The sequence below is a fragment of the Pithys albifrons genome, chromosome 12 (genome assembly GCF_047495875.1).
Source record: "Pithys albifrons albifrons isolate INPA30051 chromosome 12, PitAlb_v1, whole genome shotgun sequence".
In the NCBI taxonomy this organism is placed as follows: Eukaryota; Metazoa; Chordata; class Aves; order Passeriformes; family Thamnophilidae; genus Pithys; species Pithys albifrons.
The window spans coordinates 7,212,393-7,356,571 of record NC_092469.1 but is presented as its reverse complement, the minus strand read 5'-3'; the positions used below and the strand labels follow the sequence as shown (position 1 = coordinate 7,356,571).

The 144,179-nt window shown below is 43.5% G+C and overlaps 5 protein-coding genes across 11 annotated transcripts in view; 3 read left to right on the top strand and 2 right to left on the bottom strand.

Moving 5' to 3' along the window:
* The first annotated feature begins 8,535 nt into the window (after window positions 1–8,535).
* On the top strand, window positions 8,536–14,728 carry PLEKHF1 (pleckstrin homology and FYVE domain containing 1). The gene is made up of 2 exons (XM_071567402.1): window positions 8,536–8,608; window positions 12,411–14,728. The coding sequence occupies exon 2, from the start codon at window positions 12,423–12,425 to the stop codon at window positions 13,242–13,244; it is 822 nt and encodes a 273-aa protein (XP_071423503.1). The 5' UTR covers window positions 8,536–8,608; window positions 12,411–12,422; the 3' UTR covers window positions 13,245–14,728.
* Window positions 14,729–30,728: 16,000 nt separating this feature from the next.
* Window positions 30,729–33,667, bottom strand: C12H19orf12 (chromosome 12 C19orf12 homolog). Its single transcript, XM_071567922.1, has 2 exons — window positions 33,508–33,667; window positions 30,729–31,291 (listed from the first exon to the last, which is right to left on the bottom strand). Exons 1-2 carry the CDS (start codon window positions 33,665–33,667, stop codon window positions 31,026–31,028), a joined length of 426 nt encoding a protein of 141 aa, XP_071424023.1. The 3' UTR covers window positions 30,729–31,025.
* On the bottom strand, window positions 33,599–82,169 carry LOC139677714 (uncharacterized protein F13E9.13, mitochondrial-like). 6 transcript variants are annotated; one of them, XM_071567920.1, is made up of 9 exons: window positions 82,133–82,169; window positions 81,852–81,915; window positions 80,668–80,750; window positions 79,892–80,080; window positions 72,844–73,024; window positions 68,316–68,466; window positions 66,164–66,291; window positions 61,014–61,109; window positions 33,599–33,684 (listed from the first exon to the last, which is right to left on the bottom strand). In XM_071567920.1, the coding sequence occupies exons 1-9, from the start codon at window positions 82,139–82,141 to the stop codon at window positions 33,677–33,679; spliced, it is 909 nt and encodes a 302-aa protein (XP_071424021.1). In that variant the 5' UTR covers window positions 82,142–82,169; the 3' UTR covers window positions 33,599–33,676. The 6 variants fall into 6 exon arrangements, with proteins under 6 accessions (XP_071424021.1, XP_071424020.1, XP_071424018.1 ...); XM_071567919.1 differs by lacking the exon at window positions 33,599–33,684 and adding an exon at window positions 41,183–41,546; XM_071567917.1 differs by lacking the exon at window positions 33,599–33,684 and adding an exon at window positions 52,920–52,983.
* Window positions 82,170–82,440: 271 nt separating this feature from the next.
* Window positions 82,441–94,658, top strand: CCNE1 (cyclin E1). 2 transcript variants are annotated; one of them, XM_071567746.1, is made up of 11 exons: window positions 82,441–82,665; window positions 82,914–83,004; window positions 83,158–83,226; window positions 89,457–89,599; window positions 89,677–89,812; window positions 90,628–90,774; window positions 91,322–91,417; window positions 91,760–91,894; window positions 91,977–92,088; window positions 92,168–92,325; window positions 93,180–94,658. In XM_071567746.1, exons 2-11 carry the CDS (start codon window positions 82,969–82,971, stop codon window positions 93,300–93,302), a joined length of 1,155 nt encoding a protein of 384 aa, XP_071423847.1. In that variant the 5' UTR covers window positions 82,441–82,665; window positions 82,914–82,968; the 3' UTR covers window positions 93,303–94,658. The 2 variants fall into 2 exon arrangements, with proteins under 2 accessions (XP_071423847.1, XP_071423846.1); XM_071567745.1 differs by having other exon boundaries at window positions 82,581–82,809.
* A 48,080-nt stretch (window positions 94,659–142,738) lies between these two features.
* Window positions 142,739–144,179, top strand: part of URI1 (URI1 prefoldin like chaperone) — a 40,903-nt gene continuing 39,462 nt past the window's right edge. Inside the window, exon 1 of the mRNA XM_071567903.1 lies at window positions 142,739–143,169. Within this exon, the coding sequence (XP_071424004.1) occupies window positions 143,089–143,169 (81 nt within the window). The 5' untranslated portion in view covers window positions 142,739–143,088. The remainder of the gene's footprint in view (window positions 143,170–144,179) is intronic.

Genomic DNA, 144,179 nt, shown 5'->3' with positions numbered 1-144,179 from the left:
CCAGTTCCACCTCTGTCCCGCCCCAGTCCCACCCGCCTAGGATTTGGGTCTGGGGTCGATGAGACCCCCTTTTCATCAGCCTCCTCTTGTTCAGCATACAAAGGGCTCTTGGAGGGTTTCCAGTGTTCTGGGTCACTCTGCCCCATGTTTATGTCTTCTTCTGATACCCTTCAATCTTGTACCTTGAAACAGAGACTAAACAGCTAAAGAATTTTAGCTCCCTGTTCTGGGACAGGGGTAGCTATAGAAAGACGTTAAACTTAAGCTGCTAGAAATATTAACCCACTAAAAATCTACTTTGCTACAGCTACTTCTGTTCCTAAAATCTACAAAATGTGACAATTTAAAAAAATCAGAAATCCTTCCTGCATCAGCAGCTTCAGGAAAACTACATTAATAACCTGTAGCTTGACCCCAGGGCACATGTATTTTATTATTATTAATTTTTTTCTTCTGTTTTGTTGTTGCTTTTGTTGCAGCTAACACAGAAGTGATACAGAAACCTCACCTCAATCTATATCCAGAGTAACACATTTTGCTTTGGTACCAGAAGATGGAGCCACATGCTCACACTTTTAAAGTGATTTTTTTTCCTATTCTGCCAGAAAAAAACATGAAAGCAGACAGTGCCTAGAAACTGCTCCCTTACCTTACATGAACTTGCTGTTTTTCCTGCGTCTGTGTGTACAGCTAATCTGGTGCATGCGTTACCCCATGTCAGCTGCCTCGCTCGGATGTTTCCATAACAACTCCATTTTCCTTGCTGCAAATATATTGTCTAAATTGCCTACCACGTCAAAATGAAATCGGGAAACAGAACCAAACTAAGCCAGGCATTTCCAGCTGCTAAAATATCACACTTTTCATCTCCTTCATGAAAGGATATACTCTTAAAGGGACCCATAAATATCCCAGAATCATCAACGTAAGACTCCTAACTCCTCATCTTCTTAAAAGGCCAAATGATGCAGATATAATATCATGTTTATTCTGTGTCCTAAAGCTTAAAAATATGTGTTCAGATGAGAGAACAGGCAAGGTTTGTGCTCTGCAAACCTTTCAGCACTGCTGCAATCAGAGTAGGCCAGGTATTTGATGTGACCCAGGTGTGCCTTTGCCTACCCCAGCAGGATGCTGCTGCCCAGAGTCCCTGGATACACAAAGTGGGGCATGGTTGCTTTTTCTGACTCTACTGAATAAATAAATAAACCCTCTGTGCTGCCTTAAAACCTACTTGCCAAAAAACCCCAAACAAACAAAAAAAAACCCCAAAAATCCCACCAAAACCAATAACAAAATAATAAAGCAACACAACAAAACCCCAAAGAAACAAATGAATGCCAAAAAACCACATACACACACACACACACCCAAAACACAACACCAGCCATGGTAGAGCATCTCCCACTTTTTGTTTGGGCCTTTTTTGGCAAGTTGGTTTTGAAGCAGACCCCACCCACTGTCCAGTGCATCCTGTGCCAGCAGCAGCTGCTCCATAGGCAGGGCAGGAGGGGACCATTGCTGACCCCCTGCAGCTTCACATGGGGTGGTGGGACAAAGCCAGACAAGTGAGAGCAACTCTGCTAAACCCTGTCCCTTATCCCCTGCATCCAGCCATGTCCACAGTGGGAATCAAGATGAAAAGAGCCTTTGTGAAATGACATACATCAGACAGGAAGAGAAACTCTTCACTAAAGGTATTAAAGCCTGTTAAGGCTTTCCTTTGTTGGCTACTTGCTCTGTGTCAGCTGTATGAGCTGCCAGTCCTAGAGAGTCAGATCAAAGCAAGATAATGGCATTCCTAATAAGCCAGCAGAGATCTTTCAGGTAAAAATGTTTATTGTTTGAGAACACTATCAGGTTGTTTCATGTCCTTTCCTGACCTGGCAATGTCCCAGGTTGCTTCAGAATTGCTTTAAATACACAGGTTTAATTATTCTTTTTGCTGCTCTTTCAGACTGATCTCAGGCAGCAGGAACAGGCAACTAGATTTACTCTCATTCATTTCCTCAGTACAATGCTGTCACCTTTTAATAACAAATCCCCCACCACAACATTTAACATCTCTCGAATGTTACATCAAAAATGAAGTAACAAAACATTCTATCAAAGTGTTCACAAAAAAAACCCTCAACATAATTTATTTTTTACAAAATCTAAATAGGGCAGAAAGCACGCTGCCTCCATAACCCTGAATGCTGTAACCTCTCAGTAACAGATATTCACACGTGGCTTCAGCTCCCACCAGTCCTTGGGGAACCACCATTTGATGGAAAACCAGAAGGATGTGGAAACACTGAGTGGAACCCACAGTGGGAGATACTGACACAAGTGTCACCCTCTATCCAGAGCTTGTAGGTACCACAATGAGGCTTCAGCACCTGAAGCAACTAAAGTAATATTTGATACTAATTCTCAGCTTTTACTTAAAAATTGGTACTTGCAAGTTTATCTCCACCAAATAAAGGCACCCCAAGTGACAAATCTGAAGAGAATGTCATAACAACCCTTTTTGCCTCCCGTACTGTGGCTGAAAGCCCAATTGCAGCTTTGGCTGCCAGGATTTCTGAGCAGTGGCTCCATCACTCCTCGTATGATTCTCAGACAAACACTCAAAACTTAGATTTGCTTCCTTACCAGTAACATGTGAACAATACTCCAAGTCCTTAGGGGAGCACTACATTTGGGAATTACTGTGGGGCTATGAAAGCACTCCACAGAGCTGTAGGGGAGCTTGGGCTGGGGATGCCGTGGCATTCCTCAACACAAACTAAGGACTTTCCCACTCTTCCCATCTGCAGTGGGGGTCCCTTGCAGAGCAGCCTCAGCTGTAGCAGTTCCCAGTCAGACTGCAGGGCCTGCAGACATCTCAGCCACACACCCAATGAAGCCAGAGATCAGCTGTGGGCAAAACCCCCAAAAGTGGATGGACTGTGCAGCTACCTGGCCTAATCCACATTGCACTGCAGAACCCACCAAGCCACCACTTGTATAGTGTGCTGTGTGTATCTCAAACACAGCTCTGGCACTGCTGGTGCTCTCCCTGCTCCGACAGCCGTGGCAATCCCAGACAGCAGTACAGGATTCCTACTGAAGGGCTGCCCTGAAATGATGCAAGCTGAGGAAATCTCCAGAAAGGGCCACACTCATGACTGACTCCTGCGTCTGAAAGATGGATGAGAATTTGAACTCCTTTGTAAGGGACCAAACATATCACTTAATAAAAACAAGGCATCCTACAATGAACCTCTCTTTCCCATATTTATTCCCCTCTAAACACAGCAGTGCACAGATTATAGGAAATGGTTTTACATTTAACTTCAACCCCAAGTGGTAAAGAAACGGATTGTATCTCACAATGTAAATTTGCATCTACCATCATTTAATGGATATTTTATACATTCTATGTGCTACTGTGTTTTTATGGAAAGGCAAAAAAATTACTTGGGAATTTGTTTTTAATTAAGCAATAAGGCTCAATGGGGTACTGCTATCATGCCATAAAACCACTCCTGGGGTGTTGTGAGGCATTTGGTCCAGATGAGTGCTTCAAATCACCCCCAGATTGTGATTAGATGATTACTCCCTGGAGTTAATATTAGATGGTTCTCTCTAGAGTTGTCTTATTGCTATTATAAAAAGTCTTCAACATGGGGATACTAAGTAGCTTTTGTGCTTGAAGAAGATGAAGTTTGCAGTTTCCACTGTTGCGTGGCTGTGTGAGCAGTGTGGGTCCCATAGATCAAATCGCCTGTTCAGCATGCGTGAAAGATCATCTCAGGGCACTTCTTTGACCCAAACAGTTTTACAGTTAAGTGGCTTTCCTTTTTTTCTAGGAGATGGAAGGATATAAAGAGTAAACAACTCCAAAATAAAGCAATCCCAAGACAAGGCACTAAGGAATTTGATACAGAGATATGTATTACAGGCTTTATCTTTTTGTAGGGAATAATGAATCCTAATCGTTATTATGCTAATGGTATTAATTAAGGCTAATGCATGTGTAGTGGCAAGAGGTTCTCCCAGGTTGGGTACATGAGGAGGTACACGGCCTGAGGCATCTGTGAGGGCTCCCAAGCTAATGAATTCAAACAACCCGAGTGGTACAGAACCAAACTGCAGTGCCTTCCTCTGCCTCCCCCCAGCTGCTCGTCAGGGTTCAGGTTAGAGAAGAAATATTTCATTCTGAGAACAGACAAAAAAAAACCAGAAAACCCAAACAACAACAAAAACCTCCAAGAAAAGCAAAACAAAAACAAAAAGCCAAAGCTTCCTACATGTCAGTTTCCCATTAAGAAGTCTCAAGAAAACATTAACTCTTGCAAAACTCTCCCCAAAAGGCAGGATGGTACTAAACACATGCCTCAGGCCGTTTAGCTGCTTAGTTATTAGTAGTTATTCAAGACTGAAGTTCCAACTCTGCCTGAGGCCCATGCACAGCACTGCACACATGTGACCAGGACAGCAGGGCTGAGGTCTGAGCAGGAAAGGACAAAGCACAGCAAACACCAAGGCTCTCAGGATGCAAACATGTAATGTTAAAATCTGCAAGTTTGAGGGGTTTTGTGGTCCCTTCACATAACAACTTTTCTGAGGATCACTGAGATTTCTGAACTGGGCTGTGACCCTGTGGTGAAGCACACGGGCTGTGAGTCAGGAACACTTGGGGATGTTTCTCACCCTCCCAAGTGACTCACTCTGAGCCAGAGCCTGTGCTACTGAAGTCAATAGCAAATAACCCACTATTCCTATGTCAGTGATCAAAGGGCATATGACCATATGTAACTCTGTGAGGAGGGAACAAACCCTCACAAAGTCATTAGAATTTATGCTGCACTTCAAGATCCTGAGAATAAAATGCTGCATGAATGCAAAGCACAGCAATGCCACTGTCAAAACAAAAGCACATCGATTGCATATCGTTTCCTTATGCAAAAGGCAGGGGAGCAAGCAGGTCTCAAGGTTGCTTCCAGAAATACTTTCATCACTCTGACAATCATTTCACAGCCAGGCTCCCAGAACCACTCAAGAAGTGGGTAATCTTCTGCATGTGGGTCGAGGGATACCCCAGAGATACAGGAACACTCTAAAACAGGTTTGTTGGGCAGTGGTTTCAGGGCATATGGATTAGGGAGAATTTGGAAACTGGTGCTCTGAAGTTTTAGTCTGAACTGATAGAGCCAAGCAGGGCTCTGGTTTCTGCACTGTCAGACTTGGAAGCAATTTCTAAAGCACATAGATGATACTTCAAAGATACAAATCAATCACAGCAAATCACACATTTATAAAATAGGCTGATGAGCTGAATCCACCATGAGCCAGATCAGACAAACATCCATCCTCCCATGCACACCACACTCCCACAGAGCACAGGGCAGAGGTCACTTCTGCTTACAAGCAACTCATAAAATGAACACACATTGTCTTATTCCCTCACTAAGTAAGAGTATTCCAAGCTCAATTCAATAAAATCTCCATTGCTAAAAGGTGTTTTGTCCATGGATGAAATGCCCTGTGTAGTCAATTAGTAAAAACCACTGTCTGATAATTGTGGTGGCTTCCTAACATCTCAAACTAAATCTAAATATTGAGTCTTATCCAAAAGAATTTTATCAAATTCCTGGGTTGTTGTGGTTCTTTTTTTTTAAATATGCAGTAAACATACACTGAGCTCAGAATTTAACAGATGTTTTTGTTACTATTATAATCTAATCTTTTCCTGCAGGCTGTTGTAGTAATTTTGCCACTAGAAGACAATAAAAAAACATTTTCTCCCCTGCAGAGCTTACCTTTGGCTGACTCAGCTGAGCAGCTGCAGTTTCCTTTACTTGCTTTGAAATTATTGCATCCCAATTGGGCAAAATATTTCTGCTACTGACAAACAAGTGGTTTTGGAGAAAATGCCAGAGGCAATAGATCAGATAAAGTTTCTTCACCTTGCTCCAGTTGCATTAAAAGCTGGTAATTTGTGCTGCAGCTTTATCAAGTGGTCCCACAAATGTTTGCTTTTACAGCCAGGAGAAGAGAGCTCCTGAGCTTGCCTATCAAACAACTGTTAAGATTACTGGTGAAACTCCTCAATAAGGAATTCAAACAAGGATGTAACAGCTTCCAAAACAAACAAACAAAATACCAACAGAAGTCAGCTCTCAACTGAACTGCTTCATACTGACTGCACGCCCAAAGCGTATCTTGGGGCTTCCCTTGCCTTATGCAACAGTTGCCTGAACACGTCTCCACTTCTGACTGAAGAGGGAGAAAGAAAAGAAAACGTCAAATCCGAGGCTGTTGGGCTGTGTTTGGCTGGTGTGTTGTGCAGGTGAGCATATTGAGAGATAACAAGAAAAGTAAACCAAAGTATTACATCTCAGTAATAAAAACTATGATTTAAATAACATGAGAGAAAATTCAGAAGAATTTTCGCACATAGGAGAAAAAAATGTTTCAGCATAACAATCTATAGCTGGTTAGGTCTGAATTAGCCTGTTAAGACAAATTCTGATATATCTAGTTTAGTGCCTTGTATATTTACATAGTTAGATAATGTAAAAACAGTTATTTGCATAGTTAGATCATGTTAAAAAAATGTTGAGAATTAATTTCTAAACTGGGCAGATCTCCCCAGACCTAGCCCACTGCTCACAAGGTAGGCAGGACAGAGACAGCTGGTAGCCAGGCTCAACACAAAACAGCTCCCAGCTGCAAGAACCTGTCTACAAAGGCAGACCCCCCTCCTTCCACTGACGAACCACTCAGTCCTGCCCTCCCACAGAAAAGGCAGGAGGACAGAAAAGGCCCCCCCACTAAAGCCCTAACGACAACCTGAGTCTGTGCTCAGCCCCACAGCCTGCCCTCTGTGCTGAGCTCTCTTCTTCCAGGTTTGAGAGTTTTGTTAATGACCTGATGGCTCTTTCTGTAACCCTCATACACTGCTTGGCAGCCACATACTGCAATTAAATTAGTTCATGTGCTCATTCATCTGCTCATCTGACAAAAACACAAAGTGCAAAGAAATAAGGTCTTGAGGAAACTTACAGCTGCCCAAGTGCTTTAGCTCTAAAGTGCACACTGAGCTTCCCAGCCCACATTATTACTACCAAAGAAAACGAAAACTTGGAAAAAAAAATATTTCTAATACCTTGACAGGTCCATCAGTTCCCATTAAAAATAGAAAAGCTATTACAGAAAGTGAGCAAGCACCTGAATTATAGATCAGCACAGGCCTGGGCAACTGGGGGTTGTGTTACTGCACCAGACAAGGGCCAAAGCTCTGCTCCCCTGCATCCTGCAGCACCTGCAGTGGGTACTGAGGAATGCCCATGGCCTATGCTCACTCATCCCACCACCCTCATGGCAGTGACATGCAGGAGGGATGCATGGTGGCCTGTGGCCCACACAGTGGGAAAGGGGAATGCAAAAGATTTGCTTGTAAAGCCAATTTTGGTGTTAATAACTTGTTCTGTTCACATGAGTCAGAAGATCTGATTGAAAGCTTGGTAAGAGTTCTGGTTTCTGGTTTCTGTTCTAATGTGTAGTTCCATTTATATCCTTCTTCTAAACTGTAATATACTGAGGGCATTTTATCACTGAAATAACCTTTATATGATGTCATCCATGTGCACCATTCTGCATGATAGAGTATACTGTGAGCAGGAGACATGGCAAAACTTAGAAACTTAAAACCACGAGCAAACCAAATACATTGATTTGGTGTATCTTTGTGACACTTGTGGCATCAAGTGGAGGGCGTCCAGGAGAGTGGAGGATGTCAGCAGGCACATGCAGCCCTGGGCACACACATCCATGGGGCATATGGAGCCACTGGACCTCCCATCACACACACGCACCATCACACACAGACACCCATCACACACACACCCCCATCACACGCACACACACCCATCACACACACACCCATCATACACACACACCCATCATACACACACACCCATCACACACACACCCCCATCACACCCACACACCCATGGCACACACACCCCCATCACACACACCCCCCATCACACCCACACACCCATGGCACACACACACCCATCACACATACACACCCATCACATCCACACACCCATGGCACACACACACCCATCACACACACACACCCATCACACACGCACCCCCATCACACCCACACATCCATGGCACACACACACCCATCACACCCACACCACCATGGCACACACACACCCATTGCACACACACACCCATCACACACACACCCCCATGGCACACACACTTCCATCACACACACACACCCATCACACACACGGCACACACGCTCCATTGCACGCACACCCCCATCGCACACACACCCCCATCGCACACACACATCCATGGCACACACGCTCCCACAGCACACACGCTTCCACAGCACACACGCTCCATTGCACACACGCTCCCCTTACACACACACGCCCATCGCACACACGCTCCCATCGCACACACGCAGACCCGGCAGCCCAGTCCCGGAGCGCCCATTGGCCGCCGGGCGCGGTGGGCGGGGAGCGGGGCGCGGAGCGGGGCCCGGCGCGGGGAGTGCGGCGGATGCGCCCGGCGCGGGCGTTGGGATCGCTCGCCGGGGCAGGTCCGGGAGGTACGGCCAGAGCGGGGTCCCGAGCGGGGGGTGTGCGCGGTGCTGGCCGGGCGGATTGTGAGGAGCAGAAGGGCTTTGGGACTGTCGGGGTTTCCGCCGCCGGGGCGGTGCGGGGGGAGCGGGGCGCTGTGTTGGCCGCGCTCTGCCCGCGGACGGAGAGCGGCGGGGGGGGTTCGGCCGGGGGGCCCCCGGCGTGTCCTGCCCGCCCGGGGGTCCCGTCACGCGTGTGTGGTGCCTGCAGCCCCCCGGTGTTTGTGCTGGCCCGAGCGCCGCGCAGAGGGGCGGGTTTGTTGGGGTATTTAGAGGGACTCAAGTTACCAAGTTTGACCGTGTTGTACCAAACCCCCAGAAAGTGCTCCCACCGCGGAGCTGTAAGGGGAACCCCCCCACCTTGGGTCGTGCGCCTCTTCCAAAGGGGCTCGTGGGCTCTCGGGCGCTACGAGAAACAGGGAATTGTCTCTTCCCTCGGTGGTTGCCCACCCTCGCCAGCCGGCCCGCGTGTGTCGTTCGTCACGAGTCCCTGCCGAGCCCGAGCCTGTCCAAGTGCTGTCACGTTAGTCCTGTCACCTCCGACACCCGAGAGTGCTCTCTCTGCTCCCCCCAGCACGGGGAGGCCGATGAGCAGCGGAGCGGGACCCGGAGGTGCGGGCGGAGTGCGCCTCGCTGCTCCGCCTGGGGATGTGTGCATGGATAGAGCAGGGGAGAGGGAGGGAGAGAGCGAGTGAGGCTCTTCCTTCAGTTTCGGGTTTTCCTTCCTGCCTTCCTATGCTGCTTGGGCGCCTCTGAGCCTGGCTGGCACTCGCAAGAGCCACAGCTGAGCTCAAGCTGCCGGCGGCAGGGTTTGGTGGCATCAGTCTGAACTCCTCAAAAGCCACTGCTCGGCCGTCCCTTCCCTCTGGCCCTGTGCTGAGAGCAGCAGTGGCAAGAAGCTTGGTAGCTCAGTCCTGCTGGGGACTTTCTCAAAGGCCTAACGTGACAGCCAGTCCCCAAATGTACGTGTGCTGAATTGGGTTCCTTATGGGCATTGCAGGAAGGGGGTTGCTGGAGCCTGTCCCTATTTCCCCCAGCAGTTACAGCATGCCGGGAAAGAGGGAGAGGCGAGCTGAAATCCCCTCAGGCAGGAGAAGGAGAGGAACTCTGTTTTGCTTGCTCTAAATGCCTGCTCTGGCGGCTGCGTCCTATATCCTGTGCTTGGTGAGCAAAAGCTTAGCCAACCCTAACTCCAGAGGAGATTTCTCAGCTGAGTAAAACAGAAAGTAAGGGAGAGCTTCAGAGAGATGAGGCTTGGGTCAATTTCTGCTGTCAGAGCTCAGCAATCAGATCTCAGTGTGCTGATACTCATGGACCATCCTGTGCTTGTGGTGTGCACTAGGTATGCAGTGGATACCAAGACTGTCTGTTCTGCCAGATAGCAAGAAGAGAAGGATCAGGTAGAACAGCTCACTACATCGGTACACCTAAGCCTTGGATACACACAGTCTTGAAAAACATACCCCAGACTCGCTGACCCAGGAACTTAAGTGGAAATGCTCTGCCTGGCATGCATCAACATGGCTGTTTATAATCCCAAGTGAACAAGCACTCATTGTTAAAAGTTGTGGCGTGCTTTCTTCTGGAGTGGAGTGCCAAGCAGCATTTTTTTCCTTTGAATATCAGTCATACTCACTGCATAATATTTGGTCATGTGCAGAACTGACAGATCTTGGTGACAAAAGGCAGCCCCAAAATTTGCCATGCCAAAAACCTCCATGAAAAGCAGCACACTGGTAAAGTACATCTTCCCATCCTCATTTCAACTGGATAAGCTGCTGCTGTATGTGGCACATGGGCACATAAAGCATTTGGTAGGTAATAAGCTCTGTGACCTGCTGACCTGACATGGCAAATTTGAGCAAATAGGAAAAAAATATTTACCAAAATCAATAAAATAGATTAGACTTCATACCCTCATTTTGTTCCAAAAGGAGAGGCTCATCTCCCAGGAAAGGAGACCATAATAACACTCAGCAGCTATCTTTATTTACCCAATTCACAAAGTGCTTGCATTCCAAAGCCAAACTGTGAATTATTTGCAGTGAGTCACAATTCTAACATGAAGTTGGGTTTTATGTGGTTCCTCAGGCTGAGCACTCTCTGGAACTCAGGGCAGGATTGATCTGGCTTGTGGTGGGATGTGGTGAGTCACCCTCTCAGATGGCTGTTGCCTACCCACACGAGTGGATATGCTTAACATTGTCCCAGCTCCAGCCAATGCATTCCAGTGCTTTGAGGCCCTGAGGATACACATCCTTCCCTCTAAGTTTGAGTGAGAGCCCAAGGAAGCCAGCTCTTCAGGAGCACTGGCCATCAGTGATTCTCTGTGAAAGCTATTTCTGAAGAGTAGGTCACTGATCTTAGATCTCCCAGGCCTAAACCTGTGTCTTGGCCTTGTGCCTTTTTACCTTGGCATGCTCTAGAGAAGAAAATTCTGGGAACTTGGTGGAATTGACTGGTCTGTCTGCCAGGTAGCTCAGGCAAGAGGTAAATTGCATGCAGCAGCCTTCAGCAGCAACTCTGTGATTTCCCTTCCAGCATTGGGAAGGGGTGATTTGGGGTAAAGGACAAGGGCAGAATGTAAATCATCGTTACCCCAAACACACAGGACCAGAGCACGTCATCGTCATCCTCTCTCCTTTCCCCTCCAGCCTCCATGGCAGCAGGCACTCGGGAAAGCAGTGGAGAACAGGTCTGCATTATTGGTTCAGTGAACCAGGGCAACACACATCCATGTGATCTCAGAGCTGCCTCGTGATGGTTGAGCTACCTCTCTGGAGGAGGAAATGACTCACATTCCCATGGCCAGCCAGCCTCGGGGCAGCTCCTTCAGTGCACCAGGGGTAGGGGCAACAAAAATGACCTTACATGGAATGCCTTCCTTGCTACAAACTACCAACAGCAAACATTTGCTTTGTCTTCAGTTACCCTTTTCTAGGTTTTCTAGTAAAACAAAAACCAGCAGACTATCAAAATCCCAGATTGTTTGGGAAGAAGGGTGCAGAATTGTGGGAGGGATGAGTGAGCTTCATTCCACTTCCCCTTCAGCAGAGAGCAGACTGTTTTCAGAATGATGTGTCTTGCAACTGGAAGCAGTGGCAGCCCTGGAGTAATGGAGGAAAGCCTTAGCTTGTGTGGCTTTATTCACCTGTCAGGGGCTTTTTTCTTTCCTCTTTTTTTGTCCCTTTTTGTCATGCAGGGAAGACCAGTGGGAACAAGTGATACCACAGTGTTTTGTTTTGTTCCTGCCTCAGCTCTGGCCCAAAATGGGGCTGTGGAGTGTGTGTGCCCAAAAGCACAGACCTCCTCCCTGAGCCTGTCTAGCTCGGTGTAAGTCAGCTCCCAGCTCCAAGAGGGATAGATGGGGCAGGTCTTGGTACCCTTCAGCTGTCACAGTATGGTAACTCCTAACCAAGTATTTACACCTGCATAAAAGCAGGTTCAGACCCAGCAGCTTCCTTTAGTAAGGGCACACAGTTATACTGCTGAGAAGCACAGCTGTAATGGAAGAGCTGGCTCTGACTTCAGGGGCTTCAATTGCTGCAAACCGAACTATCCCAGTACAGAGTGGGCTGATGCAAAGTGAGGTCAGAAAGTTTCAAATGTTAATTAAAAAGTAACAAACTCACGTGCAGAGTGCTCAGGAAATTACTTGTACCCTGAGGTTGCATTAGTAGCTTCTCACCTGTGCATACATCAGCTATTCACCTTCACCCCAGTGCAGGGGTTTGCAGCTTCACCACTTCCCTCTTTGTTTTCCTCTCTTCAGAGTGAGCTGGAGATGGTGGACCATCTTGCAAACACTGAGATCAACAGCCAGCGCATTGCTGCTGTGGAAAACTGCTTTGGGGCTTCTGGACAGCCCTTAGCCTTGCCTGGAAGGGTCCTTCTAGGAGAAGGGATTTTAACCAAAGAATGCCGCAAGAAACCAAAGCCTCGCATATTCTTCCTTTTCAACGACATCCTCGTCTATGGCAGCATAGTCATCAACAAAAGGAAGTACAATTCCCAGCACATCATTCCCCTTGAAGATGTCACTTTGGAGACGCTGCCAGACACCTTGCAGATGAAGAACCGTTGGATGATCAAAACCTCCAAGAAGTCCTTTGTGGTTTCCGCGGCCTCCCTCACAGAGCGGAAGGAGTGGATCAGCCATTTGGAGGAGTGCATCAGGCACCTGCTGGCGAAGACGGGCCGGCAGCCCTCCACGGAGCACGCGGCTCCCTGGATCCCAGACAAGGCGACGGACATCTGCATGCGCTGCACGCAGACCAAGTTCTCCACGCTCACCCGAAGGCACCACTGCCGCAAGTGCGGCTTCGTCGTCTGCGCAGACTGCTCCAGGCAGAGGTTCCTGATGCCCCGGCTGTCCCCCAAGCCCCTGAGGGTCTGCAACCTGTGCTACAGGCAGCTGCTGGCAGAGAAGAAGAAGGAGGCAGAGGCAGATCTGAGACAGACAGAGCCCATCTGCTCTGCCATCCAGGGCTACGAACCCTCCAGCGGTGATGACAGCGACAAGTCAGATGACGACAAAGCTGACCAGTGGCCACCAGACACGGAGTTTTATACCTCACAAGTATCCTGGTCATCTTTCCATAGCTGACCTCCCTGGAGTTTAGACAATGGGAAGCCAGCCTCTGGCCTCCAATGCATGTCTTTGATGTTTTCTCTGGAGGCTGTGCCTAGGAAGATGGATCTTGGCCTCTGTATAAGGTGTCTGGGGGAAGCAGAGATGAGGTTGCCCGCTGAGAATGTGTCCCATACAATGTGTGTGCAGAGAAAAACAGCTCAGTGAATAGCATGAACTGTGGCAGAGATCTGCAGCTAACTCTTGGCCAAACAAGTTTGCCCTTCCGTGCCTTAGTCTTCCTCTCTACAGAAACACAGCAATACTAACTTCTGTTTTGAAATGCTCTGAGATTGGCTCTGGGGAGAAAAAGAAGCAAGAAATCGTGGAGTTGAGCACACTTGCCTGCTCATTGTGTGTTCCTCTGTCATGGCAAGGGGCCGTTTTCCATGAGCATTGCATCTGCATCAGAGATTGCCACTGCAGGTGTGCCAGCCCCAGAGAATAGCTGCTCATCCCTGCATGGTAAGGCTGGCACTGGCTTCCCTGTCTACACTGGGGTCTCTCAACATTGGAAACGCTAAGACAATGCTGCTCTGAATGAGGCTTGGTGTGAGCAACCCTAGCAAAACACTGGAGCACCCAGCTCTCTCACATGGAAGGAGGCCATGGTGGTGGTACTGGGTCAGGAGGGAGGAGAGGGGAAGGGAGCAGGTAAAATTACACTGAGCAGTGAAATACGGAGCGAGGGATGTACAGCAGTTGACTCAACTAAGTGCAGAGCCCAGATCTCAAATACAGTGATACCCAATTACTAGAAACTTGAAGAACTAAACCCTAACCCTAACCCTAAAGCCTATCAGGTAAAAGGACAGCCCAGGGAAGAGTTGATAAAATCTTGAAAAATACAGGAAAATGGCCCAAATTAAGATACATTAAGATACTATGAAGTGCAGCACTTCAGCTTCCTCTTCCCTTCTGGGCTGTTGCCCAAGGCATTGAATTCTTACTTGTGGGCTCACCTCATGGCTATCAGTCTCATGATTCCAAAGTTAAGGTCCTTTAGTACTTCAAGGATTGGAGCCAAAGACTTTATAGTTAACTTTCGATCAACTTTAAAGTTCAAATTAAGTAAGAAATAAACTGTTTATTCAAGTATTCTATCATAATGTATCATGGGAGTAAATACACAAGAAATCAGACAACAGCAATTTGTTTTGCAGCAGACATTTCTACAAACTGTTATTCATTTTAGTATATTTTTGTATTGTGTATTTTATGCTCTGGAAAAGCAACATGGCTGGGAATACACTGACAATGTTATAAACCTTTTCCTGTCCATGACCTGTAACAAGCAGTGCATTGCTTGACAGATGGCCAGACAGGGTTTTTTTAAATTTCAGTTCAAAATAATAATTTTTAATGTCTTTGATAAATTGCCACTTTTCCAATGAATTTGTATGGCTTGACTATGCGTGAATAAAGATATGGCCAACTGGAAGAAGTCAGGAAAACAGGACAATAAAGTGTGTTGTTATTGAATAAGAGTCTTAAACAAGAGCTGGGATCCAGGCCTGGCCAAGTAGCACAAGTTCTGACTCCTCAGCTCTGGGGAGACTGCCCTGGGTTTCTATTTACTTCTTGAAGGTAAGGTGAAGTGAAAAACATATCCAAAGCTGGTTCTTCCTTTCTATTTATACAAAGTTATCATCCAACAGGCTTTTCCCAAGTCTTTTGCAATCCCCTGCAGTAGTGTGTATGAGTTGGAATGGTGTTTTTCCGGTGGGGACACAGCTTAGAGTGGGCCAACAAACCTTATGACCTAAGCAGATGTTTTTTTGGTTTTAAAGCAGTAAGTACACTGAGTTCTGTTTTTTCCATCACTTTCCAAGCCTGGTTCCTACCTCTGTGCAGCAGTGATTGTTTTTACAATGCCTCCCACCCACCAGAAGGGTGTACATGCTATGCAAACAGAAAATGACCTTAAAAATAAACAGCCATTAGAACGGTTCACAAGCCAAAAATAGCCCAACTGCTGAATCCATGTCCATTGCTGGCATTCCAGTTCCCTGCTCCTGAAGTGAAACTCCCAGTTTCTTCCTAGTAACTGGCTCCAGAAGTGTATTCCAGTTTTGAACTTAGTCCTTAGTTCACTTAGAGATCAGTTTATCTTACGTGTTTGAAGGTCTTACTATTATCAGCCCTGAAAGAGCTATGAACTGTTTTTATCCTCTAATGAGAGACAGGCATGCCTCTAGCAAATGCCTTCTTGGTGAGCAAGAGCTCTTCTTAATCACAGCAGGAAAAAAATCTGAAAAACCAAACAAACTCCACCAAAACCAACCCAGTCCCTTGTTTTGATGCATGCTATTGATGGCCTTTGGGGAAATGCACACACCTTCCACCAACTGGTACAGCCCCAGCCCTTAGGGTGGAAGAGCTGTGACACTCTTGAGAATAATAGAATAAGGGTGACTCACATCACACACACACTGCAATTCTGAAACAGTGTTTTGGAGCTGAGGAGGTGCCCAGGACCACTTGCAATTCAGAGGCTTCTCACACACTGCCTCATGTGCTGGGATGCCTCTTCCCAGTGCTTTCCCTACTGCTATCCTACTCCCAGCTGTGTCTGTGCAGGAAGCATCAGGCATCACACAGAGCAACTCCTACCAGTCGGGGAGACACAGACAGGCTGGGGATGGCCACAGGGTCGAGAGGACATCTTCTGTGGAAGACCCAAGAAACCTAAGGACTCATAAACTGTTAATGTGTATGGTAAAAGGATCCTGCCCAGGAAAACGTGGGGAAATTTAAACAAAGCCCCTCCCCCTCTTCCTGTAGCTCTGTTCGCCAAGTTGTGGAGCTCAGCACTGGGATTAGAGCCTGGGGCTCCTGGCTTCTGGCCTGCTGAACACATGGGTTTTACATCACAGGCAGTGCTGTTACAGTCTAGCCTAGAGTTTTCCAGCCTGCTTCTATCTCCAGTGCATTAATGAGGCATTTCCTGATGGTTTGGGTTTTTCTTTTTTTAGTGAATAAAATATCTTTAGCAGAGATTCATTACAGTTTGCAGCTCCACGCGACTACAGGAAGAGCAGTAGCTCAAGTGCTCACCTTGGGAAAGATCTGCAGGCTGGGGGTTTTGTGGGGTCACATCCTTCTGTAGGGCTCACAAAGAGGGAGAACCCAATGGGGATCAGCCGCTAGAAGGGGTTCCTTGCCTGAAGGTGTCACAGCCCAAAGGGCACAGCAGGGTGAAGCTGTCCCTACTGCGCATGAGCTTTGGCATTGCCTGATCCTGGGGTTTGCTGCCTCAGGAAGCCAAACTGGATGAAAAACACTCCTTCTGCTCCCTCAAGCAGAAAAGTGGAGCCCAGGCACATTTAGAAAAATCCAAGAGTTTTTTGGCCTGCAGCAAAATGACTCCTTTTTAGCTGGACACACAAGCCAGTGGACAGTCCCTGTAGCTGTCAGGAGTGAGAAGAACACTAGTGTGCTGAACATGGGGAACAAAACTTGAATGTTAGCATCAGAGCTGCTGAAACTGCTGGGAACCCTCAGCACAGAGGAAAACAGAGCCAAGGCTCATGCAGTAAAGCAATCCCCTTCTGCTCATCACAGTCAGAACGGCTGGAGTGGGAGGAAGAGGATGGCATTGGTAGCCAGTCACAAAAGCCCAAGGAAAGGTAATGGGGAGATTTGCTCTGTAAATAAACTGAAAGGCTCAAAGAGGATCAATGAAACCCGTGTGTTGTGCTGTCCCAAGGCATAGCCCAGGCACACCACAGCTCCCAGCACGGTGCTGACTCAATGTTCACAAGCATTCAGCAGGGAGAAGTGAGCCAGCTGCTCAGCCAGAGTCTTGCTCCCAGTTACTCAAACACTCAGTTTCCATCCAAGCTGGAGTTCTGGCTCTGCCACAGCCCACATCCTCTTCCAGCTCTCTTCTGCTGCAAGGCAGTTTCTCATGTTCCTCAGTCTGGGATTTCTGATTAGCAGGAGGAACTGAGGAGCACAGATGGTCCTAGCTGCTGCTGAGCTGTCAAGTGATGTGTCTCCAATGAAAATACAGGCTTCTGTTTTTGACTCTTTCTGCTCCAGGCCATGCACTTTCTTATAAGAGAGGTGTTGGTAGGATGGAGATGTTACACTACTGTCACTTCCATGGTAGGCACGACATAGCAAAGCAGCTCCAAGAAACCCCTGCCTGAGAGCTGAGCACTGGAGATGCTCTCCAGAGCACCTGGGGAGGAACGCTGTGCTCCAGGGAAGCACAGGCAGCACAATGGTGTAAAGCACTGCAGGGCAACACACAGCCAGGTCTGCTTCACGTGGCACATCACAGGCAGGAAGAACCCCTGCATGACATAGGTGTGTGGGAAGGAGCCTCTGCTGCCTGTGCACTTGTTCATAAAATAGATAGAGCAGCCAGTGCTGTGATGCTCTGCAGCAGCTGGAGGAGAGGCAGACAGGGAGGTGGTATTGAGTGCTGACGAATGCAAAGCTTTGAAGTTGGCATTTTACTTCATTTCCAGTAAGACCCGGAAATGCAAAAAAGCAATAAGCAGGTTTTCTGTAAACCTCTTCTGGACAGATTTGTGGCCAAGACCGTGTTACACAATCTCCCCAGTCTGCTACTGTAGAAAGGGGAGAGAAAAAGGAGGAGAGGAGCTAGATACAAGGTTTTTCTTTAGCAGAGCACTCTTGTGCAGTGCGTTCTGTTGCATGGTCAAACCAAGCTGGGGCAGAGCATCTGCTGCTGTCAGCCATCCTGCTGCCTGTGATCCTGCTGCCCATGCTGCCCCATGCTGCAAGGGAATGCTGTGAGCTTTGTCTAGCCTCTTGTTGTTCTGTCCTAAACACAATATTTTCATGAGGACCTTTGTAAAAAAGTGTATTTGAGAAACAACCAGCAGTAACTCAAGGCTAGACAGGTCTCTTTTCCTCTAACAGCAACAAGAAAAAAAGGTCACATGGTTTTTACAGGAAGAGTTACACATAAGGTAAAATCAGAGCCTTAGTGGCTTCATATATGAAGGATCATATACAGGATCAGACACCAGATGGGAAAGTGTATGTAGCACTGAGGCCTTCTGTATATTTGTTCCCCCTCCCTTGAAAGTCTGCAGGAGAAACCATGTCCCCCACACACATCACAAACCATGCAGCCTTCAGCCTGCCACGGCTACCTTACAGGGTGAGCCCCTCTGCAGGCTGAGCCTGCCTGAGCTGCACATCACCTGCATGTGGCCCATGGGCTCTGCCAGAGCTCCAGAGTGAGCCCCGTGCCCAGTGTGTAGGAGAGCACAGCTCTGTGAGCACAGTCATCCTCAAATGGCTCAAGTGGTTCTAAGTGTGAGACAACAAACCAATCCACAAACCAGAGCCACACAGATCACAGCTTCCTGGCGGCCATCAATGCCTCTGACTTGATGAGTGCTAAGCAGCGAGTTCCCTTACAAGCCAACATGAGTCTCTAAATCCTTCCCAAAATGTCCTTGAGCACACCTGTTTACTGTTTGAGCAGCCCAGGCAGCCCAGAAGTTGCACTGTGCATGGTGTTCATAGTCCAAAGGTCTTTCATATGCTACCATAAGGCTTTGCACACCCTGTGCAGCCAGCCCTGCTCCCCAGGTAGCCAGCTCCAGTTCAGTATCTGTGGCTGGGACCACAGAACCTTGGCAGCTGCCCCATCATCTTCCTCACACACAGCTCTGTGGGCAGAAGGGAGCCACACACCACCTGGAGGGCTATGTCCTCTGTGGGGAGAGGTTGTTTTTCACTGGCTTGGCAGGATCCAGCTGCTCTCCCTGGCACACTCCTAACCACAGCTGTCTTTGCACCCCAGGGGAGCAGAGAAGGGAGTGATGCTGTACATTAACCCTGCCAGGGTCTCTGCAGCACAGCTTTCTGCTGCAGTTCATGAGGGAAGATGCCTTGCCCTTAAACCTCAACAGAGACAGGCTGGCGTCGGTCACATCCGTCCCGTGGTGGGGGGAGGAATTGTCCCGCAGGGTATCAGGCTGTGGCTGCATTTGTTCATTCTACCGGTTTCAGGATCAAGGCAGTACAACACCCACAGGCTGAGCAAGACCCTCTATCTTTGCTAGGTCCCCCAGACACTCAGGATGCCACACACTGCAGCCATCTATTTGCAAGGAAACAGCTTGAACGATGAGAGGTTCTACAAATCCACTGGCAAAAAGCTACAGTGTTAATCTCGGGAGGATGACAAATGGAGAGCATCACACTTTGCCACTTCAAGTCTTCAACAGTCCTGATAATAGAGTGGTTAGAGGTATGTTATTTCCATAAAAACGGGGTCTGTAATTCAGCTGGTGTAGACCCTGAGCTGAGCCTGCCCTTACAGCACACCCTTGGAGCCCAAGGAATGCCCTCTGGAGCTGCCACAACCCTGGCAATCACCAAGCAAGCACCCCTCACAGCAGCTGACGTTCTCTCTCTCCTCTGGGACATGCAATAGCCAAAGCCTGGCACATAGTTGTGTCACAGAAGGGATTCTCAAGGATGTGTTTATTGGTTGAGACCTTACGAGTTAGGGGTAAAAGCTCCTCTACGCAGCTTCCCCCCATTTCAGCACCCTCAGCACACCCAAGAACCATCTGGGCAATGCATGAAGGAAGGGGGAGGCCCCAGCACTGCAAATGCTGTTCCTCTTGGGATATGGGGGAAGGGTTCCTTTGTTGGAAGCAGGTAGAGTAGCTGCTCATTACCCGAGCACGAACAATGCAGCGCCCCGGAAATGAACTTTCACAGGCTGCTTCAGAGCAGGTGTGGTGTTAACAGCTGTTCAGAGCACAGCAGGCTCATCCCCTCCAGTACAGCTCTGCCTCCCAGCCAGCAGCACTTGAACCATTTCCTGCTGCTCATCCACCAGAATTTGCCTCTGGAGGTTGGATTTTCCTGGGATCGGTTCTCACAGCAACAGTGGTGGGATGCAGGCTGCATTGGGCAGGGCATCCCTCCATCTGAACCAGCCCTGCACAACGGGTGCCTCTGTGAGGTGGGGAGGTTCTGCTGCGGGTTTAGGAAGAACAACAAGACAGGGGAGGACAAGGAGTTCTTTTTTTTTTAAATATAAATTTTAAATCAGTTCTGTGAGAATATTGAAACATTATAAAAGAAACATGAGGAACTTGAACCATGTAATCTCTGTCAAACAATTTCCCTTCTGTAAAAAACTAATAGCATGAATGTATCTTAATATAACTTCCACTTTATAAGGGCATGAATGAAGAAGATTTCCTTCTTTAAAAGTACTGCCTAGTCCTTTGGATTGCGGTGCCGTTTTTTGTTTGGTGCAAACAATAAAGATATTTGGTTTAATTTTAAAGTTGGTATTACGCTTTTGGGATCCTGAATTAACTGATTGCAACTGATGGACCAAGAGAGGTTAGTGTCTTCTACTTCTGTTTAATCACTTGTTTGTACATGGGAAAGCATTCAGGGAGGAAGGCTCCACTCCTGAGCAGTATAAAAGGCACAAAGGCAAATGGGCAGGTCTTCCCTATCACAGGAAAATTCTTTTGTACAACACAAAGCGTGCCACACTTTTTTCAGAACACGATTGCTTTGGCAGCACATGTCGCATTTTACTCACAGCAGCACAAATGTTGGCACAACACTGTAGAAATAGTGTGCAGCGTGGGTTTGGGAGAACATGAAAGCAGACAATAAACCAGAGCTAGAGTTCACCTACCTATCCAAAAATCATGAAGGAGGCACCTACAGAGTGATGCTTCTGCTGCTTTAGTCTCTTGTCAGCCCGTGGTGAGAAACTTATGGAGGCAGTGGTTGGTTCTGGAGCTGTGTGGCCAGTCCTCACTGACATCAATCTGCCTAATCGCTTTCTGAACACACTTCTGTTTTGGCACCTCGAGCATCCTGTGCCTGCTCCACAGTTCCCTGTTACACTGTGTGAACGAGCATTTCCTTTCACCTCTGCCAGTTCAGTGGGTGCACCCTGCCTTCTCTGCCACAGTATTGTTCCTCCTATTCATCCCTGTGCCATTCACAGCTGTGACCAAATCTCTCCACATTAGTGTCTTCTCCAGGCTACGCAGTCTAAATCAGCACATCTTTCTTCACACAAGTGCCTTCCCATACTGTGTTATCCTTCTCTATATCTTTCATAGCTCTGCCATGCCCTTTTTCACTCCAAAAGGACTAACCCAAGTGGATCAAGCAGGTTGCACAGACTATTCAAGATGTGGCTGCTACCTGGATGTAGTGACCTCACTACATTCACTATCTTCTCAGTTTCCCATCTGTCCTGACCTTACCACTGTCTTTGGACCCACTGCTGAGCTTGTATTGTCAGAAATCTGTCCAGTGACCTCAAGCTCTTTCCTGAGAGAAAACAGGCCACTCAGAGCTCAACACTGTATAATCAGGGTTATCTTTCTTCTTGTGGCATTTACCAATACCCACAGTTCTGCTGACTGCAGGCTCATGAAGATGTTTGCAGCTGCTGGCAGGCGCTGGGGTGCAGTGAGCAGCTGCTTTGCTGCCTTGAGAAGGCTTTGAAATCTTGCAGATAAAGTAGAGCATCCACTCTTCTTTGCCATGGCAGCACCGTGTGACCTAGTTTTCCTTTGTGACCAGTATACACTAGCACAACATGGCACCAGCAGCACAGAAACTGGGGTTCTTTGGTTAAGCCCCAGCAGTGGCTGGGTTTAACTCAGTGGCACTGGGACTGCATCCCCTGGGCAGGACTAAGAGATGGCTGAGGCCAAAGGCACTGATGAAACTGATCTGCTGCAAAGTGAGCTGCTGTAAACCGCTGGAACCACATCATTAAACACTTGGCATCGTGCTGCTTTCTGTGAATGTTCGAGGCTCCCAAAGATGTGCCAAGGCTAACCAAAAGACATGGGGCAGCTTTGAAGCTGGCTCAGTTGATGGGATGTGAGCAGCCAGTAGCTGGGTAATTGATTTCCTGTTTGCTATCTGAAAGCACCATCCAATTTTGGTTTATTGCATAACAATACGGCACAGTTGCATTACTCACAACAGAAACACATACCTTTTTCACAAGGCAGCTTAATTAGTTAGTAGCAGCAGAGCACTTTGAAGACGTAAAGCACTACAAGAGCGCTCCTTATTATCCTCGTGTCTACTTATCATTAGTGGCACAATGTGAAGGCTAATCTTCGCCCTATACTCACGGGGGATGTGCTGCTGCCATTGTCAACAGCACCACTCCCACGGGGCCGGGCTGGGGATATGAAAGCCCGAAATTAGGATTAGGCTCAGCGTCAGCACAGGCTCCTGCAGAGTTAAACTTCACAGACGGCAGAAAGCCTCAAGTATGCAGGCGGCTGCCAGGCAATGGGAGGCTGTTCGCTGTGGTTATGGAACAAAATTTTTTATACACAGATTCCTGGAGAGAATGGCTGGGAAAAGGCATGCAAGCCCCTTTTAGGGAAACCAGCAAAATCGGATCCAGGCGCCTGCATTGCCAGCACCCTGGTTAGCCTTTTCTTACATTGTTCCTGCATAAGCTATTAATAAACTGCAGTTTGGTCAAGAGTCTGCTGCATGAACTCTGGCTTGCAGACAGGCACAGAGAGTGCAGCTGATTCCTCCCAATACTTGAGCAAGTATTGCACTTCCACACAGTATTTGCTGAACTGTTTTGCACTGTTCCCTGCTTTCTTGAGTAACAAAGCATTTGCTTTTGAAGTCCACCTCTTCCAAGCTCAAATAGTACATTCAGCTGTTGTGTCTTTTGTATCTGTTGCTGCTCTAAAAGGGAATAAGCCTCTAATTTAGGATTTTGAAAATCTGTTTATGTAGGGCTTAAAATTTACCTGGAAGAGCAAGGTAGAAGCAAGTGAGATGGCCCCCTCATTTTTGGCCTGGAAGAGCAGGATTCTTAGAGCCAGAAAGATTTGAGTACATGCAGATGGCAGGCAAATTCAGAGCTGCCCAGGGCTCCTCTACTGCAGAAACCTTCCATTAGTATCAAGAACTATCTGCTGGGGAGAGGGCAGAAATCTATACAAATATCAGAAGAATGGGCTTACCATCATTTCTGCACCCAGGACAGGCTTTACTCACTGGGTCACACACTTTGTAAGGAGACTTGGATTTCTTCCAGTTGTGAGGGAATGCCAGGGCCTGGGCAGGTATAGTTGAGGCTAAACACACACCTACCTGGGCCCATGATCTCTCTCACTGGAAGCCTTCAGATCTCTGTAAATGTTCAGAAGCTGATTCTGACTCTGATTTTTCAATTATTTTGCTTTAACATTTCTGCACAAGAAGCTGCTCAGAGAGTTGCAGCAGGGGGAGGTAGAAATAAGACCTTCAAAGCTTTTATTTTGTTATAATGACCCCAAATTACAAAGATCATTCATCATATCTCACTGATTGATACAGAAACAACAAACCCTTCATTCTGCCTTCAGATTATATGTACAAGGTAATGTGAGAGTGCTCTACTCTAAAGCAGCATGTCAGAGCACAGGAAAGATTTAATTTCACCCTAAATCACTCCTGCTCATTGAGGCTGAGCAGGAAATAAGGAATGCAAAACATTTTCATCCTGTTAGACACTCCTGTGCAGGATCTAATTAGTTAAGGTCAAACATCAGTGTAGATATTTAATTTCCTCTGCTACATTTCAGAACTTAGCAGTTTCTTCTTTGTCCCAATTGCTGTGAACCTCTACTAACATTTATTACTTTCCTTCTTTGATACTTATGTCCTGACTGCAGGACCAGAGATTGGTTAGCTGTAAAACAGGGCTATCACATTTCTGTAACACACCATTTCCTATTGACAGATTACAAAAAAGACACGTTCAAGATCTGGATGGGAAGTTACTCAACGTCACTCAGCAAACAAGCAGAAGAGCAGGGGAAGGTGTCACCTCTTCTGAGGCCCAGCAAAACAGGCTTGCCTGGAAGCCACACTGCTTTGCCTGCTGACAAATGAAGGGTAATCTTGGGTGAAAGATCAACAGTGGCACAGAGGGAATTGCAAAGTACAGGTGTCCAAATGCAATGTCTTTACTGAATGGTGAAAGCTGTAATGTTCATGTTAAATCCTTCCTGCTGAACAGCCATCCAAAGAAATGAATACCTTCATTTTTGCAGACTTCAGAATAATTTCATATATTTACCTCGTAGGCTTTTCTGGAATTCATAAATCACACTTAATGAGAAGCATTAGCACACACTTACTGCAATTACATGATGAATGTTTGATTTCTGGCTTACAGCCTGAAAAATACATAGATTTCTGTGATCTCTAGAAAGGTAAAGATGAAACCTCATGTTTTAATTAGGGGCTAATAGCTTTAGTTCACTGTAATGCAAAGGCCTTTGGTTTTTTAAAAGCTTTCCAACCCAGCTGAAAGTCTGCTATTCAATTAGTCTAGAGTTATACATCAGCTGATCAAGCAATGACAGCCTAAGAAGTTATAGCTTTCCCTGTAAGAGCTTTTACTAGGGAGGGGAAACACATTGCTTTTACATCCTCTGGCTACACCAGTGCTGCTATACTGCTGATGAAGACTGAGCTCAGCAGGTCCTACCTCTGCAGTTACACTGATTTGACCCACTCAGGATCAAACCCCTGAGCCAACCCAGATTTCACTAGTGGGCACTGCTGGGACTGCTGCAACTCCATGAGGGAAAAATGGAAAAATTTAATCTCCACATGAATCTGCCAAGTTTTTAACAGAAATATTCATATTGGAATAAATTATGTCTGACTGGAAGCGTGTGTATGTGAAAACATCAGAAAAACAATTAAGAGAGGCCTATCTGGATAGGGAGTGATGCCATTCCATCAAATGGAGAAGGCAATCCTGCTGTCCAGCCCTGGAGGCCTCATGCTGGTGAGAACACAGCACAGGGGCTCCTGAACAAGACCCCACATTGACAGCAGGACAGTGGTGGAGGCCTCAGCGAACCACATATGCCAGTCCTCCTCCTGTCAGCCCAATGGGCTAAGGGGCTGCCAAAGATTAACAGGGAGGCAATAGCAGTAGAATGTAAAAGATTTGACCAAAAAGTGAACTGATCATTGACAATCAAGAAGAACGCAAGAGACCAGGTGAGGTTTTGTCCTTCATGTTGTCCACAAGAAATCCTGAACAGAGCATTTGAGCAGATGTGCTATGGGAGTATGGCTGTGCAAAATCAATTTGCCTAATAGCTATGATTACAGTCCCCCACCCCTTCCAGAAGATCTTTCAGTGAGTTTTATAACCTAATTTCTTATAAACCAACCAAAGTGAGAAAAGACATGCTGACCACCTCTGGGTTGCAATCATGAAAGAAGTGTCATCTGAAAGAAGTGTGGACATATTGGGTCTCCATAGCTTCATGCTGTGTGCACTAAACAGAATTTTGCCTCAAAAGAGCAGTTATCCCAGCCCACCTAAGTCCTCTGAAGCAGAGGTTTCCTCCCTGAAGAGGGTATTGTCACTGGGAGCAGGTGACAACAGTTGTTCCACCCCACCTGTGCCCCACATGCTGAACCACATATGGCAGGAGCTGTAAATTGTGACCTATGAGAGCAGAAAGCAGTTCTGCCAGCTCACAGTGGTCTGTGATAAGGCTGTAGTGGACAGTGCAAAACACCACCCTTCTGGAGTCATCTCAAACAATATGGTAAGAAACAATTAAATAATAACAAAATGCTGGTCGTATCACACCCCACTGTTACCACCCGTCAGCCGTCTGCTCACAGAGCTCCCCATCACCAGCTGGGCATTGTTTTCACCATCTTACACAAAAGCAGCTGATGGGAAAGCTGTGTGACAGTCCGAAGCTATCCAGGAAACTATTGCTGAAGAAGGTAATTTGGTTTCCTTAAACAAACTGCCCATAATTGGGAAGCAAAGAACTTCTCTAACTCTGCCTGCGCTCCAGAGCAGCAGCACAGGCAGGGGACAGCAGCCTGCAAAGGAACCTCAGCCTCTGGCTGACCGTGGCAAGCAAGGACAGGCGTGTGTGCCCCGCACAGATGGTTGCACAGCACCCCCTCCTGCCAGCAGCCCTCCAGAGCCCTCTCTCAGGGAGATGGAGACTGTCTCTTTTGGGAATGTTCTTCCCAGCAAAGCCCTCCGTAGGTGGGGTTGTGCAGCCCTGGAAGAGAGGCTGTCCTTGGAAAAACTGCCCATGGAATACTAATCCCTGTTACTTTTCATACTTGAGTACAAGGTGAGAGGTGATGTGACAAACACGATCTAAACAGGCTCAGCCACCAGACCTTCCTTCATGGGGCATATTTTACTCCGCAGAACCTCAGTTCTGAGGTTCACAGCAGCTCTGCCTGCTCACCTTTGGGGCAGATTACTGCTGGCGGTGAGGTTCTCACTGCCTGCTGCACTCTCAGCATCAGCCAGTTACTGGGATGTCAGGACTGTTCTGCTTCCACAGTTCTCATGCACTCTGGAGACAGTGGGTTAGTAGAGGATCTCGCCACAACGCTGTGAAACCTCCAGTTAGTGAGAACTATGGGATCTAACTAAGCAGTACCATGGGCACCGTGGTGTGCCATGCTGGCACTCTGTTCCCTACTTTTAGTTCTCACAGAGTCATAAAATATGCTGAGTAGGAAGGGTCCTACCAGGACCTGCGCAGGACACCCCAAGAGTCACACCATGGGCCTGAGAGTGTTGTCCAAATGCTTCTTGAGCTTTGTCAGGCTTGGTGCTGCAACCCCTTGCCCTAGGGGGTTCGGTGCTCAACGACCCTCTGGTGAAAAACGTTTTCCTGATATCCAACCTAAACCTGCCCTGACTCAGCTCCACCTGTTTCCTCGAGTCGTGTCACTGGTCACAAGTGAAGAGATGGGTACCTGCCCCTCTGCTTCCCCTCGTGAGGATGTTGAAGACCACAATGAGGTCTCCTCTCAGTTTCCTCTTCTCCAGACTGAACAGACCAACTGACTTCAGCTACTTCTCATAAGGCTTCCCCTCCAGACCCTTCCCCATCCTCCTGGCCCTCCTTTGGATGCTTTCTAATAGCTTAATGTCTTTTTTATATTATTCAAGGGCTGTGTTGTAATTCTCATGCTCCTCCAGAGGATCAAGCTGGGAGCCTCTGCCAGGCATGGGGAATGGGACCTTTAGGAAGTCTGTGCTTTGACAGTGACTGGGAAAAGACAGAATTTCCTCAGTCCTGCAGGGTCCAGGTGAGCAGCAGTCACACATGGGCCAGTCACACACAAGAGGTGAGCACCACTCCAAAGGTTGTGCAGGCCCAAGCAGAGCCTCTGCAAGTGCAGAGCTGAAGGTGATAGAACTGAAAAAAGAAATGCAGCCCTCCAAGAAACAAACTCCTCCCTGGCTTGCCAGTTCTACTGTGGTCAATCCATCTCTGCAAACTGGCTGCTGCTCAGCTCACAAAATTCATTTGTCCTTCAGTAATCACAAAGTAAACTGCCCTCCTCTGCCTGTGTATTTTCTCACTATAATTAAATGTGACGTGCAGCTGCAGTAAATATTTGTGCTGTCATAGCTCACATATGATTATGACCAAAAAACCAACTTCAGCACAGAATGAATATAAATTCTAGTCTAGTCGGTAGCTGGGCTAATATTTGTAGTCTAATACAAATTCACTAAAGCCAGTAATTTGACAGAGTAAGACCAGAAAAAGAACTCAATCTTACTTTTTATGGAAACAGATAACAGTTATCCATATACTGAGGCAGCCTTGAAAGGCTGAGTTTACGAAATAACCTAATTGCCACTAGATGGCACATCTCAATCACTAATTATATTTGAATTCAAGATTGCCTCAAAAAATATATTCCCTCTTTGCTAACATAACACTTTATGTTGCTTTCTATTTTGAAATCAAAAAGCTTAAAAAAATCCACACAGAAAAAAAATTAACTAAAAATACACCATCTGCCAGTGAAAACCTGTCTTGATTCTGTCACATCTACAACCAAACCAGGTTAATAACCAGCATCCCAGATGGTTTCTTTATATAAATATGTACATCTCCCCATAGTGACTCTTTCAGCTGCTTCCCAAAACTGCTGGCATTGCATTACCTTGTTTCCTTGGCAATTGCTGTGTCTTACACTCAGCAGTTGGAATGGATTTCAGAAGATGGCATCTCCTGCCTGTGGCTGTTTCCAGCACCAACAAGGGATGCAGGGGTGGACAGCCATGTAGTCACCAAAGAACAGCAACAGATATTAAAACATTCTTGTGCAGCTGGTGTTTTCCTCAGATGATCAAATCTGCTGAAGGGTTCTTTTAACTTGCCCAAATCCCCACATAAGGCTACATGCCAAATATGGTGACTTCAATATGATACCACAGGGCTGTATTCAGAGCAATAAAGGTACAATTTTATTTTTATGCAGCATTCAGCACCAAGAATTGTCATAAACTACTAAAACACAAACAAAACCATTGTGGGATGTCATGTTTGTTCTCCCTCAGCAGTAAAGTATCAGGGTCTCCACAATTAGAAGTGGTTATTTCCTAATTCTCATGTGCCCAAACTCACTTGAGATGAACAGTTGAGCTCATTTCTCTTTATTTCCAGCAGTGAAGTGTATTTCACACCAATCTCCAAAGGTATTGCTACCACTCTGAAAACCTGCCACCTTCCAAGAAGTTTCAAGAGCATTAAACCTGTTAAATAATGATACACAAAGCAAACAGAATTCTTTTTTTAATTCTACTTCAGTCATCTGAAAAACTAGAAGTTAGATTTATTATAATGACTAGGACCATGCCACTCAGTGGTGTCAAGCCTAAAGCTTCTTAGGAGCTCAGCAGCAGTGGGGTTTGACAGAAGCTACACTGGCAACTATGTGGACCTGTTTTCTGTTGCTATCCATGACATGGGCCTCCTTTATACTACAGTGAAGGCTAAAAGACTGTGGCTCCAGCTGGCTTATCATTTATAAGGATATAATAAAAAAGCATTTCAAGGAATACTCTAGGAAATAGAGTAACACAGGAGAGCACAGGCTGAGACTCACATGGTCACAGTGTCATCCACATCTATTACAGTGATATGAGGGATAAAAATCAATTCACTACCTACGTTTGGGCTCCAGTTCATCAATACCTGTAAAATGGGGGTCATGATATTGATGTTTTAAACTACTCTGAAACTTGTAATGATCTGTTTAAATACTAAATACTATTATAGATGAACTGGAACCCCCATCTTTCCTGTGGCCTGCTCTACAGTGAGATACCAGCTCCTCTCATTCTGGGGTTGAAGAACTGAGCCAAGATGGGAAGCTCCATCCTGCTGGATCATTCAATCATCTGCCACTGTTAGCAGTGTATTTTTGGAAATACTGAATTTAATTTGTGACATAACCAGAAAATTTCCAGTAGAAGTAACTCCAGTCATAAAAACAGCATTTTAAAATGGATATACAAAGTTTGTAAAATCTTTAAAAAACTGCAGTGCATTTAATCTATCAATGAAACTGAAAACCCAGTGATTTCAGATTTGGCATTTTGAAACTCTGACAAGGTTACAAGTGTCCACTTACTATTGACTTTCACATCACTGAAAAAGTGTTATCAAATGCTGAGAACAATCATTGCCCTGCACTCTACTGAATTTCTCACCAGCAAATGGTACCTGTAGAAGTAAATTAACCAAATGTATACAACAACAACTTTGGAGTTTAAAGTTTTATCATTTAAACCTCAGCTCCTAGAAACCTCACCACACACATAGGGCTGGACCTTTATTTTAGGCAAAAAATGAAGTTATCAGAGCTGTTTCACTTGTTTTTACATAAAGAGAAGGCACACCTCTATGTTTTTCTACTTACAAACTTGTCTTACAAGTGCCTTGAAACCAAATGCGAACAACTGGCTGGGACATTCAGCAACATGGCATTTGGTGCTTACCAAGTAACTGCAGCTGGCACATCACCCCACACCACCACCACTACCAAACTGCTGGCTACTCAGTACATGTCTGGCTTAGTTCTTAAAGAGTTCATTTCATTTAAAGCAAAACACATCACTATGATACTTCTTAGGAGTATTTTAATGAAAACAGAGGACCAGCCGTTCAGATTCAGTCAAGAAACCAATGCTGAAATGACAACCCTAATCCTGGGGCTAACATAAAACCAGAAGATTCAGGTCCCCATTTTTTAAAAGTGTGTTCTTGCCATGCCTTCCCATTCTAGGGCACCAGGAACTTGGTGAAAATTGAAATGAAAATTGCTCACAGTTTGTTTTCCTGTTGCTTGAAATCTTGTTTAGGCATTTGCTTCACTTCTTACATAAAGGAATAAATAACTCAAGAATTACAATAAAAAGGCGACAAACAATAAAGTAAGGAGTGATTCCTCTGAGTTCACAGTAGAATAACATACTTTCTTATAACTTTCCTTTCCAGGACTGAAACAGACAGTAGGTAAAATTCTTCAGTGCCCCAGCTGCTTTGGCACCTTATGTGTCATTCACAATAAAAAATTAAAGCACTTACACAAACAGAATTGAACATCCTAAGAAAAATACAACGAGTATGAAAATTTTTACTAGTGATACATTAACATAAAAGAAGCATAATTCCCTTCAGCAATTTGAATTAGTGCAGAATAACATAGCAAGTCAGTGTCAGACTAATACAGTAATCTAATACTGTCCTTAAAATTCCACACAAAACAATAAAAAACCCCAAACACCAAACCCCAACACCCAAACAATACTCAGATCTGCCTGTATTTATAATTAGTACTGATAACTAACTGATTGCTATGTTGCAGAATCACAACTGCCAGAGTCAAATACATTACAGTGTAAAAAGCCTGCTCTGTAAAGGTTCATTCTCCGTACTCTATCTGTGCTCTCAGCTCTTTGGAGAGGTAATTGACCAGCACTGCTGTCAGCTTCTGCTGCAGACCAGCGTTTCCCATCACCAGCGCAGTCAGCTGAACAACATCAGTCCAGTCTAAGTGCCTGATAACATCAACAGCTTCATCATAGAGTTTCTGCTGCTCAGTAGGAGGCAATTCCAACAAAATCTGAGGGACTGGCTTGAACTGTCCAGAAGTCATCCAGGCACCAAGCAATCCACCAAATGCTCCTCCTAGAAAAGACAGAGTTGTTAGTCTTTGACAGTTAATGTTAAAGCCTGAAATTCTAGCCCTCATCAGCAACGTTCCCACCTTTGTTATGTGTCTTCTTTAGGTTTACATATGATACTCAATGCACCCAGAAGGATTTTTAAAGCTCTTTACATCCACAGCAATCACAACTCTCTACATAATCAATGCTAATAGCTTCAAGCTAGAAATCAGAAACAGAGCACTCCCTAGCACACTGGTCTGTATAGGATAAGCTCTACTACTAAATGAAACCACACCCAAGGAAAACACCAGACCAACAACTGCCTTATCAGTGTCATTATCACTACTCTTAATACAGATCCCAGACTGATCCAAGCTTTCTGCTTCTTTAGAGTCACACATTGCAACCTCCTACTCCCATGACGTCCATCCCTGAAGGTGCTCAGAGGCCAAACCCGTTACACACATTCATGCTTTCATCTGCCAAAGCCACACCCCACCCATACCAGCTGGACAAGACATGCTTGGGTAAGAAGAGGGTTCCAGGTCATCAAGGTAACAACAGAGGGACCCTCTACAGCTGTTGTGGCTGTGGCTGAGAAAGCAGTTTGTCAGCCCTACACACTGTTCTCTGTCACCAATCTGACTTGCACCACAGCAACTCACGTGACTGACACCACTGCCCGGAGCATATACATCCTGCTGGAAGGAAGGAGAACCCTCACAATGGAGGTGTCAGAACCAGCCCTGTCTCCAAAACTGCCACCCCCAGCTCCTAAAAAGTCATTTATGCACTCACATGGATGCAGTTTTTCATTAGACAAAAATTCTGTAATTTGCAGCTTTTCCACATCTGGCAACTTTTCCCATGACACCACAGAAATACTTGAAAGCCTACGATGGCTGAATTCATCTTCAAGGGACTTTTATGAGAACATCAATATCTGATTTAAGGGCACTTAATGCAAAAGGCACTAGAAGTATTGATGTCTAAGCTCCTCACCCACTGAGACAAGATTTGTTACATGATCACACTTTTTCACCCAAGCAACACACCCACAATCCATTCTTTTCACAGCAAGCAGGTCTTAGAAAGCAGGATTGTTCCAAGTTCCTCCAGTTACTGTTGCAGATGGAAGGTAAATAACTCACCCTCTAATTCCTGGTGCAAGGCAGCAAGAAGGACAATCCCGGCAACCAGTCCCACAGCCATCCAGGCTGTTTGTTTAAGTCAAAGTGCACTTGATTGAAAACGTCTCTCTAACTGTCCTAAATACTCAGGGTTGTTTATATACACTTGGGACTGGCTTGAACAAACACTTAAGAGAAAACACATCCAAGAGTAACTTCAGTGTTTCTCATCATCTCACTCAAGAACGAGGCCACTTACATTATTATGTTATTTACTTCTGATTTTAAGCTCACGAATTTCTTACAAAAGCTTAATTTCACCTTTTTGTTCCTGATAGCTTCAGTTATATGTTTGTCAAAATTCCATTTTGGCTATTAATTAAGCTTTGTACTTGTAACAGGAGTAAATACGTGGCTTTACTTCGCACTTTCTGTTATCACTCCTCACATATTATATTTGTAACTCAACCTTGCTAACCCTCACACAAGAATATTGCAATTCACTCCAATACCAATAAGCCCATGAAATTACTGGAACTGCTTGCAGGAATAAGGAGCATTCAAGGACCAGACCTGGCAGGACTTCAGTGACAAGGCAGCTTTTAAACTAGATAACTTAATTCAAGAGTTACAGGGGGAGACAACCCTTTACTATTAGACTTCAGCTTTCCTGTAATTTTCCTTACCAGGGAAAAAGCAAAGTGACAAGGAATAATGAATCCCAGTGGGGAAAAAAAAAAGTTCATCAAGAAATGAATAAAGGGAATTTTTCAAATAAAGAAATAAATATAATTTTTAATAAAATCGTTCATAAGATCATCTTGTCCCATGCTAAGGCTGACTAAGAATACTGACTCACTCCCACTCTACACCCCAATTTTCTTTCTTCTGTGTCACCAGGTATCAACATCCACCCTGACTCCTCCCATCATCTCTGTGCTCCTTCGCCCCTGCCTAACCCCTCTCCTCTTCCCTCCCCACTGCAGCATGAAATCTCAACACTGAATGCTCCTTTCCTTCAACCTACACCTACTACATAGACTTCCTAGTTTCTTCACCCCAGGGATTTAACCACGCTCTTGTTCCTAAAGCAAAACACACTTACCTACAGCGATTCCAGGGGGACCTCCCATCAGACCCCCCAGGAATGCCGTGGCACCTGCCATCAGAGCTCCCCGACCAGAGTGTTTGACAGCAGCTTTCATCCCCCTCGCCTCAGAGACGTGACACAGCAGCTGCATCACATCATCAACGGGGATGGGCATCTTGGCGAGTTAAGATCCTGGAAAAGAGGTTTTAAGTTACTTTTTGATCTCTGCATCAGAGAGTAAATCTGGCTGCTAAATGAATTTTAGGAATAAAACCAGTGGTCATGCTTGTGTGGGACAAAAAGGACAGACACACAGACAATAAAGTGTGCAAAACTGCTTTCTCTTTCACTTCTGGGAAAACTAACCCTACTGGCAAACAGTTGAAGTTTACTGAAACTGTAAATGAGACGTCAGAGTAGAACAGAAAAAACTGAGTTTCACACAAATTACACCAAATATTCTGAGCTGGAAGGGACTCACAAGGAGCATCAAGTCCAACTCCTAAGTGAATGGCCCATACAGAGATTGAACCCACAATGTTGGTGTGTTAGCACCACGCTCTAACCAGCTGAACTCATCTGAGAAATTCAGAGCTTCTACAGTACATCGCTTTTGCCTTGAGCAGTTCTCACATGTGTTCAGCATCACACAGGACTCCCGGAAAAAGACAAAGCAGAGCTCACTCTACCACAGCCCGCAGATTGAAATTGCCAAATCTGTCAGGTATTTTCTCTCTGTCCTAATTCTTGTCACAAATCAGTTGTTTTCACATATCAATTCTTCTGTTTTGTTACATGCTTAAACACTTCCATGCTGATTTCTGAAGGTGGTAGGCTCTGTCACAACCAAAGAGCCTGAGGAAGGGAACAGATTGTGGAAGGAGTCAGAGCAGGGAGCTGGGACTGGGGATAAATGGAGTGCTCTGGAGACAAGCCAGAAGAATTGCAAGGGTGTGTGTTTACAGCAGTCGGGACTCAGAGCAGACACACCAGACAAGTCTCATCCACAAGGAGGCAGAGATGTGGGACCCCAGTCCTGTCACACACTGTGACATGTCCTCAACAGAGGGCACAGACCTGACCCTGAGAATGACCCCTCTGAGACCAAAACTTTTCCACCTTATTCACTTGCTGCTGCTGCTCATTAAACAACTGAGGAAAAAGCTTGTGGAAATGAAAAAGTATTTGATAAGATTAAAATTATAATCACACATACACAAGCACCAGATTTCTTGTTGCACATGTAATGTAAGCACTATAGAAGAGATGAACATTTGATTTTTCAGCCCCTAGAACACCTCTTAGCCAAGTGTGTGTGCAATACGTTCTCAGCCCATGCCGACCTGTCTTCAAGTCTTTCTTGAATAGATCTGAGTGCAAAGTGAAAGTGGAGTGGTATCACACCATTTTTCATATTAAAAATTAACTACTGTGACAGCTAGAGCTTTCTTGTGCACTGAAATGGCTGACTGCAAATCATCCATGTCACTGCAGTATCCAAGCACTGCTGACACTAAACAAAAGCCTGGGTTTTGGGAAGGGACCACATACGCTCCATAGCAGCAAAGAGGCACAGTAGGAAATTCATCTAATAGTTGATTTCTCTCACTACTTCATTCATCTTCATGCCAGCCTAAAGAAAACATCCAAGTGTCATCATTTTACCACCGTTGCTTTTGGGTTTTTGGCAGGCTGATGACACAGCAGTGCATCAGCATAGCAGTGTGTGCTGGTTAGAGACAGCAGAACAACACACTCTGCTTCCAGAGTTACACATCGTCTCACTCAGGAGGATTCAAGCTCAAAGCAATAAACAAATGGCTGTTCTGTCTGACCTAAAGCAGTGGGGAAAAAAATCCCAAAATGTACAATTGGTACAGCTCACACTGCCAGGCCTGGGAATTATGGCAAATGAGACTATTAAGTGTTTGTTTTTACCTTCCTAGCAGAAGGTGACCAGTTTGACACTCAGAGTAACCTTCACACCAGCACCAGGCAGCCTTGAATGCTGTAGAATTCACTTCCTCCCCTAAGAGAGACAGAAACCGATTCCTGCTTCTCTTGTACCTCCTTCACATGCCCTCAGACACACTCCATGTGCTGAAATGAATTTGCATCTCCTCCTTGGGCTAAATCGAACAAATGCCTCATATGAAGCTCTACTGTATGAAGGCCCTGCGGCACAGGTGGGGCAACCCAAGCTGAAGAGCCGACAACACACAGAGCTCTCGCTGAGAGTTGCCATCCTCTGCTTCCCCCCAGTCAAACTGACGGAATTGCACAATTTCCTAAAGCAATCTAACTGTAAGAGGTGTGAAATAATGTTTTGTGAGCAGAGACACCCGAAGCTGAAGCCCCAGGTTCCTGCAGCAGGACGAAGCTGGCTGCCCACTGAAAGCTGCCCACATCACTCCATCCCTCACATGGCCAACACCAGGAGGTGCCCTCACACTGAGGTGGCACTGCAAGCACTGCAAAGGTGATCAGCTCTACCCTGGGGTTTCTCTGAATAAATAAAACACTCTTTTATGACTGGCTTCAAAGTGCAACTGGCTTAAAAGTGAAAAAACCCAGACTGTAATGAAAACAAAAATCACACTGCTATCTAGCAGTATACAAAGCATGGCAAAACCATGAATTCATAACTGCTTATTAATTAGTCTCAAGGTAAAGCAGAAATGTGATGGAACTTAAGCAACTGTATGCCGTTTTTCCATAGTAAATCACTTTACAGTTTTACTTCCCTCTCAAAACTTCCCCAAAGGGAATTTCCACTTGCAAAATCAACACTTATTTGGGCTTTTTGGCTTGTCTAAAGAAGTTCTTGGCACAGAAGAGTCCTGCTTAATTCTGAATGTGAGCATAACACTCAAAACTCTCAAAGACATTACAAGAAGCATTAATTTTCTTTCATCTCTTACAAGTATTTCTATGATCTTTTAGCATATTGACTATATTTTATACATACATGTAATGAACATTAGTGAATACAGTAGCTGATACACAGCACATACAAGTTGGTTTTTAAACTGTACATACACCAATGGGAGCCACTGAAACACAAACCATGTATTACAACATGTAATCTCAGATTTCTACATTCAGCACAAAGACATGGTCAAGTGGATCAACATTGCAGAGATCTTTTATGAAGTCACAACAAATTCCTTGGGAAATTTTGGGTTCTGATGAAGAATCAAGATGCTCAATCAGGCGATTTTCAGTGAGCAGTACTTTTTAAAACATGCACTACAAACCATGAAAGCAGGATATTCTGACAATACAGTAAGAGGTTGCAGCACAGAGACTCCACAAAACAGTTTAACCTGCTATTGGGATAAGCAGCCACAAAAAAACCCCTAAAAAAAGTTATCATCATCCAGCCAGTTTGCTTTAGGATGAGGAAATCAAACAAACGGCTTATAAAGCTCTGCAGCTGCAAAGCTCTAACACCTCACACATTGGGAAGGTCTCTGAGAAACCAACTGCAAGAATGTGGAGCACAAGGTTGCAGATGACATCAATGTACTGATCAGAATCACTGGGCAAGCAGAACAGGAAGATAAGCATGTTGGAAAATGCCAGTGATGCTAACAGAATCCTACCCCAGAAGAGAATAAAAGGGGCTGGAAGTTTTGTGTGTCAGGGGTAGAATCAGATGATAGCAAAAAATACTTACAGACTCTGATTGTGTAACTGACAAGTAAACAAAAGAGCAAGTCGATTACCAAATTATTCCCTACAGAATTCACCCAGATGTTAAGAAACACCAGGACTGTAAAATACTGGATTTGCTCTAACAGAGGGATAGAAATGTCAACGACATCCATAAGATTGGGCCCAGCTTTCACAGGTGCCAAATTCCCACAGCTCCTGCTGACTTCACATGGCACTGAGAACCTTCAGAACTTCATGAAAAAGTCCAAAACCAAACCTAAGAGTTTTGGAACACAAAGCTGCTGAGAAACCAAGCTTTGTTGTTTAAGTGACCTTCCTTTGTTGTTCTACTGCAATTCAGTGCATGCATTCCTCCTGTCTTTGTGGTCTCCCCCTATATTCATCCCAGGTGTTAGACCTCTCTACTTCCAACTTAACTAGATGATGCTCTCTCTTTCACCCCAAGGACGGGGGAGCAAAGTGAACAAGGATCCTGCGCTCCCTGTCCAAAGGGAATGGTAACATCATGTGTTTGTATCTCAACTTTGAACCTACAACCAACAGGTTTTCCTAAGAAGAAAAATGCCCTAGGAAGAATTAAAATAACAACATTGTACCACCTCATTCAAAGTCCTGTTAATGCAAATAACTGAACAGGGTAGATTAAGGTGTGAACCTTATTTCAGCTCTTTCCAATGTTACATTCCCATCTCATCACCCTACTTCCCCCTTCACAGAATGATGACTTAAGACAAGCAAAGCCCTTTTATTCCCTGGGCTCACCATCCCACTTATAGAAAAACAAACACCTTCCCAAATGTCCCCACAGGAGACATTCCAACCAGCACACAGCCTGGTCCACCACCGAGCTGTCCTTGCTGCTCCTGACGGCTTCTTACTGAGTTACCTGAGTAAACTCTTCAGTAAATGTCTCTGCAACGTGCACAGCACAATAAAACACCCACACAACACATTCCACCAAGCGATGAAGACATAGATGTAAGTCCTCTTGCCTGGAGCTACCAATCGTGGCAGGCACCACAGGGTGGTAAGAAAGGATGTGAGGTGAGAATGTACACACCAGTGCTAGAAAGAATACAAGTGCTCTGTGCAGATCTTCAAACTGGAACTTCAAGAGCTCAGCAAACATTTCTGAAAGCACATATGTCCAAGAGATAACACAGGACAAATTTTTGCCTCAATTGTACAGCAAAGCTCTATCTGTATTTCAACATTTTATAAGAAATAAGAGAACAGCACTGAGCAAAACCAAACACAAGGTAGTCAGTAACTGAGACAGACTAAAGAATGTGACTTTACAAATAGTGTGCACAGAGATGTGACCTGACGATTAAACAGGCCAGAAGTTAATTATTTCATTAATAGCTGGTGGACAGACAGAGGGAATCAAGATATTCCCATCTGCAGAGCAGGACCATCTAATCATTGGTCCATACACATCCTGTTGGTTTGAGGAGCATCTGTGCTCCTAAATCATCACTTTCTCAAAATCCTACCTTTAGAGCCCGGTCTAGTGATTAAAATCTGCAAAGCAGGTGGTCTGACTGATTTAAATCATGACTGGCAGTGGCAGCCAGTAAAACTTGGTTTAAATACACCAGTTTTAAACCTGCTCTGCATTTGTAATTTTTGGTTATTTTGCTAAGAAAAGGTTTACTCCTACTTAGTGATGTAAAGATCAAAACATGATTAAAACATAATTCTTATCTCAGCATTTGGTACTCTTCTTTCCTAACCATGAGGATTCACTACATCTACAAATTACTGTAATAATATAATTATACATTTATTCAGATGTTCAATTATTTTAGTTGCAATTATATTAGGAGATGGTAAAAACCCCTTGTATTTGCTAGACAATCTGAATTCAATTGAAATGCTTAAAAGAGCATTTTAATATTGTTTTGTAAGAACTGCGACCCTAAGAGCATTGCTTACTTCTTCTGTGTATTTATCAAAGCATGTAAATTTATCAAAGCATTTAATTGGTTTATTTAGCACAAGAGGCAACAAATTTACTCATTAGATGAACAAACTACTTCTAGGAACACAGAAGCTGATTTTACAAGGCTCTTGGAAGCCTAAAAATGCAGGTAAATATTCCATGAGAACTATCTCATTCCACCGATATAAAAGGAAATTTGGCACCTAACCTGTATAGGCATTTAGGATATCCTGCTTACCTGGTCTGCTAAATTACAAAGTACCTGTGAAAGACTGGCCATAACTCCTTCTGCCCATGTATTTTTATAGGCCTACTCAATGTCTTTCTAATTTATAAATTAAACGTGATTTTTTTTCCCATTTCCTAGACAGTTTCTCCATTCTGACAAAGTTACACATCATTTCCATCAACTGATACCAGAGCCAACAATCAGACCTTCAGTTAAGAAAGGAAAAAGAGCTGACACTAAGAAAACACAAATAGCAGAGCTGTTCTCCTGCAGATAGTTGGCACTGCACAAAGCAGTGGTATCTTCAAAATCTGAACTAAGCCTCAAAATTAAAGATGTTTTCCCCGACTCACTGCAAAAACTGCAAAACTTCACCTCATTAAAATTAATCAACATGTTTTGAATGTTTTAAAATTTATTAAAAACGTTATGACTAAAATAGGCTGAGCATAAAATGTAATTATAAGCCCTTTCGAACAGAAGAAATTTAATTACCCTTCAGCTCTTCTTTATTTATTTTCCTGCAGCGCCCATTTCAGGTTTTGCTGTTGCTGAGACGGCGCTGCGGCCCCAACGAGACTTGGGGGGGGAAGAGAAGTCAGAAGTTCATTCAAACCCCACTAAAGTTCCTTCACACACACACACACAGACCATTCTGAGTTGGAAGGGACCCACAAGGATCATCGAGTCCAGCTCTTAAGTCAATGGCCCACACAGGGGATTGAACCCGTGACTTTGGCATTATTACAACCAAGCTTTAACCAAGTGAGCTGCAAGACCCACCAAACCCCACTGGCCGCGGTGATGGGTCACCTGCTCCGGGTCACCTGTGCTGAGTCACCGCGCCCGGGGCAGGGCTTGGACTGCGGTGCCCTCCAGCCCTGGTGATTCTCTGTCGTTCAAGGGGGTTCCGTGGAGCCTGAAGGCCTTTAAGGGTATTACCGCCGAATACAAACGATGGTCCAGGGGCCGTCCCAGGGGCCGCAGAGGCTCCCCTGGCCCCTCTCCCGCAGCCCCTCCGGGGCCTCCCCGGCGGCCGCACACGCGGGCCGGGCCGGGCCGGGCTGAGGCTGCCCCGGGAGCGTCGTGCACAGCGGGGCCTGCTCGGGCAGGGGCAGCGCCGAGCTCCGTCCACCGCGGCCCTTCCCTCCTTCTCCCCTCCATCCTCCTTCCCACGCCTACCTCGCCCGGCAGCGCCCGGCTCCGGCCCGGCCGGGACGAACTGCGGCGGCGCCGGAGGAGGGGCGGCCCCGCAGCGCAGCCGCCGGCCCGGCCCGGCCCTTCCCTTCCCGACCTCTGCTCCGCTCTGCTCCGCCGGACCGGGCCCGGACAGCGGCTCCGGCCCCTCCGCTCCGCCCCACCGAGCCCAGGGAGCAGCTCCGGTCCCTCCGTTCCGGCCCCACCGAGCCCGGGCAGCGGTTCCGGTCCCTCCGTGCCTGCCCCGCGGGCCCAGGGCTGGGGCTGGGGCTAAGGCTGATGCCGCCGCCTCCTCCCGCCCCCGGGGCCCGACCCGCTCCGGGACAGGCGGACACGGCCGCCGTGGCGGGGTGACACTGTCACCGGTGCAAGGAGAGCGCCGCGGTGATCGCAGGGATGGAGCGCCTCCCCTGTGAGGAAGGGCTGGGGGAATCGGGATTGTTCGGCCTGGAGAAGCGAAGGGGTGACCTCATTGCGGCCGTGCAGTGCCTGGAGGGAGCTGGCAGGGAAGAAGGGGCACGGCTGTGTAGGACAGCCTGAGTGGCAGGACAAGGCTGATGTAGGGATTGGTTTACAATATTTGGAATGGAGAAAATTCTGCCAGAAAGGGATTTGTGAAGAAGATCCACAAGCCATTGATAATGCTTTAACAACTGATGTTTTTAATGTTCTTTGTATGTACACAATGTTTGTTAAAATGTCTTTTTGCAAAGTCAGTGCTTCTCCTTCCCAGAATACCTGGTTATCTCAGGGCTCTGGAGGAAGGTTGCGACATGCAAGCTACCTGAACCCCTCTCCTATTGAATGTAAATCCCCTTACTCCCACTGGCCCAGAGCTAAACCCCCTCTTGTTTTCTATTGGTGGCTTTTGAATCCCTCTAAGGCCCATATAAACCCCTGACCAGCAATAAACTTTCTCTTCTTCTTCTCCCTCTCTGATGGTCGGTGTGTGTCCTTCTCAGGGCCTCTCGGGGACCACATGGCCAGGGAAAGCGAGGAGCACAACTGAAAGAGAGGAGGATTTAGATATGGGCAAAACAGTCTTCCCTGTCAGGATGCCCAGAGAAGCTGTGGCCAAGGCCAGGCTGGATGGGGCTTGGAACAGTCTGAGATAGAGGAAGGTGACCCTGCACATGGCAGGGGGTGGAACAAGATGGTCTTCAAGGTCCCCTTCCAAACTATTCTATGATTCTTTGATTTTAGGAACATGGTTGTGGAACAGCATATGCCAGTCCCAGCTGAGCTGGGATGCAGGAGGAGGAAAAGAGTGGCTGCCACAGCACAGTTTGGACATCCCTGACCCTGCTCTGAGAATGTAATCTCAGAGTACTTCTGCATGGTTTTCACCCAGGTTTGTTGCAGGCACCAGCTCAGCAGAGTGCAGTGTGCCAGTCTGATAGAGCACCACGAGCAATCAAACGAGCATGGAAACAGCTGTGCCACATATGGCTCCTGAAATACCACACTGGTTCACAATACCAGCACAGTCTTGGAAAAATTACTGCCTAATGTTAAAAATGCTGCCATTTTCCCAAGAATGGGTTATTAACAGAAGTTTTTGGTTTTGTAAACTAAGCCTTTATTATGATTTCATTTCTGATTTAAGGTAAACCATCTCCCTTCAGTTCCCTGTTGAGAAGACAAAAATGCAGGATGAGGAAATGAAGGAGAAATATAACTCACAATTTTTGTCCCTTTCCTATGGCTGCACTGGGGACTTCTTAATCTCCCCATGCTTTATACGATCACATAAAATAACTCTCTGTGTTACAGAGATCTCAAAATGTTACAGGTCTACTGGTGCTTTTGATTTTTACGATTTGAATGTAAAAGGCAAATGTAATCCCTAAAACGAACAAAGAACCTAAATGCCATGTACATTTTAAAAAGTAACACCCCAAGTTCCAGCTGTAAGCAGCCTTCCAAGGGGCAAAATTAAAAGCAATGAAGCCTGCCAACCAGCAAAGGAGGGAGTTTTTATCACTCTATTCCAAACTGAATCATTACTTCACTACTCCAGTTAAAAATAAACACAGGCTATTAGGGCTACATCAGCAGGAATTTATTAGATCCATGTTTTAATATATAAAAGTTACTAAAATGAAAATGTAAGATAACAATGCAAAGTGTATCCTTTAAGGATATACAGAAATCATGCTACACTCTTACACAAACTGTCTCTGCTGAAGTCAATGGGAATGTGCTGCCCAGCGGCTCCACCTGGCGGCTTCCCATCCTCGGGAGTATTTGCTCACCTGCAGCCCCAGGAAAGCCTGCACCTCCTCCTGGGAATGCCACCAGGGACAGCTCTGCTCCGTGTGCCTGGCACAGGGCTGTGTATTCCACCTGGATCTGTCAGTTGTTCTAGAGTTTATTTATGCACCTCAGCATACACCCTTTACAAGTAATCAGTACCTGAGATAGACATTCACATGGTTTTTAATTCTAGGAGCTGCTGGACTGAGAGCAGTTCAAGGTGGTCCTGCTCCAAATCAGATCCTGTCAGTATCTCACTATATTCTCTGTGTATTAAGGGACTGGAGCCTCCCTCTTAGGAGGAAAGGCCGAGGGAGTTAAGCCTATTCAGCCTTGAGAGGAGACAACTGAGAGGGGACCTCATCAATGTGTATAAATATCTAAACAGGGAGTGCCAAGACAGTGGACCAGGCTCTGCTCAGTGGTGCCCAGCAATGGCACAAGAGGTAATGGGCAAAAACTGAAGCATAGGAAGTTCCATCTGAACATAAGCAAGAACTTTGCTGTGCACTGACCAAGCACTGAACAGATTGCCCAGAGAGGCTGTGGAGTCTCCCTTACTGGAGACATTCCAGACCTGTCTGGATGCAATCCTGTGCAATGTGCTCTGGGATGATCCTGCTTGGGCAGAGATTGGACCAGATATGACCCACTGTGGTCCCTTCCAACCTGATCCACTCTGTGATTCTGTATTCACTGCAGTATGCTGGGCTCTTACAAGTATTAGATGTCATTGCTCGTCCTACATCCCTTTTATCAGCACTGATTCACTGTTTAATTTCCTGTATCAGGATGTTTTTCTTATTTTTTCCTCTTCAGGTTACTAAGAACTCCATGCTTTTAAAAGTCAAGAGAAAAAACCCATTGCCTTTAACCCCCCCAAATCCTTGAGTCATCTGTCCAAAGCGACCACCAGAAATCAGCCACAGCAACGGTGCACTGGCATCCTGGTCTGATGAGCCACTTGGCAGGTTTCTGTCAAGTCCTTCCCTAGCACACAGCAGGACTCAAAATAACTGCAAGCCCTTTCACTGCATGTTTTCACAGCTTTTGACATACTAAGAGATAGGCCAAGGGGCACCATGAACCATTTGGGCTGTTACTACCAAAACAATGATTCATCCTGGCTTTCAGCTTGCCCATGACAACAGCTCAAGCAACTGCAGGCTCAGCTGTAAAAAACTGACCAGAAACACCTGATCCATGTATCTGAAATGCCTATTACCTTCTCAGGAAACCATAACAGATTTTTTTTTTTAAGATGCGGTACTTAATCTTGTTGGTCAGAAAAAAGCTGTTTCTTTAGATTTTTTTCTGTGCTAGAGATTCACAGAAAAACCACAAGGTTTAGGCAACTGTATGTGACAGACACTGTTTCACTGTTTCACCTAGTTGCACTTTTTTTTCTTAAAATCTTGACTTTTTTTAATCACAATGGCAGAACAAAAGCCATTCCAAACTTGAGGAATTCATTAAGTAATATTGATCCATTTGCCTAAGTTTGCAAAGCACCTAAAAATACCTTTGAGGTTTCCCTTTCGTGTCAATGCATTGCTTGGATATGGATGAGGATGGTTTAACTTACAATGTTACATCAAAGCAAGGAGAAGAAGGAAAAGGAAGAAATATCATATGTTCTCCAGAACATGTCATGTGAGTGGTCCACAGAGAAGAAAGGAATAGAAGATGTAACAAAGCAGGTTACTAAACACATTTGAGTTTAGAAAGGTGTAAGATTTCTGTTGTTTTCCTCCAAAGTCTAGGAAAGCCTCTGCTGCAGTGATGAAAAGATGTTTTGCTTATATCTGTCTGATGCCCAGGGCTCCAGACAAGCCCTGTCTCTACCTTGGTACTGTAAGATCCTGCTATGTGTGCTCTTACAGAGTCAGCCATAACAGCAGCTGTTCTAGAAAAGTCTGCTTTGTATTACAGTGATAATTTGAACCTTTCCTTCTTGACAACACCACAGTTTTATAACTTCTGAGTTCCTCATATTATCCTCTGGATTGCCATGAAAATGGCGAGCCTTCACAAGATCAAACAAGGCACAACTGTATCAAAAAAAGAAAATGAGTATGGAAGTAATGCTGTAGCATTTAAATCCTTAAACAGAGTCACTTAGTAAGGGAAATTTTGCAACTGCAGAATGGCTGTTTAAAAGGAATGAGACAAGGCAGCATTTCTAAAGGCAGGAACAGAACTCCAATTGTTACCTACTAAAACTCTTCACCTCTGAGCTTGAAGGTGTAAATAATGCAGTAGAAATGACCAAATCACTACAGGAAGACACAATTGCTGGTTACTGAGATCCACTACAAGCAAAACATATGCTTGATGGCAAATCTTTTCCCCATTTCCTACATTAGATATTCATCGGGGTCTGACTTCTAATTGAATGCAAATAAAGAATATAACAGGTTTTTGCATACGCAGTAAAGCTATAGAACATCTGCCTCTTCACAGCCTTTCAATGTACCTTATGTGACATTAAGCAAAGAAGAGGTTTGCCTCATCATCTTGTAGGAAATGGTGAATTTGAAGAACAGTGTGACTAAACTAAATCATTCCACTGCTGCTGTAAAAGGTGTCTCTTTGATCTCCCTGTGCAGTCCTAGGTGATAAAATGCCAAGTTGGGCAAAATCAGTTTCAATTCCAAAAAGATGGACTACTGGTGCAGAAGGTCACAAAACACTATTAATTGCCTTATATCATCTCAGTCTTGAAAGATGATCCAAAAATATAGGCTGGTGCTTTGGACTAGAACACACATTGCTAGCTGGTGCTGTCCAAGCAAGCTGTTAAAGGCACTTAGGGCACAACCTTACCTGCAAATGGTATAACCTGCTCTTTTAAACTTCTTTACAGTAGTCATTTATTCTGGTTTTTTACTTCCTTGGCAACCTAATCCACTAATTGTGTTTACTGGTACAGAGTAGTCATTTTGTGACCTTTTCAAAAAAAGGTACAGCAAATCTGAATGTAAAAGTCAGTGTCCTGAAATTAGCTTACATGTTTATATCTTATGAAGTGGAAATAAAATCCTGTCTAAAAAATAGCTACATAAAATACCTGCAAGGTTTCCAGAGAGGAGCTAAAAAGAAAAAGACAACCTCTATAGCTATTCTTTTGCAGAATGTATTTAAGAAAAGTGCATCTGAGGTTTCTTCAAACCTCTAATTAAAGGGCATACATAAAGTAGACAAATGTCAAAATCAGATCCATTGTAAATCCAGTTAAGGAGCAAAGCATTCTAGTATCAAGGATGGATGACATTTGAAGGTGTCTGGAATAACCAACATTTCTATGCTTGGTACTATTCAGTGGCATGAGAAACATGTACCATAATGTGTACTGGTGCTTGTGGTGTCTGAGAATAGTAAATATTCAGCTACCTGTAGTTCTGGCCCCAAATATACATTACTTTGGAGACGCAGAGTAAGCACCAAGAGGCTGATTTCAGTCCCATCAGAGTCCAGTGTCCTTGGCTGCCTTCACTTCCAACCTTACACCCAGCCTATGGGTGCTGAATGATAGCCCAAATTTCACAAAGCTGTTAGAATAAGGTTCCTATTCTTCTAGGAACACAGAACAATTCTCTCCAGCATTCCTGGACCTGAGATCTGATAATGTGGCAGGCAGGAGGAGAGCATGCAGTCAGAGAGGGAGTGGGGTGGAAGAGGCAAGCTTGTACAGATTGCATTGCCTGATTTTTTTCTCATATGGCAAGTTGGAGGCAAGAAGATAAAAAGGTGGTCCTATCTACAATGATGGATCAGATTCAAAGTTTCCAGAAGTCACTGCAAATACTCAAATGTTTTACAATGTGATTGTCAGACTTCCACAGTTTATATTATAATACTGCCTCCTGGGTCACCTCTCAGCATCTTGTGCAGCCACAAAGGGATCCCCATAATGCCTATGGGGCTGCAACAGGGTTCTCTGTAGAGTTAAGCTAAATGAAGAACAGGGCAGTGTTTATACCATATTTATATCTGTCCTATAGCATGATCCAGACTTTGAAACAAAAAGAACTGGAAATTCTTTGCAAACAATGAAGTGGCCCTCTGCTGCTTTCTGCAGCCCTCATTTTGGGAGCCACTGCCTCAAAAGTGTTCCAAATGACTGTGTCAGAAGTAAAATGATGCGCATTCAAAACCAGTAATGGGAATAATTTATACAGTACAGCTAATGGCAAATGACTTTACCTACAACAGCGTGCATATATACAATCATTAGAGGTAAGTGCCTCTACTGGAGTAGAGGGCACTGCCCAAGCAGATGACTGTTAGAATGGGACAGAACAGGGCACCCTTTTTCTATGATGAATTCCAGGGGATTCTTCATTTTGCCCTAAACAGACAAGCATTAAGTTCTCAAAAGTCTGTTGGAAAGACTCACAGCAGGATGTGCCAATCCAACTATACCATGGAAGGATAAAGGCCAAGATTTTGCTGTAGTCAGAATAAACAACTGTCCTTAATTGCTGTCAAATAGTAACTGTCTCTTTGCTAGTATTTGAAATGTGTGAGATGTTGTTAGGGTACACATTCACAGCCAGCACTATTACTCTTCTTTTTCAGCCTATATTCCCATCATGCCTTGTAGAAAAACCCATGGGGGACAAAAGAGAGCATTGAGTCCACACCCAAGAACAGAGTCCCATAAAAGCAAGAAATTATAAAATCTACTGAAGAGATTTTCTTCAGAAAGATCACAGGTCCCATGCTTTAGTCATGGTCCATTCCTTTGCCAGCAGGTTCAGAGAGACCGATCTGTGTGAGCTAAGTGATTTCTTTCACGTAAGCCGCTCATGATGACTACAGAAACCTCAAGGATTACAGTGCACAAACAATAGGAGAAAAGCTGCTTCAAATAATACACCCAGACAATGGAGTTGCCATTATGGTAGCAATGCAAAATATAGACAGGGAATTAAATGAAATGGGTGATATCTGTACACTTTGGAGGGCTCATGTGTGCCAAATTTGGCAGCATGAGTGTTCATATTGCTTGTTGCTCCACCCCTTGAACAATGAGGCTAAACCCCATATGTGCAGGAGTTGGTACAGCACAAGCAGTTTTGCTAATCATGCTGCATGCAAAAGCAAAAAGACAAAGGAAACTAGTAATGCTTAGACTAGCATTGGGGAAATAATTAAGCATGAATGAAATATTGTATGTGGATTTGAAATGAATGTTCTTGGAAACAATTGTGCTGTTTCAATAGTGGTGCTTTCCTCCCTAAGTTTCACAAAGTAATTTGCATATCATTTAAATAAATGCAATAAATTATTGCAAACTTTTTGGTTTTATTTACATAAAACAAAATGCTCATTTCCATTATTGTTTGGATTACCTGACAAGAGTGAAATGCAGAGGTCTGAGAGGAAACTTGTTTCTCCCCAAAGTATTACAGATTTCTCATCTGTGAGAGAGCCAGAAAGCACAACCCATTTTTGCCTTACACAGACAGGGAATACTCTGTACACAAAACAGAGATACAGGATCAGATCCCCCAGCTGAGCCAAGCTGGAGCTGTGAGCTGGCCAAGGGTACTGGTATAGGCTGCCTTGTACTTGTCTGGGTTTCATGGCCCTTCCTGAACAAAACAACAGCCTCAGGCCCTGCTTGTGTGCCTGACAAATCTGCCTTTTCTGGGATACCTTAGTTCATTTCAGCTTAAGCACACAGAGAAAACGACATCTCCCCTACATACAGAACTTGCATGAGTGCTTGGCAGAATCCACACACTGGGAGGTCAGGACACTGTTAACTTGTGTTTCTGTGATGAATCCTCTGCTTCTCTTTGAGAACTCATAGGAGGGTTACCTTCAAACACCACAACTTACAATTCTATTCTTCTGTACTATTCTCGGATGCTTGTATTATTTTCATTTTCTTTCAATGTTATCCACACCTGACCAATTTGATTTCACCTCTGATAAATATTTGCCTTCCTTCTTGACTATGTAATTACACCTTTTTCAAAGTCCTTCTCAAACCTGCTTTCTCCTCTCACCCCACCATGGGGTCAACAGCAGCCAATTCAGAATCCTTGACATTCCGCGTGTTCAGACAATTCAAAAGAAATCAAATAACTGAAATACACAAACCCAGGAAAATGTGAGAACACGGTAGCCTAAAAAAGTTAGAATGCACATCTCTCTGTAGGATCATATGGAGCCTGTTGGCTACTGAAAACTGAATACAGGAACCATCACCTGAGAAACCAAGTGATCTAATGATCTGCAAAAGGAGGAATTTAATATATAGCATAAATATTAATGTTCTGGCTATGAGACAGTAAATGAGCATTTAAGTTGCTGACCCATGAAGCCTGTCTGCATGTTTCCTCCACAATGCTTGTATTTACATCTGGTTGCTCTCTCCAGTCTAAATGGGAACCCAACCAATATTCTCCTCTCCTCACATAACCCTGGGCCACTTTTCCCCATGATCTGTTGTTAAATATGTCAAACATTATAGATTGGAAGCCAGATAAACTCATTATACAGACGTTCTTTTCACAGAGGAGTTGCCTCTAGTCTCAATTTCTAAGGGTGTTTTTTTGTTTTGTAAATTCACTTTCCATCTTGGACATGAAGGCATTTAGACACTTACTTTCCTGGACTTTGCTTATTGGAGCCCTAAGATGTGTTTCACCATAAAGGATGTAAAATTGACTGGGTCTAACTTCATGATTTCCAGATATCACTAGGGTGTGCTGTAGATCATGAAATTTCAGTAAAGCACAGTTAACAGGGAGAAATTTAGCTACTATATTAAATATTTTAAATTAATTACAAACACAGAAACAACTCAACACTGACTCAAATTCCTTTTAAAACAACATGCACACTCAGGAGACATAATATAGCACCCTTAAAATTTAAAACATATTTGTACCCAGGCTTGGTCAGCACAGTGTGTTACACAACAGAAAACTAACTAGAGCCAGGCAGATAATCACACGCCTAAACTGCATGTAGATGACTAAATTTCAGGCATGCAGTCTGGTGGGAATTCAAAAAGTGGGACTAGAACCAATACCCATAAACCAGATAACAAGGGACCATTTGTGGACACTTCCTCTGGGAAAAAAGATTATGAGACTATATAAAGTCACTGAAAGGCACAGAGGTAAGGCCAGGGGGTGCAGAGTCAGGGGATGAACTGTAATTGTTTATACAAAGTAATTTATATGAACAATGCTGCTGAAATTTCCAGTGAGGAGAACAGTGGGACTGGGCCAAATACATCACAGGGGACTGTCATGTCTCAGGTATGAGCTCTCAGTACGAGGGTGCCCAAACCGCAGCCTTGGGAGGAAGGAAAGTATCAGCTCCCATCTCTGGGCTTCCACCCACTGCCAGCCCCTGCAGGAGCTGGGAATCCTTGCTACAACCTGCACCCAACCAGCTGTTCAGCACCTGAGAGAAAGCACCTTCCTCCTCTTGCACCTGTGACCTTCAGCCTAGGAAAGAAACTTACACCCTGGTACCCCATCCTTCAGCACCCAACAGCTCCCAGGATAGCCATGGAGAGGTGGGTGGGATCATGAACCCAGCACATTAAGGACACTGCATTACAAGGGTTTTAAGCACAGCTAACTTTAAACAATACTTACACTAACAACCAGACTCAAATGCAAATTTAAAAAGAAGCACCTATTGAAACATAAACAGAAGCTTAACTGGGGCCCCAACTGTCAAGACATATCCAGAATGCCACCGTTAGAGGTAACAGCAAATAGAATTATCAAGCGATGCTTCGGCAATCTCTATGAACTGAGTTTGGTAGTCTTACACCATGAACCACATATTCATTATTACAACAATTTGTATTACTATTTGTAGCATCTAGGGAACCCCAATCAGGGCTCTATTGTGTGACAGACTGTACAAGCACACAAAAATAGGATGGCTTTTATAATGAGTACATCACAAGCCCCACTACCATAATTAACATTGATTAGCATCGATGCAAACAGCATGGGAAGACAAAGATTGAGCCAGTGTGGAAGCTGAGGTACTCTCTCACCCTTTAAGGTGGCTCCTCTGGTTCCCAACTGCAGAACAGAGGGGAGGCTGTCTCAGTGGGGAAGCCTCCAGTGCTCCCAGAAGCACATTCTAGGACACAGGACTCAAAAAGGCATCTTTATCACTTACCAATCTATCACAGGCAACTACACGGCAACCACCACCATCAATTGTGATCAACAAGGACAGTTGGCAACCTCTGATTTACTCAATGTATTAGAAGAGACTCCAAAAAGCCAGATCCACTTAAAAACGAGATCTCTGAACAGTGACCTTAATGGACATGGGATGTGTAGCTGCATGTAACAAACTTCCTCCCTCCAATAAACAGCCTTGCTAGGTCTGTAACTATCATTTACATCTTCTCATCCTAGGTCCATGGCATTTTCCCACATTTGCCTTGTATACTAAAGCCATTTTCCTTTCTAACTGTAGTAAGAGTGTCGACAGCTCTGTAAAACCAGCAAAAAAGGGTAACATTTTGAAATGGGTCGTGTAGTCTGAAATTATAGGGTTGAATATGTTGATTGCATTAATGAAATTATCTTCACTAACCAAACAGATTTCAGGCCCAAAGCCTTTCTATGAACACTCCACTCCTCCAAAATGTTTCTGCACTCCTTTTATTGCATAACCTAACAAAATACAGACACCTGGAAATTCACTGCCACATTCAGCACCACAAAAAATACCTTCACACTAGAAATTTTGTTTAGTTCCCCATGTCATAACCTAACCTGCAGTCTGGTGTCTCTTCAGACTTGCTCATTTTAACAAGAATTCTCAGATGAATTAAACTGAACATGTATGCAAATATTTGCAGAATTAAACTGTAGCCACAATTTCAAATGCAATAGGATACATCTGTGTGCTCAACTGTAGTTGGGGTCCAGTGTTTTGCTGTTTTTTGCTGTTCTAATAAAGTTTCTTAATGTAATTTTTTTCCTAAGATACTTACTACAATTTCACTCACAGGGAAATGAAACATAATTCTATAAAGCCTAAAAATAAACTTGGATCTGCTAAAAAATTCATCATTTCACTCCCAAGCTTCTACCAGCTGGGCTTGTCTGCTTCAGGTTTGACACCCCTGAGAGCTACAAGCATGACTTACAAAGATGAGCAAGTTTACATGAGAATGATGAAAACATCCATTTTTTTTTTAATCTTTACTTTGCCAAAATACTGTCAGGGGCACTTATTACTTGAAGGCATTTATTTTTGGCAATTTCTCACTCCCTTTTAATACCATACTTATGTTATTTGCAAATTTGGAGAAGTAATATTCAAATACATATGCTGCTTTACATGTACTTCTTCCAGGCTTGCTCATTACATTCGTTAAGCTATTTAATTCTCAAGGATCTACTGGAGATACAGTGAAGACCCCCCGAACACCAGTTAAGAATAAACCTGTAATGAGAATAAATTACACACGCATATCAATTGCTACAAGTCCTGTAAGGAGTGAGACCTTTCTGCATAAACATCTGCTGCAGAATTAAATCTGATACCTTAATAAAGCTCTCCCCACCCAAATCAAACAATGGAAGTGTAACAGTTACCCGATCAGTTAAAAGAATAAACCTTTTAAATAAATAAATTTGCGCTTCACCAATTTATGTCACTGTGGTACTTAAGGCAAAACCTTTTAAAGGAATAGATTTACTGTGCATACAGATCTCCACTGGGTATGTGTAATTATGCAAAGGAAAGGCATTACTTTTAAAGTGGATGAATGGCTGATACTTTTTGATTTACTGCTAGAAACAGAAAAATGGTAATGGCATGAAATAAGCATTTGCAAAATCGTTTTGGCAGACGGAAAATGTTTGATTTACCTAGGGCATCCATCAGGTTCTATATTTTAGATCAAAGTAGATAAATGGAAAGGCAAATGGATATCTGGAAAAAAAATCTACTGCTTTTCTGTCAGCCCTGCAAGTAAGTTAAATGTTTGGATGAGGAAAAAGCCCAAGGCTCTTTGGATGGAAGGAAGTAATGATTCATCACTGCTCTGGCAACCACAGCTTTCTGTATTTACCTGAAAAGGTGACATGGAACTCGTTGTCACTTTCTCATTCTGGGCTTGATTGTTAGAGGTGATTTGAAGGCAGCTGGCAGAGCTCAGCATTTCCACCTGACCCTGGAAACAGGCAGTGCATATCTTGGGTCATATTTTCCCCTGAAGACCTAATTGTTCGCTCTCTTTTTCTCTCCTCTTCTGGTTTGAATTTACATTGATGAAGAAAATATATTCCAGTTAAGACACACCCCCCCAAAACTGATAACCGCTGCCTTCTCAGATGCTGTTGAAGTCTGTGCCATAGGAAAGCACACTGAAGGTGGGGTAAGGCTTACAGCACAGTTACCTGTGACTAGTCAGGAGACTGAAGAACCAAATATCAGCTTCTTCCTAGGGGTTCCCCATGAAAAGCATGATTTCTGATTGTGCCATGATCCTATTCTGAACTTCTTTTGTGCTGAAATGCATCACCAGAAGATGTGTAGCACAAGCATTGTGTCCAGCCCTTGAAGCATCACCAGCCCTGTGGTACATGTGCTGCACAGATGTTCTGAACATGCAGAGTTAATCCAAAATGTTTGGGACACATCCAATTTGTTGTGCTTGTGAAAATCCACAGGAGGGCACATGCACAGAAGCCCCAGACACATGGGATGCACTGTGACTGTGCTCACCACGTGCAGTGGGCATTTCCAGTTAGTGTCAGATTTGCTGCACATGCACAGTGGAAGGGATTTGCTCATGTGCCGAGAAAAGGGCTGGGATTACTAGATCTCTGGAAATCTTGACAAACATCCATAATCCTTGAACATAACCTCTTGACAAAATGCCTGATGTGGGAAGGACACATCTGGAGAAATTAAACATATGTCCCTCTGCCCACTCCATCAGGGAATAATGGAGAGGAGGGTGTGGCCTCTCCAGCTCTCTCCACAGTATTATGAACATGAACAGTAAATCCATCAGCTACTTTTGCATCCATTTGTGCACATTCAGAGATACCTGAAAGTTTTGCACTTGGTCTGTAGAAAAAGCCATTGCAAGCTTCCATACAAGGAATAAAATAAGCATTAAAATACTGAGCTAAAGTAAGGCCAGAACATATTTCTCCTCTTGTAATAAATCAGCACTATATATATTAAATCCAATCCCTTGATGTGTCCAGTTTCAGTGATAAAAACTTAGTGAGCAGGGCAAAAGTTACTGAGTAGAGATCGATATTCTTGCTTGTTGTCCTTGATTGGCAATAATGTGACGTTTTCTCCTTGACTGTAAGAGGTGCTTTTGCAATTTGGGAGCATAAAGAAATTCTGTACTCGACAGATTTATATAGTAGGAATACGCTAATGTCCTTTGACCCGCTTAAGAATAAATACGACCTACCAAATTGTCATTTTTATGGGTATTTACAACTCAGGCACTTTGTAAACCTTAGAACTAATATTTCCCAAAGGAAATCTGTGCTTTCGAATCTTGATAAATCATTGAAAAATACAAGCCACTACCAGCCCTACAAATTTTCTCTTCTATTTCTCCTATTTTTAGTTACATAGGAGTTGTCAAAGCAGATTGGACCCCACTGATCTATTTCACCAGGTATGTTGCTGCAGTCATGCTTAGTGATTCAGAGGAATTCTGTAATACTTTTGGCTATTTGATCAAGGCAGTGTGAAAAAAGTTATTTCCTGAAACTTGAAGATTTTCAGTGTATGACTGAAATATTAGTTACGTAATTCTTTAAATTCTCAAATTACTGTTAGAAAAGTATTACAAACTATAATTTCCACAGCCCAAATGCCACCAGCTGCATTTGCTGTCATGAATGCCTCAGCTGATAAACAGACAGTGCAAGGAGTAGAATAAGCCACCCCAGTTCACCCAAACTCCAGTGCTGCCTTACTTGTTGCTGACCAACTACATCCTTAGTTTCTTAACTCTGCAGTCCAAGTGACCTAAAAGTCTTCACTTCATTGGTGTATCTCAGCTCCACTTCACCTCACCTACCCATCCAAGTTGCCACTTAAATTTCTTCCACCACACTTATGCTGTCTCTGCCCAGAAGTGCTTCCAGAAAAGACACTAACTCCTTGCAGAAGAGAAATACAAGGAGATGAGGACCTCTGCCCTCCAGAATTCTCTGGAAGATTGACAGCACGACTATACCTCTATAGCCTGGTCTAAAGGAAACAGAAGGTTTTGACACAAAACTGATTATTAATATTGTCATCTAAAACAGAATAGTTGAAAGAAATTTCCTTTTATCCTTATCTGCCATTTGAAAGTTGACAAAAAGTCAACACTACTTTGGACAGTATCTAAGACATGAGACTTAGAGCTTATTGTTTCACCTCTTGGTTATATCCCTGTACAGCAGTACAGAAGCTCTCAAAGACTTTCATTTCAGTACATCAGATTTTGACTGAAGCATCATGACGTGGCACTCGGCTCTACTTTTACTCCATTTCTAAGGGCAGCTGCTTTTCTATTCTTCTTTGCGCATCTGTGGACAACAAAATCTTTTCTCTATCACAAGAATGTCTTCATTAAGTCAGTTTCTGCCTTCAGCTTATTCTTAGTCTTCTGCACTATCAACTATGTATATGCACAAGAAAGGCTTGAGAAGCAGACTGAATAAGCAGGAAGCTGGAATAAACAATGAGGCAGGAACTGCAGGAAACTTAAGAATCTTTTCTTGTCTTTACTGTGCTGCCTTTCCTTTTCATCCTTGTTTACTGCTGAATTTGGGATTCCTCCTACATTTGTATGAAATATCATTTCAGTGTCCTTTGTTTTGTGTCCTCCTTCTGAAAGCAGCATGACATGGCACAACTAATACAGCGACTGCAGCACAACATCAAACAATGCTGTTTAACTAATATCTTGGGGTTGTTTAACTAAGAACTTGTTTTCATATCAGATTTTGCAAATTTAGATATATAAAATTTCTTGTACATTTATGTTTTTATGCTTAACATTGTTCACTAAGGAATAAAAAGGTCCTAAACGCTGACCAATTCATCAGCTCCTACTCTCTACACTGGATATTCCACCTCCCTTTGCACAGGGAGTAGGACAGATGAAAAAATTGCATTTTAATATACAAAACACTCAATAACCCAGTAATCCATGCACCAAGCAGCATCTCTGTCCCACTCATTTTAAGAACAGTGACATACTTTGAAAAAGAAATTATGAAACTCTAATGTTTTGTGTGTGACACTGAATTTATTTCATGAGACAATGAAAATCTGACAGAGACAAGATGGAGAGGAGCTAAGCATAGATACGGAGTCGTAGTTTCAGCCCAAATCAGAAAAAATCCCTTCTTGACACCCTGAAAAATACCTGGTACACGATGAACAAATTTTTTAATCAAGATAATTACCCTCATACATCTTTTCCTATCCTTAAGTGTTTAACAAGGAACATCTCAGGCTCTCCTTAGCTCTTCTACTTCTAAAGCTTTAAACTGTAAGCAAAGAAATAGATTATATTGTGAATTGCAACCCTTAAGCCTCATGTGAAAGGGTTTCCTGTTTGCATTTCAAAAAGACTTTGTTCTCCCTAAAATTATCTGTGTTTTTAAACATTGGTGTGAAAAAGCACCTACTGCTCTCAAGATTTCATTAGAAACCATCTGGCCTTACATTTAGTTCAGCTGCACCAGGGAAGGTTTAGGTGAGATATTATGAAAAACATCTTCACCAAAAGGATGGTCAATTCTATGACTCACTATGGCATTTCACCTCAGGAAAAGAATATCTCAGCCAAATTCTTCACCATTTCTGAAAAATATCCTTTAGGTCACAGAGCTAAGCACTGCAAATGCACAAGAAAAAAGCTGTAGTCAGTTCTGTCCCTAAACTCAACTTCCAAGCTCCTCAGCACAGGGAACACCAGATGTGAGGGCAAAGGCACAGGGTAAGTAAGTGACCTTTAAAGGTTTCTTTCTGAAGATACACAAATCTAAATTTGCTCTTGATCCAAGAATTCAAACCCTGGATTCTTCTACAGGTACCACTTCCCATATTGTCATGCAAAACATCAGCTTTCACTTAGGAAAAAATGTCTCCCTAAGCACACAACAGCACAAATGACCTTGGAAACACAAACTAGATGCAAACTCACAATGTCTTAGCTGAAGAGGCTGCCAACAACTTGAAACCACAGCAAATGCTCCCATTCACTTCTCTCAGGAGAGCCAGGACAGGTGGACTTCAAGACTTTGGTAAAGCCAAATATTTTGGTTTCCTTTGCCCTTCCTGCTCTGCCAGGAACTGCCTGCACACACCTCACTCTCCCCACAGAGAGGAGTGTGTTGGAATAGGCGCAGCAAACAAGAACTGGACTCTAAGTTGTAATTAGGGAATCTGCAGAGTCAAAATAATGGGATGAAAGAACACCCTCTAAGCTGGGACAGTTGTCAAAATGACACTTAAGAAAATCTCTGAAAATTATCCATAGATCTTACAAGTTCATACATTTTCAGTATCAAAATAGGCAAGAATCCATTTGTCTTAACAAGTTCTGGTAAAAATATTAGGTTTTATGAATGGAATGAGAGTTGATGAAGATAAATACATTGATTTAAACCACAAAGTTTAGCAGTGAGTTTTATTTACCTATAATTTCAATAGAGAGACCCCATTTTACTAGGTATCTTTCCTGTTCTAAAGGTGATACTGAATCTTTATGCAAAGTCATTTTGCTACACAAATGGACACTTATGTTCTCTCTGCTGGGTCAGAAGTTAAAAGTGGGAACCACACAAGAAGTTTGGGTGGGCAATTACTGTTATATTTTCACAATCTACTGTTTTTCTTTCTGCTCAGCACAAAACAGACACAAGTAAGAACAGTAACTATGCAAGAGCAAAATCTGAGAGAAATAAGAGATCCAAGAAGAAATGGAGGCCACTATCTGACATTTTAAAAGGGCAAATTGAAAGCAATCAACACCCAACAGAATGCTCAATGTAAGATGAGGTGATAGCTTAGGATATACTTAGGATGGTGTAATGAGGCTAACAAGTGCTGTGTGTTTTAATGTAAATTAACACAAGATAATCTCTTCACATATTTAAGTGATGCACTTCAAGTTAATTAATACATATTTAATAGAAGTCTTCTTGAACAGCTGTTATTTACTTCTGGAGTTTCTACACATTAGCACTGCCTGCTTTGTTCTGCTCTGAAGTTGTTCATGCTCCAAAGTACTTTAACAACTTGGGCTGTATAAAAATTGAGCAGTCTTCCCAAAAGAGACAGGCTTTCTGATAACTTAATATTTTCACGTTAAATATTCAAACACTTTCTGAACAAAAGGTCAAATTCTACTTACAGCATCTGTGTGAAACAGGCAAGCAGATGCTTAATGCTGCTAGACAAATACTTCTGGCACAAAGAATGATATAGAACTGGTGATCACTCACATTTTCAGGCTTTAAAATCAGCTTTCCTTTACTTCTGTTCCCTAAATTCTTCACTTATCATTCATATGTAACAATACAGACCCAAATTATGGCCTGGTCCTTCCACAAGTATTACACAGTGATGTGTGAAATGAAATCCTGACAGTGAAAGTGCTGTCTTACAGCACTGAAGGCATGAGTATTACACCAACTCATTAGGGCTTCTGCCTTAAACAACTACTGCATATGACATTACTGCCTTTAGACCTGGAATACAGCAGTGAGGAAGTTTTCATTTACCCCTCCATTCTATTCAGATGAAAATCCATTTGAGTTTCAGGCACTTGTGAGGTTTTTTAGGCATAAGTAGGAACCATTCAAGAAACATGCAGGTAACATATTTTACCACTCTCAGTGATGAATGTGACTCTTGACAACAGTTACCAGTTTCTTTGAAAACAACTATCATCGACACTGAATAATCCTTGGTGGTGGAGCAGTTGTAGTTTCCAGCTGACTGCTTGAAGATTTTTACTCTTCTTATGGCTGGCTAGTGCTCACTGCTTGCATGTCAGCCTTTCCAGCTTACGGGTTTACTGAAAACACCTTTCAAAGTTGGCAACAAATGTATCAGTACATATCTGATGGGAAAACTTCATTAAAACCTCTGTGCAATGATGTGTGGAAACATATGCAACCTGTGAAAGGCCTGAAAACAGCCCTAAATGCACAAAGGTCAAACACACATACAGATTTAAGCACACTGATATTACAGGTATTTTAATCAATTCTTTTACTTAATGTGGTGTTTTTCACATTAGAGAGGACGTAGAATGGCATTCAATACTCAGGATAAGAATTAAAGGCTAAATCAGAACAATGTTTTACCTGGTAAATACACTGTGGCTGAGTAAATGTGTGAAAGACAGATGCAGAAACCATCTTCATGATCCTTTAATACTGCACTGCCTATACCAGCAGCCTGGAGTTAGAGCTGCAGATGCAAAGAATGAGGAGAATTATCCTAATTGCCTACCCACCAGTCCCATGAGTGTGGCTGGTACAAGACTGGATTATGTTCCAGCTAGAGAATCATTTTCCTGACCCCTACAAAGCCAGAGGGTGTTCCTGCTGCTACAAGAGGAACAGTGAGAACAAGTGATGGGGTCCAGGTTAAGATGCCAGTGTAAATGTGGACTTCAACAAAATAGTGTCAGCAACAATAATCAGGCACCTGAAAGGATTTCTATACATTGGAACTGTCAGTGTATTTAGGAAAAAAAGGGAGAAAAGCCATGGTTGTCACAGGGTCTAAAGAATCTCTTTTCCAGCAGGTCAACACACGAAAGTCATTTCATTGCTTTTGATGGGAATCATGTGGGAGACTGACTAGTCCAGAAAACAGAAACCTGAGCAGACAATCTCAAACCATTAACAAAACTAAAATTTCTTGAAAATCTTTTTGCCTTTGGAAGGAAGACATCTCTTTTGTTCAGAGCAGAATAGGCACTCTGCCAGCTGACACAAAAAGTGTCTTTGCATACTTGCTTTGATATTTACAATATAACTTTCAGCAGCGTCAGCAGAAGTTTCATGTATAGATGTCAAAGAGAGATTCCAGAGGGCAAACTTTGCTCCCAGTCCCAAGGAATGAAAACATTTGCCCACATTTTATACAGCCATGACATAACAGGTATTCTTTGGGTTCTTTGAAACTTCTTAGAGCTAAAATATCAAATTCAAGGGGAATCTCTTGCAACATACACTATGAGACTAATATTTTTCCTCTACATTTGACAGGAAAAATGAAAATCCATGTTTAGCTGTTAGCTTTGGTAGAAAGGTTTCTGTCACACTTATATCTCATGTATTAGAAGAAACGTGTCAGGTTTTAGCACTGCTAATACTAATCTGGAGAGGTTACAAAGCTGTAGGTGCTTGTTGAAAAATAATAAACCTTTATTAAAACTTCCAATTTTTGCAAAAACATGTTGACTAAATTCCAACTCTATTTAAAATATATTTACATTTATTCTCTAATAAGTATTGTAAGTAAATCAATATCCCAATTATCTTAAACTTTTTTCTGTCCCACAATTACTTCATTTTTGTAATAAATGCACAATTCTAATGAAAAAATAATGATCTTGAACTTTAAAAGAGCCCTTCATTTGAAGAGATGAAAGTGCTGTACATCCATTCATTCATTATGTCTTACAGCCCCTGTGTGATGTAGGTACTATTATAATTTTAAAGATGGGAAAACTGAAAGGCTAATTAACTTGTCCAATTTACAATACTTTTAGCTGTAAACTTAGGGCATCCTACTGTACTTTTAGGCAAAACAGAACTCAGCTCACCTGTGAAGAATATTTACTAAAAATTCTTAAACTCCATACCCATTTTAGTTAGAGGAGAGAATATATCACACAAGCCTTCAGGAAGGTGCTGCCTAAAAACAAACATCAGAGCACCAGTTCAGTGTAAAATGTCACCGTGTTTCCCAACTAGTTATGGAGATGAGGTGCATTTTTATTTGATGTTCTTCACCATTCAGCCACACATTTGTGCTTTAATTCCGTACAATGTACCACACTGCTTTTCTACATGTACACACACAAACAAATAACTGTTTACTGACAAACTCATTCCCTCAGTGTACTTATGCATTCCACAAATTTCTTTACTCGGTCGGGATCAACAGCATTTGCCCAATAACCTTCTTTCTTGAAATACGAACCAATTATTAGAGCACTTGCATCCAAGTAATTCCTCACATTCTCCAGAGTCACTCCAGACCCAATCAGCACAGGAATCTTCACAGCGTGCTTAACCTCTGAAGAGAAGAAAACCAAAATTAAGGTTAAGCCCTGCCTTTGAAACTATCAATAAATACTCTGATTTTCCTAGTTTTCCAACAAAAAAAAGGTATCAAGAAATTCATGATCACAGTCTGTATTACTTTACCATAGAATGAAACAAGTTCTCTAGAAAAAACACCTTTAGCTCTAAACAGCTGTTAAGAAATAAAAAAAACCCCTCACTTTTTGCATTATGTTCTATGAAACACTTCATATATTTGCTTGTATGAAAGACAGCTGTGATCACACAGACACCAGTGATAGCTCCAGCTAGTTGTCCAAAAAGCAAAAGCTAGAAAGAGAGGTGGCTTTTATTGTACTAGAAATGACAATGGAACAAAAAATCCACTTATTTTTCCTATATTCAATGTTACTTAATCAACTGACCTTTTATCTGCTCCAAAAGAAGAAATAATAAAAAAATGAGGCTCAAAATACTACAGACCCACATCATCTGTCAGGCACAGGGGTGAATTTCAGCCCATGGGTCTGGTGAACACATTCACTGTGAAATGTGTGTGTTCTCACTGTGCAGAAACTGCATTATGGCTCAGTTACAAGAGTTCACATCTTTTAGAATAAAACCAAAAAGGGATGGTGGTTGTTTTGAGCATGAAGAAGTTCCCCATAGGTAAATGAAACATTATTACAGTATTTGCTACAGAGTTTGGGTCTGTACTAGCTCAGGGGGTGAGGGTGGGGGAAGCCCAGTTCAAGAATTACTAAAGCATCCTTCTCACCCTCATTTCAAACTGACCATGCTAAGAGTCACTCGTGGGGCTGGATGCTTCATCCCTTAGAGAAACATTGTGAGGCATTATTTCTGACCTTTAAAAACATATAAATTGGCTTAATTGGTGATTATCTGATGTAAGGTGGTTATAGCTTGAGGGGACTAGGGAAAGCACACACGCAACAAATAAAAGTCTGCTTCAAAACACTGCGTAAATGAAGTTTCATCAGAAGCCTAACTTATTAATTATGCTTCAGGGAAGACTACTTATTTATCACCTTCCTACTTCACTGAAGAAAGGCGATCAATTAAAATGCTCTTGAATCTCTTTTTAGGTCACATGCCCTACCATTTTTCCATCTAGGAACAATAACTCCCTAAAAACATTTTTACACAAAAATGGAACCATTCCACAAGCCCTTCCTGAAAATGTAAAACAGATCAGATGGCTCATGCTTATATGATTGAAACTTTAGTTATTTCTATGCATATTTGATATTCTTAGTCACTCTGTTTACAGCAACAAAATACTTAATTTGTAGTTATTTGTAGCATTATTACTGATATCCTGTTCCAGAAAAATCAGAGGGTTTTTTGTATAATACCTATGTGGTCTTAGCAATATCCTGTCTGCTTTACACCAATACCAATGCAAAATTAAGGTGCTACAACTGACCACAGATTTGTGCAGCAGTACTTTAATGTATACCCAGAAGAACTGTGCTTCAAGTCAATATTTGTTTTTATGACAAATGCATGAGGCACAGTAGCAGGTAGTGGATTCATAATTATTTCACATCAGCAGGAAAAATGAAGAGCCAAATAATTAAACAGAGCATGTTCACATGGGTCTGAGGCAATAGCTCAGCCCCACTAGGCAAAGAGAAAACCCAGTGAAATCTGAGGCTGATCTGAAACTCTAAAACACCCCAAAAGCTTTCCAAAGAAGTGAGGTATCCAACTGCTGCTGTGATCCACACATGACACATGGAGTCTACACACACCTCCTGTGCTGGAGATTTATTCAGACTGACAATGTGAAGAATGGCAAAGGAAGTCTCAGCGTGCAGTGAGACTGCATTACCTCATTAAAAATGCTACAGATGCTACTTTTAAGTCCTTTCCAAGCACATCAAGCCTAAAGTTGATTAGTAGAAGGTGTTTTGTCTATTGGCTGTGTTAATACAAATTCTAACCTGTAAAAGAAAATAAAGCAACAGCAGTGAGATGTGCTTTCGTATGGCAATGTTCAGTCACTGTCAAAATGTCTCTAAACACAGAGCTTTGCTTTAAATCTCTCAGCTTTCTTGGCGTTCTTTTTCTGACTTTTTTTCTTTTGACACAGCGAGAAAAAGGAGACAATTTTGTGATGTTACAGTAACAAGACAAGTTCAGACAACTTGCACGTTTCTCTGTTTCAATGGACTGTAACTAGAGGGCACTGTGCTCTTTCTTGTGGCAGCACAGCTGCAGAGAGGTCTTTAATAAAATCCAATGAAATCGTGCTTCGTTGCAAAGCACAATGAAAGCATTTGAGCTATGGTATGCACAAGTTTCATGAAATAAAGGCCAAATGCTCCTAGCTTGAAGACAATGATGAAGAGTGGAGTAAAAATAAGCACCACTGTGCCAATAACTTGCTCGACTACTCTTCTTTAACAGCTTTTTCATTGCAGTGATCACTGTACCGTACACAACACTATGTTTATGGTAATGCTCCACTGTAACACATTTTTGGTTTTTAATTCAAAGGACTTGTTCTCTGTCATTAAATTCTAGGGCTTAGAAAAAGTACTGATCACTCACACCTCCTGTTTATCTCTGAGGGTACCACAAAGGCAGCAGCCTCTATTTTGACAATCAAAAGGTACGAGGGTGAATCAGTCTTGATTCCCCTTTTATGAACAATAATCAAGGAGGTGACAGTCACAGCCAGCTGTTGGATTTCATTATGCACTTGTTTGCCACTGGTTCCTCAGCTGAGGCACTTTGCTTTGTACAAAGAGATAACTGAGCAGTCAATACACAAAGCTCTGGTCACTTAAAATACAGACTGAATGCCAAGCAGGTATTCCAGCAGTTATATATGAAGAAAAAGCCTGATAGAATCACACACTCCAACCAAAGAACATGCCACACAGCAGCAAACTGGAATAAACTTCTATAACCTCTTAAATGAAAAGATGGTTTATTAATGAATTGCAATTGAAAATGCTCAGCTATAATTCTTGCTCCTTAACAACATGAAGTCTTATTTTCAGAGCTCCTACTGCATCGCCCACTGGAGCCCTGGTGTGCCCAGGCATCCTGGAGCACAGTGCCAGCCCCTGCCAGGAGCAGTGCTGGGAGGTGCCTACGAGAAGGCAGCGATTCAAACTACAAACAAAACCTGACTGAACACAGTTCTCTGGCTTGACAGGGAAACACTCACTCCCCACACCCCACCACAAATCAGTCAATTCTACACAAAGACACAAAGGCAAAACCACTTCTATATTACTGCACAACAAAGCTGAAAAAAAAGACGTGACAAAAATCTCATCTGTCTTTTGGTTCTGCTTTCAAGAGATGCTTTGCAGTGTGATGAAAGGTGCCCAATTGTGTGTATCACTGTAATACAGCACTTCCAGGGCTGCATAAATTCGTGAAATGCAAAATTTCACTCGCATCAACACCAACTTTGTAGAATGTAGATCTGATCCCTTTTAAGAATCTCCTGACATAGATATGCCTAATTTGTCATTTCCTTATACTGTGGAATACTGATTTTTAACTTCTTCTCTTAACTGTTTTAAGACAACATCCTTCTCAGGAGAGGCTCTGCTAACATCCAAAATGCTGTGATCTAAGTAAAATAAACCCATGATCTGCAGGCTCTTGCTTTCATAACACAAATCCAAACACAAAATTAATGTGTACTTCATTACAGCTGCCAACTCTGATTCATTTTGTTCTTTGGACCCAGAAGGAGAACAAGACAGAGACTGACATGTTTGTTCACATGAAAGAAAAGCACAAGCCATGATACTGTCTGGTTGAAGTCCTCTAACAAAAAACCTCTGAGCCTACAGGTTAGGTTTTGCTCTCTGATGCAGGAAATCAATGCAGATTGCACAAGCATATGTGAAAGCAGAATTTAACCCAGGATTTTGCCCAAAGAGAAATATTTTTTTTAATAATTTAATCTGCATTAATACATTAACTGCAGGGAGGTATGGAGCTCTAGATTAAAGAAATTTTGCAGTCTCTAAAGGATGCTTAGCTTTCAGCATCACCTGTCCCATGTATCAACATTCATCTTAAATGCTTTTAAGCATGTATGATATACATTAAACCCCAAAAACACTGAATTACTTCACGTTATTTCAAAAGATGATTGAGGTCCAGGTTATCTATGGCAAGTAAAGTATATTTTTCATACTGATCTGTTAACATAAGTTGAATACAATACACTGCACTGGAGCTTCAAAAAACCCTCAGTTAAAGTATGTCAGAAAGAGTAAAACCTTAAAAATACACATTCTATTTTATGTAGCGAGACATTCAAATTCAGGTCATTAATCTAAATTAAAAATAGTGATGAAAATTAAACGCCCCCATGATAGAACTTTAATTCTAGCATGGGAGCAATACAGTTTCATGAAGTCAGCCCAAACTTATGCCAATATGAAAATATGAAGAATCATAGCACTTTTACAAAGGTCAGAACTCATATGTCAAATGAGGTTCCCTTGATAAAAAGTCCACACTACTTAAAAATTATTTTGATGTTAATATCTTCCTATCTACCAATTAACTTGTACTCTTCCTGAAAATCTTCCAGGCAGTACTTTCCCTGGTATTACTGTTTGGATTGCTGCCTTATCAAAATGCCCCTTTTCTTGCAGGACTTTCATTCTCACCGTGAAAGGTAAAAATACTTAACTCGTCAATGGAAGGATTTATAATTAGAGTCCTTATAACGCTATAAAGTAGCTTTTTCTTACATTAGGACTTTTTAGAAATTAAGCGGTGATTTTTTTTGGTTAAGTTACAGCATCATGCAAAAGCTTGAAATCATTGTCGTTTTTGTCCTGCCATACCATTGCTTAGAAACATACCAAAGCAAATCTGAACTGAACAGCACCTCAAACATTAATTCTGCTGGATAAAATCACACCCACAGGGAAGCGTTTATTCTCTTTCCTCTTTCTCTCCTTAAGGAATGGAGAGATTTCCCCTTAAGCGAACATACAGATTTCTACACTAATTCAGAGGTCAGTGCCTGTTGTGCAAGGTTTGGATGACATCCCTCACCTTGCAGCTCCCGTGGGTCCGTGGGCAGCCCGGTGGCCGTGCCAGTCAGCACAACCCCATCGGCCAGGAAGAGCTGGGCAGCCTCGGCTGTCTGGGCCACGCTCACATCGGCCGTCAGCGCGTGGGCACTGCAAAGCACGACCATGGTTACTGCCAGCACACAGTTCTTATCCACATCCTGCGATTTAGACTGTTTTTCTGCCAGAACAACCAAGGGCAGGTTTTGTGAGGGAGGGCAAGTGTCCTGTTTTAAACTAGGAAACGTTGCAATCAGATCAAGAGGAAAAAAATAACCTTTTCCATCGGAGAAGCAGAACTGCTCAGACTGTTGCTTCAGGTCTCCTGTCTCTAAAGAGTGATTGCTAAGTGTGAACCACCAAGTGTCAATTGAGAGGGCTGCTTACATGTTGAGCACCTGTGTTTCAGTGATGTTGAACACACAGAGCTCTCTGACTTCAAGTGGGAGCTGTGGATGTTCATTCATAAATCAGATCCTGCTGCCTGGAGCAGAATCAACAACCTCCATGTCATTCCAGAAGTCCAACTAACTGAAAGTATAGTTATTACCTATGATATAATCACAGGAATCCTCTTACACAGCAATTACAAGCATCAATTACCTGCAACCCAGCTGCTGAACAGCAGGCTTTGATGTATGGGTGACACAATTTGAAACCTGTAACAATAGCAGCTATTAATTTAAATGGTCCTGAACTTGGAAAGAATGCCAGCCATTGCTGTTTCAACATCTGACTCTGTTCTTTCTGTATTTCCATTTAAAGAGAAAACAACAGCTATGGCCAATGTGTTGCACTGCTGAGTAGTGATGGCACCAACCCCTTTGCTCCATCACTCTGTATGGACAACACTTGGGACAGGGCATGTTCTGGCCATTTTCAGTGGCAGCACATGTGTCAATGGATGGAAAAGGAAGTCACTCCCTTTCTACAGCTGGGAAAAGGCAGGCCTAGGTACCTAACACTAACAACAACATTGAAAAAGGGCTCAAGAGTAGTTGGCATCCTAAAACTAGAACAAGGAAGGTAGTTGGAACATAGCAAGCAGGCTACAAAATCAGTTTCTCCTCATTTACAGAACAAGAGCATAGCAGCTCTCAGTGGCAGGTGTATTTTTCTACATTAAAAAAATCAACCAACGACATTTTCTTCTGAGCTTTAAATCTGCCTGAAACAATAACCTCATTTCCTTTCTTAAAAAGTAATCCCTTTGAACAATGGAAAGTATAATCCAAATATCAATTCATCAGTCAAGACTAAGAAAAAAAGTGACATGATGCAATCAATTTCTTTTACATATATTGGAAAGAAACCACTTTGAAAGTACCTGGAAAGCTTAATTTCACCACATTGTTTACTTCATATTTTGAAATGTATTACTTGCTTATTATATATTTAAGATCCTCCAGACTTGGCTATTCTCATGATTACTCACATCCTACATACAAACATTTTAATTAGGTTATTTAGTATGTATAATACATTGCACTTGAGCAGTTCTACTGAAGGGAAAAAAATAACCAAAACAGAGAGTGACATCTAAATAGCTGAAAGTACTATGTGACAGGTAAGATAAAGCATCAGCAGAAAAGAAACTGGATTCAACTGTCATAAGTTCCTTCTGTTTGATAATCATAGAACATAACTTGTACATAGACAGCACTGATTTAAGTAAAAGAAGTCAGGGTTACTGGCAGGAAGGAGAAGAAATATTTTTAAAATGACAAAATATTATGATTTGGATGCTTTAGTATGGCAACTGCTTACATAACTAAAAAATAACCTTGGATGCATAAAACCTCCAGGAAGAAAATTTCTTTCAATATAATAGGCATATACACAAGTATACAGAATCTCACTTGATACCAGATGCAAGACTTTTACAGTGTGCATTTTTAAATCCTGAAGGTTAAACAACTACAAAGTGCACAGATACAGCAACGTGCAACTTCCAGGTGCAAATTCATTTTTAAACATATCCCCTAACAGCACTGCAAGACCTTGTTTAAATAATAAACTACTCCCAATATCATTAATTGTTCTGACACTAAATTGACATTAAAAAATAAACCAGGAAATGAAGACAAATAAGATGATGATTAGATTCATAGCTTAAAAATATTGTTTATATTTACCTATGTTTCTTTTTAATATCGGCAAAAATCTGAATGTTCTCTGCTCCAATTTGTTTCCTGTATCGTAGCAGGTCACCTGCACAGGCATTTATAATCCCTTCATCAGCCACATGAGAAAACACAAACCCTTCAGCCCGGATAAAATCAAGACCTGAAAACAATAAAAAGCAATATTTTAGCTAAAACTGATGACTGGAAAACAGAAACACTAAAACCAAACAAAAATCCACCTTACTGCCCTTCTTATTTGATCCCAACACAAGCTCAATGCTGCTTTTCCACAAATGTAGGTTTTACATGCTTTATTTTCACCCATATTCTGATTTTGTTCCATCTTGCTGCTTTCAGCTCCCACCTCTCCCACAGAGCCCATTAGTTTTCTCCCTGTCCCTGTGGTTTCCTTCTCTTTCCCAGCCCCTCAGTTTGTTCCTGTGTGGCTCAGAAGAGGCAGCTGCACACCCTGCCCTGCCTCTTGCCTTAATGTGCACATGCTGACAGAGGAGCAGGTAGGTCAAAACACAGCTCCTTTTAACTTGCACCTCTTCCCTCTTTCCAGAAACTCTTTCCCTGGATTACTTCTCTCCCAACATCTATTCCCTTGTTAAATGTGCCTCCAGTTGGCCATCAGGTCAAAAACCATCAAGAACAGAGACACAAAAAAGCATTGTCAACTTTCCTTAGGAAATTAGGCATGAAAACACAGCCTGAAACACATTATACACAACCCATCTGATTCCATCTGAATGTAGCATGTTTTCTTCACAGCACCACATCAATAAATTACTTGTAGAGCTGGGCCAAAGATACAAAAAATAAGCTCTGGGAAGAGTGAAATATTTTCCACTCTACTCCAAACTTACTCCAACCATCAGTTCCACCATGTCTTTTCAACATGAGCTGCATCATATTCATTAATTTTTCACACTAGGAAGCTTTTGTGGGATAGATACTTAAAAGGAAGATTACAAACAGTAATTACTTCACACAGGCCATTCACTGACCATCAGGGACCCCTACACAGCCTTGAAATATCTGTGTTGTAATACTGAAGCCTTGGACCACAGTGTAATAAGCCCTCAGTTGTGAGGCACAAGATTGAATTCTGACTCCCTTATTGTATTCCCCTCTTCTCTCCAGTCTTTCATAGCCCTGAAGTTTTATTTCACCTGTCACTTAATATCTGTGTAAAAGCTCTGCACTCATCTTGTGCACTTTTGCTGTTACTCCAGTTTGCTTTAGAGGGCTCTTCCAAGCTGCTGCTGCTCCAGCTTTGGAATCAGCTGCACATTTAATTAGAGCTGACATACCACAGAAAGCAATGCATGTGGAAGCAGCCATCAAGAATGCAATCCCACCCACCAGAGAACTGCTTAGGCAACAGAAGCATCACCTTAGCACATCTCAGATATAAACATAAACGATCTTGGAAATTTATTTACCAAACGACAAGGTGCCTGTTTATTTCAAAATCTCAGTTTCATTCCAAAAGCCCTGAAGTTGCAGAAACAGAGGCTTATGCCTGATAGAGAAGAGCCTGTATTGCTTAGCAACACAGACTCCAGCTAACAAGAAACATCACAGATGGATGCCAAATGAAATGCAAGCTGTCCTGTGCCTTGAGATTAGCAGGTGAAAAGCATGGAATATTCTCAGGATCCAAAGACAAGAGTGTGCCACAACTACAGCTACAGGTGCTTGTAGCCATTGGGAAATCAATACACTGCAAACAGCCTGACTGAGATTTCTGCATCTGGGAAAGAAACCTATAGGTTCTATTACAACATCCAAGCTTACAGTACAACTCAGGGTTAAATAAGAAAAACTATTTCTCTAATCATAAGACTATCAATGAGTCTAGAGACATGTTACTTTCATGCAATCAATATTTAACTCCAGACAGGAGCTATTCATTGAGAAATTTCATTTATTAAGAAGTCACTGCTTACATGTTTGTTGATGCTTGGTTTGTGTTTCATTAATTTAGTAATTTAAGACTTTTTGTTAAACATTAGTATGGTACTTAGTTTAACACGGCTGCACTCTTGATCTGGGTTTTTGGAGGCCATGAAAATACAAATTTTAACCAAGTGTAATAGGTGCAGGCACCATATCATTACCCTTCTGTTTTATGAAGCCATAATCAGATTCCGCTAATGAATTCATTTTTACGCTCATAAAGTTGTGAGAGTGATACTAGTGCTTACTTTCACATTTGGCAATCTGAAAAGTAATAGCTGTTGAATAGTTAATAGGCAGTCCCATTTCTGACTTACATGAGAACAAAACATTTTGTTGTCTCATTGGAAAACAAGAACAGGAAGTTTCCAATGCAACCTAATAAACAGAACTTTAAGATTATATTAAGAGTGTGGAATTAATTAACCAGCCACAGCAGCCCCTGCTCAAGGAACTTGAGCTTCTCTCTTTCTCAAAAGTGAGTCCCCCACTATTTTCCTACCATTGCCCCACACCTTTGCTGAAGCACCAAGTGCAAACACAATTTTCCTGGCATTCCATCCTTTAATGTCTAATTGAATTAATAAATGTTTCTTAAGGAACCAAATTAAATTACAAAAAAAAATCTCAACCTCCTCAGATGCCTCATCCCCTGATTTATTACTGTTATTTTTCAGATCTATCCAAGACCTTGCCAAGCTGCTAGGAAAATTCAGTAATTTCATCTGTTACTATTTGGCTACTCACCACACATTTATTAGCATAACCACACGTTGCTGAAGTTGAGCTCCTAGTCACACTGTAAACCTGCTGATTTTCCCCTGCCCTTTACAAAATAAAATCAATACCTTCTCCTAGACACCATTTATAAATTCCCTGTATGGTTCTCTTCAGAGCAGTTATTTGTACCAAAGATAGGAATTTCCACAGGGAAAATGAAATGACTGCATAGTAGGCTTTTTATCTAAAATACCTTCAGCAAGTGTTTTTGTAGTGAAAGCATACAGGACTTGCTTTATTAATAGCCACCTATTAAAATTGTATTGACATTAAAGTCACTACTAACTTTCTACAGAAAAAGTACTCAAGGATTTTCTACCTACAAAGTACCACTCCCTCTACTATGGTTTTGGTTAAAGTGATTTTCTTTTTGCTTTCCTGTTCAAAGCACTTGAGACAGCCGTTTTTAGAGAAGTGCAATGAAATGCATTAAACACAGGCCCTTCCTGGCTGGTGTTCTCCAGTTACAGAGCAAATAGTGCAGAACAGAAGTAGAGCTGAGCAAAACCTGAGCCCTCCAGGAATCCTCTCCCTCATTAATAATTGCTGAAAGAGAAATACATTGTTCCCACACCATATTCCTTATTTAGTGATGATTTTTGCTCCTCAAAGGATGCATAACTCACAATTTGACCACTGCTTTTAAAAACAAGGTGTGTAATATTTTTGCCAACAGCTATTACTTTATGTATCTCACATGAATGCAATCTCTAAAAACAAACTGGATTCTCTTAGGGATTTTATTTTAGGTTTTCATTCAGGTTCTGCTGCAGCAATAAAAACCAGGTTTTGTCATTTTGTCAAGTAGCTGGATTGAGAATGGCAACTTCTGATTCAAAAGCACACAAAACAATCTGAGATCAAAACACATCTACTTAACAAGAATGCAAAACTTTCAGAAGATATGGAGCATAATTAAAATGGCCACTGCAAATAGGTTACCCTTCACCATTGTACCTGATGTATGGTTTCCTGTTAACACCAGCATCTTCTGCCTGGTTCTATGAATTTTTTACATTCAAAAATGTGCAACCTTACTGCAATCACATAAACAATTCGGGAAGAAAAAACCCATGCATTAACACTTTAATTTATGAATTTAGGAATGACAAGCTTTCTACATTAAGCCAACCTCCATTTTTACATCATGAAATGTTACATATGAAAAACTAAAATTACTTCAGAAAGTAGCTCTTACTTCAGTAAGAGCAGAAAGGGTAGCAAGTCTAGGATTCATGCAATAAAGATAGATTAATTTATATTTCATTTCCCCAAAGGCAATTTAAGTAGTTTGGTTACCTGTACACTCAATTTTTGTTATTATATAAAAAGCTTCATTCCATTCATTCATTAAAAAAGGACAAGGAGAACTTAGTTTTAATGGATAACAGTAGTAGCAACAACATATAATTAGATGCTGAAAGAGGATGCTTAACCACAGTGGGTTAAATTGATCCTCAAATATAATTTAACTCAAGTAAATAGAGTTACACCAAAGGTGGCTTTTAGACATGAGTAGGTTTAAACTAATCATTATATTGAGACAGGTTTCACTAGAAAGCTGCAGCAGCGGCCTTGGAATTTTCAGCTGCCTCCAACTGAAGCAGCGCACAAGTATCATCTATTACAATCAAGCAGGCACCTTTCTCAAAAATCTAATTTCTGCGTTTTCAGGGTACAGTGAGCTTTTCATGTCTCATTTTTCACGGGATCTATGTTAGCACAACGCGCAATTGTGGTGAGCAAATGCCATGGCAAACACCAGCGACGAGTGGTGTGTCAGTGCCGTTACCTGCGGCCAGAGCCACCGCCAGCGCCGGGCGGTTCGCAGCGCTCAGGACCTGCACGCCCAGCGCCAGCCGAGGGCAGCTCTGCCTCACCGCAGCACCAACCACTGCCAGGGCTGCAGTGACCTCTGGCCCAGGGCACAGCGTGTACGGAACGTCGTGCATGTTTTCGATTATCAAGCCATCCTGGGGAGATTATTATAAAAAAAATATGGTTACACAGTGCAAAAAGGAACTAAAGAACATGGCTAGTTTGCCACTAAAGTAAACAATAAATAACACAGAGAAGTATGGACACCACACACAGACCAGTATGATCAAGTGATTGCCTCCCTTATTACACACTGCACACGGTTTATATAGGGTTAAGGCTACGTTCAGTTGGCTAAATTGAACCTCACACCATCTAACTGCAAATCCCAATTGGTTATAAACCATATCTCACAAGTCCAATGTTTTGGTGAACTTATCCTGACTGTTTTCAGGAACATCTCTGGTGTGCTGTGAGAAGCCTCAGGAGTTCTCATGCAAAACCTGCGGCGGGAGTTGCTAAGAACTCCTGGGGTGATCCCTCCTCCAACAGTCTGCAGCAGCTGCAGTCTCGATTATCCTTAGCTGCTTTCAGTCTCACAGGATCTTATACAGATCTGAATTGCTCACCTTTGATTTTCCTGTACCTACATGCCACTATACTGTTTTGCAGTAAAAGACAAGTTTAAAGGTTTTCCTTCAAAGGCAGGATTATCTGCAGTAAATTGTGTTGATGCATTTGATGCATACAACCACTTATGAGTGCTTTCATCAACAGCATGGTATTTGCAGGGAAATCATGAGGAGAAATAAATGTGATTTTAATTATACATTCATCAATTTGGTTTCCTTTGATCCATCCTAAAATGTGAACTACAGGCAAATGAGTTAAATCCTATACTTCATTAAAAATAGTGTAAAGTCAAACTTCAATTATCCAAGGGGAATACAAGATATTGAGTACATTTGGACAATGGAGGACTTAGAGATAATCAGGGCAATTTTCAATTCAATTATTGTCAGAAAATAAGTGTTATTTGTGACAACTAAAGGAATTTTTTGTTTATTATGCCTATTTGTAGTGTGCCTAACACCATAGTATTAACTATTGATATTTTTCCCGTTCCATATTCAGAATTACTGGAAGGAAGATATCGCTATTTATTATCTATTAGACCTCTCCTTCCACATGGACATACTCTTAGCTAACAACGCAGTGATGATAAAATACTCTGCTGATACAATTTATGCAATTTATTGAAAATCTTTGTACATTACCTGGTACCATGCACTTTTCCAGTCATTGTATATGATATATCAGAAAGTTTTCAACAATAAATCGTATAAAATTTTAGTCAAGGACTTAATAACAAAACTAAAAGTATAGCCTTGAAACATATTCCTGACATGGTATTTTGCATTGGCAGTAAGAATGTTAGAAAAAACTGGACATTTTCCAGGAGCTTCATTCTAAAAATTCAAAAAGTTTAATAGACAAAATAATTGTATACATAGAAGAATATAAGGTCTGCTCTCTGGAATCTTATCCCAAATCTTAATCCTTTAAAATAGAGCTTTACATTTCAAAGATATCGTAACTGAACCAGAATAGCAAAACCAACATTTTTTGGGGAAAAAGTACAACTGGAGATTAAACATAACAGCTTGGCTAAAAATAACAGAGAGAGAATCAGGAAGAGGAAGCCAAAAAAAAATCCCCTTTTTTATAAACTTTCATATGTATTGCTTCTCTAATCTTTGTTGTAGTCTAGAAGCCCTTTTGGCAGTAAAAGATAAGACAGTGTATAAAATGCAGTCAGTATTTAATGGCTAAATTACAGGCTAGGCCACAGACATCATAAATGAATACCTAAACAGAGGATGGGGAAAACTAAGAATGGAAATAATCTGATGGAACAACATGGTCAGTCCAAGCACACGACCTACATATGTTAAGTGCATGAGGGCACAGCTGCCTTTACAAGTTATTTGCAGCTGAATATTGAAATACATAAAATACATGCTGCCAAAAAACAAAGAGACACAACTTATTAATGGAAAAGGAACTCCACATTAGACCTGTGCACTGTTTGGTGCCATTCATCAGCCCAAGAAAACCTGAGTTGGGAAAACCTGATATGACAATCACCCATAACAGCTGTCCTTGACTTTGTATGTAACATCCACATTTTGGCACCTGTGATGGGAGGGAGCCACGTGACAAAGATGACAACCTGTCCCCAGAAAATCCACAGCATTCTCATAAATGGGAATTAAAAAGCCCCACCAATTCTGAGTAACTTTCTCTGGACTGAGGTCAGGACTGTTCCAACAAACCATAACTGACCAAATGGTCTTGTACCTCAGACACAACTGCAGAATCCTTTGTAGTATCAACAGAAAGAGAAATCCCGTAGCCTTTTGACCTCTCTACACATAAATATATTAGGTAATTCTAAACAAGAATACAAAGCTGGCCAGTAGTTGAATATGGCAAAAGGATTAATATAGAACTATAATATTTTAGCAAAACAAACATTAAAAAATGCAATGAACCATGAAATATGGGTAATTCCTCGAGGCCACAAAACATGGAAGCCCTTGGCTCAAGAATGATCTGCTTGGCAACGTCACCAAAATCTGAATACTGGGGAAACTCCAAGCTTATCATAAGGGCCAGGAGCCAGGATCTGCAAAATAGAAGCCCCAGACTTGCAGGCAGCCAAGAATGAAACTCAACATGACACACAGGAAGAAAGGCAACTGGGAACGAGGCTTCAGATACACAGATACACAGTAGCAAAAAAAGCCAGAGAACAGGCTGGCACAATTCCACAGAAATTCCACAGTGAAACTGAGCTTTCTGGGAGTTGCTACTGCTTTGGCAGTTCAGGATTTGCATAAAGCAAATTATTCCATTAGATACATTAATGAATTAATTAATTTAATAAATTATAAAAACTCCTAGCTATAGTACTATGCATAAAAAGTATCTGAATAAATTCCAGCTCAAAATGCAGGCATACGGGAGGATTCCAAAACCTCTCTCTTCTATCTTAAACTTACTATCTTCACTTTCCAGCAACTGTTTCTTCCTATGGCCTGGAGGTCAACAGTTACAATGAATATTTTTGGTAGTACTTTAATATAATGTGTTAATTCTGTTGGTACAAGCCGATAGACTGTTCTTTTGCATATTCTGTTCTGTTTAATTAAAAAAAGAACAACATATGTTGTGCAATACAGAAAGCTGAATTGCAGATGCATTAAGTCAAAGCTTTCTTTTATATTTTATATAAAAATATAACACCACAGATTTCTGTGTTTACTGAATTGGTATGTAAGACAGGCTGCAGTACTATCACACAGCTAATTAAAATGGGGGAAAGAAAACATCTATGCTAAATTAAAGTTCTTGGAACTTAACTTATAGTTCAGACATCTATGGAAACAGCTACTGCATTATACCCTCCAAAGCAGAACTTATTTAGATAGTATGAGACAAAACTCTAGCAAATACCTTATGTATTCCTCTTCCATTCGATATTAAGATAACTTAACTGTTTCTTACATGTAATAGCCTTATTACAAGTAATTCTCAAACAATATATTTCCTTTTCAGTTTGAATAATTTCTGAAGTGCTACATATGTGTAAAGTGCCCTTTGTATCACAGTTTGCTACTGAAAAATAGGTCATTAAAATAGCTCTCTAATTATATAGAAAAATAATTTTCTTAGCTTCATTCCACTTCCAGAAATGACTTCTTAAAAGACTTTAGCTGCGTACATATCACAGCAGAAAAGCCTCAAAAATAGTCACAACACTACAAACCACAACAGGTGGAACAGTTGTGCAAGTTTTAACCCAGCATAGACCTAATGTAACTTTACTCCAGTACAACTTTAAGCTCAGTGTTTCCGCAAAGGGAAAGGTTTTACCTACAAACATGTGCACACCAACACAAACCTTTGCAAGCTCAACAGCCTTGCTCCTTCCAGCAGGAAGGAAAGAAGGGTGGTTTGCACCATACCCATTATTCTACAGGCTCAAGTGTGTACAATTAGAGCGTTTTACCCACCACAGTCATGTGCCCCTTACAAAGGATATCAGGTGCCTTTGCAGAGCATTAATTGCTGTGTCTAAGCACAACTTCCCAGCAATTCCCTTAAAAACTCACCTCCACAGAAGATCACTGCCTTAGTAGAGATAAATAACTATTTTATGTTCTTCTGCACATACCATAGGAGGTGGCTGTAGGGAAGATGCTGTTTTATTCTACTGTGATGTAGCTAAAATTCAAAACATTCACCTCTGTAATCCAAGCTCTAGCTACCTACATATTTCAATTTAGAAATAACAGTTTATTCTGTCTTAACTGTTACCCCGTTTTAAGAGTAACAAGTTTAAAATTCTTCATTTTTAAAAAATGTAAAACATATATTAGCAACTGTCTTTAATGTCAGCTACCCAAGTAGCTACAGTTGGGTGACAGCAGCCTGTAGTCAAGTGATCTATATCAGTGAAACCAGATGGAACGTGTGCTCTATTTTCTGGCTACAAGCAAGTATCAGCCAGGGTGAATGGAATTAATAAAAATTAACTTGGCTATATAGTTTGCATTTTTCTTAAAGAAAAGCAGGTACAAATGGGAGGGACTATAATGCCTCATAGCCTGCTGGTTATAAAATCTTGTCTAGAGAATTTCATTGTTTAGCAACACACGAGTACAAAGCATATACATTTTAAGCACAGATGGTTTCCTAACTGCGCACTCACTTGTTTTCATTACTGTGCTCTAATATCACAAATCTTTCATATTTATTAAGTTAAACTGCTAATGTGTCATGCAAGTCACCTTCCTCTGAATATACTAGGATTTACTTCCAAGTGGAATGCACATGGAGTGAGGAAGACCATATACTTTATTTTTACATGTTAACACCAATTGAAGCAACTTAAGACAATATGTAAACATCTAATAGCAGCAAATGGTTACATATCTTCTAAAAAGCTACTGTAGGCAGCATTTGGAAACACTGTCAGTAGAAACATCCATGTGGGGAAAAAAAAAACCAAAACCTTTAAGTTTTTCTAGCTCTTCTTCCACAAGAAAAACAGAGACTTTTAACAGTTCATTTGGAATACTGAGCAAGAAACACAAAAAATAATCCTACTACAGGAGCAGGAGTTTGCAAGAGTGGTGATCTCTGTGCAAAAGCTAGGAAGCTCCTGAAGTATTTATCAGGAAAACTCTCATTTCTCTTGTACCAGGAAAAATTAAAGAAGTGAATTGCAGAAACTATTAGGCAACCATACTGATATTTATGGAAGCTCTTCTGATTATCTCTGACATTTATAGCATTGAAAAAGGATTTGTTTGTTATACTGCTGTAACACACAAAATCTGTATAGATTTAAGAATGAAGAAGATTGGTGTGGAATGCATAGTGACTTCTACAGGAAATAAACTAAGCATAACTTTAAGCCCTGAATTTGTCCAAATGTGTAGAAAAATGACTGTGTTCCTCTGATCCATCTACCTGACAGGTAGGTTTAAAAATACACTTAGGTTCAGAGTGTGCAATGTACGAGGAGAAAAGGTAAACCAGTTAGATTTGAAACTGCAGAATTTATTGCAGCTGTTGAAAAGACAAAGTTTAAAAGCCAAATTAAAGTTTTTTGTTAGTAGTTTTTAAAACTTGTCTCAAAGCTGCTCCAGGTTTGTGCAGAACAGCAGCAAAGTAACTGCTTCTGTACCCCCCTCACCTTCAGGTATACTTGGTGTCTTCCCCTTGCTGTTAAAGGTTTCAGTGTGTAATTATTATGTAAGGGAAATGGGTGAACAGGCACTGGAACGTGGGGGAATGGCTTTATGAGTTAGAGATGCGCAACCACTTCCTCTGACACAGGAAGACAGAGACTAATATGTGGCACTCTTCAAATCACATCATACCTCATGGTGATACTGTAACAACAAAATGTAAAGTCACAGTACATAATACAGAGCTATTTCACAGCTGTTCTTTCAGCAGGCATGAAAAGGAAGAAAGCTTACTCATCCTGTTCAACTTCCAGCTGGAGACTGTTTTAACTGGCTGGACATCTTGCATGGGCTCATCTCGTTCATAGCCCACCTATGTAAACATCATTCTACCAAAATGCCATTTATCCTTTCAAAACAATTCTGTTCTCAGCATTCTTGCCTAATTTAGCCTTAATAGTGCTCTGCCTATAACCCACTTTGTGTGACTTGTCTTGAATTTGACCTTGGTCTTCTATAATTTAGACTAAGCTCTTGTATTCAAGTTTGTTCCCTCTGCAAAGGATGATCCTAGTTTATACATTAAAATGTTTCAACTGGCCTGTTATTAAAGTTTTGCTCAAAACAGCAGCTCAGAGCAGTGACTGCCTGTTCACTTAAGACATTTTCAAGCCTCATATGCCACCAGAAAATGTTCATAATGCTGTGAGCAGGTCAAAGAAAAAGCACATCAACACCCCAAGATAAGGTGTAATGAAATGTTTAAAACATATCTGACCTTTCAAAAGGACACACACCCTGTTAAAATCTACTGACCTATGAAGATTGCTACACTACTTCAGGTCCAACAGCAATTCTGTCAGCAGTACCTGCCTCTTCTTGCCTCTGGCTGAGACTGGCCTTTTGGGCCTTCTCTTCTGGATGTGTAAAACAGGCGTGTTTGCTGCTGGGGAGCTGAAGAGAAGGGTTAAAGAAAGCAGAAAAGGGCCTAAGATATTTTTTTGTAAGTCCCTGAATTATCTGGACTGTTTTGGTACACAAATGTGGGGTGATTCTGTACCCTACAGGTGCCTGAGGTATGCATGCAGTGTATCAGTGTGCACATGGCATTCCTCCAGGACTGCATGAAACCAGTGTGTCATACAGAGCTAAAAATAGAGTTGCTTGTCAGACTGGATTGATGAAGCACTCTACAGCCAGAGACCAAGAAGGACACCAACAATCCATGCTGAAATCCACTTTCCTTTTTTTTCCTCTTACCCTTTCAATTGACTTGATTCTTAGAAGTTGATGGTAATCCAACTTAGGCAACTTCAATTGTTCTGGGCTCCTCAGTTCAGGAAAGATATTGAGGTGCTGGAGCGGGTCCAGAGAAGAGCAACGAGGCTGGAGAAGGGACTGGAGCACAAGTGCTGTGGGGAGAGGCTGAGGGAGCTGGGGGTGTTTAGCCTGGAGAAGAGGAGGCTCAGAGGTGACCTCAGCCCTGTCTAGAACTACCTGAAGGGATGTTCTAGTCAGGTGGGGGTTGGTCTCTTCTCCCAGGCACTCAGCAATAGGACAAGGGGGCACAGGCTCAAGCTCTGCCAGGGGAAATTGAAGTTGGAGATCAGAAAAAAGTTCTTTCCAGAGAGAGTAATCAGGCATTGCAATGGCCTGCCCACAGAGGGGGTGGATTCACCATCCCTGTAGGTTTTTAAATGGAGATTGGACGTGGCACTGAGTGCCATGAGCTGGTAAACAGACTGGAGCTGGACCAGGAGTTGGACTTGATGATCTCGGAGGTCTTTTCCAATCCAATGGATTCTATGATTCTATGAATCCAAACTTTCTCAACTATTTTGGGTGCAAGTGATACTTACTGTTTCTTTTGTAATCTGGAAGGCCTATGTTGAAATAAAAGATGTAGCTTTAAACATCTCCCTAAATGGTGTGGTTTAGGATGCTTTTGATAAAGTACAGAATCAATTTAAAATCTTGGCTACGCAGAAGAGGTTTTGTGTAATGGTTGCCACAGGAAGAAGGAAATCAAAACTTACGACTCCAGCATCCCTGTAAACTTCTGCCTCTTGACAAGCTTGATCAATGATCTGGGTCAATGGAAGAGAACTTCTTGGTGTACCTGCAAGAATAATGCTGCTTAGGCCAGGACACAAACCCAGAACATGGACAGTAACAGCTCTGGGGTGGAACAGCTACAGGGATTGGCAAACTGAAAGAGGGACATACAGGGTAAACTTGCTAAAAGGCTGCTCTATCTCTTTGTGACATGCCTCAGTGACATCACTTTCCTTAGCTGAACTTGGCACATCTGCTGTAATCATTCAGCTCCTAAATCTAATTTGCAATCTTGAGGAATGTCTGCCATAATCCCTTATTGCAACAGGTCTGCCCTTAGCTTGCTATCCCTGTACATATTATAATTTATCCTGCATTAGTGATGCTCCAATGGACAAAACCAACTTCTCGGTCTGCAGAATAGCCATCCTAAACACCAGTGAGTTTAAAACCAGTTAAAGCTACCTTGAATCTGCAAGGCTGATTGCATTTGACCTTCACCACTAAGTGCTTCAAGGCAGAAAAGAACACATATGGATTTTGTCGGAGTTCCATGAATTTCCATTAAGATCACCTCCAAAGCAATTTCTGATATTTAGGCTTCTAAATCAGGCAGTGGGCGTCTGAAATGGGGGCTGTGCTGAGCCTTCTGACAACTTTGCTAGATGGGCTGATTTCACAGCGTGGGGAAGGCTTCTGGGAAAGCGAGGAGCAGGGTGAGCTCTGGGCATCAGCCTGTCAAGGGCAAGATCTGCTGCTGTAACCAGCTCTGCTCCCCATGAGCCCTTGGAAAGGCAGACTAGGCCAGGGTGGAACAGATCTTGCCTTCCATGTGAGCTTCCAAGTGTGGGAGCTCCATCCAACCTGTATCCTGTCCCAGTGCCCCTTGGAGCAGCCACCTAACCACTGCTTCTTAAAACACTGAGCTCACTAAGCCCAAGCCCTTGTTTTCTCAGCCGAGCTCCTTATGGGGCACCGTCTCCCGCCTTTTTTACGTCTGAAAGGGGGAGATGCCCAAACTTATGGGCACTTCACGAGGGGCCCGTGGTGGTGGCTGAAGGGACAGAAGAGGCTTCCAGCGGCGCGGGCTTTGCTCGGGGGCCGCAGCCGGGACAAGGGGAACGCCGGGTCTGAGCGCCCAGTCCTGGCGCCGGTCACCGCTTACCTGGCAGCGCTGCCACGTGCACCATCCCAATGACCGCCCCCTTCAGCCGCCCGAACAGCCCGGCCTGCGGAGGGAAGGGGTGAGCGGAGCGGGCCGGGCACGCCACGGCGGACAGGCCGGGATCGGGACAGGGACCGGGATCGAGATCGGGATAGGGATCGGGATCGGCAACGTGATCGGGATCGGGAACGGGATCGGGAGAGGGAGCAAGACCGGGAGGGGAACTGGGAGCCAGTGGGGCGGCCCGACCCTGGCCCCGGACTCGATCCCGCTCCACTCACCCCCGACATGGCCCACGTGCTGCGCCCGCCGCTTCCGGGTCCGCGTCGGGGCCCCGCCCCGATCAATCCCGATACCGCCCCGTTCCCGCCCCTCCCAGCCCAGAGCCCGCCCCTCCCGACTCCAATCCCGCCCCGATCCCGCCCCGATCCCGCCCCTCCCGGCCCCGGTCCCATCACGATCCCGCCCCAATCCCGCCCCTCCCGGCCCTGCCCCGCCCCCGTGCCCGTCCCGCGCCCCGCAGGCCCCGCCCCGGCCCCGCCCCCGCGGCCCGCGAGGGCCCCGCGCTGCTCCCGCGCGCCGGCGGCCCCGCCCCGGCCGGTCCCGCGCGCGGGGCCACGTGCGCGGTCGGGGGCGGCCCCCGCGCCGCCGCCGCGCGTTTAAATGTCCCGCCGGGCGCGGCCCGCGCCCCGCGCAGGGACAGCAGCGGCCGCGCCGTGAGGGCAGGAGGTGCTTGGCGGAGCCCCCCGCGCTCCCGCCCGGCCCCGCGCCCGCCGACCACCCGCTCCCCGGCCGGGAAAGGGCCGGCGCGGCGGTGAGTGAGCGCAGCGCGAGCGGGTAGGGGGCGGCGGGCGTTCCGGCTGCGGGGCACGGGGAGTCGGTGCGGGCCGCCCGTTCCGCGCCTCCGCCGCCGCTTTGTGGGGGCCGCGGCCCGGGCCCACACCATGCGCCGGGAGAGGTGAGTGCGCCGGCCCGGCCCGCACGGGCCCTGCAGGCCCCGCGCCCCGCAGGGCATTCCCGGGGACGCGGCCGGGCCGCGCTGAGCTCCCCCTCTTTCGGCAGTGATTGTGCGGAGGAGAAGGGACTCGCCACGGGGGACGGCGGCGCGGACGGGGCCATGCGAGCCCGCAAGAGGAAAGCCGATGTGGCTACGGTGAGTGGGGCCATTGCCCGCCCGGCCGGGCCCGCGCCCTCGCCGCCTTTTGTTGGGGTGCGGGGCCATGCGGTGCCTGCGGACTCCGCTCCCGAGCGCAGCAGCTGCTGCCCCGCGGTTTGCACCCCGGAAATTACACGCTGCTCTTTGTAGTTCTTACAGGATCCTGATGAAGAAATTGCCAAAATGGACTTGACTAGAAAAAAGCAGTGTGCAAACCAGGTAACTGATTTGGCTTCTGCTAATCTTCCTTAGCCCTGTTATTATTTTGCAGAACCTCGTTATTTTTGCAAATGTGGTGAAACCTTTGCAGCTGCCACATGGTGGATGGCAGTGGGCAAGGACCTGTAGGGCCTGGTGATGGAGTCTGCAAAACACTTGAGTTCATACACGTTGCTTTGGAATCTCTGCAAGACTCAAGGCCTGTGTTGGTCTAAAGCATTATGTTAATCCTTATCTATGTTTAATTCTCTTGGGATTGCAAGTGTGTATCTAAGAGAAGCCTTAATATGCATTGAGGCCTACTCTGCATTAAGTTCTCTAGAGAGTTGCAAAAGTACAGTCATGTGCTCATGTAGCTTTCTGGCCAAAGCATGAGACACTTAAATATGGAAGCAGAATATCTCTTGAGGTGGTTCTCTTTGCAGTTGTGTCTCTGCTTCCTTATTACCTGGGAGAGAAAAGATTCCTGTTTCCTTCCACCATCAGCTCCATTCTTATTGGCAACAGTCATTAATATTAACAAAATGAGGCGTTCCTGACTAAAACTTTGAAATGTATACACTAATGCTAATGGCATAGTGAAAGAAATCTTCATTTCTCTGCAGAATGAAGGGATAATTTCTGTAAAGTCACCTGTGAAAATCAGTTCTGCAGTGGAGGTTGACAGTCATGATTCCCAGTTTTCTCAGTAAAACATTTGAATTATCTGAGTTACGAAGTGAGAACTACCTTTAGGGGTATCCTCCAGTTCCCTTTGTGTGCTTTCTGTATTCTTCAAAACAGAGATGCTTTTGGTATCTGTATTGCATGGCCTGTTGGTGTGCAGTATTGAAAGCATGTTGCTTTTTTACCCTGAGATGCCCACTCTAAATAAACCAGAGTAGCCTGTGTTCTGGAACAGTTTATTCCCCTCCTTTTCTGTCTGTGTGCACACACACACTCTCTGTCTCTGTCACTGAGACTTCAGCCTGTTACTGCTCGCACAGGGTGATACTTTAGTTGCAAAAGTCAGGCCCAGGGTGTGCAGACTGCGCTCATTTGGTACACGAGGCTGTGCATAATGTGGCACATCTAACCAGAAGTGGCAGCTGGAAGTTCTAAGACTGAAGTGGTACCATAACAGATGGGCATCATTGTTTGGAATGGCCTCTGCTTGTTGCAACTGCGTACACTAGTTATCAGTCAACATATTAAGCAGGGCTCAAATGGTGAGCATTTAATGAGGGGATCTCTCCTTCCCTTCTGTCTTTCTTTTGCACAGAATATTAAACTAATTTCTCACTTCTGACAAGGAAGAGCTGCCTGTCCTTTACCATAGCTTTCTCCTTCACCAGAAGATTCACTCTGTTTGAGCTGAGCAAGGCCTTCTTGTGCATGTTTATTGCATAATAATAAGGTATTGTTGAAAAATCTTAAGAGGGATCCAGTTTTACCTCCTTCCAGCAAGACAGTGGAAAGAAACTTGAAATATGTTTTGCATTCATTGACCTTCAACTTTGAAAGTAGATAAAGACTTCTAATTTTGTTGTCTTATTTGTGTTCTTGGCCTGGTAGCGATTCAGTGATACTTAAGGAAGGATAGGTAAACTAAGATTTAAATGATTTAGGTGGTAGGCATCAAAAATATTTACTTGGGAATTATTTGAGTTAAGCATAGATTGCTGGTGGGGTTTGACCCTTGATTCTGTAAACCATAAATATGGGTATCTGTGTATCTTTCCCTTCATAGAGAAAGTTTTTTTTTGTTGTGACTAAGTAGGCAGATTGTTACAGATCTGGTTTAAAAAGCTAACATTTGGCTGCACAGCAGCAGCTCTTCAGTCTATGGTGTGACACGAGCTATTCTCTGATATAAATTGCCATGGACCACTAATGAGAATATGTTTACGGTTCCAGCAGCAGTGTAGCAGGCTGGTATGATAGCCAGGGCGACAGTTATTCTGTTGAGACACGACAATTCTAAAATGTAAGCAGCTATAAATCCACTACAGCCTATACCACATGACTTCTACATTAAATAAATTGTTTACTGACACTAGTTTATCCACAAGGCAAAATATCGTGGTCACATCCCACTTTATGACATCTTCATAGTCAATTCATTAGTTTGTTTCTGTGGAACATAAGGCCTGAGTTCTTAATTAGGATGCTGTAACACTCTGTGATGAAGGGTGGCTATATCATCAGGTCTGTGACAGCAGAATATTGCATAAATTCTGTGTTTGGTTTTAGAGAACTGGCACTGCTGTAATTCTGCTAGCAATTCTCATATTAATTCTGGCTGCTTTCTGTGGAGGGAATATAATTCCAGGGCTCTGTGTAAAACAAAATTCATCTAACTAGATTAATCTGTGCAATTGTGATATAAATTACATGGCCACCTCCATTAAAGTGGATAATTGAATCTAGAAGTTAGTTTCTTTAGATGCAACTAACTGATGCTTTCAGGTGTAAAGATGGAGTAAGTTCTCAGGACAGTAGTTTTGATCAGTTTCTCACTAGACATTTTTCAGAATTTGGTCTTAGTGTTGTCAAAATGTTGTACCTAACTGGTTTGAAAATATCCTTGAAAACATTTCTTTGACTAATGTAGATTAACTTTAGAAGATCCAGTTTAAAAAAAAAATGCACACACCTCAAAACAGCTCACAAGTCTTCAAACAGATAAAGAATGAAAACTACATCCAGACTGAGAGCTTGCCTTGGGCCTAATCTGGGTCAGGACAATATTCAGACTCTTATTTAAAAATAGTAGAAGCTCCTATGCTATTCAGAAAGAATTAGAACAATTTAATATGAGTTACTCTTCTCTCCTATTTTTAATTCTGGAATCCCTCTCTGATGGCAGAGAAAAACTCAATACTTCAAACTAATGTGTCCTGCGAGTGAAAAATGACTGGAATTGTAGGTCTTAGTATTTCTGATGGGTAAACTAAGGCAGCAGTCTAGTAATTGGTACCAATGTCTGTCACAAGATGCTGCTTTTAGGGTGAGATAAACAGGCCTGTCCTCTTCCTGTTCCCCTGCCTTTGATTTTCGTGCTGAAAATCCTCTGACCTTGCTGTTTGGATGTATTTCTGAGTCATCCTCTTCCTCTTCTGCTGCTCTCCTTGACCTGGCTCTGTGGAAGCTGCTCCTGGTGGCTCCTGGCTCACACTGAGGTGTACAAGTGTCTCAGCAGCTTGTGCTCTTGGGAGTGATTTCTGCACTGAAGGCTCTGCCTGGCCTGTAACCAGTGACCTCAGTGGTCATGACCTCTGTTCTGTCTGTCCTGTGTCCTGAAGGTTGCTTCAAAAATGCATTTCTATGAATGTTTGATGTATCACTGAATGGTGACATGCTGCAGGAAACCGAGGCCTGGTAGTGTCTGAGCTTTAAAATAACCCCCATGTCTGAATTCCTGGGGTTTTGTTCTTAATGTATGGGCTTCATGGCTCTGAGGGACTTCTTGTCATCAACTTCTGTCTTTCTTGGTGCTCTTTCTCCTAATGAGCCTTCTCATGTGCTCATTGGATTTCTCCAATCTGTATCTCTGGTCACTTATTCTTGTATCCTCAATATTAATGTGGGCAATCACCAATATTTCTTGCTGGGCTCCATGTAGACTTGAAGAGGCAGTTTTCCTCACTGATTTTTTTTTGTTTGCATCTTACTTCAGCTCCTATTTGCCTCAGAAATAAGCACAAGACTGTAGTATTTCCTCTGTTAGGCTGCACAGGTTCTCTGTAACATCTGTTGCTTTCTGACAGGTCCCTACTTTCAAATTGGCTCCATGCAAGCACAAAGAAGTTCTTCATGGTTCCCACACACTCTCCTCACCTTAAACTGTTTCCTTTTTCAGTGGTAGCTCCTATTTCCTTACAGTTACAGTGTGATGTAATGCAGTCTCTTGATATAATGTTTCTTACTTTTGATTGAATGTCTTGCTAAAATCTACTTTAAAGGCTCAAGAGTCTGATCTTGTTCCCTTTGCCAGAGTCCTGGTGTTTCCCTCACCTGCACTAATTCAGACTCCTGGCACCCTCCCCAACAGCCTCTTTCTTTTGAGGGCCCTGCATTCTTGTCTCTACCTAAGCTATATACTTTTTGTGTTGCTTGCATCTTTTCCTCAGTTGTCTTGTAAAGTGACATTTCCCTTCTCATAACACCTCAGAGGCTCTTGACCTTTATTTCTTTATAGAAGATCGAGGGTGTTGAAATCTTTTTAGTAATAGTTGCTGCATGTGGTATGTGAGGTGTTTTGTTTGAGAACTTGAGAACTTCGTGGAGCAGATCTCTGGTCCCTCAGAAGCTGCTGGTTTAGTAGGCACCTTTAAATAGATATTATATAATCTGCTCTTTTCTGTTGGTTTGCTGATTAACTGATAAGACAGCATTTCTCCAAAGGCTGTTGGCAGCTGGGCTTGCCGTGCAATTTGGAGAACAAAGTGTGACTAAAGCCTAGTTTGGAGGGAGGACAAAAATTAACTTAAAGCAATGCTGATGTGACACTTTCATTCAAACTTTCATTTTGTAAGGATTCTTAATTTTTAAGATAAAGATTCCTTCTTGCCTTGGTGCCATGACTGGGTATGTAGTTGTGCTAGGTTTGCATGTAGAACTCTTAAGAAGGAAAAGGATGGATCTGTGTGTCAGTAACTCAAAGTACAAAGCAGTTTTAGCTGTGAGTGAACTGTGAAGTGTGGTTTTTGTTTCATAAAGTCATTGGTTTCTGTTTCTGAAGCTGGTGCAGGAGGTGGCCATTTTGCTGGAAAGTGATGTCATTTGGAGGAAGGACAGGGCAAAAATCATGTGTGGAAGCTTCTTTGTAAGAGGCAAAGTTTCATGTAGTGTTTTGGTTGTGAGCACCTAATGATTCTTCTAAATTAAAAAAGAAAATATTAAGCACATTAGAAATCCTGTTAGGGAGTTCTGTCCTTTTAGTTGTGCAGAGCAGATCAATTTGCAGCAAAATGGCTGACCTCACTGTTAAGCAGAAATGCCAAATTTTAATTTGCTTAGGCATGATGACATGATGCTGGCTTTGTATTCTACTGCAAATAAAAGTAGGATTTTCCTGGGAAACAGTGTGATGTGTGCAATAAGGTCTTGTTTAAGAGTTAGGAGAAAAGCAATTTCTAGTCCAAATGTAAAAGGACAGGGCAGGAGAAGAGCTGGATGTCTTGGAATTCTGCATATGAAGTTGTCAACTTGATAGTTTAGTGGTAATTACTTAACTTACTTGCTTTATTCTGAAAACAGTAGGATCATAAGTGCTTTGGGTTTTTTATCTTAACACTGCTAGATGAATGAGAAAGAAATTCGGTAAACTACTGTTCTTCTGTGTTCATTGTCTGAGACAGTTTGCATGAAATCATCACTTCAGGCATCCTGTCTTCATAAATGGGTCTTAAAGTTCCATCTGCTTGTTCTTTACCTGAGGGCAAGTATATTTTTGGTAAAAACAAAATGCAAAATGACAACTGGCAACTCTGACTTGGATATTCTTCCATGAAATGGTTGTGGTCCTTCAAAAGGAGAATAAAGTGGATGTTCTTCAGCTTTACTTGGAAACTTTCTGTACTGTGAAAATAATCAACACGCAGCACTGGAGAGCCACACCTGTGTTGCTGTGTCCAGTTGTATCCACCTGTGCCCAGGTGTGGGCTCCCCAGTACAAGAGAGACTTGAACATACTGGGAAGAGTCCAGGAAAGGTCCATTAAGATGATTCAGAAACCAGAACAGCTTTCCTGTAAGGAAGGCTGGGGGAGCTAGGACTGTTTAGCCTGGAGAAAAGAAGGCTTAGGGAGATTGTATCAATTGTATATAAATATTTGAAAGGAGGATATAACGAAGGTGGAGCCAGGCTCTTTTCAGTGATGGGACAAGAGGAGATGAACTCAGACTGAAGCACAGGAGGTTCCCTCTGAAAATCACAAAATACTTGTTACTGTGAGGGTGACCAAGCATTGACACAAGTTGTCTGGAGAGGTTGTAGAGCTTCCATCCCTGGAGCCTTTTGGACATGGTCCTGGGCAACTGGCTCCTGGTGGCTCTGCTTGAGCACTGAGGCTGGACAAAATGACCTACAGATGTGCTTTCCAGCCTCTGCCACTCTGTGATTCTGTGCAGTTTAAAGAGGCTGATTGTATTTTTGTCATAGTTCTATGCCAATGCCTTTTCTTCTATTTACAGCTAAAATGATTATCTAGAAATGCACAGTGTAAAACCTTCTCTTTCATTTAACAGATGTCCTGGAACAATATTCATGAGAATGCCCATATGCTAATTCCTACTCCAGATAAAGATGATGATCCAGTTAGCCTTGATTACTCTCACTTTATACACCTGAGTGTTGTTCCAGCCAGAGCTACCCCATTACCAGCTCTAGGGTAAGTGTGCTGGTTTCTGCTGCTCCTCTGCTTTACTCTTGTCTGATGATTCAAGACTAAACATTGATCTGTCTTAGCTGGGCAAACAGGGAGGACGTATGGAAAAACATGATGAACAAAGAAGAGACCTATGTGAGAGATAAACATTATTTGCAAAGACACCCTCAGCTGCAACCTAAAATGAGAACAGTCCTTCTAGACTGGCTAATGGAGGTAAGCTTTCCTGTGCTTGTGAGCGTTTCAAGTGTGCTTTTGTTGAAGTGCATTAATGACTGTCATGAGTGCACTTCATGATCTTTGCATTTAGCTGCAGATACTTGTATTCATCTTAAATTTTGTCAATGAACTGCAACAAGCTTAAAGAGTATATGATGGTTTGGGTTGGTTTGCAAACTGACAGTATATTCTGTTATTCATTTAGAATGATAGTGGATAATACTTAATTTGAGCCCAACACACTGTAAGCTTTTTAAGGTCATGCTGCAGGTAAAAGCTGAACAAATGATTATGAAAGTCACTGTGAGAAAGGAGGGTGTGGTAGCTTAGAGAGCAGATGCATCTCACAACCTTTTTGTGTTTGTGTCATGTGCAATGTGCTACAACTCTTCTCTCTGTATGTGAGTCTGTTTTGCTGTTTGGATGACTTGGTAGCATAATCTCTTCTTCATTCTGAGGTACTTGTGATAATTTTCTCTTTTGAGGTGTTGGAATGATGCATCTTTGCAAAAAGTCAGGAACTGATGTTTTGACATTGCTGGAACATATGCTTGCAATTTCCTAAAAGGGTTTTCACTGTGATGTAGTTTTTTTCTTAGAAGTTACTGCAGTGGCAGTCATCTTTATTCAAAGGAAACTGTTTAACTCAAGCTCTTAGTTAATGTGTTACTTCACAAAAGCAGTGAAACAGGAAGCCAATATGAATTTTGTCTGTCTCTTGATTTTTTAATTTTTTAATATGTCTGTAGCATTTCTCTTTCTGACTCTCTAACAGTGTTCTTGACCTTTTGTAATCTCTGCTGTCTCTCTAGGTTTGTGAAGCCTACAAGCTTCATAGAGAAACTTTTTATTTAGCACAAGATTTCTTTGATCGCTTTATGGCAACACAACAGGATGTTGTAAAAACACTATTACAGCTTATTGGTGTCACTTCTTTATTCATAGCAGCAAAGCTTGAGGTAAGTATCTCCAGCTTTACTTACACATAAAAATATGAATTTTTAGCTGGCTGCTGTATACAGAGACCACTTGTTGCAATCAGTTGTCAGTAGGATACCTACTGCATGACAGTCTAAGCTATTCTTTATGTACTGGAAAAAAATTGAACGATTATACAGTGGTTGTCAAGTTTCTACTGTTAGTCATTTAAGAGGGCTGTTCTTCAATCTGTTCTTCTCAAGGAAGAGATGAAATGCTTTTTCTTTAAGGTGTTTAAAAGAATCTTGATGCCAGTTACGATACAGTCACGTGGTGCTGTAGTCAAACATAATGGAGGTTGCACTGATCCATCCCAAGTGAAAGTTGAAGGCTATGATGAACAAAAAAATCTGTGCCTGTTAAAGGCAGAAGAGAAAATGGGATGTGGTTCTTTTCCCCCTCCACTGCTCGGTTTTTAAAGGCTGAAGCAGTGATGGGTTTTTCTTTTTATTTTATATTTTTTTAAATTAAGATGAGACTAGTTACAACCTATTCCACAAATTAAATACTTGCTCTCCTGTCTTCCAGGAAATTTATCCACCAAAATTGCACCAGTTTGCCTATGTTACAGATGGAGCCTGTACAGAAGATGAAATCATCAGTATGGAGTTGATCATTATGAAGGTACTACTTAGAAGTAGAATTAGTCCTACTTTGGTTTTTAAAAATGTATAGGAGAGCACCTCAGTTAATTTTACGTGCTGCTAAGAGGCATGATTTCTTTTACTAACTAGAAAACAGTGTTTTCTCTAGGTAACAAGTGTGTGTATTAACAATATTAACAATATTATTTGTTCCCTGACCATATCAGCTGAAAGAGATACAGGAGAGGATTTGGTTAGTGTGTTTCAAAGTTACCTTAGCCTGCTGGGATTGGAGCGTCTGATCTGAAGTACACAAAGCTACATGGTTGAAGTTAGGAGCTCTTTATTGGCACTGAAGTCTTGTCTATGTCTACTCTTTCAGGCTCTTAATTGGAACTTAAATCCGCTGACAGTTGTATCGTGGCTAAACGTTTACATGCAAGTTGCTTATTTAAATGAGCTTTACGAGGTAATGCTGCCACAGTATCCACAGCAAATATTTGTACAAATAACAGAGGTAAGACTGATTCCTTTCAAATGCTGTTTCATGTGGAAAAGTGCTCTTGTGCTAGGCTTATCGAACATCTATTCTCTTGTAGCTCTTGGATCTCTGTGTGCTGGATATTGGCTGCTTGGAATACACATATGGAATACTTGCAGCTTCTGCTTTGTATCACTTCTCTTCATCTGAGTTGATGCAGAAGGTTTCAGGTACCGACATTTATAAACTGTGTCTAATGTGTTGACAAACATTATCTCTTCAGGCAGATAAACGTGTCTTGTCTTGCAGGTTATGAATTCTGTGAGATAGAGGAATGTGTGAAATGGATGGTCCCGTTTGCAATGGCTCTAAGGGAAGTAGGAAGCTCCAAACTCAAACACTTTAGTGGAATAGCTCCTGAAGATTTGCACAATATACAAACGCACATAAACAGCTTTGATTTACTGGTATGTATGTGCACAATGAAGACAAAATCTGTAAAATCTCTAGTCTTGTTTCTTCTTTGGTTAGAACATACTGTAAACTTAAGCGAAGCATTATCAGATTGATACTGAGTGTATTTGGAGGATAAAAGGCATAAAGTTGTACTCCAGTTCCAAAATTCTTTGGACAGAGATTTGTCTTAGGGACTGACTTGTTCAGTATTTAGTTTAAAAGGTGATTGTGGCTTCAGCCTTTCATCTCAAATGGCAGATAATTATCCTAGAAATCAGAAGCATATTTTTGCACTTTGGGATACTTTAAATACCATGTGGTAAACTTTTGTCTACAGGAAATATAGATAGTGCAGTCTTGTCTGATGATAGAGGAAAATAAAGACTGATAACTTGATCTTGTGGGAATGTTGTGTGACAGTGGTAGTTGACAAGCAGTTGAGCAAGAGTGATTTTTAGTGTGAGAAACTTGCAGAGGATCAAAATCTTGCCCAACAAATTGTGGTTAATCTTAGCTTTGAGGGTTGTTTTTCTACTTGGGTTATTTAATTGTAGTAGAAGTTGAAGTTCTTCCTGTTCAGTTGTTTCTGGATTTTGCTTTCTTGAAGGTATCAGAATGCTTGTATCTTATGAGTACATAATACTAATCATCAGATTCCAAAAGTTAATAGTGATCTGAGTTGTACTACAAGATAACTATAGTTACAATTAACTTTTGTGTACTATATGATTTATCAGTTACTGTTGGGGGTGTTAGATACAGAGATGCATTTCCAGATTAGCAATCAAGTTATGAAACACTGAATTATATTGATCTGTTGCATAGACATACCAAAGTAAAGATTTTTTTTCCCCTGTACTTTCAGGACAGAGCTCAAGCAAAACAAGCCATATTGGCTGAGCAAAATAGGACTTCACCTTTCCCCACTGGGCTCCTTACACCACCACAAAGTAGTAAGAAACTGTCTTCTGGACTACAATCAATATGACTTGAGAAACTGTTAACAGACAATGTTGCTGAAGTGCCTGTTCTGCTGGTTTTAGCTTCTGCTCCATTACAGAAATGCTGCCGGTGAAGTTCATAAGCTTTTATGGAATCTGAAAAGGAAGCCTTACTTTCGTGTGACAGAAGAGTTTCTCTATTTGAAATAGTTTTATTGAATGTTAAAATATTTTAAAGAAATGGATCAAGTACACCAGCCACTTGAAAGAACACCGAAGTGTGCTCCAGATGCTGCTACGGAGGGTGATGCTTGACCAACTGTTCAGAAAAAGGGCTTGAAGTTTAGATTAGTTCCTGTGCCTGTTTGGCCTTTGGGTAATCTGTCCCCTGGGGACAAGTGGGCAAAAGATGGTGTGGAAGACAACATTTCAAAGCCTCTTTTTCGAATGGCTGGCTTACAACTTGATGCCTTTTTAAAAACTATTGTAAAAGCTGCTATGTCTCTGTATATTCATTTTTAATAAAAATGCTGTCTAAGACAGCTGGTTTATGTATATTTTTATTTTTCTTTTAATTATGTTCAGCTAAGGTATTTTTCAGACTGTGACCACTAGTAGTGTGGGAGTTGGGGATGAATAGTGTGGTAACTATTGCTTTATTTATTTACCACTCTTGGCTTGTCAATTGAAATATTTGTTTTGGATACTGAGATAAAATTGTCATGTTGGCTACTTGGATTTCTGCTATCCAGATGCAGGAGGCTAGGGAGGGGATAACAAACATGACAAGTATATGGGGAATCCTTCCACAGCACACTTGTAATAATCAGCATATTGGGAAATTCTTGAATCAGGTTGTCTGGCTTGTTACCCTTACATGACTGTTATTGAGGTGATCAGTAGGAAAAGTTACCTCTTAAAACATAATCATTTAAACATTAGGATTTTGGCTTAGTATTTGACAAATAATCATCTGTGCAAAATGAAACTGGAGAGATGTGTGCCTTTTTACAGGAGGGTCCTTGACCTTTGTAATGTCTGCAAATCTCAGAAGTCCTAGTAGGACATTTTCTACAAAGCCATGGTTCTGGAGAAGAGGAAAATACAGAAATAGATGGTTGCCTGTTTTTCTCATGGTATTTGCTTTGAAGAAATGTTCAACAACACTGAAAACTGTTGTGAGACTACCAGGATTCATCATGTCCTGCTGCAGATAACTTAAATACTACAATACTTTCTACTTCAGGAAGCTCCTACTCTGTTGTTAGTTTTTCTAAACATTAATTCCCAGCCAGGCTGCTTTTTGGGTTCCTTTTGTTATTGTCCCCTTTTTCTCTTCCCTGACTCGATATACTGATAAATGTTAAAGCTTTAATGTAATAAAATTGCCTGTGGTAACTCATGGTAAGCAAATTATTTGGAGCTGCTTTTTTTCCCCTGCAATGAATGGTTATATGTTCTCTGCTAACAAAGCAAGTGGAAATGTGAGTGGAACAAGTTTGCTGGTGCCAGTTCAGAGAAGGTTTAGTTTCTCAGAATTGCATGTCCTAGACAAGGGAATGTTATATTTGACAACTATTGAAAAAGTTTATAACATTGAAGGACTTGTCAAGACACATTTTGGTACTTTATCCTTAAGTTTAGAACACAAAATGGGTGTGGGGGAAACAATAACCCTCCTGAAAGGTAGTCTCTAGGCCTAATTCCTAAGTCGCCAGGCAGGCTTCAGTAAGTAGTCCTTTTGCTGTTACTTTTGAGTTCTTGGTCCCCTTCATCTATTCCATAAAAAAAGCAAACAGTGGAATTGCAACTGCCCTCTTAAAAATGGAGATTGCATTTTCTTTATGATTTCTTAACTGTTCAAGAAAATAATCTGTAGTAACATTACAGATACAATGGACTCTCAGTTAAAGCTAAATGTTAACTATGGTTAATACCTGTGCAAGAGTGAATGCAGATGTTCCATGTGCTCTCTGGGCTGTGTGGGAAACCAGGATCTGAGACAGAGATATATCTATGAATGAAACTTCAGATAAAAGGCCTCTCTCTAAGTTTGATCTCTCCTTCAAATGGTAATCTTACTAATTTTATAACTTTCTTTTCTGAAAGGTCAGCTTGTTTTGGGAAGCAGTTTGTTCCAAGCATGGAGATCAGGGCTTTGCATCTTCCCAGGTAAGAACGCGGTCACGTGCGGAAGATGCAGCACTTTCCAGCTGGAGTGACTTACCTTAAGAACTATTGTCTTACCTTCTCATCTTTATCTCATGTTTAAGAATCTGTGTTCCTGGTTGTCTTGCAACACGTGGATTCTGTGTCTGAGTGAGGTGCTCTCTTTCTAGTGTAGCTTAAAAATTATGCCCTGGTTAGCACAGGCTGAAAAATGTTTTAGGGAGAAACAGTGCAGCTGATTGTAAGGAGGACAGTTGTCCCTATTGGAAAACCAAACAAGAAAAAAAACCCCCAAGCATATCCAGGAAAGAGTTTCCTCCGTAGTTGCCTATGGATCCTATTCTCCCAAAATCTCTCTGATCCTGGTACAATCTAGCAGTGGGAAGCAAGGACGGAATTCTGCCTGTCTAGGCAAGAGAAAAAGATTTGGTGTGTTTGCAACTAGACTGAAGTTTCTGCAACAAAGGTGAGCTAATATCAAGTAATATGTTCCTGCAGCTGTCTCTGACTCTGAAGTGTGTTACCCTGAGGGGTGGGGAAGGGGGCTCAAGGAGATGACAACCCCAGGTGAGGCTCGATGGCTCTGGGCAACCCTGAGAAAGCAATTTAGCTGAGCAGTGCTGCACACTCCAACAGGAAACTGTCTCCCTCTTTAATAGCTACAGACCAGCATAAAGCATGCTCCAAAGTAAATTGAATTTTCAGTAAGTCAGATGGCATATGATTATCTTCCTCCTCCTGAAAGGTTCATCATAACGATGTATCAAACCTTCACCTTGGTCTGAAAGCTGGGGGCATTGGAGAAACTGAATGAGAGAATTGAATCTGGTGGTAATTTTGTACTACTGCTACTGTAAAATAGGAAGTTGGTAATAGCTGTGGCTGTATTGAAGGAAATGGCCCTAAATGAGCAAGCTGAGGCTGCAGCTAGGGAGGAGTGCTGGTGGGCAAAAAGGATGGAGGTGTGGCAGTCCCTGCTATGAGTCTGCCAGGTACTCTGCTGTTGTAAATGCTGTAGCTACCTAACAATAGTTCATAAAAATAGTGTCTGCTCTAAAGCAGGGAGATGATCTCTCTGGCTGTCTGTCCCTTACTAGGTCTCAGGTCAGCATCTGCTCTTGGTTGTCAAGGCTTATTGCATCCCTGATTGCACAAGGTGGATGCAGGCAGCCAGCCTACGAGAGCTGCAAGTCCTGCAAACTCTTATGGCCTGGTGTCGGGTTTCCCTCCATTCCTGGGTGCTGCTTCCTTCCTGAATAGCACAGCTGCCTTCTCCCATAGTAGCAGCAGCAGCCTGAATTCAGGGGGCTGTGTGGAACACTTCCTTTGATCACACAGTGACATTGGACCTTGTGCAAGTGTGTGAGCCTTACAGCAGCATCCCCTCCTGGAGGGAGGTGTCAGGGCACCTGAACAAAGGCTACTACAATGGGCTTTCTTCCAGATTGTAATGGAAGTAACACCCAGCCAGGGCACTGCAAGGTAAAAGTATTAGGAAATAGTCGGAGGGGTCAATGTGCAGTGCAGCAGGGGATTGGCAAGGGCACAGGTTGACATTGGATGGGCCCACTTCACCTTGTTTGTTGGCATAAATTTCCTGTTTGGGGAACTGCTTCCTCTTGGTGTTAAACAACATGCTTTTAAAGCAACAGAACGTTCATACCCTCATCTTCCAAAAGTTCCCCACAACCCTCTCCCCTCCAAAAAAGGGAGACACGAGTATATGCTGTGAAATAACACAGGTTAACTCGGACCTTGTCTAGGCTTGAATTTGTTGGGGTTTAAGCACAGCTACTCCTTGCTGGCAGGGCCAAGGTCAGTTTGATCTGGGCTCTTGTATTCTCTCTGGGGAGATTTTTTTGGTTTGGCTTGTAAGCAGGGGATGCAGCTCCATTGTAGGCTGCCTGAGGCAGGAACCAACACAGCTCTCCCTCCCTTTTCTGGTCCTCCTGCCCTCACCCCAGCCATGGGGTGGTCAGTCAAGGTAGAGTCCCTGAGAGGTTTGGTTTGGCATTGTTTTGCATATGTGTCTGTGATATGGCAGGAAATAACTATGTACAAATGTGAGAAGACTTTAATGTCCATTTCTTCTTGTTACAGCAACCTATGAAACTTCACTACTTTGAAGTTGAGAGCACAGCACTCACTTGGCTTGAGTTGTTGAACAGTAAGTATTTTGATGGGCTCTTTCAGCCACGCTACCTGCAATTCAGTCACAATATGTCTTGCCTTTAAAGTACAAAACCTATTTCTCTCAAGTTTTGAATTGTCTACTATTGCCACAACTTATACATAATCAAACATATAACTAAGGCTGCAAAATATTGCAATATGATATAATCTATCTCCTTTCAGTCTCTTGAAATAATCAGTTTCTGTTAAGCACAAAGGGTAAGTTTGTATATGAAGCTTTTTCTGTTTAAGGTGAATGAGGATAACAAAAAGAAAGTGTTCTTTGTAGGCTGAATAAAACCAGTGATTTCAAAACTCTGCAGGCTGGCATGTTTGAGGGCAAATTAAATCAGATGGCTATCAAGGAAGGAAAACCTTTCTGATCTCAGAGGGCTTTGGTCCTACAGCTGCTGGCAATTCAGAGGAGCAGACTGTCTATTGGAACTGCAAACCTGCTTGAAAACTGGGCTTGTTTTACAAGTTGAACATATTCTTAAGTAACTTGTATAGTAAGAAAGCAAATGTGTTTTTATAATTACTGGTTTTTGATGTTTCAGCATGATGGCAATAATATTAAAGGAGGAAAAATATGGAAGTTAAAAATGTTTTCCTTGGGATATGTGTTTGCCTGGGATACAAGGAAAGATGATGTGCAGAGCTTCTTCTGCCTGGTGCCTGTACAGTAAGATGTGTCCCAGCCCCTACTCCTGGGGTGGAGGAGAGCAGGTGCCTGACAAAACCTGGCTTTGTCTGAGGGGAAAGGATTTCCTTTTATCAGCACATGTTCCTGTGATGTGTTATTAGTCTCAAATGTTACATTTCTGCTTTAGCCTTGGCTACAGAAGTAATTCTCAAGTTTCCACGAGCATTGCAAAGAGGAGGAGGGATTGTATTTATGGACAGGGGCTGTGGAGTGGAAATGGTTCTCTAATTCTAGATGCACTTAATGTCTTTCTGGCAGTTTTGCAGCTGGTCTACACTTGTTTAAAAATATGTATTCAGCCACATATACTTTTATACTATAAAGTCAAAATCAAAGGATCAAATGTTTGATTTTCTTACAAGCTGTATATGGTAACATTCCTTGAAACTGAAATGACTGTGGGTTTAATGGAGAGCTAAATTATTTTCGTGACAGAGAAAAGCAACAAGTCTAAACATTTTCTGAAAAATCATGCAGCTCATGTCTACCCCACAGACATGATTTTCCTGGTGCTAAAAGCAGGGCTTGGTATGTAATTTTATTTGCATTGCAGGCAGATTATTTTGTTTTCAGTAGGTTCAGGGGCCCAAAATAACTGGTGTACACATACGAGTTTCCAGAAAGAAACTGTTGATGGCATAAGGGTGCAAAATCTACAGAAGCTGAGAGGGTGAGACTGTGACTGGTCTGCATGAGCAGGCAGCATACATACACTGCTCTGGATGTAAGATTGTTACTTTTTTTCCTTAAGTTGGGATGGAAGAGGCCTCACATGGAACACAGCTTGGCTGGAAATTGGGCCTGTAATAAAACTGTAGGAATGGGTTTGGGCTCCCACACAAGGCAAAAAAAGAAGCAGGGACAGCTGTGATTTGCCAGGTTATCGTGTTCAGACTCCAGTTACACGGACTTACCTATTGTGTGCTCTGCGTGTAACCAGGATAAATGGGCTGAGTGTTCTTGGACTGAGGCCCAGAGCAGCAACGTCAGACAGAGAAGAGTAATACGGTGCTTTATTTTGCAATTCTGTGTAAGTTGTTTTTTGGGGTTTTGGGTTTTTTTTTGTGAGAGGGGTACTCTACCAAGACACCAGCCTCTGCAGCTCAGCGCCTCAGCCCAATTTTTCTATGTGTTAGGAACTATTGATCATGACAACAGTTAAAAGATAACCTTTTCTTTTTTCATCTCAATATCCATTGTCCAGTACTTAGCAGATGCCAGTGTAATTTTTGGACTGTGTATCTCACAGTGAGACTTGGTTGTTACACTTGGGTTTAAGATCAGTCTGAGAATAAACAAGTTGCTTTCTCACCTCAGCCGGACCTGCCAAATGCTGCTGTCTGATGAGGGTAAAGCTGATGTTTTTGGGCTCACAGGAGGCACACCTCTTACCTCTGCCAGAATGATGATGATTTTATTTGAGCACAGTAGAGGGCAAGTGAAAACCTTTTACATCTCAGATTGGGAAGTCCGCTTGTCAGCCACAGGCTTGTGAGAACAAAGAAAAATGTGTCAGTTTTGGCCAAAATCTTGCAGAATGAAGAATGCTCTGAGGAAAGGTTAGCTGATCCTGCATGGTGTTATTAGTATTCTGGGCTTCAGTCAGGAGATTAATAATAGCCACAGACAATGTCTCTTCATATTAAAGTGTCTTCACATGAGTAGTTTGGGTGAGTGCAAAAGGACTGCAAGGCACAAGCAAGCTGTCTTGTCTCGCCCCAACTGACAATGAGTCAACACTTTAATATAAAGAAGAGACAGTTGGTAACAGTCATTAACATAACAAAGTGCCCTATAGATCACTCCAAATTCATCTGACTGTTTTTAAGCAAGTGTTTTCCCCTGAGAAGTGGCAACGGAACAATTTGTTGAATGTTTTGTTGCCTGGGCCACCCTGTTCTGCTGGGAGTGGGAGAGGTGCTGCTGTGGGATGACTGGTCTGGAGACCCCCTAGAAGGGAATGGCATTTGCTTCTAGTGACAGTGTGATGATTTTTTTTCCAGCCTGATTTCCTACCAAAGCTGGACTCATGGGGTGTCTTTTTCTTTGTGGTTCTTCCCCACACCTCCCTGCCTGTTGGCTTCCTCCATTGGACAACTTAAAGATCTGACTTCTGTTTATACAGGTAAGAAGAAAAAGGAGTCAGTCAGACTGCTTTTCTTCTAAGTGAAGGAGAGACATAGGCTCAGGCACTGTGCTCAGTGCTTGGCCAGACCCGGGACAGGTGACAGTAGGGGCCCTGTGCTGACAGAATGAAAGGTGGGAAGAGAGAAAGGAATTGGGGGTGTAGCACTGGCAGTCATGATGTATATCTGGCATTGAAAGAGGGATGAGTAGAGGCTAAGAGTAGCTCCAAGGAGAGAGGAAATGCCATGCACAAAAGCAGGTCTGTTGCTGGTCCTCATGGAGAAATTTGCCTGACTTCTTCCCCTACCATCCTACTGGGACAATGCATTGAATTGAACATACCAGGAAGCCATTGTATGTCTGCCCTGAACGGCCTGGTTTTGTTGTTGCTGTAACTTCCATGTGCTTTTGAACTATAGTAGGATTCCAGGTTTCTCCTGCTATTTCCAAGGGCTGCTTGCCAGCGGCAAGAGGGCTGGAGTTGCTGGCTGCTGCAGAGGGTTTGGATCCTGCTGCTGCCCAGGGGACTTTGCTCCCCAGCTACCTGCCTGAAGAGAAACCACCTTTCCTGTGGCTGATGTCATGGAAAGGACTGACTGGAGAAAATAAAACACAGGAGGAGCCTGGAACATGTTCTGCCTGACAGCAGAGTGGCACCATGGGTAGAGACAGTGGAGCAACCCAGGCGGGGGTAGCTCTGAGAGGCATCCGTTCATCCCTGTAAATGCATACCTGACTTTGCGGAGTGCCTACAGACGGGTCCTCACCTCAGGGGCAGCTGTGGGCACGTGGGATGCTGGTTTGAGGATGGCAGTGTGTGCTTTGCAACTTGTTGCTCATGAGCAACCCCTGATTCTCTCCAGCTGTTGTGTCAGAGGGGAACCAGAGGGACCCTTTCCGTGCTGGGGTGGCCGTGCGTGCTGGGGGGCCATCTCTGGGGGGGCATGAATGCATCCCTTTGTGCAGGGGGCCGTGTGCTCCTTCAGGGATGCGGAGAGCGGGTCGGAAGACATCCGTGTGGGCCCTGGCCGTGGCCATGGCGGGAGCAGCTCGGCGGCCCCACGCTCATCGAGTTAATTGGGGCTGCGCTGCGGGGCCGGAGGAACGCAACATGGCCGGGATTCTCACGGCGTGGGGAGGCTCGCGGCGACGGCCGGGACCCCGCCAGATCATTAACGTCAATTAAGTACAGAATGTGTAGATTACTGACATGTTATTGTTAGGGTTCTAAAGGAAATATAATTAATAAACCCCCCACCCTCCAAGAGGCAGCCCTTTGTGCTCCCTGCCGGCAACATCTACCTCCTCCCGCAGCCCCACGCTCCTTTCAGCAGCCCAGGACAGCATTAACATTTGAATTAACATAAAATCACTTTCTGAAATCTGTTAACATTTATAATGTTGCTGTACTTTGCCTGATCGTTGATTTTTTCTGTCACTTTGAGCTCAGTGAGTTTTTTTTCAAGTGATACCAAACAGACCCATTATGCTGCAAAAATTGCATATTTGTTTAATGATTTCCCATTGGTATCTTTGTTGCTATGAACCAAAGCATTAAATAGAAGCCAGCACGTTAATGCTGTGTTGTTCTACATAATAAATTTGAATATCCCCCAATGAATATTTTTAACAGGGGTTTTCTGAATAAAATGCATATGTGCCAGGGTATTAGTAATTACTTAAAATCAGTTTTTGATGTTTAATGTTGACATCTGAAATATTTCCTTTAATTTTTGGTTGCGTCTGCAACCAGAAATGATGGCATTCGTCCTAAGGAAGGCTGGGTGGACAAATAACACTTTTACTCACAGTGAAATGAAAAGCAATAAAGAAAATGTGCTAAATGTCAACAGTAAAGCATATCTTCTCTCCACGTATTATGAGGAGAATATACCCCAAAATATGTGTACACACACAAAAATCCTTCAAGTGACTTAATATGCTTGGATATTAATGGTTTGAATGTTAATCTGTTGCAATGGTTCCATTTTTTGAAAATCAGCTATTTAAATACATTATTACCTCTATAAATTCTCTATGGTCACTGTGATAGCCACCGTATGAAAAATAATCATCATAAATCTGAATTTACAAAATATCTCCAAAATTGCACAGTTTTGCTGAGAGGAACAGAAGACAAAGTGTATATTATTTATCTCAAAATACTTTGTCCTTGCAGAAGTTGCTTGTCTAAAAAACCAGCAGATGGAGTCTGTTGGAAGGAGAGTCTGGCAGCAGTCTGAGAGACCAGCTCAATTTTGTAGGCAAATGATGACTGAAAGCATTTACCATGTGAGATGTGGCTGGAAACCTCTGCTAAAGAAGTTGGTCTATGCTGAAGCAGCTGCTTTTGCAGAAGGCAGCTTTGCTGGGCAGCCAGGTGAGTCAGGACAGGATCCCCATAGAAGGGATTTGGCAGGGAGTGGTCAAAGAGGGCTTGTGCCATTGCTGTGTCTTTCTATCAGGTAGTAGAAAACCCAACGTGCTTTGATGTCAGCCCAGCCAGCTGGAATTTTCAGTGTTAACAGCTCTGCCTTAAACTGCATGGCAGCACCAGAGCAAGGCCATCCAGCACCCTGGGCGAGTGGCTGAGGATGTGGGCTGGTGGCACTGCAGGGCAAAGCTCTGGGTGGCCTGAGGGGAGAAAGGATGTCATGCCCTTATCTCTCTACACAAGATGCTGTTCAGCATTGTAACGTGTCCAAAGACAGGCTGTGATGCTCCATGTCAGAGAGTATCTCCGTGGGCACTCAGGGGCAGGAGAGGCCAAGGGCAGAGCTGGTGTGCCAGGCTTGTGTGTGCCATCAGGTGGGCTGGGAAAGCCCTCGCCTCTCCTCTTGTATTTTGTTGTTTGTTTTTTTTTTGTTAAAATAAGGATGAGGAAAACTATGAAGCACCCCCATGCTTTTGCATCCCTGAGTATCTGTCATGCACAAACACATGTTTGTCCCTGAATGTCCTGAGATTTTTAACAGAGAGAGGCCTGTTATTTGTGGTCAGCAGTTGCTGGGATGTTCTTTGCACAGAGTTGACTGTTTGGACAGCAGTAAGGAAAAGCAGAGGGAGAGGGGAAGATGCTGCGGTTTCTGAGTGCTCCCCTCACACTTTGCCATGACAGAAAGAGGCTTGTGATCAGCATCTTTGCAAGAAGTAGTAGCCAGCAGGAGCTGCAAAAGAATCATGGGCATCACTTCTGTCCCAGATCAGTGGCATTTGGGAGGTTACATAGTAATAGCAGTAATTTTTAACAGAATGGGTGAAAGCTTCTTCACCTCTGCCTTTCTCTTCCTCATCATCATCAGCTCCTAGCCCTTGAAGACTGCTTGCACCCATGCCTCAAGATCCTTCTGCAGGTGTCTGGGGATGTTACCTGCTTGCCATTACTCTCTTCCCTTTCACTCAAACTCTTAGAACCAGAGTAAACTGTGTATACTGTATTAGATGATATATCCAGGTTGTTCAGCCACACGCATGCAAGTACAAGGAAAGAAACCAAAAATCCTTCCTGAGCCCTAAGACATTGCAGCAGAATGTGAAGGAGCATGCCCAAGCAGCAAGCACAGCACAGACCCCCTTTCGCAGGGGGCAGAGTCTGGACCTGTGTATGCAGAGACCAATCCTTGCCTAGCTCAGAGTTGGGCATCTCTGTAGGTTTGAGAATATAGCAGTGGGCTTAGCTTTGCTGCTAAACTCTCAAAGAGCTGCACACCCTATGAATTACAGCCTTTCATATCTGCAGCTGAGTTTGACATGTGTAGCTGCAGCTGGCCCTACCTCTACAGTTTTATTTGATAAATCTGACTGATGAGGTTTTTTTAATTCCTCTCAATCTATTTAAATTAAAGAAAAAGAGAGAGAGAGAAGTAGAAAAGTGCTGTAATTGCAAGCGAGCACTATAGAAACCTACAGCCAGCAGGCACACTTCAAAGGGAATGGGGCCAGCCTGGACCCTTTCATTGCTGGCTAGTGAGGACTTCAAATGTGCCTGCAAGGTAGCTGTGTTTTAATTTTGATCTGTACCAAAAGAGCTTAATTGAAAAATACTGCATATGGCTTCTTCATTGTGATGAGTAGAGGCTGTTGACAGAGAAGATGCCACAGGTGGATCCCTGGAATAATGGAATGGGTATTCTGGCAGCTGGAAGCTCCCTGCCAGGCTCGCCGTGTGCAGGCACTGCCTGCTCTTCTGCCCACGATGCTCTGGTTTGTGTTTGGTCAGTAACAAGGAAAAGTTTCCTCCTCAAGGAGCAAGGGGCCTGCCTGGGACATGTAAAGCCCCCAAGCCACAGAGCAGCCTGGCTGTGGCACTGGGAGCCCACCTCCCTCAGGTCCTTGGGCACATTCTGTGTGCTCTGAGCTCCCTGGGCAGCAGGAGGGATGTGGTGCTCTGGCACTTTTGCCTAACTGCTCTCTGCCCTTGTGTCCAGTCACACAGTGGTGTGGCCACAGCCTGGGCTTCTGGGCACACTCAACCAGCTGCCTGCACACCCTCCTGCTGCCTGACTGCATCAGCCCTGTCCCATTCCATCCTTCCATGACTGAGGAATGGGGTATGGAGAGCAGCAGTCTTCCCTGGCTTCCCCACCACCTTCCCCAGCACAGTCCCCTCTGTGGCTGGTGAATTAAGCAACTAATTTTCATCAGTGTCAATGCATCTTGCACCTAACTCTAAACTACAATTAAAGTTATTGATTCTGATCAGCAAAGTCACTAAATTCCTACTAGAACTGAAAAAGCAGGTACTAAAATGTACAGAGATAGTTTAATGCAGCCACAGATTACAGCAACTGATTCATTGGCTTTGTATCTTTGCAAACACTAATCCTTGGTATGTACATCTGGACACACTTCGTGTGTTTGGAATCTTCTCACTTCATCTGACCATGACAGGTTTGAGCTGCAAATCTCCAGCTGCTGCCCCAACAGCTCCTCAGAAACATGTTGATGTTTTTTGGTTCAGCTGATTCATTCTACAGGATGATTAATTATTGTATAAAGATAATTTTGTGTTTATTGATTTGGGACATGAGAATTTATCCCTTTATTTCCTGATGCTGCAGACACAGACAGTAGCAAAGGGTTACTATTTTTCACCAACTGCTGCTGTGGATTCTTGTGTGGGTTTTTCTCAGCCTGCTTACTGAATTTGGTCTTTAGCTTGCATTGTCTCCACAAGGCATCATTCCACATATCTGCACTCTGGAGAAGGCATTTAACATTTTTATGTTCTAATTTCACTTGTCTGAAGGTTAGATCCAAGCAGTCATTGATTGTTAGGGTATTTTGTCCTGGGATATACAGAAAAGATGCTGCAACCTCTGTTATTTGATCTGAGTTGATTCAGGAGGCAGGGACATTGGCATTCCTCTGCAGCAGGAGTGACCTGTGTGTGCCCAATGCATAGCAGTAGTTTAAAAAGCTAATAGTGTGTTTGAACTAAGAGTGAGGGAGAATATGAAAGAATATTATAATTGTGCATAACAGAAATTTCTATAATTAAAAATGGAATTCTCTGGCATTGGAGCAGAAATAGCAATTTTCTACCCAGTGAAGCTCCAAATTATTTTAGAGGGAATTAGATGTATTCTCCCGGACTGTGATCACTCTGAAAGATTTTTTTGATGCTAAACTGTCTCTGAATATTGGAAAGACCAAACTGTGTTGTCCTCACCTGCTGCCAGCTTGGAAGTGGAAACATCAGTGTCAGAAGTGTCATGGCTTTTGGATTTGTTGCACAGTTCTGTTCTCTTCACATGCTTATAACCTGGGAAACACCTTTTATAGCCACTATGTATTTTCATGCACACACTTTTTTACTGTGTTTGAGCTGAGGTGACTATTGGCTTTATATGCAGGAGCTACTTTTATGAATTAGTGGAAGGGTGAAAAAGGTTCTGTGCGTAGGACAGAGAGCTCTGTGTGAGCAGAAGCCTTCAGAGCAGGCTGAGATACCAGAGGGTTCAGGAGCTGCATGGCCCAGGGACTTTGAGATGTGTCATCTCACAGTCCCTTCAAAGCAGTGCAAAACTGAAGAACAGTTTCTTTTTCTTGTGTTTTTTCCCCATTTATTCAGAATTGACTGATGCTGTAAACAACCATTTCAGTACAACACCCAGTACCTTTTCCAAACCTGATCTTCTGCATACCAGAATGCTATCTAGATGGGCTCTGGAGATAACAGTAACAAAATATTTGGGATATACCTGTGTGAGCACTGTCACTAGGTTGCCCTCTAGTTTTATTTCTGCCGCAGCTGACTCAAGGCTATTGTCATCTAGTCCGGGTTTGTCTGAGCAGTGTTCCCACGTGTCTTCCAGACTAGGAGCTTCATGTGGTCTCACATCAAGTAACACCCTAGGGAAAGCTATGTTCGTGTGATTCATTTTACTGAGTGGGAGAAAAATTCAAGTGAGCATTTGCTTGCATGGGGAAACACCCTGCAGGCTGGCTCCAGCCCAGTCCCTTCAGTATGGGGTGCTGGGGTAGCTCCCCTCAGTATGGCTGAGCATCCTTTGGAAAGGTGGGGGAGAGATGGGCTCTTCCAGCTGATCCTGGCTATGCTGTGTTTGGTGTAAATCATAGGGAAGTGATGGGCTTTTGCTTCCGTTAGCTCTGATGTAAATACTGCTGCTCTGCCCTGGCCATTGACAGCATTTTCTGCTCAGCAGCCCAGTGCCAGGCACTGACAAGGCTATTCCAGTGCAGAGGCTGCCTGACCCAGCCTCTGACCTGGTGCTGTGGAGAAGGTTGAGTTTGTGCTTAAGGTACTGGGTGGGCACCCAAGGGAGCCACTGCAATTTCCAGTTGTGCCACTAACTTCTACTGTGACCTGGATAAATCATTTAATCTCACTTTCCTCTTCTTTAATCACTCTAGCTCCCCTTTTGGGGAGAGAGGTGGGAGCAGCAACAATAACCTCCTTTGTCTTGTCTGCTTTAGGGCTATATTACTAATAAAGTGTGACACCAGAGATCTTCTGTTTAAAGGGCTGCCTTCTGAAAACAGGTCTGTTCTTACTTGGCACTGAAGATTTAAACCCATACTGATCAGGGTTTGTACCTCTCTTGGGGTATTAGATCTTTGCTGTGATGCAGCAGGTGGTAACACAGACTGCTGCATGAGCCTGATGGTGCTGCTGGTCCCTCCATCTCTCCTCTAACTGGCTGTGTCCTTCTTTTCCCAAGGAAACCCTCCAGCTGTCCCCTAATGTCTGTGTTAAAGCAAGAGCCAGCCAAAAACTGCCCTACCTAACAGCATGAGGAGGTCAGGCGAGGGAACATATTTTACTTGCAGAGCTGACATAATTGTTTAAAGCAAACAGACAGCTCAACATTTTTGCTAACTTACAAAATCTGGCATCTCGGGAGAACGTGTTTGGACTCAGCAAGGCCATTTTCACAGGGAAAGCATTGTCACTAATCTGCATGTTTGGCATTGCTGCTGGAGAGTCTCCTTTTTGCTTTGAACGAGATGTATATTCATGGACTGAAAGTTGCCTGGTTTTGTTTTTATGCCGGCCGTGTGGTTCTGCTGGGGTGGGATGTCCGTGCACAGGCACTCGGCTGTCCCAGCTGCACCAGCACAAAAGCTCTGGTCACTGCTGCTGGATTGTCGAGCAGAGTGTGAGCTGTGATTGTATCGAGGCCAATGCAATCATATCACCTGCCAGTCTGGGGAAAAATAGGGTCTAAATAAGATGACGAGTGAATGATGTGGTCAGAATTAAAAGGATAAACAGCATCTTTCCCTTAATGAGTTCTGTTTAACATGTGAGAAGCCCACACATGCTTTATCTGTATTCTGACCAGCAAGGAGCCTTGCCCAGACTTCATACAACAATTCATCACGGCTGATTTGTGCAAGGCATATTTGAGATGTAAGATGTGTGACTCAACCTCTTTTATTCCCTCATTAATTTTCCATTCTGCCTGAAATGGGTTCTTAGAGTGCTCATCACCAGGGTGTAAGCTGGTGAAAATGGGACGCTGGGATTTCTGCTCTTACTTTTGTCACTGTGCTTGGATAAAGGGGCAGATGTACAAACACCTGGGCTAGGCAGGCTTGGCATCCTGTGTCACCAGCACCTGCTTCCACCTGCAACTGCTCCCATGCATCTGCAAGGCTGAGAAAAAGGGCTGATCGTTGCGGTATTGTTGACTGCCTTTCCAAGAAAATTGGTGGCTGAAAAACTGGAATTTGAAGTTTTTACCTCATGTGGATATTTTTTAAGACTTCGCCTAAAAGCGCTCAAAGATCTCATTTGTGCGGTGAACTTGTGTGTACATCTGTGTCTCCCATGCAGGTTTGCCTGCCCGCTCTGGTCCTTCTCTCCCTTTCAACACTCCTACACATGCTTCTCACTGTGTCTTTGTGTTGCACGCTTTATATATCATTCTGCTGTGATGTGTATTAACTACTCAGACTCCCAAGGGCCTCAGAAGATGAATGGCTTTATCTATAGGATTCCAGTAATAATCCATTTGTGTATGAAATGTGCTCCTCAGTATTAGTGCATTGCAGAGGGATGGCATTATCTGATCGCTGCCGAGGAGGCTACGGGCAGCAACTGTGTTCTGAGCTGTGCCTCAGGCTATCCAGATAACTCCTGACAAGTCACTTAAATCCTTTGTAGTTCACTGTATCCAAAGGCAGGTATCACTCAGCTCGATGGATGCACGGGGTGGCTTCCTGAGCTAAAACCTGTGAAGCACCTCAGCCTTCAGGGAAGTGCAAGCAGGGAGCTCCAAGCAGGAAATTCAGATACCTTCCTGGGAGATGTGGCAGTGTAAGAGGTCTCAGTGATGCCAAGGGCATGTTAGAGAAGAGCCCACTTCACCCACCCTCCTACAAATGTCACCTCAGATGGAACTGGGATTTCTAGTCCTTTCAGGTAATGTCTGTAGCAGCATGGCAGCTCACTCCTGCATGCAGGGTATTGTCTACTGGCTTCAGATCTAATTTCAGATGATCTTAGTCCACTAGGCAAAAAAATGCAGCCTGTGCCAATCAAGAAGTACTGAGCACACAGTAAGCACAGTTCAAAAGCTTATTTATTAGTAATGATCAATTAGCATGAAGGTCATTGGGCAGCCTGGAAATGAGTCAGATAAGAAGGGCAGGAGGAGGACTTGAATGGAAAGGAAATTTTTGATTCATACTCAGCGTTTAAAGTCATAACTCTGTAACAGTGGGGGCGGAGGGTAGCGTTAAGTAGTCCTGCTGTCACACTGACTCAAATAGAGTGTAAATCACATTGGGAGAGTGCTGTGGCTTTTTCCTGGTGTTAAAGCATTATATTGTACCACAGAAGGTATTGCAAGTTGCAAGAAGTCCTCCTCACCCTCTGGCTCACCCTGAGAACCCCTGGTCAGTTTGATTCCCTTGTTGACTTGGCCCCTTGCACGGGAGCCTCCTCCCAAGCCAGGTAAAGGGGATCTTCCTCATAAGATACCTCAAAGCCATTCCTGAGAACAAGAACTGATGTCTGAAGCAGCTTCTCTGGATTCAGACACATGAACTGTGGTGCTTGCTATAAATTTCAGGCAGTATGATACAACCTTTCTTGTTTCCTCATGTTTAGGTATCCCAGCTTTTCTCTGTTGCTGTGGGGCAGGTCAGAGAATGGGTGAAAATCAGTCTGTCACTTTGCAATGAGGTTTATTTCTACTTACTTCTCCCACACACAGGTACACGTGCCTGCATGCCAAGGCTTAACACAACACCACACTTCCTTGGGCGCTGGGTGTGTGCAGGGACACATGTGCACTGTGCTTTCAGCTTCTGTTCCTGAAATACCATATGTTCTGGCACACAAGCTTAAAATAGCCTGGTGAAGTGATGTTTTAAAGCATGAGAGCACTACATGCAGGGTTTCTTCTGTTTTCTGAAGCTTAATTAACCCTCTTAAATGGAGAGATAGTAGTGAAATAGGTGCTCCTGGTACCAAGAAACTGTACTGCCTGTTGAAGATGATGAAACGTAAGTACAAAAGAGAACAGGTAGGGGTAGGTTAAACCCAGTGTTCCTGCCTCTGACAGTTTACTTTGATGAATGCACTCATTCACTCAGCCTCACCATTTGGATCCTGCATAATCAGAGATAACAGGCGGATGGTTTGCATGAATAACTAAGTTTGTCATGTTTAATTTTCTTTAAAAAAAGAAACAGCAGTTGCTTTACCGTCATCCTTCAGGCCCAATACATATTTATAAATTGTCAGGAAATGAAAAGCCTTTTAACAGCACGCAACAAGCATGCAAAGCTACCAGGAGAAATCACTGGGAGAGCAGTGAGTGCGAGGAGCAGTGCAGCCCACCTGCAGCTCCTGTGGGCTCACCTCGTGTCACCTGGGAAGGTGGCGTGGGCAGAGGATGCTGAGCAGGCTGTCTGAATTGTTAGGAAGCATGGCACCGGTACTTGTTTTGTGTTCTGCAGACAGTATCTTCTGACAACTTGACATTGTGCATCAAGAACCATTGAAACTGAAAAATAGACCTGTGTTTGGCAGTTAGCTAGCTGGCAATTCAGTAACTGCTGCTTAATATTTGATTGGGTGCTTGCTTTATTGTGCTTATCCCATCACTGACAATTCTTAAAACCTACAGAAGGTGCAGCTGGAGTTTGCATGGAGCAAAATGGTGGAGAATGTCTTCTGCAGTGTCCTGATCCCAGAAGCCACATTGTCCCCCCAAAGCCTGTCCCAGCTGTCCTGGGAGCTGTGCATGGTGGAAACACAAAAGTGAAAGGACTGACTTGCTGCTAAGATGGCTTTGATCCAGGACCAGCCCTTCCCAGCCTGCGCCAGGCATAGGTGTTGGCATCGTGGCTGCTGTTGAACACTGCTAATAATACAATTTTAAAAAATCTAGTCTCTTCATTGAGCAAATGATTTCTGCAGAGAATAGTGTGATATATTAAAATGTCTATGTTGAAAGCTCTCAAGGGAGAAATTCAGAAGAAGAAAGATTGTATCACTAAAACTGAGAGAGAAAGCAGGATTTGCTAATGTGATGCTGAAAGAAGAAGACCAAATCTAGTTAGAGGGTCTTCTAACCAGCATGGCTTTTTTCATAATCATCCTATCAAAGATGATCTTTGCAATAGGGGACCTCTGACTTCAGTACCAATATATATGTCACCAGACACAAATCCCTCAAGAGCTAACTCAATGATATTTCAAGTAAAAACTACTAGGCAGAAGCACAATCTGATTATTGGCGTGTATGCAGCCTGGGAGGCACAGAAGATCTATGAATGCAGGAGCCAGGGAGAAGCACAGGCATGATCACACTGGGCCCTGGCATTGGTCCTACTGCCTGCCCACCACTGCCCTTCCACAGGTCCCACTGATGGCACGTGGCATGTTACCACAGATCCCCAAAGAAAAGGATTCTTGAGCTGATTAGGGATCCCCCTGCTGTGTTTTAATTTGACTTTAGCATCATTTAAAATGATCTCAGAGTTTCTTTAAGTTACAATCTGTTTATCATTTCCTGTAAAGCCACAGGTTGCTGGCAGGATCCTCAGGGCGCCAGAGTCCCTTTTGCTGCACCTGAACAAGCTACAAAACCCCTGCTGAACAGCTCAGTGCTGAAAGGCACCACCAATGTGTGCTTGAGTGTGTATTGGATTCAATGGTAGAAATGATAAATCATAGCAAAAATACCATGGAGGTGAGAAGTATGAAGTGTTTGCCACTAGTGGATATCTAGGGAATAGAGAATAATGAAATAGCAAATTCAAAACCACAAGGGTCTGTAAAATGTTGTTACCCTGCTACAAATACATTACATAAAAATCCTTAAAACATCAGTCCCCCTCACTTTTATATACCACACTTCACCAGGCACTTGTGCATGTGCTTGGTTTCCAGTGTGTGAGCTGTTCTGCGGGTGCTATGGGAAGACTGTGGGCTTAGAGCGCTGGCATGTGGTAATGTTTGGCTGGATCAGGCCATGGTGAGAACTCGTGGGAATCTGGCAGAGGGTGGTTGTGTGGAGCCTGATTCTCATTTACATCGAGGTGGCTCTACATGGCTCCCTGGGTGAGCAGGGCTCTTGCAGCGAGCATAGGCATGTGCAAACACTAAACCATGTAACTAATTTAAAATCCCCTCAAGTTAACCCCAAATAGTCCTGTATAGACATTGTGGTGCTGGTAGACCACAGGCTACACCTTAGTCCTTCCCTGCCAAGGTGCCAACAGGCATCCCACAGCCGTGGTGGGGCTTTCTCCCGTCACTGCCTTCCCGCCCTGGTCTCAGCCCTGTACATCCCCTGAGGAGCCACATCCCACCCCTCCTCTCTGAGCATCTCATCTGCTGTCTAGACTGGAGAGCCTGGTCTCAAACAGAGACGTTAACATTTCTGTTAATAGGGATCTCTGTGTCGCTACATAGTCTGAATTGGCCTCTATTAGTTATTAATGAAGATCCAAAAGTGCATGTACTTAAGACCTTGCTTAGCTAAGAGGAGTCTTCTAGGGCCAATTTGAGTCCTATTTAATGACTAATGGCTATTGAGACATAATGTCCACTAAGCAGATATCACATCCTATTTAGTATTTAATGTTTAAATATTTAATTAATTAAACACTGCCAAATATTTAATTAAATGCCATCAGAGCCATCCTGACACTTTCACTATGCATAATGCAAAGGAAATCAGTGCTTTCCTTACCAGCCCCACAAGTGACACAGATTCAGCCTTACTCAGAAATAGCTGGGTCTGTGTAGCCAAAATACCCGCAAACATACACAATGCAGAAGGCAGGTTTTAAAATACATCTCGGTCCTATTTTTTCTCCCTTTCCCCCCCCCAAATGAGCTGAACTAAATGCTTTGTTAGTAAATCAGGCTCTGAAGTGACATGTAGGCAGAGCGGTGGTACCGTGCGCCGCAGTGCAACAAGAATGCTATGCTTGTATATTGACTTTTAATTATTTAAAAGTAAATGATTGCTACTTAGCATGGCATACCTGCCAGCAGTTTACACTAGTTTTGCTTAAATATTTACTCTGCTATTCAATAAAAAATGAATCTACTGAAGCAAAAAATGAGAACATACTGCATCACGTGACCCTTCTCCTACCTGTGGCATGCCAACTTCACAAAGATTTATTCACAAAGAGATGCTAGGTTCTGATTGTTTTCCTGAACTAAGCCAAAATATGGGTTTAAATTACCCAGTTTGACTTCCAAGTACAGCCAGGTCATAATTATCAGCTTTTGACATTTGGTTTCATATTTACTTACAGAAACTTGGCACTTAGAAATATAAGAATATTTAAATCCCAGTTTCAAAATCTGAACACCCAGTAGCTACAGAATCACTTAGGGCTGAATTGCTTCTTTGAATATTTTATTACCAAGCTCCATCCTCTGATGTGTGCTGAAGCCGCTAGGTCGTGTTTCCCAGATGATGTGGGGATGTCTCACTTTAATGTCCCCACATGGGATCTCTTGCTAACAAGGAATGTGGCTACCAGTTGGAGAAACCATTAAAGTCACATCGTTTTTATGCTTGGATTCAAGCCATTTATTAATGAAATGAGAATACATATTTTGGGCTTTTTTTAGAGGATCTTACACAATCTTACTGGCTGCTCCAGACAAATTATCTTGAACTGTAAAGAGCTGATGCTCCAGTTGCTCAAATTGGGTTTTACTTATATAAACAGGAAAAAAAAATTGGACTCAATGCTGTAAAAAGCCTCTATTGTTAGAGGACCTTTATCTCTCAAGTTCAGTGATGCTTTGCTTTGTCCATTTGCATTTATTGAACAATAGCCTGAACAGCTATGAGTTTGCCTACAACTATAGGCTGCTGGGATGTTTTGAATTTTCATGTTCTCCTGCCCACTCAAGCAATAACCTCAAACTACATTCATTCCTTTCACTTCTCTGCTCCTTGCAGTCTTTTGAACTAAGCTATATTGCCACTCAAGGTATGGAGGGGGAGGTAAAATGCCATTGTGCCCATGCTTTGCCCTCCCAAAAATGCTAAAACTGAGCAGGATGCAGGACTCATCCATCTCATTTAATGTAGCAGGCACTTGATGGTCGTTTGGTGTAGGTTGTATCTTTTAATTACCTTTTACTTTATTCTCATATATGAACATGTAACTTCCCCAGCTCATTTAAAGCGGGCAGTGGTCTGTGCATCAGAGATGCAAAGGTGGCAGGGAACTGGCTGCTCTGAGCTGAGGGGAGGGAGGGGAATGGTGGGATGCTTGGGTCTTTGGGCTTGGTCCTTCCTCCTGGGTGAGAAGGCAAGGTGGGACAGGTGAGGGAGAACGCTCCTGGTGAGAAAGCCGACCTCTTCAGAGATGAACTTCCCTGGCAAAGGCGGGAGCTGGGAGCTCTCTGCCAGGGCAGTGTGTGCCTGCTGCCCCCATCGCAGTTACCCGGGAACTCAGTCCCAGCTGCAGCCGAGGCCTTTCTGGGCTCATTTATTATTCAGCACGTCTTGACTGCTTAATTGAGGAGATGTGTAGCAATCTCTATCAGCGTGTGAGCTCTGTGGGGGGAAAATCAGTGTGGATGGTGATTCCACGTCCGCATTCTCAGTTTATAAAGAAAAACTTCCGCCGTCTGCCATCACACTGCAGATCCCCAGTTACAGTCCCCAAACGCTGCATTTTGATGGTGCTCTGTCTGGGTTTGCATCACTGATCGTGCCTTGTAGCTGCAGCCAAAGCCAGCCCCACTTGTCCCAGCCAGCGAGGGAGCCCTCCTGCCTGCTCGGGCCGTGCTACAGCCCCACCAAACCCGTGTCTGTTCTCGGGAAGGAAAGGTATTCCACAATTTTCTCCTGTTGCGACGTTTAAAAGATCTCAACAACGAGAAGTTCCTTCTCGTACCGGCAGCCCCCCAGCAGCTGTGCCGAGTGCGGCAGCGGCGAGGGGCATCCCGGCCCGGGTGGCAGAAGCGGACGGAGACCGGGCAGGGCTTCTTGCGGCTGAGCCCTCCGTGCCTCGCATCGAGCCCCTGGTACCGCCTGGGAATGCTCCCCCGACATCTCAGGAACCGACTGGGGATGCTCCGGTACCGCCTGGGAATGCTCCCCCACTGCCTCAGGTATCGCTTGGGGATGTTCCTGCTCCGTCCCAGGGTACCGTCTGCGAAAGCTTCCGCACCGCCGCAAGTACCGCCTGGGGGTGTTCCCACACCTCCCCAAGTACCGCCTGGGATGCTCCCCCGCCGCCCCAGGTGCTGCTTGGGGCTGCTCCCGCACCGCCCAGTCCTGCCAGGGGACCCCGCCGGTCCCGCCGCACCGTGACACCCATCGGCAGGCGGCTCGTCCCGCGGCTCCTGGCGCGGCGGGGGCCGGGCTGTCCCGGCAGAGCCCCCGCCCGCCGCCGGCGCCGCCACCGCATTCCAAAGGGTCTGCTGCCACCTCGTGGGCCGCGCCGAGCCCCGCCGAGCCCCGCTCCCTCCCCGCGGTACCCGCATCTTCCCACTGTGCCCGCACCGCTTCCTCCCTGCGGCATCCGCATCCTCCCTACGGCACCCCCAGACTCCTTCCTGCACCCTCCCCGCTCCGGCCCCACCACCCCAAAATAACAAGTTTCTCGTGCAGGAAATTCCTGGCGGGGCTGTCCAGCCCCGAAAGCCTCACTCGGGACCTCCGCACAGACACCCGGGAACTCTCAGTCTCTTACGGGATTTTTTTCTCCACGTGAATAAAGTCTGGCGTGGAAGCAACTCACTGAGGCACAACCACTATGTCCCGTAAAACAGCTGGTGCAGCTGCGGATTAGGATTCTCCCCATTACAGTGACTAAACTAAACCACTATGTCCCGTGTAAAAATACAAAGCTCAAAACCACCTGACTCATTTGGGGTTTGTCTTTTTTTGCCTCCCACGTATGTGAAACACTACAGGAAACACAAGTTTTTAGATATATTTGTTTATGGTCAGTGACTTTGTGCTTGCATGAGGATTTGAATAAATGCCTAGATAGAAAAGGCTATTTTTTTTCCTCCCCAGTCTTAAAATGTATATTACATTTCATTGTTTCATATAAGATTTTATCAGGCATGTTGTTTTCACTGCACATCCTGACTTAATGCAATGTGGCCTACAAAAATTAGTCATAACACAGTACATCAGCCAGGAAGAGACAAACATTTCCATAAACTGCATGTTCCATCAGTGCATCAGTGCAACCTATAGGCAGATGGTTTTATCCAAATTCAGTGGAATCACATGTTTTCCAGATGGCTCCATGTTCACAAATAATGTATTCCCATACAACTCTGACCTGGACATGGGTCAAACTCAGTCTTGAAGCAAAGGTATATTAGAAACAAATGTGCTGCTCTTTTCCCCTGCCCCATCTCTGGGGGAGCACACTACACATTGTTGGAGACAAATGTCCTTAATCCCAAAAATAGGCTTTAGAGTAGTTGAAGATCCACTGGCTTCCATGCTGATTTGCTGGTTATTGGCTCCTGTGACTGTGCACAGCCCTGCCCTGGGCACCCACGTGCTGCAGGGGCCATGCTCCTCTGGGCTGCCACAGCCCCAGGTGGCCTCTCGACCTCCAAGGACAGGGTGAGCGCTTGAGATCTCGGCCAACATCCCGTCCCTGTGAAGCACATCCAGCCACAGGTTCCTCTTTGCACTGGGACAGTGTTTTCCATGCATGCTGCTCATCTCCCGGTAGGTATCTCTGGGCACTGCCCACCCTCCAGCTTTGTCCCCCTATTTCACAGGGGCAAAAAAAGAGCTGGTGAGCTGCTCTGGTCATCACCTCTTGCCACTACCTCCCCTGTTTCCCAAGGAAGCTGGGCTGGTGCCCCGGCAGGGCCAGTGGGATGTCCAGACAATGCTGGGAAGGAACATGGGAGCTGGCAGCTGTGTGCCCCTATGCCCGGACCCCCCGTGCAGTGTTCTGCGGGTCAGCTCCGCTCCTCACCGCGGAAATGATTGTCAGTTGATCCTTCACTACTTCAGTGATGCTGATCAGCTTTTGAACTGCTGCAAATGAGGCCAATCAGCATTACTTTCGTTTCATTACTTCAAGAGCTTACTCATAAATTTCCTCTTATCCTGCTTCCCCTTTGGTCTGGAATTAGCCACAGCATTTGCTACGAGCTGCTGTACCCAGTTCTCCTCCACTGGAGCCGTTTGATCTTTCCTAGGTTTAGTAATCAACTGGCAAACATGCCTTATCTTGTTTGACTTAAAGCAATACACCTTCTTGCCCATTTTTCTGCACATTCACGTGTGGTGCTGCTGGGGAAGCAGGGAACTAACTGTAGCACTTAACTGACCTCAGTATAACACGGGAGAGAATGAATTGGCAACGAGTCCATAAAATAATTAACAACATCTTTCACTTAGCTGTGTGAATTTTATTACTTGGATGTTAAAAATAGGGAGGACGGATTTCATTGCAGATGAAAGGGTGGTTCCCCCTGTTACCACCAAGCAGCCCAAAGCTCAGTGTGCATAGGAATGCATGTGACAGAAACAAACTCTTGGGGTGAAAGCCAGCACATTCCTGAAAAGGTAAACCGGAATGTAAAATTTTCACTCCATTTCACTGGTGTTGGAGTAAGTTGAAATAAGGTGATGGATGGTTCCAACCACACTCCTGACCAAAGTATCCCTTACTTGGATTCAAGTCCCTTACTTGGTTCAAGGAGCTACAAAAGCTCTCACAGCCTACAGCAGATAATTAAAACCAGTGTGGGTGTAAAATAGTTGTAAATGCAAAGCCCTTCAAACCTGTTTCCCTGTCAGGAGAGAGCAGAAAAGAGTCATTTTCAGAGGCATTTTGCCTCAACTTTCTTAATATATAAAATAACCCAGCTTTCTTTCCACAGAGAGTGAACACAACTGTCTTTTTAACAATTAATTTTTCATAAAATGCAAGTTAAAAATTATTTGCTTTCATGGTGTTACAATCTCTTTTAAAGGCTGATGAATAAAGTGAGTATAGAAACTGCTGAGACATGTAAAAGGCGGCAGGGCAGACTGTCTGTGCAGCTGGTGCTGAGCCCAAGCCTGCCCAGCTGCCATAAGAACCCACTCCCTCTAACCTCTATCCACCTGCCCTTTTGTGGATGGACCATTTCCTGATGAAACACAAATGGCTCCACCTGTCATAAATCACAGATTTTTTTTTTTTGTGGGGGATGCTGAAATTTGTGGCACCTGAAGTGAACCAAAGGCATAAAAGAATCCTGTGCTCTCATGAGCCCTTTCAAGGCTTGAGCTTTCACCCTACACCTCTTTATTTTGCAGTCCTGGCCTTGGAGTAGACCCAAGGCAAATAATTATTGCTTCATGCTGTGCTGCTGGCTGGAGAGGTAAGGTGTGACCTCATCTTCCCTCTATGTGGATCTGCAGGCCTGCAGGGATCCTCTGGGGCAGGAAAGCAGCAAGTAGAAGCCTGGTGCTTGGCTATGTGTGAGGGCTGACTGTGGTAGTATGTTGTAATGGCTGGGAAGTTTCCCACATTTCTGCTCTTTCAGTGTGATGATTTTTACAAAAACAATCCCTTTTTCAGTGTGATATGATGTGTGGTGGTGGAGCACAGCCTGTGGGCTCTGGCTGTGCTGTTAACCATGCACTTGAGGAAAGCACATTCTGGTGACTCCCGTTTATCATATATAAAATGGGTATAATAATAACCTATGTCACAGGGGTGTTGCAAGACTTAATTAATTAGTATTTGCAAAGAGCTTTCAGATAATTGGATTAGAGGTGCTATATTAACACAAACTGTTATTGTTATTATTTATTTATTATGTATTTGTAGAGTTCATCTGTGCAGGATGTTTTTGCTGATCTAGCTTGCAGATGTAAACAGAGGAGATTGCATTGACTTAAAGGGAGCAAAAGAAGCAAATTTCTATTCCAGCTCTTGCTTGTGATCTCCTAAAGGCTAACCCACACTGGAGGCTGAGCAACAGTTACAGGAAAGTTTTGAGTGATGCCTCTTGCGCTGAGAGGATCTTCATATTCCTGAAAGACGCCCAGAAAACGAGTGTGGAAAAGTTTCATAGTCAGGAAGATGTTGTACAACATGTTCCAGGTTTAGGTTTCCTTCCCAAGTGCCTTTCAGCCTCTGTGTCAGGTACAGGGAGTGGAAGGATGTGGAAAGAGACTTATAGAGGATACCAACACATGTTGCTATCCCTGTGTGAGATTCACAGCCCAGCAGCAGCAGGGCATGGGAAATGTGGCACTGCAACATATGCAAGTTATTGAGGTTGGGTACACTGGATTCATTTTTTATTTTGGAATATATTTTTAGGGCTCATCTGAAATGGAAAGACATGAGAAGAACAGAAATGGTCAGAAGGAGCAGCACCATGGGAATGTGGTATTAATAGGAATGGTTCCTGCCATGCTGGGTCATGGCACAACATGCACCAAATCTGCACTTGTTTCCACAAAATGAAATTATCGATGAATATGCAAAATAAGCTTCCTAAAGCTGCAAATTCTTTTCTATCTGACTACAGCTTCTCTAGGTAATTCACCCCTGAGGTGAATACTTGGGTCAGAGTTAAATACAGCTGCTTTGGGATTTTGTGGGTATGAAAACAGACTAATTTGGTGCATAAGTCATTTTTAGTGCACTAATTTCCTGTTTTACATGCAGAAATGGTCCATAAATGGCACAAAAGTCTTGAGGAAACTAAGCCTAAAGCATCTTGCTCGGATAGACTGAATGCTGGAATCCTCCTTAAGAGCATATTATATGAAAACTCTTGGTGCTTTGCTTCTTACTGGAGACCAGCAAATCTTTATCAGTTTATAGCTCTGCAGAGATTATTAGTTGTCTCAGGCTTGCATAGCTCTGTTTCCCTTCATTAATACTAGGCTTTCAGCCTTTGAATTTTTTTTCTTTTTGAAGAGCTCCAAGTCCATAGCTGAAGATCTGAAGTCTTCCTTCATTAAAAAGAACAACAAATACAGTGTGCAAATGAGGTATTTAGGGAAACAGAAGCTGCTGTATCTGGAGCTGGTGGCTCTTCTACAGTGTCCCCAGGTGCTGCTGCTGCAGCATCTCCCCCTGGGCCCCAAGGCTGGGTGCCCCCAGGCAAGTGCTTGGCAAGATGCACCAGTCTAAGTTCAAACCTACTGAATTGCCTTAAAATGAGGGTTTAGTCTCAACTTCCACACCTTTGGCTCAGGATTCCCATTAACTGTGGACACTTTTTGCCTTGAAGAAATACCCTGGAGGAAGGGGCTAGCCTAGGGGGAATGCTCTGAAGTCTGGAAGACTTGTGAAAATTCTGAGGCGCAGCCACGTCTGTATGAAAATCTTGGGGATTTGTTTCTAGTTGTTGGTGAGTCACCAGCATGGGCAAGCCCTTGGCAGAGGCCTGGGATAAAATTTCACAAGGTGAGAGAAGCAGCTTCCTTGGACAAGTGGTGGCTCACCTTTTGGGTTGCAGCTCCACTTACCTCCTGTGTTCTGGCCATGCATCACTCTGTGTTTTCCCCAGCCCAGTGCTTGAGCTTTCAGCCACATTGCCCAGCAGCCTGGGACACTGACTGGGACGTGAAGTAGCTGTATAGATGGATCCCGAGGGTAGTAGTACCAGCGAGATGCAGGTGTGGAGAGCTCAGGGGCTGGCTCAAACACCAGGTGGGCGTAGTGGCAGTGAGTCCACAGCGGGCTTGGCATGCCCAATTTATGGTCATTTACATGTGAAATTGTGCTGATCTAATTTGCATATGCAGTCACAGTAATCGCGGGTCAATTAAACTTGTAGTTCACAAAATCTGGGCCTGAAACCTTTACAATTCTTACAAACACGCTAATCTGAGTGTATATATCACTTCATCAAATTCATGAAACCATAAATTGTTCCTGTCTGGCATCACCAGCTGCATGTGGGAGTCGCTGGGGCTGGGCTGAAGGAGCCATCGGCCCCATGTAGCGGCTGGGGAAGATATTTTTAATGAGATCTTCCCTATTCAAGGATTGAATCAGAGCTGTTAGGATGTCAGTGTAAGATTCATTGCAACATCTATGGGAGATTTATCTTTATTCTTCCATTTTTTTAAAAATGTAGTTGTCCTGGAGGAGTTGTTACAATGTCAATAAATGCGTCATCTACATTTGTTAGTGCAAATGCAGTTATAAAATGTCAGAGATTTGTCTCAAGTTTTCTATTTCTACCTTACCACTGAGGAACAGAAGTGGCTTCAAAATGGGCAGCATGATGGGCTCGTGGCTGAGTGGGGAGTGAGTTTCTGGCCACCCCAGTCGTGGAGATCCTGCTTCCCTGCTGAGGCTTGGGTTGTGGGGTGTTTTGGGTCTCCAACCACAGGATGGGGACAGTGAGGGAGCGTGGAGGTCTTTTCCATGGGCAAGTGGAGCCGAGTGCTGCACTGTGACCCAAACTGGCATGGCACCATTCCACTGACTGCTCCCAGGAGCTGCCTCCTCCCCAGCTGGGAACATGTGTAAGGACCCAGACAGCAGTTGACCCCTGTGAGAGCAGATCTGAAAAATTTAGTCTGTCTACTCAACTTTAATCCTCTTCCTGACCCAGTGAGGCACATGCTCAGTACCTTCTCCAGCCTTTCCAGAGGACACCTACTGTGTCACCACTCACCCCTCTATCCAGTTCAACTTCTCAGGCACATCCTGCTAATTTAGCAGAGCATCTCTGAATAGTTGCTGTTGGAGCAAGGCTTTATCATAGCCAGATGCTGTTGATGACTTGAGGTTTGGCTTTTGTTCAGTGAGAAGGGCTCTAGCTATTGAAGCACTAAGTCTGGGGCTGGCTGTTGCAGAGCCAGATGGTTTCGTTCCAAATGTTTAAATTCTATAAATCTTTAATCTATAAATTCTGTTGTCACTATGAAAATGATAGGTTAAATTTTGCAATCCTTGTAGATAGTTACCCTCTGAGTAGATATCATCAAAGATTAAAAAGTCATTATTTCTTGGCTTTTTATATATTTTTCCTTCTTTGTAATTTTTGTATAAGTTCCTACAGGGGAAAAATTATTCGAAGCTCTGAGTTTGAAGAACATCAGAAATCAGCTTCTCTGAACTGAATTTGAAAGATTTTTCCCAATGCATTGCTCCTCTTTGGTGTAGCTGCAGTGTTGAAGGCCTTGGTGTATTTGTGGGATTTTTTTGCTATTCCAGCCAATTGCAAATTTTATTCTCTTGGTGATATTTTACACATTTTTCAGAAAAGCTGTTACTTCATTTTTACCCTTGTTTTTCTGGTTTTAGGCCTGTAAGAAGCACTATTTTTCTTCCCTCTTAAATCTTGGAAGGCTCTTGTGTTGTTCGTTGCCTGTGGCTGAGGTTGAAGGGCACCATGCTATGTCTGTCACCAACGTAACTTTTGCAGAACAATGTGGCTTAAAAACCTTGGAGATGCCATGTTTCTGCTCAGACTCACTGTGCTGAGAGGTGAAAGGCATGTTTTCCCATTAGGGTGTGATGGTCTGCATGCCCTGCTGAAGGTCTGAGCTGCAAAGGGCTGATGTCAAGATGTGCAATGTGGATATAGGTGCTTGTGGCTTTCCCTGCCAGTGCTGCACTGCCCTTCCTGCTTGGTTTTACCTGGTTCATATCAGAAAGTGCCTGGTGCTGTGAACCTGTGGGATACTCCCTTCTGCATGGGATGGTTCCACTATGTAGCAGGTTATACTATAGGATGAGGGAGTGCTTCTCCGGCTGAAGACCACAATTGAGCACCAGCAAATCTGAGGCTTTTTAAAGCAATCTCACAGTCTTGCAACAAATTTTATATTGCTCAGTTATGGATTTGTGAGATGAAACACACATTCTTGAAAAGAGAAATGGGGAAGCCAGGTGTAGGTGGACTCGCTGGAAGGCTTAGTCCAGGGAAGAAAGATGTTTAGCCTGCTCCAGTCTAAATCTCCCAATATCTAACCACATTTCTGTATGTACCTGAACTATCTGCTGCTCAGTAATTGCTACAGGTAGTGTGAGGCTGATCAGCTCCTCGGGGACGTAACACTGGGCTCCAGAATGTGGGAGTGAAACAGTACAGACTGCTTTAAGTCTGAGAACTTCCCTGCAATCATAAAACCAGTCTGGGCTCACAAGTGGTTGCCTTGCCATAGCCAGGGATGTGCCCGTCCCTCCCAAGTGTGTTGCCAGGGCAGAGCCCAGCCCTGCTCCCTGCCTACGCTGCCCAGGTGGTGCCATGTAGGGAGGGGAAAACCTGTCAATTTAACCACCCCCTCAAGGCAACAGCTTGCAATGAGCTCTTGGTGCTGGCGTTTTGCTCCAGCATAACTTTAAAATTGTTAGGGACAAAGCTTTCAATGTATTTGCCTGAGTTTATGCAAATGTATTAAAATGAATGCAAATTGCAATCTATTGATTTTTTTAAATGATATTGGCAGGCATGAATGAGGCAGAAACACACCGCACTGATTTTTCACTATCTTGCATCTTTTCAAGCACTTTTCTCTTGTGCACAGTGAACAGAAGTGTCTGAAACTCTGTTTTATGCTCACTTTATAAAGGCCAGAAAGCTTAACACACAGTGGAAACAGAGCCCAAAACCATTAACCATTTTGAAACTGAAGAGGATTACTGTCACCAGTTCCATGTATTGGTGAACAGAAAACACATGTGGAGGGGAGCGATTTGCACTCAATGTGTGACAGAACCAGAAGAGCAGTAACTTGTGTATGCTGGAAAGAGTGAGCTTGGGAAAAATCCCAGGAGGGGAAAGAAGTTGGGGGAGGCTTCAGCAGAGGTTCATGAAAAGCCAGTTCCTAGGGCAGCCCTTGGAGTGGGTGGATGTGAGGAGAGCTGCGTGTTGGGAACCCCAGCAGTGTGTTGCAACCTTGGGAGTGGCGGTGAAAGGCCTTGCTGTGGAGAAGAAGCAGCCTGCCTGCCTTGGGGCTGGGGCATGGACCTGTGGCTGCATTGCTGAAAACCAGGGCTGGGCATCTGAACCCAACTGCTGGTACTGGAGCAGTCCAGGAATGCAGGATCTGGGCTCCCCAAAACTCTGCTCCTTCATGGCTTGTGCAGTGGGAGAGATGTGGCCCCGGCCCCCAGCTGCAGCTTGTACTGAATGACTTAGTGTTTTATTTTTGAATTCCTTTTTAGTTTATAATAACTGGCCTCAACCTTTGGGTTCTGCATCTCCTATCCCTGTTGTTTTTTGAAGTCTTTGTTACAGAGTAATAGTGTCTATCAATACCACATGGTTTTTATTTATGTGAGTTTGCTAAAGGATACACAAAAAAGGTGACTCTTGATCTGGTGTTCAGGACAGGCAGGTTGGGGGGGAGCTGCCATGACTTAGCTGTGTGCTGAAGGACATCAGCCCTGTGCTCTGATGATGGGATAGTACACAGGGACAGGCTTAAAACTTTTTATAGTTTAACTTCAATTTCTTTCTGTTTGTTTGAAAAGCGGTCCAGTGTTTTCTTTATAAGGTGGTTGGTTTGGAGGCGTGGGCTGGAAGGCTTGGGGAGGTACAGAGCAACACAGCATCTTGTGAGAGTCCTCTAAGCAGCTACAGTGAGAGAACCCAAGCAAATCGGGGGGCTCACTGGCAGAGGCTGTAGCATAAAACACAAGTGGAGTGACTGGGACTAATGCTGTGCCCCAAGGCTCAGCTCAGCATCAGTGGGGATCAACTCATTGTGACCTTCCCGTTGTTACAGGGTGCCTCTCACCTTGATAACTGTTCCTTTCCAGCTTCCACCAGGTGTGGCTGGGGACTGATGCCAGGTAGTGGCTGCTTGGGAACCTGTGGAAGTGTTGCAATTTCAATGCATTCCTGAAAAGGTGGATAAACATCTCCAATTGCAACTTGAATTTGTCACGGGGGATGTGGGGTTTTTTTAATCTTTTTGGAAGTCCTTGTTAGCAGCCTTTCAGAGGGAATGGGCACAGAAGTCAAATGTCTTGCATCTGGATAATTGCATTGCAACATCAGGACACTACAGGAAAGGGAGGCTTGTCCTATTTCCAGCCTGCACAGGCTCCTGTCCAGGAGTGATCGTTATTTTGTGACAAGCTGAAGTCAAACATTGGAGGGAGGAAAAAGCATGGCAGGCATGTTTGGTGTCCTCAGTGTTATAGATAACTGCTGGACATGGTGGAAGTTACATGACAAAGAAGAATTGATGACCTCTATCAGAAACACTAATGGAATATTTCTGTTAGAAGGGAATTACATGGTCATGTTTGTATGGCTTTTCATAGGAAAATATTTCATATTAATTGGCTACAGTGCAAATCTTAGGATGTAAAATGGCTCCTCATGTCTGGTTCTATATAGAAACCAACGAGGTAGAGCAAATTTGTTGCTAACCTGCAGCTTATATAATATTGCTTTATTGGGGAGTCTAGTTAAATCCTAAACCCACTGCTATATACCCATTTATGGAGCAAACACCCAATGCTCTTCTACTGTTTTAATATACTATTTGCTTAATGGGCCATTGATATAATCATTTGATATAGATTCCAGTCATACCACGTTATCAAGCCATGATGTATTGATATAGCTACATATTAATGGTGGAGGGCAAGCATGTTATATTATTATCCATGACCAATTAGTTTCTGGCTATCTTAGGGACACAGTTCTCTAGGTGTTGATCTTTATGGACCTGATTTTAAGAAGTCTGAGTATTCCTAGCTTCTACTGAAGTGAATTGTGTTTCCTGATGGATCCATATTTCAGGGTTACTCGAGGGCCTCTCTCCAGTACAACCTGTGAGGACTTCACTGTGATTGTAGTTTCCACTTGCAGTTGGAGACTTTTAAGTTTGATTACTGTAAACTGTTTTCTTCCATTTTTATCCAAAGGATAATCAAATAAGGCTTTTCTTTTGCTTTTTAGCTTTCTACTTGATCAATCAGAAGATGCCTATAAGGTCAGAAGGGACTACTACAGGCTGAGGGAGAAGTGGCTGGAAAGCTGCCTGTGCAAAAGGACCTGGGGGTGCTGGTTGGCACCAGCTGAACATGAGCCAGTGTATGCCCAGGCCAGTGGCACCCTGGCTTGTATCTGCACTAGTGTGACCAGCAGGACCAGGGGAGTGATTGTCCCCCTGAGTACAAGCCTTATGAGGAGCAGATGAGAGAGCTGAGAGGGCTCAGCCTGGAGAAAAGCAGGCTCAGGAGAGACCTTATTGCTCTCTACCTGAAAGGAGATTGTAGACAGATGTGGGTCAGCTTATTCTCCTAAGTAACAAGCCAAAGAACAAGAGGAAATGGCCTCAAGTTGCACCAGGTTGTATATTAGGAAAGATTTCTTCACTGAAAGGGTGGTCAGGCATTGGACCAGTCTGCCCAGGGAAATGGGGCAGTCCCCATCCCTGGAAGTATTTAAATACATGAAGATGTACTTAAGGACATGGTTTAGTGGTGGACTTGCTGGGTTAATGGTTGGACTCAATCTTAAAGGTCCTTTCTAACCTCAATAATTGTATGACACTATGATTGGTATAGATATATTTAGTTGCTCACAAACAGGATTATTTTGCTTCAGTTACAATAGTGTAGAGCTGTACAGCAGAAAATATGATATTTTCTCCTCTGTCTTTCACCCCCCTCATGCTTAGATTATTAATAACAATATGAAAATACGAGGGACCAGCATGCAGATTCTGCTCTTTGTGGGGTGCCTGCAAAATTAAGTGATCATTATAAATAGGAGGCAAAATTGGCATTTTATCTGTCTCATACGCTGTAATTAAGTAGCTGATTTCTTCCTGATGTAGCAGCAGTAGTGGCTATGGAAAGAAGGAGAAAGGGTAATAGTCTTTCCAATCAGTTCTGGGAGGCTGCCTTGCACAGGAAAATAAAGATATAAAGTATAGAAAGTGTAGGTGACAAGGGAACAGAGGAGTCAGTGATAAGGGCTAAAATGAGACTTTTGATTTGCAGACAGATTGAAAAGGATGTTGAAATGTTTGGGTGGAATAAAAAAGAGTGGGGCAGTTGGGATACCTGAGGGCAGAAGCAAGGAACTTGGATGCATGAGTTCAGCCAACTGTTTTGGAAGGTATTTTTGTGTGAAGGTATTTTTAACATTCTGGACTGATTTTAACATTAAAATTCAGGTGCAGAATTAAAGGAACACACTTCTTGAAGAAAAACAGGCCAATTTTTGTGGTAGTTGCTGAACAGTTACCAGAGAAGCCACCATCCTGCCCTTCTCACGTGCTCTGATGGTGATGCTTACAGGGAACACTCAGGTTGCTCTGCCAACCCCATGCTTAGCCTGAGTGAGGAGAGGCACCTCCTGTGACTGTTTTCTGCAGTGTGAAGGCTGTTCCTTAAGTTCCCTGATACAATCCTGGCCGTTTTCCCTAGGGTATAATGGGGACTTGTAGGAGCATCTTTAAAGAGGCTTTGCCAAGCGTGTTAAATTGTGTATTTGGGTAATGTCATGTGTAGATGTACATGTTTCATACTTGCTAATTCAGGGAGTGCTATTCATGCTGTGCACTGGATAATGTAAAATCCTGTAGAAATAGTAATATGGGAGAATATAATTAAAACTATATGATGTGGCTGTACCAAAGAACTTAACTGAAGCCATAAAGGAAACCATTTTTTTTGCCAGTTTTAAACTTTTCATACTTGCCTCTTTTTTTTTGGTAGAACTAGCATTTTCTTAATGTTGGTGTTTGTAAATAACTTTCTAAGCTTCTTAGATGGGGGAAGTTTCCCTTTCCTTCCTTCCTGAGTTGTTCTACATACATAATGTTGGAGAAAAATGTACCAAGCAGGATCTGACATCCTGAGAGAGGTGAGGCTGTCACAGCTCCATGTTCCCAGGTCCGACCAGCAAAGAGGCTGAAGGTGTATTGCAACTAGGCACATGCATATACCACATAAAGATATATATATATATATATACATACACAGAGCTGGTGACAAAGAGCAGCAAGTACAGAGTGCTTGCACAAATTCAGGAACCACCAAGAGCAGCTTCATCCTGGTGTTTTCTCTGGCTAGAATGGATGTCTGCTAGTGAGAATGCATGTGTGTGTATATGTATATTTAGCATATATATATAAATAAAACATACATACACAGAAGGTGCACCCCTACAGCAGCTCTGCTCAGACACATGATCTGCCCATCAGCTCCCTCCCTCTGTTTGGGTTCCTGCCATCCTGCTCTTCTGGGCTTGTGATGGGCTGATGGCCCTGAGGAGCAGCTTCTGCTTCAGGGGGAGGTTTGGCACCCTTGCTGACTAACAGAGGGCACATTGAGGACTGCCCATGGCTCTGGTGCTCCACTCTCAGGGCTGGCTAGGGCTGCCATTGCTGCCTGTCCCCACAGGGTCTCCCTTTTTCTCCCTGGAGTGTCTGGCATCTCCTCTCTTCTCCCTGAACCCTTCAGTGGGTCTCACTTGGACACTTTCACGGAGTCCATCTGGACCTGCTGCAGGATGGAGCAAAGACAACCTGAGGTCTTCTCCAAGAAGCCCCTGCAGAGGCTGGGGGAGGAATACGGATGTGTAGGAATTATCCCACTCGAACTTGTACAACTGGCAGCCATATGTGTAAGCAAACAAAGTTTTACTGCTTCTCTAAAAGAGATGGGTTTAAAAGCTTTATATTCTTGCCAGTTGGCTAAGAAGCGAGCAAGGAACAATAGATTCAAGCTGAAATAATTTGCATTTATGATGAAGACAAGGAATATCTACCTTGCATTTTCCTAAAAAAGAAAAATTAAACCCCATTTTTAATTAACTGATAAACTATTAATCAAATTTTTGCAATGTTAGGTGACACATTATTCATTTAGATAGAATGACTGTGAACTTAAACTAATCAAATCTGATTTGCCCACATATGCTTGATTGAAATACATTTTAACTAGCATATACAAAGAGAAAATCTTGGATTTCTTACCTAATCTTCAGAGTATACTGCTGAGTTAATAAGGGCAGTTTTTTTTAAATGAGACCACCATTTCTTAATCTGCATATCAAAATCAAGAGCAACTTAATTGCAAAACACATATTCCTGAAATCTAATCATTATACTGCTTTAGGGTATTTTATTGAAGCATGTTAAATTATGGACAGAATATTAATGATGAAGCTAATCAAACCCAATTAGTCACTTCTAACAATAGTCACATAAATATACAAGTCAGGTACTAAAGTAGTGTAGGTATGGTTTTAAGTTTTTTTAATATAAAATTTATGTGGTATATATGAATTATATACTTGTTATTTTTAATCTAAAAAACTAGGACAAGTCATTTCAAAGAAAATGTGATATGCCAGAAGACAATGGGACTTGTCCCTTACCATTAGAACTGACAGTCCTGATTTCTGAATGTATAAATGTTGCTCTGACATGAGGTTGATGGGTACATGGTTAATAGGACAGAAGGGTGGATCTGCCTGGGCTCCCAAATGTGGGAAGTCGGATGTGCACGTGCAGTTTTCTCTCCCCTTGTGTTGTGACTACTCTGACTGCACAAACTGGTCGTCTGTGTGTACAGTCTAATCTCAGGCTGCATGGTACAAGATTTGCATATGCTGCTATAATAACTGTAGGATATAATAATTACACATGTATTGTGTCTGCATTAGAAATCAGCATCTTCCTTTAAGCTTGGATACAGCATCTTGTAGAGATGTAAGCGCAGTGCTTATCTTTATGCTGATTTGTTTGTGTGTACTTTGATATTTTGGGTGGCTTTCAGTTTGTTTCAGCTTCCTACTTGATAATTATGAGAGGGCAGCTGTCATCTTACTTTAGGTCTATCCACTCCATCAGAAAATCCACACAATGCAGGGGTCACAGATGACCTTCTACTGATGTATCTTTTGAAAGATGATGTGTTTTGAAAATCCTTTTAAACTGCAACTCTTACAGCTTCCATAATTATTCAGGTCACATAAAAGAATGACTTAGCATATTTATAACCCCTCTTTGCACTTTCAGATTTAAGGACATGTATTCTCTAATTTGTAATCATCTAATTTTAAAAAGGGGTATCCATAAATAATGGGTATGGTTTTAGTGCCAGACAGGGAAGCCCTGACAGGATTTGTGATGCTGCTGGTGCCAGTGGCTGTGCTGTGTCAGGGAACGGAGCAGCATTTTCCTCCCACAAGCCATAAGTGCTGGTGGCTCAGTCACTTCACTTCTGCTTGGCCCCACGTAGGACTGTCACAGGCCAGGTGTGAGGGCTAGCCAGGGTGCTGGGGAAGAAGGGGCTGGGAAGCCTCCCCTGCTAGATTTCATGGCAAATGGGTCTCAGGTGATGAGCAAGGAGAGCAGCTGCCACAGGGAGCGAGGCAGGAAGGGGACAGCATGGCTTTCATAGGGAGTGGGTGGGCACAGCTTCAGGGGTTGGAGTCACAAAGGGGCACCAGCAAGGGTAAGGGATAGTTTTTTTTTAACCATCACATGGCTCTGTGGTAGGGAGCAGGTTGCTGTGTGAGGGGCCACCTGGCAAACATCTGTCTGGGAGCAGATTTGTGGCTCCCAGGGAGGTGGCTGAGGCACAGCTCCTGGAGGGTGTTACCTGTGCCCCCATGGGTGAACCTTGCTTTTCCACTCTAATTCCTTCTTTAATAACAAGATCACATACAGGTGCTTATGCTAGAACCCAGCCAAACCACACTGGCTGCTGTGTCCAGAAAATAGCTCTGTATCAGAGGTCTGGGCAGTCCCTCCAGAGATGCTTGTTGGGAAACAGCCCTTGTCCATCGATGATTGTGTTGGCAGCAAGAAACAGCAAGCCCTTGCAAACCATCTGTAATGTCACTGGGATCTGCAGAGGGTTTTCTCAAATTAGTGTAAGATTTGTTGAAATCCACTTCTATGAAAAGAAAATATTTCAGTGAAATAAAAGCTGCTGTTAAAAGTAGCACTAGAGCTTTAGATTTAGACAAGATTTATATTTCTACCTACTATGCAATTCCAAATTGGTTTGTCATAAATAGTGCTCATGTCCACAAAAACAAGCTGAGACACCAAGGGCTATCTGAGCTGATACATGCTTACATGCTTTTTAATGTGAGTATATAGCTTTTTCAGAAAGGAATCAAAAGCTTCTGGCAAGTTTGAAAAGGGAGATGACTGATACTGTATTGTAAGTAGGGAAATTAAGACTTCCTCTACTCCTTCATAAATTCTTCTGGAAAGCTGCCTATGCTCTAAAGGCCGCAGGCTGTTTTATTCTATCTTTCATTATAAAAAGAAGATTGAGAAGTGACTCAATTATAAAGTATAAGCACCTTCGAAGAAAAATACAGGGTATCAGGGAGCTTTTTCAGCTAGCAGGGAAATGTGTCACAAGAACCAACGTCTGAAAACTGAAGCTGAAATCAGAAATAAAGCTGCTGTTTCAAAGTACCCACTGGAACTCTCTGCTGGGATTCACAATGGGTCTTGGTGTCTTCAGACCATCACAAGGTGCCTTTGAACATTATTTAGTTTTGTAGAGGCTATTAATCAAATTCTAAGTATTAAATTCAAGGGTATTTTCATTGTCCAGAAGCTTTTGCTGTGTGAGTGAGCATAGCTGACCTAATAATCCTTTCTTGCCTTGACATCTCAAGACCTGTGCATTATACTTCCTTGTCCACTACAGCTGAAATTCAACAAATATTTGGTGCTGTCTTGGGAGGACAAGAGGAAGTTACAATTTCCTTGATTATTCTAGCATTTCAATTGCAAAATGAAGTGTTGTCCCAACCAAATGAACATGTGCAACTAAAGAATTCAGTTTTATTTGCTCTCATTCACAAATAATATCTCATTGCTTGTATTATGGCTACATTAAGAGTTAATTTTCTCCAAAGTCTGAGTTTGTGCAATACTTCAAATGCACTGCAGCTGTGTGTACTCGGCAGTGGCTGCCTGGCCTTTGCCAAGGGGACAGGGACTGTCTGTGCAACCCCTCGGACAAGGACGTGCCTGTCTTGCCCAGACAGCTGAGTGTCTGGGGGTGTTGGAGATGTGGGAGGCAGAAAATTAGCTCATAGTGTGTGGAACCTGGGGGAAGACCCACTTCAACTATAGCTTACTATAGTGTTTTATAAGAATAAATGGGGCACTGCAAACTAGCTTCAGCTTATCAGCTGGGTGGTTATTACATCATGCCTATAGTGAAAAAACAAAAATCCTCTGCTCTAGCTAAACTAGTTCAGCATGGCTTGAGTACAGCTCTGCTCCACTGTGGGACTCTTTGGACCCAGCAAGCTGCATAGAGTGGTGTTTGAATTCATCAGTGTTTCAAAAGAACATTAAAATTTAACAAGTACAATTAACTAAAAAATCTATATCTAAATAGCATAGAGGTAGTGATAAAAAGGAGGTAATTCAGGCCAAGATGCTGCATTAACTTCCCTGTGAAATGGACCTTTCAGACAGAATGGAGCCTGGCTGAAGTCACTGAACTAATGCCAGTTTCTATACTCACAGCCCAAGGAGCCTGTGTCTTGGTTTAGAGGGGTGTCCTAGCCTGCTTTTTAACATGTGGTTGGGGTTTTTTGTTTTGTTTTTTAACAGAAGTTCAAAAAAACGGAAATAAAAACAAAAAAACTCACAAAGGAAAAAAGCCAACTTTGTAGGGTGGACTTTTCGTGCTAGTACTACAAAGGTATTTTGCTGCTAGAATCATTTTTCTGGAAAGCTTGTATCTTCTCCACCAGATCCACTGAAATGAGGCAAGAGCATGGCCGACCCATGCATTACTCCAACTTTATCAGTGACTTTATTAAGGTTAGTTTCTATCTCTGATAACAGAATTTTGTTTTTCTTAGGTGAGGTGAAAGTTCTGAAATAGAAAAAAACATTAATTCCATATGACGTTGCATGATTCATTAAAAGTGTCTGTTGCAGCAAGACTAACAAAGTCTGCCCTGTGCTACCTTCTTCCCACCTCATGCTGAAACACCTGCAAAATGCTAATGAAACAAAGCTCAGATCCCTTGAATTCATTTAATTGTGGATGAAATGAAAATGCTTACACTATATTGTAGAGTACTCTGCAAACACTGAGTCACCACAGTGAATTGTCAGTTCTCCTGAGAAAATTACTGAAAATCATTATTCTGTGATTTATTTCCCTGGCAGTTTATCTAAAAATAAAAATCAGACCCAGATTTCCTCAAAGCCTCCACTTCTCAGCTGTTTCAAAACTGAAAGTTAATAGTGAAAGCTGCTGCCTGACAGTTTTAAATCCTTTTTCGTATGTGAGCTGGGGCTATGCAGCATTAGTAGCTCCCAGGGTGTGCAGGAGCTGGTGAGAGCTGTGAGCATGGCCATCTGCACAGACCATTCCTAACTGGCAGTCTGCACAGACCATTCCTAACTGGCAGTCTGCACAGACCATTCCTAACTGGCAGTTCTACATTGTGTGTTTCCCCTGCCTTTCATCTCAGAAAAACACGGCAGGATTGCAGGTTGAGGTATCATGGAGTAACTCCTCTGGGAGAGTCTCCTCCTTGGCTCCTGGATTACAGTAAGGTTAATTGGGAGGCTTGGATGTAAAGAAGGGCTGGAGAAGGGTTTGTTGCTATTCAGTGTCCTGCTCTTTACAGCTGTGTGGGAATGACACGTCCTCCTGCTGAGAGCTGGGAATTGCCAGATGTTTGCACCCAAGTTTCCAAGCTCTACAGGTCCGGGCAGACCTGGTTGGACTGTAAAGATTTGTCCACGCACCCTTTTTGGGACGTATGGGTTAAAGCAGGGGCTCAGAATAAAAACCTGACTCTATTGAAATGAGTGGCAAAAATCCCATTCACTCTGGATTGTCAAAGCCCCCTAAGATTTGTGTTCTGTTAATAATTATTACTTGTACATAAAAGTAAACTTCTATATTTAAAACTTATAACTTGGCAACCACAGAATGCACATGTCTGTAATGAATAACCATGTGAGCTTATTACTCCATCTCTCCTCCATTCTCATCCTTTTCTACATTTTACCTGCTATTCATCTGTCCAAATTTTAGACCGTAAGGTCTTTTGGGCAGAGACCATTTTTTCTGCTGTCAGAACAAAGCACCTCTATGGCTCTGTGTTAAACAAGGTAAGTATTTTAAATCTGGCAAAACAAATGTTCCTGCGTTTGACAGTTTCTGAACACGAATGCAAGTGATCAGGCATGCGTGTCTAGAGATGTGCTTTCTACATACACATATTGTTTCCTTTTAAAGACATCTGCATCTGCTGAATTCAGTCCAGAATTTGGCCTAGAAGTTTACCATTATTATGCCTCAATTCAGCAAAGCGTGACTGTAGAGAGACTTAAAATTAAGTATACATGTAAGTGCTTTGTTGGATGGAGGCCTTTAAGATTTTGTGCATTTATGCTCTTGTAATTTTAAAATGAAACATATTATTGAAAGTCGTCAGTTCCTTATGCTGTCACTTCCTCACTTATTTTGATTCATTATATATAAATACATGTCTCCTAAATTCTAGATGTTTTTGAAAACAAATTCAAAATACATTGAAATCAAATGTAAAAGTAGTATCTGCTCTTCACTGAGCTACAATAATGCCCTCTGTTCACCAGCATCACTTCTGTATTTAAACAGCAACACCCCTATTAAGGCCCTCTGTGTCAAAAACTTGGCTTTTAGTCAAGAGCAAAGATGTCTGCTCCAAAGTGGGGGCTTCTTCATGCACAAGCAGCCCTACCTTCTTTGCTTCCTGAGGGCAGTAAATGTTGCTGTATCGCTGTTCACTGAGCTACCACCACTGATCAAGAGTCTTGCTGAGCAGGTGTTCAGAAGTGCTGCCCTTCCAGTCCTGCCATCATGGGTGATGACAGATTGGCTGTTGGTTGGACCTGCTTTTGGGATAACTATAATTTTCCAAGCAAATTTAAACCATGGGAGTGCCAGCTCAAGGATGCCTGCCAGCTGCTGCTGTAGCAGTGGAGCAGCTTTGCATGGGACTTTGAAACAGAAATAAGGGTAAGATGGCCAGGCAGTGCCTTCCTTGCAATGTAACCCAATAAATGTGTGTAAACAGATACTGATTAAGGCTTGTCAGGTAAATTGATATGATGTCCAGTTGAGGTTGATTAAAATAGTTTGAATGTCTTCAAAACTATTAGGCAACTAGATAATTTGATATGGCAAAGGATATGGAAATACCTACTTATCCTTTGCATAGAAGGAGTCTAATCATCCCAATTTGTTGTGTTTTTTTAAAATCAGATCTATTTGTATATGTGTCCTGAAAACATAGACTGTATCTTTGGAAGAATTCTGCTCTTAGGGACCCATGGCTGCTTGTCTAAAGAGTTGGGGTCATCTTACTTAGGTTTGCTCAAGTGTTTGTGGTTTACATAATTCCAAATACACCCTTAAATTCTTTAATTTCTTTTCTTTCCCTAAATAATAATCATAAACATCTAGGAGGAATCGTTAGGTGTCAGAAAATATGAAGACAACTGACGTTTTTACATTTCCTTTGCTAAAGATGCTGAGTGAGTTCAACAAGAAGTGGATTTACACGACTGAGCCTAAAGATCTCCATTTTAAGTGCCACCTGCAGTGGTAGTTTATGAGATGAAGTTTGCTCTCCTAGAAGTTATAATGAGACCACCCAGCCCCAATTACATATGTCATGGATTAGAATTCAGATGGTAATAATTTCTCACTATTACCAAGGCCAGATTGGATCTGGTTATGCAAAAAAGTTCCAATCATGCTATGACTCTCCTCAGTCTACAGCTTACAGATAAACTCTTTCTTAGAACAGTTATCTGATGTTTTCCTCCCTCAAGGAGATTCTGTGATCAGGTGGGTGCTTTCCTTGAAGCTACAAGGACTGTCTCTGTAACTGGGATTACATGCTTAAGAGAGGACATGCAAGAATGAATTGTAATATGCTTTTGGTTTGTAGAAGAAGAAGTAGAGGACTGTGGTTTCTGGCTTCCTTCAGTTTGCCATATTCCCATCCCAGTCTTTTTGTTAAAAATTAATGTAATGCTCAGTATCATTTGGGATTTTAGTGAGAGGAATTAAACAAAACTGGTAGGATATCCGGACACCAAAGATGTTTTCAGCAACAAAATGCAGTGTTGTAAAGTAGAACAAATGTCAAGAAACAAAACAAAAGGTGAAACAAAAGAGAAGCTGAATGATAGGGAAGCAGGCCTAAGCTTGTCAGGGAAATGCCCTATTTTCATATGAGTACATTTGTTAAAGTGTATAAATAAGTATATGTAAATATATGTAAATAGTTCCCTGAAGTGAATAAGAAATTACAATTACAAGGATAGACAAAGTTATTAATTGAAAGTAATGATAAACCCAACCTTTGTAGTTACAAGCTTTACTTCAGCTGCAGAAACTCAGGTAAAAAGTTTGGGAAGCAAACTGGGGCTGCCATGCTGGCTTGCTGCAGTGTAGAGACAAGAATCCACTTATTCAGAGAAATGCCACCTGATCCCGCATTGACAAAGGCAGTGAAAGCCCAGTTAGCAGGTACACCTTTGGGTCTGCAGCCTGGAAACCAAAGGAACATCTTAGACATTAACAGCATCAAACTGGCTGCCTCTGCTACAGCAAAAATAATGGTGTATAACCTGCTCTTGATCAACAATGAGCAGAAAAACTTCCCCAGTAGCAGAGTATTTAACAAGGGCACTTTTGTTAGAGAATTCGCTGTGGCTCTGGCCCAGGTGGCTCATGCCTGGACCTGAAGCAAGACCTGTATTTTAAACACACTGTCATGGTCTGAACTGTAGCAGCCTGATTTTAGCTTGTGCAAGTGAAGTGCAGGTCTTCATACAAATTTTATGTGCTACCAGCTTTGGTTTGTGTGTGAGTGTTTGCTGGTTCCTATGTAACTTTGTTCTCTCACAAAGGAGTTTGTGACCCAAACCCTAGCAAAGAAGTCTTGGATTGGGGGGGGGAGGGCCTAAATCTGCTCCTTGGGTCTGTATAAGGGCTGCTCTCATGCTGCCACTGGCATCACCACCAAATGGATACAAGTGTAAATAGTTTGGGAGAAAGACATCCTTAATGTCACAATCTTCTCTTTAATGGAATGTGCATTTGGTACTGTCTGTTTAACAAGCTAAAAGAACAGATTCCATAGTATCCCTCATACAAACCTCAGAACTTGACTATCCTTTGACTAATGCAGGTACAAACCACCACTGAAGTCAACAGAGTTATTCCAGCTTTAATTCTGGGACATATGAGAGGAGATTGAGGCCCTTAAGGTATTTGGTATCTAGGCTATCTTTACTGATACACTGCCATGATCAGAAAGCTCTTCTTCTTTACAGGGAAAAGATGAGGGGAAAAAGCAAAGTGACACTAATCTTTTCCGAGTCAGTCTTTCCTCTTGGGTGTGACTATATGCAGAAAAGCTGGGATTTCCAGGTGATACTAATCAAAGATGGCAGAAGCAACTACAAAGCATACAAATAAAGCATCCAAGATTCATGTACTAAACCAACCATGACAGTACTCACAGTATAACAGCTAGGATAGAGTCAGCTGTGCTTCTGCAAGGGGCCTGGAACTTTATTGCATGACAGTATCATAAAAAAACTCCCTATTTTATTAGCAAAAACATAATAAGATTAAAGCACAATGCACACTGATAGTTGGCTATCCTGCCTTCCAAAGATACGATGTATTTTACATGGATGCCTTTTTTATCAGAAAAATATAATTTCTATAGATGGTGCTACAGCTTATAGTCTGTCCCATTTTTAAAAAAATAGCTGCTCCCAGATATGTCTGGTAATGTGTATGTGTGCCTGCATAGGTATGGGTGATTTATGACAATTTTTTGTATCTTGACTAAATCCAATACACAAATTCAGGGTCCTCCTCATCACTATCAATGTATAAACATAATACACTGTACTGATGGACTTTAAGGTCCAGTAGCTTCAACCATAAGGTAACAGAAAATCAGGCCCCTTGTTCTCCCTGAAGAGAGACAAATAAACATCAACCTACTTAATCCTGTTGAAAAACTGAACCCGAGGGAATGTTAGTTTGATGGTTTTCAGGTATCACAGTGTTAAACATGGGATACTTGTGTGGATGGATGGCAAGGGAGAGGCTGAGTTGGTGACACTGAGCAGATAAATATTTAGCTGTCACCTAGTGGCCCTAAACCTACATTTTAAGCATGAGTTGAAGCCTCTTTCCTTTCCCTAATGAGGAAAGGCAGGAGAGAGGAACATGTTAATATCAGTACTATGTGCTGATGTTTTGGAGCAACAACCACATAATAACCTTGTTCTATGTCTGGACAATGAAAGGTATCTAGTAGTTTGACTCCATTGTCATCATCCAAACAAAAACTACTGGCTGTGTCAGGCTGATTAAACTGAAGGAGATGCAGGCTTTGGCCGCAGTTCTGCAGGCATTGCAGAGCTTCACTCGTCTAAGAGTTGCCTTCCAGATTTACCAAAGGAGAGGACTCATAGTTTCATAATTTTTGCAAGAGGAATCTATAAAAGGTCGCAATGGCAACCCACAGAGTATTCATTAGAAAAGTTAATAGTGATCTTGCTCAGAATAAGACTTTTCAATAGAAAAAAGTACTCAAGTATTGCTGGTGGAGTGGAGAAAAATTTCTTAAATATTTGCTGGGGCACTTATCCTCTTGACAAGTCACAGCAACAAGGAAAGACTTTTAATCTTTCAAAAGAATTTAAGAATCACTAAAAGTTCATAATGAGAATGCAGGGTGAGTGTTACAGCCAGAATTATATACAATTCAAAGATGGATTTGGTCGTATGGGATTTTGATTACAAGTTAGCTTTAACATGAGGATAGTGGGTTTGGGGTATTTTTTTGTTTGTTTGTTTTTTTCAACTGCAGCAATACCTTTCATAAACTGTCTATTAGAATTAGTGCTATGCTTTGATTCAAGCCTTCTATTCAGCCATGTCAATGGCAGGTTGTCTACAACCACAGTGACGTACTATACTGTAACAGCTGTAGTTAAAAAAAACCCAAACACAACAAATCACTTGAAAACATTTATTTCAGAGCCAGATCTAGGAAAAACCCCAGTAGTTCTAGTATGTACTTTTCATGCCAGAAGACCAAGTATGAAATTTCCCTAGAGCAGATCAGGGAGCCTGCTGTTGTCCTGGGGAGTTCATTCACTATTCATGTTACCAGACTGTCTCCATGTGCTGAAAACGGAGGTGGTCTTCATAGGTCATGTCTTGTTTTCCAAAGATGCAATCCTCTCACAGGAACTCTGTCTCTGGGTAACTTATTCCCTTGATAATGATGAGCTCCTTCTTGTTTTTCCCCAATACCCATTTTCCAGGCAACCCCCACACAATTGTTGCTCAGAGCACAGCTCTGCATATCTGTGTGCACATGTGTGAGCTCTGAGGATCACTGGGTTCTTAACCATCTTGTCCTCACTTGCAACTTTTTCTTGCAATCCATGTTGGTGTCATGTTTTCACCTTTGTTTTTCTCATCAGAAAGACTGGCTAGGGCATTTTCTCCCATTTGCCTCTTCCTTTTATTCTCTCCTTGCTTTCCTCTTCCCTTGTGACTGTTCTCTTAGCAGAGTGATGGTGAACAACTTTAAATGAGTATGGGAGAGGGCACAGACCTCTTTGAGCCAGGACCCTTTGCTGCAAAGCTTGACTTGACTTCTCCCAAACTTTGCTTCTAATCCTCTGCTCTCACAGGTAAAGCCAACCTGTTCATACCAAATCCCAAAACCATGACAGTGATTTCTCATTCTCATAGTTCATCCAATTTAGCCATCTTGGGGGTTGGTAGGAGCTCTGCCAGCAGTTCTGTCTTCAGCTACAGTATGGGCATGTCTGCTGAGGCCTAATCCAGCCACTTGGAAGAGAACACGTAGGCTTTGCTTATTCGCCTTTCCCTTAATTACAGAGAGTTCTCCAGAGTGTTCCCCAAGGTTTTATGAAAATCATCTGGTACAGCATCTAAAAGATTTAATGGAGTAAATAAGTAAACAAAAATCTGTGGCTTAGAAGGCCAAATTTCAATTTGATTTATTTTATATTCTATGGAGTTTCACTGGTGACAGTGGTTTTGTACAGGTTATAAGTGCTAAAGAATGTGACCCAGAGACAGGCTCCATGCTCCTCTTTGGCAAATGCTGTATCCCATCTGTTTGTTTATTAGAACATTTCTTCACTGGCAGATGAAAAATAGTATGTACAAAAGGATGCAGTAAACTATTCCATACTATCATCAGCACAACCAAACACAAGCAGCCATTACTCTGATAATGCTGTAGCCTCTCACTCACTCTGGCCAAGTGACAGAGGCCTTCAATGCAACACTTTCAGTGACTAAATGGTGTACTGGAGGCACGTGAGATGGCAAAGTCTTTGGAACAGGAACCAAGAGAAATGATTGCAGGTCTTTAGGTTCTATTTAGAAAATAGTGTCTTGTGATACAAAATTCCTACTTTGTGACTCCTCTTGTTAATTAAGGGGTTTTTTGTTGTCAGCCAAAAAAATTAAAAGCTTAAATAAGAAACTGTATCTTTATGTCATGAATCTGTTTTATCCTCCAGTCGAGATGAAATGGGATCAATTAGAGCATTTGAAATGACCTGTATTTGTAGTACCTCTTCTGTGAGTCCTGAAGTAAATTTCAGAAGAGTTTCCAAGCAGGATGAAAGCGAGTTATTTACAATGAGCGTTTAGAAGGACCACGAAGTTCATATAACCTGTTTAAACTCGAGATATCCTTTCTCTGCTGAGCTGTTTTCTGATGGCAGTATATAGCTGTCTCATCCATTCATGGGATCCAGAATCTCTCAGTGACAAATACGTGCCAGAGATTTTAGCTAACTTTCAATTATTCTTGAAGATTATGGATGTAGTTATTTCAAAAACCAAACAACCCAGCTGCAGTTGCAAATTTTTATTTGCAATATTGGAAGCTATATTAAAGTCTGGCTAAAAGCTAACTTCCAGCTTGAGTAACCATGCTTTGAAAAATTGTTTCTAAATTCCTCATCTGTAGAGCTGTAGAGGGATGGGATGGGAAACTGGATTTAGAAAATGGCATGGCACATACTATGTCATGTGTATAACACAAATAGCTGTTCTGTGGTGTATACAGGGTTAGTTCTGCTCAGGGAAAGGAAGTATTGGGTCTTTTGCAAAAGAAAACCCCATATAAAACGTAGGGAAGATGCCCATTTGTACCTCCATCTTATGACAATACCAACCTCTCTACTCTGCTGCCAAATGCATATGCAGGGTGTTCAGAAACCTCATTCACTTGATCAAGGGAGAGGTTCAGCAGTAAACCAAGGTCTATGACTGGCATCTACATGGTGTTTAGAGTGTAGAAGTTAAAATACACCTGCTTGAACAGCATCAAGCACCACATGAAGCTGCTCAGGCCTCCAGTGTGCACCGCAACCCAGCACACTGTTAGAGTGTGGCTCTCTTCCATTACCAATGTGTTACTCTGTATGTAATTTGCAAAATTATCTAATGAATTTACTGCACATAAATTACTCTCAATTGCACACCACTCGCCTCCCATGCAAGTTTTCCATGTAGGCAAGCCTGAGTGCTGCTCTAAGTGACTTTAATGTTTTGCAGTCCTCCAGGTCATGGCAGCCCACTATAGTGATAGGAGAGGGAGCAGTGGGTACAAATTGAAAGAGGGGAAATTTAGATTAGATATCAGGAATAAATTCTTTACAGTGAGGGTGGTAAGACACTGGAACAGGTTGCCCAGAGAGATTGTGGATGCCTCAACCCTGGAAGTGTTCACGGCCAGATTGGACTGGACTCCAGCAACCCGGTCTGGTGGAATTGTGAACCTCCCTGACAATGGTAGGGGTTAGAATTCGATGAGGAGATTCAGATTACATATTAAAAAGTTTTTTCACTGTTGGGATGGTCAGGCATTGGAACAGGTTGCCCAGGAAGCTGTTGGAATCACCATCCCTGAAGACAGTCATAGGGTGTCTGGATCTGGTGCTTTCTAACTTTGGTGATTCTATGATTCTATCTTTAAGGTCCCTTCCAACCCAAAGCATCCTGGGATTCCACGACAATTCACTGCCACCCACCCCTGACAGTGCCCACGGCACAGACTCGGCACCCCCGGGGCAGTCACTGCGAGAGCATCTCGCTGTCACAAAGGACACACAGCCAGCCCTGCGTGTCCGCGGCTCTGCCATCGGTGCAGGCCCACCCCAGCATTCACCGCCGCCGCTTCGCTCCCCGTGCCGAGGTCGGGCCGGCCGGACCCGCCGGGGCACCGCGGCTGCCGGGGAGCCCCGGGGAGCGCCGGGCCTGGCGCGGGGGCCGGGCCGGGCCGGGCAGGGGGTGTGGAGCGCCCGCCTCTCGCTGCTCGCAGCCGGGTGTGCCTCCCGCGGGCCGGGCGGGTACCCAGAGTGCAGCGGGCGGCGGCGGGACCCGCGGCGGCCCCACACGCACCCCCGGCCGGCGCTCCCCGGGAGCCGGGCCCAGGCGGCGGCTCGGCCCACGATGCGACACTGAGATGCTTCTTCCCCCGGCAGCGGCGGCGCCCCGGGCCCAGGCGGCGGCGGCCCCCGCGTGGATGCAGCTCTGGAGCCGGCGCTTCGCCCTGCACAAACATTTCTATAGGACTCATTCGCCCTGCTGAGGAGGTCGGCCCGGCCCGGCCCGGCCGCTGAGCCGCTCCCCGCCCGCCCCGCTCCCCCGGACACCGCCGGCCCGGCCCGGCCCGCATGGAGGCCCCCGGCGGCGGCGGCGCTCCGGCCCCACTGAGCCCCGCGCTGGTGGGGCGGCTCCGCCGGGAGCAGGAGAAGGTAAAGGGCGGGAGGGGCCGGGCTGGGGGCGCGGGGGGGGCCGGGCCGGGCCGGGCCAGGGGGTCCCGGCGGGGGCCGGGCACGTGGCCGCGTGACGTCACGGGCGGCGGGCGAGGCGGGCCGGGGGCACCGCGACCCTCGGGAGAGAGGCCAGGATTGAACCCCCGTGACCCCCGGGAGAGGGGCCGGGACTGGGGCTGAGCCTCGGGATCCCCGGGAGCGGGGCCGGGCCTTGAGGACCCGCGGGCCGCGGAGCTCCGAGGAGCGAGGCGGGAGCGGAGGCCCTGCCCTCGACCCCGGCCCGGCGCTGCCCCGCTCGCCTCGCCCGCTGCCCGCGGGGCACTCGTTCCTCCCGGCCCGGCTTGTCCGTGCCCTGCGCCATCCCGGGCCGGAGCGCCCTTGGGCCAGGTTGAAGAGCGGCTGCATCAACACTGATTGTGTTTGAAATGGGTTTGAAAGTACCAGGCTCGCCTGCAGAAGTAATCCCTGAGCGTTCGGAGGCTTGTTGCACCCAAGACCATAGCTCAGAACTCAAAATACTTCTGTTTTTTTGTACAATGCACTCATGGTCGAAGGCCAGTGGGCTCTTAGCTTAGTGAATGCTCGCAGGCCCCAGCCTTGCCTTGACCTGTGCGGGTGCAGGAGTCGCTATGGGACCAACTCGTGGTCATGTTCAATGTATTATTGACACAAGTACGTCTGCCCAGTTCACATTTCGCTACTTCTGCTCAGTATTCACACGTGATTAAAATTTTTAAAAGCTGATTCTGTGCACAGTAAAGCTCCTCAGTTACAAAGGAGGACTATATCTTCAGCCTGTATTTTGTCACATGCTGGTTTAATTTAGAAAACTGAGTAACACCTACGTAGTATAAATGTCTGAATATTGTGTGCAAAATGTGTCTACTTTTGAGTAACGCACTAGATCATTACTCAAAGGTCTGCACTGCCAGCTGAGTGTTAATGTGAATGAACAGTAAGGGGATCTGCTGGAAACTCTACGTTGTCCA

What these genes read in the sequence shown, in the direction of transcription:
- PLEKHF1 (XM_071567402.1), top strand. Translation starts at nt 12,423, where the DNA reads ATGGTGGACCATCTTGCAAACACTGAGATCAACAGCCAGCGCATTGCT.
- C12H19orf12 (XM_071567922.1), bottom strand. Translation starts at nt 33,667, where the DNA reads ATGCCCATCCCCGTTGATGATGTGATGCAGCTGCTGTGTCACGTCTCT. An exon ending in TCCCCCTGGAATCGCTGTAG is followed by an intron (nt 31,292 to 33,507) that starts GTAAGTGTGTTT and finishes TGTCTTTTCTAG; the next exon opens with GAGGAGCATTTGGTGGATTG.
- LOC139677714 (XM_071567915.1), bottom strand. An exon ending in GCACGTGGCAGCGCTGCCAG is followed by an intron (nt 80,751 to 81,851) that starts GTAAGCGGTGAC and finishes TTATTCTTGCAG; the next exon opens with GTACACCAAGAAGTTCTCTT. An exon ending in TTTACAGGGATGCTGGAGTC is followed by an intron (nt 80,081 to 80,667) that starts GTAAGTTTTGAT and finishes CCTCTTCTCCAG; the next exon opens with GCTAAACACCCCCAGCTCCC.
- CCNE1 (XM_071567745.1), top strand. An exon ending in TATTTGTACAAATAACAGAG is followed by an intron (nt 91,895 to 91,976) that starts GTAAGACTGATT and finishes ATTCTCTTGTAG; the next exon opens with CTCTTGGATCTCTGTGTGCT. An exon ending in GTTGATGCAGAAGGTTTCAG is followed by an intron (nt 92,089 to 92,167) that starts GTACCGACATTT and finishes CTTGTCTTGCAG; the next exon opens with GTTATGAATTCTGTGAGATA.